The sequence below is a fragment of the Anguilla anguilla genome, chromosome 10 (assembly GCF_013347855.1).
Source record: "Anguilla anguilla isolate fAngAng1 chromosome 10, fAngAng1.pri, whole genome shotgun sequence".
Classification (NCBI taxonomy): domain Eukaryota; kingdom Metazoa; phylum Chordata; class Actinopteri; order Anguilliformes; family Anguillidae; genus Anguilla; species Anguilla anguilla.
Window position 1 is genome coordinate 2,387,781 of NC_049210.1, and position 135,000 is coordinate 2,522,780.

General features: G+C 48.3%; 12 protein-coding genes across 35 annotated transcripts in view; 5 read left to right on the forward strand and 7 right to left on the reverse strand.

The window, feature by feature from the left end:
• Window positions 1–17,993, reverse strand: part of LOC118206365 (calcium/calmodulin-dependent protein kinase type II subunit beta-like) — a 55,887-nt gene extending 37,894 nt beyond the window's left edge. For 9 of the 16 annotated variants that reach the window (XM_035378997.1, XM_035378996.1, XM_035378992.1 and 6 more), the window contains exons 1-5: window positions 17,686–17,990; window positions 14,083–14,177; window positions 7,770–7,829; window positions 6,590–6,644; window positions 5,630–5,695 (exon numbers count right to left, since the gene is read on the reverse strand). In XM_035378997.1, the coding sequence (XP_035234888.1) occupies window positions 5,630–5,695; window positions 6,590–6,644; window positions 7,770–7,829; window positions 14,083–14,177; window positions 17,686–17,747 (338 nt within the window). In that variant the 5' untranslated portion in view covers window positions 17,748–17,990. Of the gene's footprint in view, window positions 1–1,171; window positions 1,245–5,629; window positions 5,696–6,589; window positions 6,645–7,769; window positions 7,830–14,082; window positions 14,178–17,685 lie in introns of all 16 variants that reach the window. The other 7 variants (XM_035378993.1, XM_035378989.1, XM_035378999.1 and 4 more) reach the window with 3 other exon arrangements.
• Window positions 17,994–19,946: 1,953 nt separating this feature from the next.
• Window positions 19,947–21,753, forward strand: mrps24 (mitochondrial ribosomal protein S24). The gene is made up of 4 exons (XM_035380455.1): window positions 19,947–20,027; window positions 20,367–20,423; window positions 20,664–20,775; window positions 20,949–21,753. Exons 1-4 carry the CDS (start codon window positions 19,989–19,991, stop codon window positions 21,230–21,232), a joined length of 492 nt encoding a protein of 163 aa, XP_035236346.1. The 5' UTR covers window positions 19,947–19,988; the 3' UTR covers window positions 21,233–21,753.
• A 217-nt stretch (window positions 21,754–21,970) lies between these two features.
• si:dkey-13n15.2 (protein transport protein Sec24C) lies at window positions 21,971–30,915 on the reverse strand. The gene is given in 22 exon segments (XM_035380453.1): window positions 21,971–22,365; window positions 22,534–22,623; window positions 22,916–23,113; window positions 23,353–23,532; window positions 23,945–24,066; window positions 24,825–24,963; window positions 25,287–25,435; window positions 25,567–25,663; window positions 25,782–25,949; window positions 26,073–26,177; window positions 26,560–26,653; window positions 27,052–27,243; window positions 27,454–27,566; window positions 27,925–28,002; window positions 28,004–28,035; window positions 28,164–28,308; window positions 28,488–28,615; window positions 28,876–28,987; window positions 29,082–29,150; window positions 29,351–29,430; window positions 29,519–29,798; window positions 30,576–30,915. Coding segments are annotated over 21 exon segments (2,661 nt in total). The 5' UTR covers window positions 29,748–29,798; window positions 30,576–30,915; the 3' UTR covers window positions 21,971–22,224.
• A 272-nt stretch (window positions 30,916–31,187) lies between these two features.
• LOC118206940 (N-acetylglucosamine-6-sulfatase-like) lies at window positions 31,188–60,139 on the reverse strand. 7 transcript variants are annotated; one of them, XM_035380128.1, is made up of 14 exons: window positions 59,628–60,139; window positions 58,363–58,512; window positions 38,661–38,720; window positions 38,377–38,580; window positions 37,883–37,948; window positions 37,173–37,271; window positions 35,519–35,686; window positions 34,954–35,036; window positions 34,754–34,872; window positions 34,282–34,385; window positions 34,035–34,136; window positions 33,795–33,905; window positions 32,690–32,797; window positions 31,188–32,068 (listed from the first exon to the last, which is right to left on the reverse strand). In XM_035380128.1, the coding sequence occupies exons 1-14, from the start codon at window positions 59,628–59,630 to the stop codon at window positions 31,916–31,918; spliced, it is 1,530 nt and encodes a 509-aa protein (XP_035236019.1). In that variant the 5' UTR covers window positions 59,631–60,139; the 3' UTR covers window positions 31,188–31,915. The 7 variants fall into 7 exon arrangements, with proteins under 7 accessions (XP_035236019.1, XP_035236024.1, XP_035236023.1 ...); XM_035380133.1 differs by having other exon boundaries at window positions 58,363–58,724; window positions 59,794–60,136; XM_035380132.1 differs by having other exon boundaries at window positions 58,363–58,724; window positions 59,628–60,136.
• A 4,628-nt stretch (window positions 60,140–64,767) lies between these two features.
• hs3st1l2 (heparan sulfate (glucosamine) 3-O-sulfotransferase 1-like 2) lies at window positions 64,768–66,466 on the forward strand. The gene has a single exon (XM_035380135.1). It carries the CDS (start codon window positions 64,908–64,910, stop codon window positions 65,811–65,813), a length of 906 nt encoding a protein of 301 aa, XP_035236026.1. The 5' UTR covers window positions 64,768–64,907; the 3' UTR covers window positions 65,814–66,466.
• Window positions 66,467–74,385: 7,919 nt separating this feature from the next.
• Window positions 74,386–76,497, forward strand: LOC118206490 (homeobox protein vent1-like). The gene is made up of 3 exons (XM_035379269.1): window positions 74,386–74,635; window positions 75,210–75,460; window positions 76,156–76,497. The coding sequence occupies exons 1-3, from the start codon at window positions 74,386–74,388 to the stop codon at window positions 76,489–76,491; spliced, it is 837 nt and encodes a 278-aa protein (XP_035235160.1). The 3' UTR covers window positions 76,492–76,497.
• A 2,010-nt stretch (window positions 76,498–78,507) lies between these two features.
• Window positions 78,508–82,704, reverse strand: LOC118206221 (histone H2A.V). The gene is made up of 5 exons (XM_035378587.1): window positions 82,578–82,704; window positions 79,849–79,926; window positions 79,605–79,718; window positions 79,200–79,329; window positions 78,508–78,937 (listed from the first exon to the last, which is right to left on the reverse strand). Exons 1-5 carry the CDS (start codon window positions 82,578–82,580, stop codon window positions 78,876–78,878), a joined length of 387 nt encoding a protein of 128 aa, XP_035234478.1. The 5' UTR covers window positions 82,581–82,704; the 3' UTR covers window positions 78,508–78,875.
• Window positions 82,705–85,248: 2,544 nt separating this feature from the next.
• Window positions 85,249–88,729, forward strand: LOC118206220 (transcriptional activator protein Pur-beta). The gene has a single exon (XM_035378586.1). The coding sequence runs from the start codon at window positions 85,284–85,286 to the stop codon at window positions 86,205–86,207; it is 924 nt and encodes a 307-aa protein (XP_035234477.1). The 5' UTR covers window positions 85,249–85,283; the 3' UTR covers window positions 86,208–88,729.
• A 7,064-nt stretch (window positions 88,730–95,793) lies between these two features.
• On the reverse strand, window positions 95,794–102,532 carry ckap2l (cytoskeleton associated protein 2-like). Its single transcript, XM_035435817.1, has 9 exons — window positions 102,325–102,532; window positions 101,450–101,516; window positions 100,962–101,028; window positions 99,289–100,700; window positions 98,702–98,897; window positions 97,782–97,937; window positions 97,498–97,573; window positions 97,166–97,349; window positions 95,794–96,662 (listed from the first exon to the last, which is right to left on the reverse strand). The coding sequence occupies exons 1-9, from the start codon at window positions 102,362–102,364 to the stop codon at window positions 96,371–96,373; spliced, it is 2,490 nt and encodes an 829-aa protein (XP_035291708.1). The 5' UTR covers window positions 102,365–102,532; the 3' UTR covers window positions 95,794–96,370.
• Window positions 102,533–104,096: 1,564 nt separating this feature from the next.
• Window positions 104,097–117,388, forward strand: LOC118206492 (WD repeat-containing protein on Y chromosome-like). The gene is made up of 26 exons (XM_035379270.1): window positions 104,097–104,316; window positions 104,510–104,628; window positions 104,886–105,001; window positions 105,341–105,539; window positions 105,804–105,918; window positions 106,308–106,389; window positions 107,179–107,294; window positions 107,568–107,638; window positions 108,366–108,496; window positions 108,712–108,779; window positions 109,010–109,158; window positions 109,723–109,860; window positions 111,375–111,479; window positions 111,599–111,826; window positions 112,072–112,142; window positions 112,575–112,779; window positions 113,190–113,249; window positions 113,635–113,718; window positions 113,956–114,069; window positions 114,173–114,388; window positions 114,615–114,767; window positions 115,181–115,349; window positions 115,667–115,796; window positions 116,201–116,471; window positions 116,590–116,688; window positions 117,069–117,388. The coding sequence occupies exons 1-26, from the start codon at window positions 104,097–104,099 to the stop codon at window positions 117,252–117,254; spliced, it is 3,615 nt and encodes a 1,204-aa protein (XP_035235161.1). The 3' UTR covers window positions 117,255–117,388.
• Window positions 117,389–118,290: 902 nt separating this feature from the next.
• LOC118207102 (interleukin-1 beta-like) lies at window positions 118,291–130,784 on the reverse strand. Of its 2 annotated transcripts, XM_035380402.1 has the most exons (8): window positions 128,846–130,784; window positions 127,807–127,875; window positions 122,156–122,353; window positions 121,939–121,993; window positions 120,568–120,745; window positions 120,167–120,343; window positions 119,710–119,846; window positions 118,291–118,998 (listed from the first exon to the last, which is right to left on the reverse strand). In XM_035380402.1, the coding sequence occupies exons 4-8, from the start codon at window positions 121,972–121,974 to the stop codon at window positions 118,777–118,779; spliced, it is 750 nt and encodes a 249-aa protein (XP_035236293.1). In that variant the 5' UTR covers window positions 121,975–121,993; window positions 122,156–122,353; window positions 127,807–127,875; window positions 128,846–130,784; the 3' UTR covers window positions 118,291–118,776. The 2 variants fall into 2 exon arrangements, with proteins under 2 accessions (XP_035236293.1, XP_035236294.1); XM_035380403.1 differs by lacking the exons at window positions 127,807–127,875; window positions 128,846–130,784 and having other exon boundaries at window positions 122,156–122,387.
• Window positions 130,785–132,264: 1,480 nt separating this feature from the next.
• Window positions 132,265–135,000, reverse strand: part of LOC118206809 (metal transporter CNNM4) — a 27,149-nt gene continuing 24,413 nt past the window's right edge. For both annotated transcript variants that reach the window (XM_035379893.1, XM_035379892.1), the window contains 2 exons: window positions 134,266–134,441; window positions 132,265–133,324 (listed from right to left, as the gene is read on the reverse strand). In XM_035379893.1, coding sequence (XP_035235784.1) covers window positions 133,103–133,324; window positions 134,266–134,441 — 398 coding nt within the window. In that variant the 3' untranslated portion in view covers window positions 132,265–133,102. The remainder of the gene's footprint in view (window positions 133,325–134,265; window positions 134,442–135,000) is intronic.

Sequence of the window (135,000 nt, forward strand, 5' to 3'; positions counted from 1 at the left end):
GTGTGTGTGTGTGTGTGTGTGAGTGTGCGTGTGAGCCTGTGCTAAGCCCAGAACATGTTGAGCATGCCTCCTGTGGCAGAATTGTCTGCCACCAACATGAGAGGCGGGACTGGATAATCACACACACACACACACACACACACACGCACGCCCGCACGCACACACACACACGCACACGCCTGAGGCGTTTCAGCCGGGAGGAGGAGAACGAGAACGCCGTGCTCTCTCTCTCTCTCTCTTCTCCGAAGCGGGGCGTGCCGTACGTCAAAACACGCACGCGGAACACGGCGGCTCCGACAGCACACCGCGGCGTCGAGGCCCCTTCACCGCCACGCCCGTGATCTGCTGTCAGAACGCGCGCGGCGTGGCCGCCATTTTGCGCGCGAAGATCAGGAGGCCGGTGGTTTCAACTGATTATTCAGCTGACATCGTTTTCCTTTTTCTGGAAATTTTCCAGAAAAAAAGCCCAATCATTAGCATAGAAATTAGCATCATCAGGTATACGGTCTCAGCATACGTACCCACACGGCTATCAGGCCAAATTAGGCACCAGGTCCGCTGGGTCTGTTATGTGATTAACTGGCACAGAGCATGCAGGGCCTCTACTGTGGCTTTTTAATTTGTGCCTTACATCCCCCGCCACCCCCCCCCCACCCCCCTCTCCCCCCACCCCCCATCCCTGAGAAAACTCATTTGCGGATTCATCAGGAGAACCGCAAACTCTTCCAGCAGGAGTCTGCGACAGACCTGACAGGATCGTTCGGCTTTTCCGTTAAATGTTCAGTTGACATTTAAACAAGCGATCGTTCATTAAGACGGTTCTTAACCACCAGAAACTTCAAAACACCCCTGAAACAGAGACGGGTCGTATCCCAACAACATCCCAAAAAACTGAAAATAAAACACAGGAATAAGAACAGTGTTTAAGGCCGTACGGACGGTAGTGGTCTAAAGAGCAGGGAAATTGAAGGGGTGCAGTTGGTGGGGGGGGGGGGGGGGGGAGGGGGGGGGCTGGGGGGAGTGCAGGGAGGGGGGGGCAGTGCATCAGAAGCAGCTCAGGATGCTGGAACCACAGACAAACGGACAGGCGGACGGACAGACAGGCGGAATTGGAGACAGGCAGAGGGCAGGACAGCCCAGGAAGGACCCCCGCTGTGCTACACATACTGACCTTCAGGTCCCTGTGAACTATGTCATGTTGGTGAATGTGATTGACACTGTCTAGAATCTGATGGATACAGTGACTGTGAAGACAAAATGAAAAAGGGAAGGAGGAGGTGGGGAAAAGGGGGGGAGGAGGAGGAGGAGGGGAGTAGGAAGGGGAAGCAACAGAATGATTAGAGCTCATGGGGTGGGATGAGAAGGTGAAGTGGATGATAAAAGTCGATTTGGGATAAGAACCGGTTGTAATACAGCCATTAGGAAGGAGAGAGAAAAAGAGCAGGACAGATAGAGGAAGGGGGGATGAATGGAGGAGAGGAGTGGAAGGTGGTTTTAGGTGGAAATGGAGGAGGGATGGGGGGGAGGAGGGGGGGGGAATGCAGTGAGGAATGAGGAGACAAAACCATTTAAACATGATGAGACGCTGAGACACAACACAGCACAACACAGCACCGCCAGGCAGGCCTACAGTAGAGAGAGAGGGAGAGAGAGGGGGAAGAGAGAGAAAGAGAGGGCAAGAGAGAGACTTGGCAGTGGGGAGAGATATAGAAAGGGGGGAAGAGAGAGAGAGGGGGATGGAAGAAGGAGAGGAGGGTAGGAAACAGAAAAGGACAGAGGGGAAGAGAGAGAGAATGAAAGAGAGGGAGAGACAGGTGGGGTGAGTGGTAAGACAGGTGAAGCGAGGACAGCGAGGAAGACGGGGGAAAAAAGATCGGAAACGAAGAAGAAGAGGGGGAGGAGAGGAGGAGAGGAGGAGAGAGCAGCGTGTGAGAAGGACGTCATAACGCCGCCGCCGCCGACGGTCGGCTCCTCGCCGGCGCGACGGCGTCTCCGCGGCAACACAGACGCGGTGAGAATGTGCGCCAGCTGCTCTCCGCGCGCGGCTCTCACTGCAATCCACGCAGGAAGGAGGGTAACGGTCCCCACAGTGTTGGGTAAAAGGGTACGGTCCCCACAGTGCTGGGTAAAAGGGTACGGTCCCCACAGTGTTGGGTAAAGGGGTACGGTCCCCACAGTGCTGGGTAAATGGGTACGGTCCCCACAGCGCTGGGTAAAGGGGTACGGTCCTCACAGTGTTGGGTAAAAGGGTACGGTCCCCACAGTGCTGGGTAAATCGGTACGGTCCCCACAGTGCTGGGTAAATGAGTACGGTCCCCACAGTGCTGGGTAAAGGGGTATGGTCCCCGCAGTGTTGGGTAAAGTGGTACGGTCCCCACAGCGTTGGGTAAATCGGTACAGTCCCCGCGAGAGCTGTCTGTGACATGCGTGTGTGTGTGTGTGAGAAGGGGTTAAATGTGCTGGAAATGTGACTAATAGCTGGAGCAGGGAGACAGCTCTCAGGATCCGCACCCACACACTGTCTACTGTGTGGGCAGAGTATGAGAGAGAGAGCGAACACATACGCCAGTAACACACACACACACACACACACACACACACACATACACTACATACACATACACACACACACAAAAACACATACACACACACATAGCCACATACACACACACATACACAAACACACACACACACTTACACACAAAAACATGCACACATACATAAACCACACTCTCTCACAGACATAGCACAGTCTAATACACACAAAACATACTCACACATACCTATTCTCTCTCCATCGCTCTCTAACACACATACACACACACACACACATACACACACACACAAATACAAAGCACTTTGTTAAGCTGGGGTGATGATGGAGTTTAATAACCGTTATTACATGTACATGAACAACACGCATTATCGCAAAACTGCATTACAAAAACACAAAGGGCTAATTAAACTTCTGGATGGCCTGGCCTGTTTTTCAGAATGATTCATTCCATGAGCAGCACAAAAAAAAAGGACAGACTTGCATGTACACAAGCAGACACGCACACAGACACGCACACACACACACACACACACACACACACACACACGGACATACACGTGCACACAGACACACAGACACACACACACACACACACACACACACACACACGCACAGACACACGCACAAACACATACGCACATGCATACGTTAAACACGCACAGGAGCATAAACCCACTCTCACGCATTACCAGACACATTTACATAAGAGCACACATACGTCTGTGAGCAAATCATGAATACTTGGAACTGAACCACAGTACGGCACTATTTGTGGTAATTTTATACAAGACTTTGGATTAATGTAACATTACACAAGACAGAAATGACACCACAGGAAACGTAGCTACATGTGTGGTTTCTCTTAAACCAAGAGTGTGGTTTCTCTTAAACCAAGTGTGTGGTGGTTTCTCTCTCAGACCACTAGCGAGGTCTCTCAGCTGACGCTCACACGCGGTTGGTGGAGTGGCAGGTGGGGGGCGGGGCTTTTGCACCCTTCCCCTGCAGTGACATAGTTAAGATCAGCCGATGCTCACACGCGGTTGGTGGAACGGGCTTAGAGTGGCAGGTAGGGGGGCGGGGCTTCTGGGTCCCAGTTAAGAGCTGGATGGAGAGCAGCTCGAGAGATGATCGCTAGTGCTAATTAGCTGCACTAATTGGAGCTCTGCTTTGTGGAGGTCTCACAGGGAGCCCCGGCCTGGCCGGGACACAGCGGAGAGGAGAGGGCGACCAGCGTACTGTCCTCCATATACACACACAATTACACACATACTATCCTCCCTATACACAAACAATTACACGCATACTGTCCTCCATATACACACACAATTACACACATACTGTCCTCCATATACACACACAATTACACACATACTATCCTCCCTATACACACACAATTACACACATACTATCCTCCCTATACACACACACACATATACACACACAATTACACACATACTATCCTCCCTATACACACACACACATATACACACACAATTACACACATACTATCCTCCCTATACACACACAATTACACACATACTATCCTCCCTATACACACACAGTTACACACATACTGTCCTCCATATACACACACAATTACACACATACTATCCTCCATATACACACACAATTACACACATACTGTCCTCCATATACACACACAATTACACACATACTATCCTCCATATACACACACAATTACACACATACTGTCCTCCCTATACACACACACACATATATACACACACTAATGAACACACACACATACATACACACACTAATGAACACACACACACACACACTAATGAACGCGCACACGCTAAAGAACACACACACAGACTAAGAAACACGCATACACACACACACACACACAAACACACACAAACACACACAAACATATTCCGGACAGACCTGACACAGAGCAGGCAAGGTTACTACAGCACTGAGGCAGTAACAGCAGAGCTGATGGTGTGCAGTAAGACTTACAGCCGTAATATCAGCAGCCTGAGCCTGAGCTCAGCCCAGCTCAGCCTGCCACGGCACGGTCAGTGATTGGACTGTGAGCCCCCAGGGCCAGATAGCATGTGGGGAAGAGGGGGGGGGGGGGGGGGGGCTCGTTGGGGCCTGTGCGGCGGGGGGGGGGGGGGGGGCTTTGAACAGGAAGAGGCCACGCCCGGCTCCTGCCCCACTGCTACATCGTAGAGGAGGTGTTAGGAAACAAAGCCGGAAGAGTCGAACTGTCGGAAGGTCGAACCGTCAACATGTCTTATCTCCTGAGGGCGCTGACCATGGAGTGGACTGCAATTCTATTGCGTGTGTTTGTGTGTGTACGTGCGCACGTGTGTGTGTTTGTGTGTGTATGTGCGCACGTGTGTGTGTGTGTGTGTGTGTGTGTGCGTGCAAACCGAACTGTGAAAGACACGAAAACAGAGGGGTACAGAAAGAGGGAAAAGAGATTTTAAAAAACAGAGAGAAAAGAAAAAGAAAAGGAGAGAGAGAGATGTGCACACAGAGCAAGCAACAGCAGAGGGGCGGGGCATTCCCCCACAGCTCTTAAACCGGGTCGCCAGATCTGCGCAAAAAATCGACGCAGAGGGTCTGATCGGCGACTCGGGCGCCCTCTGCTTCATCTCCCCCCCAGACCATGTGACCATGTGACCACAATGACCATGTGACCGCGAGCAGCCTGGGCGGAGCCGGCGCCGCTTCCCCGCGAGTTCCCGGGAAAAAAAAAAAGAAACTAGATCCGGTTCACACGCTCGCGCCGCGTCTGCTCGACGGCGTGATTCGCCCGTCACTCACGGGGACCTTCGTCCCGCCGCCGCCGCCGATGCTATTTAAAAAACGGCACTTTGCTCCAAAAATGCGAAACGGCTACCCACACGAGAAAAAAGGGGGGAAAAAAAAAACAAAAAGAGGAAGTGAGGACAGGAGAGGAAGAGGAAGAAGACTGGGAGGAAGAAGGAGGAAGGAGAGAGGAGGAGAGGATAGGGATCGGATAAGAGGAGGGATGGAGAGAGAGAGAGAGAGGGAACAGGAAGGAGAGAGGGATGAAGAGACAGGTGAGCTCACCTGGCGTCCGCTTCACTGTAATATTCTCGGGCTACGATGTCTTCGAACAGCTCCCCTCCGGTCACCCTGGAAACGACAGCAGCGCGCACGTTAGCCCCAGGCCCGCCGAAACTGGCGCTCGAATCCCAGCCCCCGCCGGCGACGCTCGCCTCCGTCTGCGTCTCGAGGGAACAGGGACTTCCTGTGCGAGCGCACGCGAGCCGGCAGCGGCGCTGGCCGTGAGCGCACAGAGCGGTTTTTTTTTATCGGTGAAATTAACGATTTTTCGAACGTGTTTTCCAAGTCTGTAAGACAGCGATGACTCTGTGTATCTGTGACAGATTGCGCACCATCCATGTCAAGATAATACGACACAAATTGCCACATATGTATGTGTGCACACGTATGTTGACATGAACTGCTGCAGCTAGCTGTGCGTTGTGTGAGGGAGGAGGGGTGACAGAGAGTGTGTGTGTGTGTGTTGTGTGATGCAGGAGGGGAGTGTGTGTTGCAGTGTGTATGTGTGTGTCTGGGGGGGGGAGTGTGTGTGTTAGTGTGTATGTGTGTGTCTGGGGGGGGGGGGAGTGTGTGTGTTAGTGTGTATGTGTGTGTCTGGGGGGGGGGGAGTGTGTGTGTTAGTGTGTGTGTGTGTGTCTGGGGGGGGGGGAGTGTGTGTGTTAGTGTGTGTGTGTGTGTCTGGGGGGGGGGGGGAGTGTGTGTGTTAGTGTGTGTGTGTGTCTGGGGGGGGGGGGGGGTTGCCAGTGCTGCAGGATTTCCCGTTTTCTCAGCCTGGCTACGTTGCCATGGAAACAAGGGCATGCTCTGCGAGCTTGCGGGAAGTGAAGAGAGGAAGAGTGTGAGCGAAGGGCGCTGGAACGAGGAGCGGGAGCGGGGAACATTACGATGGGTCCGAGGGAAAAAAGATCAAAGACAGAACAGCCACGGGGGCGAGCCGGGCGACTCCGAAACCGGGACACTTACAGGTCAAAGAGGAGGTAGTGGAATCCTTCTTCTGATATACTGTCATGGAGACGGACTGGAAGAGAGAGAGAGGGGAGGAGCAGTTCACATACAGACCGCGCAGTGGGAAGCGAGCCCATCCACCCACCCACTCACAGGCAATTAGACACACTAACATATGTGCACACACACACACACACACACACACACACCCCCCCACTCACTCACTCACACATACACACCCACCCACCCACCCACTCACTCACAAAGACACACACACACACACACACATGCTCACAGGCAATTAGACACACTAACATACATGTGCACACACACACACACACACACACACACAGCTCTGCTGAGCCTGTGTGTGTGTCTGTGTCATTAGGACTGGGGTGTGAGGACTGGGTGGTTGAGGGCAGCATATGTTTTTCATACAGGAATTCATATATCAAAGTAACTGTGGGTCCTGTAGTCTGGTGACTGCCCACTTCCGGGGAACAGGTGTCCTCAAAGCAAACTACTATTAATAATCATAATTCCAGCATCTATAAGGGTTTTTGTTTACTTTTAAGGGCGTTTGTTGTTTATCTTTGTCTATTTAGCATTTCATTGGAGGAGACAAATTCAAAATGTGTTTTTCCGAAACGCGGCGAGATTATTCCTGACAGCAACCGTTCGCACCTGCCGTCTCCGGCAGATTAAGCACTGAAAACATTCTTTTTGCGTAACCATGGTGATGCACCAGTAAACTCACCGGAGATCTCCCTCTCTCTTCTTCAGGTTAACACTGAGATGAGTACGTGCTCATTTTGCAGAGTAAAATGTCAACAACCGTCCACACCAACTCTGTTCTCTGTGTCCTGGGGGGTGGTGTTTCACCAAGCAGGATTACAGAGTTAGCTGGATAACTCGGAACAGATCTTTTTACTTCAGTCCGTGTTCCAGATTTGGGAGGGCTTCCGGGTTTTACTCCATGCAGTTATCCAGCTAACTCAGTAATCCCGCTTTGTGAAACAGGGCTCAGGACACAGCTAGTAACCGAACCACCCCAGAATAACCACCACAGTAGCTCAGCCCTCTGGTTGTGGGCTACAGGGCGCTTCCACAGAGGGAAAGTCACACGTCGTGAAGCAGACAGGGAGACTTTTCTTTTGCGTAACCATGGCGACGCACCAGTAAACACAGGGAGACTTACCGATATTGGAGTGCTTGAGTAGCCGACAGATACGAGCTTCACGTTCCAGCTTCTGATGATCTGAAGGGAGAGAGAGACAAAGAGAGAGAGGGAGAGAGAGAGAGAGAGAGAGAGAGAGAGAGAGAGAGAGAGAGAGAGAGAGAGAGACAGAGAGAGAGAGAGAGAGAGAGAGACAGAGAGAGAGAGAGAGAGAGAGAGAGAGAGAGGCTTACTGAAGGAAGGAATGCAGGTGGACATTCGAGGGCGGCAGTGTAGTATAATGGCTAAGGAGCTGGTCTTGTCACCTAAAGGTCACAGGTTCGATTCCAGGGTAGGACACTGTACCCTTGAGCCTGGTACTTAACCTGCATTGCTCCAGTACAAATCCAGCTGTATAAATGGATGCAATGTAAATGCTGTGTAAAACGTTGTGTAAGTCGCTCTGCATAAGAGCGTCTGCTAAATGCCTGTAATGAGATGTGATGTAATGTAACTACACACACACACACACACACACACACACACACACACACACACACACACACACTGATTATCAGGCACTGGCATCTGAGGAACGAGGCTGTTATTCTCCCAGCCTTCACGCTGGATTCTTTGTTCTATCCGTCTCTCCGTCCCGTGCACTATGCGATTCGACGCATTCACAGACTGATGGAATCACGCCCATCGTGTCAGTGGACCAGCGGAGTCCATGCCACACACACACAGGCCCCGGGTGACCAGAAACCAAGCTCTCTCACCGTCTCACACACACACAGACACACACACACACACAGACACACACACACACACACACACACACACAGGCCCCGGGTGACCAGAAACCAAGCTCTCTCACCGTCTCACACACACACACACACACACACACACAGACACACACACACACAGACACACACACACACACACACACACAGACACACACAGACACACACACACACACACACACACAGGCCCCGGGTGACCAGAAACCAAGCTCTCTCACCGTCTCACACACACACACACACACACACACACACACACAGACACACACACACACACACACACACAGACACACACAGACACACACACACACACACACACACAGGCCCCGGGTGACCAGAAAGCAAGCTCTCTCCCCGTCTCACACACACACACACACACACACACACGGGGTCCGGGAGCGTTAAACCCGGTGCTGGAGATGAGGGGCCCGGCCTGCGGACTCCAGACCAGCTGACTCCACTAATCAAGGTCCTTAGCAAAGACTCTAGCGGCTGATTGGTGGAATCGGGAGTGTCGCTGCGTGGCTGGAAGGAAAGCCTGCACCCACACCGGCCCTTTATGGATAAGACTGAGGACCCTCGCGACAGAGTAATAACAACATTCATTAAGACAATAATAAAACCTTCAATCAATGTCCACAAAAACCATGTAGAGGCTTGTTTGCAGGATCCCCCCCCCCCCAGTGTTGCAGACTGACTACTACGCACTGAATCACAGCGGGAGTATTCCTGCAGATGGGGTGGAACATACATCGTAGCGTTAGCGATGATACAAAGAAAAGCAACTATGGAGCGACGCAAAAATAGTTTTCCTAGAATAAGTAAATTCAGAGCATGCACAATTCATGTTTCTGCATGTCAAGCCACGGCGCCAGCCCTAAGGATGCTGGGAAATCAACACGTCCATGTTGGCGTGCGTGTCTGCAAGCACACATGTCCGCACGCATGTTGTGTAAGCGAGAGCATGTTGCTAAGGGAGAGTCAGGTGTGGTCAATAATTAAAGAGCGGAATATAAATTGCGCAGCTTCCAGTCACCGCTGCATTCTTCTGCGTCTTGGGCAGACAAACACAAACAGACATGCAAACTGCACACACACACACACAAACACACACACAGACACACATACACACACAAATACGGAAACACCACTCAGCCTCTGCAGACCCCAGATGAGAACACACACACACACACACGCCCCTGCAAGAAAGCACGCTTCAAAATACACACATATACATACTGGAATAAAAAGGCTACTATTCACCTGGGAATATTACGACAATACAACATCTCTGGCAATTTTAGTGCCAAGATTCAGACTGACGTTGGGGCAACTGTGTTACTGGCGTGACAGTGAACATTGCTGATGACCTCATCCTGAGTGACCTGCAGGTTTTACAGGTATATGACATCATGTGTTCTGTGGACAGTGCAAAGAGAGAGACAATGAGCCTGAGGGACCAGCTAACATTGGCTAGCCAAAAAACTGGAGGGGGAGGTAAGAAACAAAAAAGCATCACCATGACATTCACACTTCCAGTGGTTGCATAATTATCTGACTTTGGCTTAAAAAAAACAACAAAAAAAACAGGCTCTCTTCTCTCTCACCCTCAGTGAATCACCCCTTCTCTGTCCAATCAGACAATCACTACAGGATAAGATGAAGTCACGGTGCAAGTTGGGTCTGTGTGCCATTGCAGATTTTAAATTAAAAAATAAAAATTTTTAAAACTTGCAGCGATTCATGATCCATGACCTGCTCCACGAAGCTCTTTTTGACGGACGCTTGTCGGTCCTCCCCTCACATCCTGACAGGGCCTCGGGCTTTCGGGCCCAGAGGCTGATGCTCCCCGCCCCGGCGGCCGTGATGACGGGATGGGGGGGCGTGGCTAGCCAAGGCGCGGCGCTCTTCGGCCGGGAGGGAGCCGCTTTCCCGCGAAGCGGCCGCGAACCCTAACCCTAACCCTTACCGCCCAGCTCATCCGCGGCGGTAAGGACGGGGGCGCAGAGACCTCGGCGACGATGCGTAAGAGACGAGGGGGCTGGGCGGCGGGGGGGGGGGGCGGGGGCAGGGGGGATGGGGGGGGGGGACGTGGGGGGGGGGGGGGGAGAGGGGCCCTGTGGGGGCGGAGAGCACGAGCGTTCGTCGTGTTCACTGGGCGGGAAAAATCCACCGCAGCGCCGCACGACCGCGCCCCCGTACCCCACGGCGTGCAGCGAGGCGCGAGGGGGCCGGCAGGCGGGGGGGGGGGGGGGTTTGGGCGGGCGAGGGGGGGGGGGGGGCGACCGCCAACTCCAACGCGTGAGTCACGGCCGCCCGTCGCGGGAGGAGAGAGGACAGAAAAAAGGGATGGAGGGACGGACGGATGGATGAGATGGTGGGCTTCAAGGAGTGCAGAAATCCACTCGTCACTGATGCCCACGCTGAAATTTCTGTCCTCTCTCCCTGCTGCGTGTGGTTAACCCTCTCCCCCCCCCCACCCCCACCCCCACCCCCAAATGCTGGCATCTGCATGTGAAACACAGTAGTCTGCAGTACCTCACTCTCTCTCTCTGTCCAGGCACTGCAGTGTTATTCCAGAGGCGAGACTCGATTTTCATCTAAATATTGTCCCTGTTTAATCAAACGATGGTCCTTCTCTACTGTTTGCCCACGAGCACACTACTGTAATATTAAATAGCGCCCTCTTCCATATTCCTCGGAGTGGGAATGCATAAGGCGGGGCGGGGGGGGGAGGGGGTGAGGGGGTGAAGCCTCAGGCCCCTTTCAACAGGAGTGAGCGCGAGAGTGCCAAGCTGCCAGCCTCGTGAAGGCCGTTTGCTCGCAGGCGTGTAACGTTCTGTGACGGTGCCGCTGCTCGAGGAATCGCATTAGCTATTCCTTCCCCTCCCCTGACCGAGACACAAATTATCGTTTTGAAGCTCCGACAAACACCGCGCTGTCAAAACTCCCACGTGACCGACCGCCGCCACCGCATGCACAATTTTCCCGTGAAATTGTGGAAGATCTGTAGACTCCGTTTCATAATAACGGGATAAGGAGGAAACCGGGATCGTTAATAAATTAATGTAGCTGTCTGTTTAAATTCTGCGAATGATAATTATCCGGTCGTATACAGAAACCTATAGATTTCGCTAGGTTATCTAGGAATCAGACATGTTACATGCTGTTTGTTTTCGTATTTTCATCCAAACCCTGAAGTAGTAGCTACGTGCAGTTCTGCACGATTGCTTTCATGTTTGTGTTAATGTGAACCGCCCACTCCACACGAAAAAAATGGCTCTTTATTATGGCATACACAAATATCTATTTCTTAAACCATCTGAATTGCCAATTCGCATAGCGAGTCAAAACAACTAGCTGCGGATGTATTGTTCCAACAATGTTTAGAATTACGTGTTCGTGTTGAAACAGAAAATACTTTAAACGGTTTTCATTATTTTGGTTTTTAATATTCACAACGGTATTGAATCCAACACTGTAATTACTTTCCTATAGCCACCGAAGTGTTTCCGATAAAAAGATCCGGGTAAATCCAGGTCACCCCGCCACCGCATTGCAGTTAGTGCTGAAAAAACCTATTGACCAATCACCATCTTACCCTACAGAGCTGTTGCGAGTTCTTATTGGACGATGTACGAATCCTTCTGAAAGCACGCCTACAGTACCGCCCATATCCGTAAAGTCGCTCGCCTATTGGCTTTACGCTTAGCCTTCGGCCACACCCCCTCACATTTGCTCCAGTTTCTACTCGCAACTGATGGCATTAACCGTTCATACGCTGGACGACCACCGTGATTTGCAGTGAAAACCGCAGTTACAAACATTTTTTTCTTGACATCGCAATTAATATCTACAACAAATGTGTCAAATAACATAATTCACACAGGAAAAAATCATCTCAGCTATTTAAAAAAAAAAAAACACTTTCTACTGGGAATATCCATGTTATTTTTCTGCAATTATTTCCAAGAGAACGCTCCAAGAGTCTCCGCCTCTCCATCATTAAAACGTAAAACTGCTCATGTGTTCTAACTGCATAAAGAGCTCGCGCTCTTGCGACAAAGCGTAGAGTAAAGGCCACGGCTGAGGGAATACAAGCCCGTTATTTTCCCTCCAAACGCACTCGGAGTATTTAAAGGTGCACTGGGTAAGGTGGCAGCCGGTATCGGTGGTATGATGTCTCACTGACGGAAGCTGAGGTATGCAACAGCGCTCGCACAAGGCCAGCGCGAGGGCTCTCTCCGTGCCCGAGCCGTGTCCAACTTCACCTCTCTGGGTCACATGAGAGTCTCGTGCTCTGGCCGCATAGGTCCAACCGACGCAAGAGCCTGAGCCGCCATAATACACACACATACATACACACACACACACACACACAACACGCACTCACGCATACACAACACGCATGCACACAAACACACGTCACATACGTCAACACCTATTCTTCATACCATGTGCTTTATTAGTCTTCACATCATAATCACAGAAACTAAAACTTTGGTTGTGCTGCACTGACTCACTCTCTTCAGACGAAGCAGGAATGAAGCAAAACAACTACGGCACTTTTAATAAAATAAAACACACGATAAAACAACATGTGCACCGGTGGTACACCTTTAACCAATACTACACACAGAATAAAAAAAAACATCATGGTCACTAATATAATCACACTGCCCCATAAAACATAATTCTGTGTTAAAGAGCGTACGTGCTGATCCGTCCCGCAGATCAACAGCCGTGTTCACTAATACGGACACACAATCTGGCGGCTTCGCTGTCTCTGATTGGCCCGAGCCCTTCCGGGGCCTGTGATGGCGTAGGTGTGATAATCCAGGGGATTCTGCCAATCTCGTTACGCAGGCACCGTGAAGTACCGATCCGCTTAAAGGCCCCCGTCCAGCGAGCAGCCGTCATGCGCGCCAACACAGAGCCCCGAAACGGCCAATAGGAAACAACAATCAAGAGTTCAGCATTCCGTCCCGAAAGTGCAGCCTTTGTAGTTCTGAGGTAGGGTAGGGGACAGGAAACGGTTTAATTTATGGCTCACGATTTCACGACGGAGGAAAGCGCATCGCGGAAGATGGAAGATATCAAGCAGAGCTCGATAGAACTGAGCGGGTCAACAGGCACATTTTACATGAAGTGGCCTGAAATCACAGAGCTCGTGATCATCGGCAGAGGTACGTCAAGGGCCCGCGAGACAGAACCACACAAATGACTCATCCAAAGGTGGCCTTAAAGTAGCACCTCCGGACCCGGGGCAAGCTCAAGACTCTCAGCCCTCACTGCTCGGGGAACTGCTTTACTTTTCCTGCAAGAGTGACCGGCTGTCTCCAGGGGGATGTAAATCAACCGCTACCTTTATACCTGTGAAGGAACTCCAATTACGGGGGAGATAATGGGGTTTTCAGAGCTGTCGGCAGTGCGCAACAACTTCCTGTGACCACAGCAAGTTATTAGTCTGAGTTCCCTTTGGGACTCCATTTAACACTCACCCTCCCCCCCACCCCCAAACACATTTCACACCTCTGCGCACAGTGTAGGCCTACCTCTTGCAGACAGCTTTTTGGTGTTGATTATTTTGGCTGCGTATTCCTGGCCTGTGCAGAGTTTGACACATCTGCGCACCACTGAAAAGGCTCCCCTGGGGAAACAAAGACAGGAGGAACATAGGTTAGAAAGGTTCCGGCAACTGATTCAAACATCTCATTTATTCATTTTCTTTGCTTTATTATCCATTGGACCAGGGGGTTTTTTCTCATGAAAGAAAGAGAGCAGGACAGAGACAAAATGGCCGTCATTCCTGAAAGCAAATTATTGGCAAGTCTTTTTTTTTTTTTCTTTTCCTCGGCGATTCACACACTGCATCGCCTTTGGACAAGGAACAGGAAGTTTCCGAGGAAAGTGGCCAAGGCACACCACACCAGGAAACGGGGCCCAGTGCGCCAACACGGGTCCCACCCTGTTCTCTATTGTCTCATCCGTAAGACGCGGGGGGCTGTATCTGTGTCCCGATCATCCTAAACAGGAAAGCAACGACAGCTTGTCAGGGAAATCAATCCGTAGCGCCAAACTGTCCACGGCTTGGCCCTCTTTTGAACGAACGAATGAGTACAAGAGGAGGTTTGTTGTGGCAGCTTGACCGAGACGGACTGGGGGAGGCGGCCAGCATCGTGGCGAGAGGTGAGGCGTGTGCAGTTACCGCACACACACCCACAGCACGTCACGTGACCAAGACCGAACAACTGGAGCGTGCAAATCTGAACGGGACGTTTCGTGAGCTTTAAAAATCGCACGGACGCGCGTCCGCAGCCCCCGACGTTTCTGCCCCGCTTGCATTTTCGGCTTCGCGTTGAGCAGCGAATGCAAAAGCTTGATGCCGTCCGCACGCATTCTAAAAGCCTACGGCGAATTCATTTACACATTTAGTTTTCTGCTTGCGGCATCGAAATTTGGTCCTACTTGCACGGGCCTGTCCGCTTAATAAGACTCTCCGATGACACCCCGTGCTTAATCAGCAAACTCCGGAATGTGCACAAATGGTACAATGTGTACAACGTGAAAGACAGTGACGGAGAGAGAGCAGATTTAGCAGGACAGAACCTGGACACCTACAAATTCACTCACACAGGGACGGGCACAAAATTGCCCATTACACACACACACACACACACACATACACACTCACACTTTCATTAAATTACACAGTGAATCTTTCATACAAGAGAGCACACAGCTCTTCGATACACATCAAAGTCTGAAGGGACCTTTCTGGTTCCGGATAAATGGCAGGAAACATAATAACGTCATGCACAGACTTCGCCGGGCGTACGCTGTGGTTCAGTCTGCAAGCGTTAAGACCCAGTCAGAGCCAGGGCCAGGGCCTACTGCTGTCAATGGTGTCAAGTGGAAAGGCACAGTGAATCACCGCAAGGGTCAGCCTGTACTCCAACTGAGATAGCCCTCTGTCACACAGAGAGAGAGAGAGAGAGAAAAGCAGCTCCGTACCGATCTAATGACCAACATTCTCCCAATGTTCCCGAGACACCGCAGTAACACGGTGGGGGGGGGGGGGGGGGGGGGGGGGGGGGGGGGGACGAGGTGATATTCAGAAGCCGTGGGCGATCCGCAGCTGGATGTAATGCATGTGTGAACAAAGTGCTTTTCATTAGCGCCTGAGCCCGGCCCTGCCTGTCTTTTGGAAGAGACATTAAACTGATTTATAGACCAGCGGCTGTCAGGCGACTGACGCGGCAGCCGGGAGAAGGCCAGGCGGCCCGGCTCCATCAGACGCGCGCGCCTCACCCCGCATAGCTGGAATAGCTGGAGCCGCTGGGGAGCCGGGGCGGGCTATAGCGGGCTACACGCGCTCACTCGCGAAAACACGCGCTACAGCTGTCTCCCCGACGAGCTCGCGCCCGGAACACTGCGCGGCTCCCCGTTTCGCGATACGCGGAGTCGCGAGCGCACCTGCCGCGTGCGTAATTACTCGCACCTGCAACGGCATCACCCCTGCGAAGACGCCACCCGCAGGAAATTAAAACACGGTGATGACGATATGATCTTAGGTTTTTTTTTTCCAACTGCGCTGAACTACTTTTGTGGCTGTGCCACAAAACCAAACATCATGCTTTTCTCCAAAGTCTTTTATTGACAGCCTGAAATGGCCACCCACTCAGCACCACAAATCTGAGCTGTTTTTGGAAACGGGGCATTAGGAAATTCTGAAAACAGGAATATTGAACAGTTGTATCTCTTAATATGAATTACGTATGTGTGTGTTTGTGTGCGTAAACTACAATAAATGCAGATTTAAATGAACTGAAACTGGGCAATGTAGAATTCAGGGTTTAAATATTCTGTTGCATCACGTTTGACTCAATACTCCATTTCACATGATATACACTACATCGGCAGCGTGAGAAAGAACGGGAGAGAGTATGGAAACAAGCAGCAACACAACAAGCGCTCTTTCACTGTTATTAGTCGCTCTGGATAACCGTGTCTGAAAAGTGATTGTAATGTAATAGGCGCCGCTTTGCATTTAGAAATCGAGATTTCATCGTGAACGCACGAGGGAAATAAGCACTGAGCGCGCGATAGAATTTATGTCAGCACGTGAACGCCGTACAATACTGGCCCAATCTTAGGTACCGCTCATCGAAAAAGGATTAAACGCCGAACACAATCGAAAACAGCGCCTTGTATGCAGTCTGTTTTCAAAAAGTTTCAGTCAAAATGGAAAGCTTTCCACCTGAGCTAGCAAGACGTTTACTATGTCCGTCTTTTTTTCCATGAGGTGCAGCAGTGCGTAAACGAGCGGCCAACGAGCGCTTCTCGTCTCCGCTCGGTCACTGATAAGCTTCATCATTTTTCCACGGACCAAGATGTCCACGCCATATCGGTTAGCAACCGAATAGCTACGTTAGGTTCAATAGCTGTGCTGCTAGACATGTCACCACTGACAGATTAAACTGGTAATAAATTAAAGGGGCTCGTCTCCCCCGAAAATACACGAGTGAGCATGTGTGTATCGGGGCAGAGATTTTTGCGTAATAATATCTAGCTGACTACAACCGGCTGAATTGCATCGCGGGGCAAAAATTAATAATTCAACAGAAAACAAGGCAAAGCGGCTCAATATAAACCAAGGGGAGGGGGGAGGCGAACAAAATACGTCCCTGACGTCAGGCAGCAGGCATGTTCCACCACATAGCCTACAGATTACAGGCACCAAACAGCCGCCCCGAGTTCTGACAGCTCAAAATGTCAGTGGCCAGCTCGCTGCTGTGCAGACGGGGGCCGAAGACCCGACGAGCAGGCGATCAGAGACGGGCGCAGCTATGTCGCTAGCTTTGATTTCAGAAAGACACTGTTCGCCTCGATTACCGAAGCCAGCGTGTGTGTGTGTATGTGTGTGTGTGTGTGTGTGGGTGTGCTGCCGCGAGCTTTACACTGGAGAATGAGAACAAGCGAGCGTTGGCTGGATCGCCATGTAGAATGTGTCAATGTGCTGTCATCTGTCACCCAACGGAACGGACACACATTTGCATATACGCGAAACACCGTAATAACAGTCACCAAAACACAACAGCAAAATTGAGACCTAACGGTCACGTTATAGCACATAACGTTAAATAACAACATCTTACTTTCCGAGCTCTTCGTATAGCTGATACTCGTCCGTAAATCGTGTACAGGTTGTCGTAGCCATGTCGCCGTCTTATCTCGGGTCTGGATATAGTGTCACTGTTTTCAGCACGTTGACTTCCACTCTGTGAATATTACTTAATTTCTACAGAGGCGTTCTTGGGTTTTTGCTGCCGATTTTTGCCGTTATTAGTCGTCACAAACAGCAGCAGATATGTATTCGGGTAAAGGAGAGGTTTTGCTAGCGAGCTAGCGGACTGCCTGCGTCTCTCCCCCTCTATCCCAGCCTACTGTGTCGTGCACTTACTCAATACGTGCAAGCGCCCCTAGCATAAGGCTCTCTGTCGCCACCTATTGGTCACTCCATATCAAGCGCGTGCGTGGGCACTGATTCAACGCTCGTTATTTAATTTGCCAGCTACGTACTTTGTTTCCTCTAGGGACTAAAAAATATTGAGTCAAACTAATATTTTGCATTTGGTGAAAATTGTGCGTGCATAAACATGGTTGATTAAGATGAATAATGCATCACAGATGAAGGGGGGAAAAAAAACGTTGAACGTAGAATTCAAAAGGAGCAAGCTTGTCACCCTGCCTTGTGTTGTATTGACAGCCTAACGACATTTACAATTAGCCCACATTATATTTCCAATTAGGGAACGGCTATCATATGGGAACGAGTGATACAGAAAATCATTGTGGGGATAACTGACACAAACTAAAAGTGCAGACGAGGTGTGGAGAATCACATCGTTAGTAAGAAATTGCATTTAGAACTAATACCCACCGTGGATTTTAGCTTAAAAGATGACCGCAATCCTGGTCAGATTCAGACCAGGCAATTTCCTTTGTGCTTAAATGACCTATTCTCAAACTTAGTATGCACAAGTAACTTTGCTCTGACCTTCCCCATTAAAACCATATTTGGGCATGTGCAACAGAAAAAAGAGCCTATTTTTTAGATATGTGATCAGCTTGTATTCAAATCATCAGTGTTACTGGTGATAGTTTTAATAACAACGAGGTATATATTTTCAGTCCACCACTATTGAAACTCATCAATTTAAATACCAAAACTGACAAATTATGAGAATTGTCTGTCTGGGGCTCTCATGCTAACTGCAGTGGTATGGTTTTATCATTTCAAACTTCAGAAGTGAAAATTCTAGTTAATCGACTGTACACCTCATTAAAATATATCAAATCATGAGCAAGGAAGAATGGGGAGGAAAACATTCATACTTATTCGTATTCCTCCCTCCCCATCACAAATTTCCCGCAACTCTCCAATTTTGCTTGATGTTTTTTTAGAACAAAACTCAATTCTATTTACCACACAACCAACATAAATGCTCTATATGAAGCACTTTTGAAATGCAAAGACACACAAAATAAACTTAATAAGGTCACTCCTATGCTGCTTTACTTGCATGAGGCCTAATTTTTGTTTATTTCTTTATATATTTGAGCCAAGGCTAATTATTACACTATGTTCCAAAATCCACCCGCAGGCTTTTCAAGTATTCTGCTCGCAGACAAACCGACACACACACATTCAGTAACCTGCAACAGTGCCCTCTAGTGGTTTCATGGGTTAACTACATTTCTATTGCTGCCATAGACCAGCAAAACTGAATATGCATTTGTATTTTAATAAAAATGTTTTTGTGAACTTACATAACGTTTATCATAATTATGAAAGTCATGTTCACTAATACACATACTAATACTAATACACATACTTTAAACGCTGTTCCAATATTTTACGTTAGAATGAAACCAGCAAAACCGTACACACACACACACACACACATACACACACACACACATATATATATATATATATATATTATATATATATATATACATGTCTATGAGCAAAACAAGCCGGGGATTGGTGCTCATATTTTAAGGACCGTGTGGAAACAAATCCATCGGCTAGATTAGAAAATGCTATTAATTATTTGGCTTTAAATTTCTATAATCACGCCTAAGACGACATTGTTATTATTTGTAACATTACTTATTAAATTAATTGTACACCGGTGAAAGTAAATTCGTACACTACATTCACTGTCATAAATTTGAAACTGGATACAACTATTATGTGAACTTGGGGAGCTGCCATAAATCTAGTATCATCGCATTAAATTATAGCATTTAAACTGTATTATATTACGACTAGTGCAATGACATCAGAAATAAAATATCGGGAATAAAGACTAGCTCTGTGTAACTACAGACTGTGTCCCCTCAAATGGTGACGTCATATGTCTGCGCCGAGGAAAACGACGTGCGTTTCAAAATGGCATCGTCCTTGAAGTCTTGGGTGTCGGTTATGTCGGTAATGTACACTTATTACCCCAGAAAACTATAAAACTCAGTCAGTATTATTTTACATAGTAAGCCAACTATACTGTCCAGTATTGTACCTGTTAGTTTAATGTAGTGGTTAGCCAGAAGATACTGTACAGGTGATGCTACGCAGACTGCGGTGCAGCATGCTCATTCTTGCTGTAGACAGAATACTAACCAGCTAGCTACTACCCGATTGTTGTTTTAATTCACAGTCTATTGTGGGAGATTGGTGTGTGTTGTGACAAGTGGACGACATTTTTATATGGACTATTTGATCTGTGTTTAGTTGAACCTTTTTGTCTGATTGGTTATGTCCGTCTTTTAGAGTGCTTTGACCTGGATACGACCACGGGGATTCCATTCAACCGCTGTGTGTTGCAAGGTAAACAGACCATAGTTTCAATTACTTAATTCCTCTCGGATGCGACGCAAAGTTATATAGTAGCCTAGTCTACCTTTACTTTCACATCAGAATGACACTGTATATAATTTGGCATGTATTGTGATCGTTGCAATTTGCAATAGTAATTTACCTACTTCAGTTTTACATCCAGAAATCGTAGCGCACTTTGCTTGCAGTCATACCTTGCTGAGAAGATGTCATACCATTCTCTGTTTGCAGAACCGCGCAGCACGCATTCGTGTGGGAAAAGGGAACAGACCCCTGACTTACGAGCAGGCCGTCCACCCGCACTACATTGCACATCGCAAGGGCTGGTTATCGCAGCACACTAGTAAGTGGCCTGTTTTTGCGTATTAATCCCGGGTTGAATTAAATCCTTATTCAGTAAAATAGCGCATATATATCTAGCCGCACTTCAGCCAGTGTTTCCCTAAATATCTTCCAACCAAGTTTCGTATCATTGTTTTCATTATCTTGATGTGGGGGCGATTCGTCTCTTCGCAGGTAATCTGGCGCGGGAGGACGGGGCCGCCGACAGGACGGTGGAGGACGTCTTTTTACGGCGCTTCATGTTCGGCACGTTCCACAGCTGCCTCGCGGACGAGCTGGTCATCAAGCGCAGAGGCAACATGCTGGTGGTGTGCGCCTTGCTGACCCAGAAACTGCAGGCCAATAAATACTACTTCCTCATTGGCTACACCGAGACTCTGCTCTCGCACTTCTACAAATGTCCCGTGAAACTGGAGTTGCAGACCCTGGAGGACAAAACGGTGTACAAGTACTTGTGAGCGCAGGTGCCACGCTGTTTATTTCAGAATGGACAGACTTGAATATCTAAAACGGACAGGGAGGAGGTGGTGGTCTATGGTAATACATGTGGCACGTGATTCATTTTGTATATGAATTAAGTATGTTAATAATTGGCAGTGCTGAATTTTGAAAGATGCGAGTTTCGCAGTGACGCCCATGTCCAGTGTGTGGTGGATTAGACCATTGGAAGTGTTTGGACAAGACCACGGAGAAGAACTTGTGTGAAGAGGAACGCATTATGATTTAGTATTTAAAAAATAAACCACTGCTTGGAATCCTAAGAGCGCGGCATAACATTTTCATTCCGTATACCAGACATTTCCGAGTCACTTGAACAAAGCTTCAAAGGATTGGGTTGTGTAAATAATGGGTCTTTGGGCAGAGCTGATTATCTGTTTAACTGGGAACTTTGCCAAACGTGTGGATTGGATCCATGCTATTCTCACAGGTGAATAAATGTTCTGGAGAAATAAACTGGCCTTTTTTCATATGAAACCAAGACCTTGAATTTGTGTATTATATAAACAGAGGGACTGTGTAGAAGCTGGAAAAAACCATATAAAAAATTATACATGTGTGTGAGCATTAGAGCTTTCAGTTTGTCCTTTGAGTATCCAATCCCAAAAACATGCTGCGTCTTTTAGCATAAATTATCACCATGTACTAATTTCAGACAAGACAAATGTGCAGTAGAAAAATCTGCAGCCATACGGTAACAATGGGAAACCGGTACACCACGTGCTTTATTGCTTGGTATGATGTGTACATGTCTGTGCTGTCCTGGCGTGAACAGCAGTTCAGTAACAGTCTTACCACTGCATCCATTTCCTGTTGAGGGGCTAGATTTTCAGTTCAGTTAAAGGGGCCCACGTTAATTTCAGAACCTGACCTAGAGATCAGAGGACGGAGGGGGGAAGAGAGGAGGACTCTGGGTAACGTAGTTCATTAACGGTGTGGGGCGTGCGCAGAGTCAAACCAGGAGACGCAGCGAGTTGACGTGCAGGTGGTACAGGAAGTCGGCGTACGATGCCCCGCCGTTGGGACTCTTGTCCTCCACCAGGAGGCGCTGTAGTGCCTCTTCAGTGCTGTCTCCCTGTTTCACCACCTGCAGCTGAGGAGGGGCAGTGTCTGCAGTCAGGGGGGTGTTTCACTAAGCAGGACTACTGAGTTAGCTGGATAACTGCGCTGAGCAAAACCTGGTGTGTGTTGATGCATGCGTCTGTGTGTGTGTGTATGTGGGTAGACGTGTATTGGGGTTGTGTGTGTGCAGGAGACTCACCCTGAGAGCACAGGGCGCTTGTGACTGTAGGCTGTGAATGAGCTTCCTCACAGTGACAGACAGAGGATTCTGCAGCTCAGGCAGGCACAGCTGTGGGCGACCAATCAGAAACAAACTAATCAGAAACACACCAATCAGTGACACACCAAACAGAAACACACACCACAACACAGAGTGAATGATTTTCTGCTCTCCACAGTGCTTGGATCAACGATATCTCAAATACATCAGTTCAGGAAATGAACTGAAACCAATCAACTGAAAAATCCCCATAGAATTCTATGAGCACTGTTCAGTTAATTTAAATCCCCTTCCTGGGTTGACTGGTTTAAAACAAACGCCACTCCTGCCGGGGGGGGAGGGGCAGGGGGGGCACACTCACCTGTCCCGAGGGTAAAAGGGAGAAGCAGGTGGTGTTGAAGAGCTGCAGCAGGACGTGGGCGGGGACGCCCTGCCCCACCCACAGGAACAGCGACAGCGAGCAGTGGGCCAAGAACAGGCTCCCCGGGTCGAGGCTGCTGGCACTGCAGCGCACCGCCTCCATCGCACTGAGCGCGCTCAGCGGCTCGCTGCTCATTGGCTGAGGGTGGTCAGGTGGGGGGGAAGAGAGATACAAAATGCAAATGATAAAGCGCAATATTCCCACCACACATTTTCAGAGTGTTTGATCATGTTAGACATGCACGGGGCATCTGGTCTGGTGGGGTGAAAGTGGAAGCAGGAGGGGGTAGAAGTGGGGGGCAGTGGGTAGAGTCTGTGCTCACCAGAGGAAGCAGGAGGGGGTAGAAGTGGGGGGCAGTGGGTAGAGTCTGTGCTCACCAGAGGAAGCAGGAGGGGGTAGAAGTGGGTGGCAGTGGTCCTGACGTCCTGGCAGAGCAGCTGGCTGCGCAGGTGCAGACGCTGGGTGACAGTGCTGCGCACGCACGGCAGCAGAACCTCGCTCTTGCGCAGGCTGTTCACGTAGACCGGGAGAGCCTTCAGGAACTGGGGCAGCACCAGCTGCACATGGCACACGGGTCAGAACACGGGTCAGAACACGGGTTAGAACACGGGTTAGAACACGGATCAGCACACGGGTCAAAACAGGTTAAAACTCAGCAACGGCAAGCAAATAATATCGATAATAAATCACAGCAATAACAGCCTCTGGGCCTTTTGTGCCACTGTGTACGTTGCTGTGATACTCTCTGAATGACTAAATGTAAAAGGAGGTTAAAATGTTCGTTTGTTCAACGATATCTCACTGACTGTACTGCATAAAGGCATTACACAGGAACCAGCTCATAAAGGCATACTGACTACAAAGTTGTTATTTTGGAGTAAATAATTGAAATGAGTATATCTAAAATACATGACATACAAAGTCATCCTTGCCCCCCCCCCCCCCCCCCCCCCCCCCCCCCCCCCCCACCTGGCCCGGTGATACCGCAGTGGAGCTGCAGTGTTTGCGGTAAGAGGCCAGCAACTGGGTCACGTCTGCCTGCAGCTCCTCACGCACCTCCTGTAGGGGGCGCTCCAGCACCGCGCAATACACTGCAGCACAGAGACGAGAGGCGTTAGAGAACCCTGATACATGCAGCAGCAACAGCAGCAGCAGCAGCAACAGAAACAGAAACAGCAACAGCATCAGCAGCAGCAGCAGCAACAGCAACAGCAACAGCAACAGCAACAGCATCAGCAGCAACAGCAGCAACAGCAACAGCAACACAACAGCAGCAGCAACACAACAGCAACAGCAGCAGCAACAGCAACAGCAGCAGCAACACACTCTCAGTGCAAACCAGGCCACAGGGCTCCATACTCCATTAGGGTCACACACAATGGATCACAGGCTGTAGGATCATACGCAGTGGCTCAACACAGAGATGGGCACCATCTAATGAGAGACATTGGCCATCTAAAACATTCCACACATTAGCAAATGAAATTTCACCATTCAGCTGGGCTTCTAAGGTAACACACTCGTCATATTCTGAGTAAACTCATATTGTGTAAAGCTGGATCAAAATTACAATCCGATTCCTCTCAAAAGTTCCCCAGCCCTAATCTGCGTCAGCTTCTCTGCATTCGACATTTTTATTTTATTTTTTTAAGCATTAGGCAGATGCTCTTATCCAGAGTCACTTACGCAGATTACAGTCTTTATAACCCATTTACACAGGTGCATATTTGCTGAAACAGGTCAGGTCATACACTTGGCTTGAGGGCACAATGGCTGTGCTCCAGTTGGGAATCGAACCCGCAGCCTCTCAGTTGGGCAACACATTTGCGCCAGGGCAGACGGTCTTTACCTTTCTTGCAGTAGAAGGTGAGCAGTGTCTGAGCCTGGCAGGTGCGGAAGGTGTCCAGAAGGTGGCGTGAGCAGGGCAGGGTCAGGCTGTGTACCCGGGTCCTCCGCTCCCCCCAAGCGCTGGTGTAAGACAGGGCCGCCTGGCACAGAGGAGAGGGAGGTGAGGCCCGGGGGGGGCATCGTGCCCAGGGGTGGGGGGGCATCTGTGTGCGTCTGGTGCTTTTCCACTTCTACAGTCAACCTCGCCCAGTTAGAGCATCAGTGCACTTTTAATACATTAGAAAGCAGTCTATTGCTTTACAATGTCAGTTAACGACACATAAGTGAAAACAAAAATTTAGACTCAGCTGCACCTGTATGAAGACTCAGCCCCAGCTGTATGAAGACTCAACCCCACCTGCATGAAGACTCAACCCCACCTGTATGAAGACTCAACCCCACCTGCATGAAGACTCGGCCCCACCTGTATGACCACGCCTCTCTGCTCCTCCAGGGGGCTGGAATGAGTGAACTGGACTGCCAGGGTCGTGCGCCAATCGAGGGCAGCCAAGGAGACGTGGGCGGGGTCAGGTCCAGGGATGAACGAGCCGTAAAACCCAGACACACTCAGCCCTGCAGAATAACCCAAATGCATGCTTTTAATCCACAGAACACTCACTGATGACCGACAAAAAAGCCGAATCGCTGCTCAAAGTGTGTCACACGAGTACAGAGAGCTCGTCTTTCACCTCATTCCTCCGTACCTTTGCTGACGAAGACCCTGAGCTGGGCCTTGAAGGCCGTCTCTGTCTCCACACACCTGTGCAGGTCACAGCTCAGCTGCTCTCTGTCCACCTCGGACTGCGGGAAACACAACCCAGAGGAAAGAGACACTTTTATCTTTTCAAAAATTATTTTCCACGTTCATGTGCTGCGTCTGCAGTGAACTGAACCGAACTGCGTGAATCGACAGGCACACCTGCAGACCGTCATAGCAGTAAACTCCTCCCCCTGTCATATACGGGGTGTGGCCTGGCCAGGCCCCGCCCACATCCGGCTGGGAGAACAGGAAGAGGTGCAGGCTGCAGCCTTGATTGGCACACTCTTCAGCCAATGACACGCAAGGCTCTGAAGGCTGGAACAGGGTCTATAATGTGAAGGAACAGAAGAAACATCCTGAAACATCTGTTACTCAAAATGTGTATCTTTTATTCATTTTTTATTTCAACTGTACAATTTCCAAGCAAGCACAGAGACACGGTGTAGAAACCTTGGGCTTGCCGGAGTTGAAGAACCCTGAGGATCCATGTTTTAATGCCGCCTCAGTCAGGGGTGCGGACTGGAAAACAAGCACCTTTCCCGGGCACCCGACGGCCTGTGTGGGCAGAGACAGGCTGGTTATGGAGTGCCACGCGTGGGCATACGTTCTGAGAGGGCATGGGTGTGGGCAGAGACAGGCTGGCGGGCATACGCTCTGAGCGGGCGTGGGCAGTGTCAGGCTGGTTATGGAGTGCCACGCGTGGGCATACGCTCTGAGGTGTGGGCAGAGACAGGCTGGCGGGCATACGCTCTGAGCGGGCGTGGGCAGTGTCAGGCTGGTTATGGAGTGCCACGCGTGGGCATACGCTCTGAGGTGTGGGCAGAGACAGGCTGGTGGGCATACGCTCTGAGCGGGCGTGGGCAGTGTCAGGCTGGTTATGGAGTGCCACGTGTGGGCATAGGCTCAAAGCGGGCACGAGCGTGTCTGGGTCTTTCACCTCCAGTATCCTCAGCGCGGCACGGCCGGGGAGACCCTGAGCGCAGGGCGTGTCCTCGGAGCCTTCAGCCAATCGGGGGATCTGCTGCAACAAACTGCACAAATACAAACGAATACAAATCATAAATTAAACCGCTAATTAAACTGCATTTCACTTCACCAGCTATATAGATTACTGATATTATCACCTTTGAACTTGCCCAAAGTATCGTTTCACAGTGCTTGGCTGCTTTGCATAAGCCTAACTGAAGGCAAGGATGCTCACCTACCTAGAAACCTATTAAAAACGGCAAGATCAGGGAAAACAGTACTTAAATTAACTGTATAATTAGGGTAAAGAAAGCCTAAACCTTTGTTTGGCAAGTATTAGATATGGAGAGTCGTAGACATAAACAGTAACTACTTCCCCTTGACCAAAAATATTCAGCAACACTTCAGATCTTAAATTCCTATTTATTCATAATAATAACATTAAAATAATCTACAACCCTACCTGTCAATGCAGTATCTGGAGTCTTTGAGTGGCACCAGGAGCCCCTCCCACGTGGGCAGTTCTAGCTCTGTGGTATCAGTGATAATTAGCATGTGGGGGCGGGACAGAGTGGGGCTGAGGTCATAGAGGTGGAGCCTGCTGTCATAGGTCATCAATCCCACTCGCAGGTCTGATTGGTTCCCACCTTCCTCTCTGTGACAAAACAAATATTTGAGCTGTGCTCCGTAATGCAATATTTTTACATTTGGGATACACTTTTGCCCTGCCATGGACTCTGACCAATACGTATGGGTATGTGCGTGTGTGTGTGTGTGTGTGTGTGCGTGTGTATGCGTGTGCGTGTGTATGCGTGTGCGTGTGCGTGTGTGTGTGTATGCATGTGTGCGTGTGTGTGTGTGTTACCTGGCAAGAGATGAGAGGAAGGAGCGTAGCTGCTGACAGATGAGACCCAGGTGTCCACTCTTCAGCGCAGGAGCAGAGACGTCCAACGCCAAGAGCAGCCCAGCCGCCTGACCCTGTACACACACACACACACACACACACACACACACACAGGCACGCGCGCACGCGCGCACGCACGGACACACACACACACACACACACGCACGCACGCACGCACACACACACACACACACGGACACACACACACCCACAGACACACAAACACACACACACACACACACACATGCAAATACAGTAAAATAACCACAGATAAACAAAAACTTAATATGAAAGAAGAAGAAATATGCAGAAGCATGACGTGTTAATTCAGCGAGAATGAAAGTGAGTACACAGACAGCGTAACGCAGGTCAGTAAAGACCAGTCTGCACTACGGGCCGGCTTAAACAGACATGCTTCCATGCGCTCCTGACCGTGCCGGACTCCAGGACGTCGTAGGACCCGAGACAGAGCTCGGGTCTGCGTTCGCTGGCCGTCCGCGCCCCCCCCCCCGCCGGCGGTGGGCTGGTAACACCGCCACGGCACTGAGAACGACAGGACAGCGCGCCGAGCACAGATCAGACCGCGAGAGACTCAGAAAACAGGGGGGAAAAGAAAGGAAAGGGAGGAGTCTGAGGGGGAGGGAGGAGAGGGAGAGAGCGCGGGTCCTAACCTTCGGTGAGCTTCCCGCAGAACGGGCAGGAGAATCTCTGCCCGCAGTCTTGCCAGGTCATGAACGGGCACATGTAGGCACCACATCCACTGCAGCCTGGCACAAGCCCTCCCTCTGCAGTCCCAGAGCAGACCGGCAGAGGGCGCTGGTCAGCACAACATAAGCAGAGATGTTATTACACATTAGCACATCCAAAACGTTTTTGCTGTGATTACAAATTACAATTAATTACAGTTAATTACACTCATTCGAGAAAACATTTTGAGAACACCATATTAAAACAAACTGTCAATTGTTCTAACAATGGCAAACAGCAAATCTGACCTCGCCTTTCTCTAGCCTGGCCAGGGGGGTCAGTACTGCCCCGAGGGGCAGGTGGCTCAGCTGGGCAGTCGTTCCTTCGCTGGGAAAAGAGTAGGAGGTGCAGCGAATGAACCTGGGGCTCGCATTACCTGAGAGAGAGAGAGAGAAACAAATAAACATTAACCTTCAATCCAACGATGTTAGCAATGTTCCTAAAAGTAACCAAAAAGGTACAAAAGGCTGAGAAAGGTCAAAAGTTGAATAAATAAAACCAATATAGAGCAAAAAATATGAAAACAGACCTTTAGTAAAACAGTGATAAGACCAATAAATAAAATAAGTAAAATCACAATTAAACCAAACAGAGTAAAAAACAAATTCATTCCAATTCCAGTGTGGACCAGTGTACCTCGATCCTCCACAGTAAAGCCAGTGGTGGCCAGAGGGGGTAGCAGAGAGCCAGGCTCCGAAACAAACACCTTTCCCTCCCATTCCTCCCTGTTCTCCTGCATTCCCTGCACCTGTCGGGAGAGAGAGGGAGAGGGGGAGGGGCCAGGTAATACACCTGTGCACTGCTTTCCGCAATGGGAGGGGGGAGGGGGGAGGAAGACTCACCGCGCTAGGCAGGCACTGGGGGTCCAGGCCATATCGCGATTCAGAACTGGGGCTCAAAACTCTGCTGTCCTGGGGGAGGGAGGAAAAAGAGGGAGACTCAACAGGAATTTTACACACAAATCACAGTCAGGTGGTGTGAAAGAATGCCTCAGCTAGGTCACATACACTGTAGACCACAGAAGGAGCATAAAAAAGACTGATAACATATGTGGATGATGGCTTTAAATGTTGAAACTTGGACTTTTGGAAAATGCTTTGGTCAGTCTCACCGGTTGTGAACTGCTGCCTCCTTGTGGTGACTGTGAGTTACTGCGAAAGGACAATTCTGGGTTGGGCTCACATAACATGCCTGGGAAACAAGAGTCAAAAAACAAGAACTGAATCACAAGCAGGGACAACATTTTATTACAGAGTAAAATGTATCTTTCTTAATTTACCATTGAAGTGGTTTGGAGGGGGGGCCCAGGACGGCTTCTGATGGGGCCAGACTCCTGGGGGGTGGCCAGACCCCATAATTGGGGGTGCATTCTGGATGCCCTTATTCGGATACTGGAGCCCAGGTGGGGGGCCGTTGGGCACAGCTGTTGCATAGCCGGCTATGGGGGCAGCTGCAGGCCAGCCCATGTGACCCCAAGGTTGCTCGTGATTTGCCGCTGGGATGTCCATCCTCTCCCATAAATCTCAGGGGCGGGGTGAAGCGCACCATAAAACAGGGTCCTGACAAGGACAGGAAACAACATGAAATGGATCTGCCTGCCATCCCCCAAAAAACCCTCCCAAATCTGGAACATGGACTGCAGTAAAGAGAGCGGTTCTGGGTTTTACTCAGCGCAGCTATCCAGCTAACTCAGTAATCCCGCTTTATGAAACACCACCCTGGTTTATATTTTAACCACACAGCATGGGGCGGTCTTTGTCTTCCGGGTTTGTTTTCATGTTTATTTGAAGACCGACTCTAAATATTCGCATATTCATTCTGTCTCTTTGTATATGTGCTATTGCACTTGGTTTTAAGGATAACTAACGCATGTCATATGGACCCTGTCCATTTGAATGCATTGTGAGAATATTCGTTTTGACAGCTGTAAACATGACAGCAGGGTTACTTAATACTAATATGTGTATACAGATGCATCATCATCATCATCATCATCATAGAAAGTATGCAGGTATTCTGCCAGTCTAGAATGCTCATGCTCAGTCCATCCATTTGCAGGGTCTCGTGATCATGTAGCCAACAACCTAGTTTAAAATACAATATAAAGTATTTAATGTAATGTAATTTTTACGTGTTCAGTAATATATATGTACAGTAGCCTAACTGCATCGGTTTCCGAATCGTTCATACCGGGTTGCATATCTTACAGGTCGAGGCACACGCCTGCCGCTGTTCGGAGGGATTGCCTTTTCACGGAATCTAACATTAGAGCAGTTCTGGGTACCGAGCATCCCGACAATGAAATACAGCGCGCCACCGAGACGGTCAGTACATACCTTCGACATCATATGGAGACACGCATCATCTGTCGCAGCTTGAACCTTGAGAATCGCTCGTATTTTCCCAGAAACATCTCCATATCCATCATATTATTAACACCACGCTCGCCATCGATGTCCTATAGGCGGTCTCTACCTGTCCCGATTGAGTTTAAATTCTAGGACACGAGTTAATGCCAGAAGGTGCGCCGATATATAGCCACACATTACAATAACGTTTTACAATTTAACGTCAGAACACCTCTTTTATAATCAGGCTTCTTCATGTAAAACGCGCCGCTATGACAGCTCAAGATGCTGACTTCCTCTCGCTGTAAGCTCCACTGTCCATTTCCGGTTCGCGACGTCCAGTATATTACGTAATGACAGGACACGCAGTGGCCGGTATAATATTCAGCGAAATAATTTCACCGTCGGTGCTTCTTCATTTAAATCTAAAATTATGTTAAAAGCAATGGCGCTATATATGCTACTGCATAGAATTATATTTTATAAAGGGATTTTTTTAATAAAGGGAAATCTACGTTTCACAGTAAAACTACTACGCCGACGCCCACAGGCACAATTTACCAATGGGAAAGCTGGCAAAAACAGGCAAATAAACATTCACTCCTTTTGACAAATTTTATTTGTCTTTCAAAATACAAGTAAACAGATGAACAAATCTGTACCAGTGTAAACGAAAATTAAGCAGCAGTACCAGGCACATGAATAGTATTAGTATGAATTGTATTTGTATATTTCCCATTAAGGCACTTAAAGATAATATTTTAAAAAAATACAAAAACATTTTCTTCATCATTTTAAGCCCCTCAGACTGTAAGCAGCTAGATCTCGGTTTGGACAGTGATGGACACATATTAAACACGACTCTTAAAAAGGGGCTAAAGTTATGAATTAGTAAGTTGTGCTTTGATAAACGTCCCTGATAACCTGATTAAATCAATCATAAACAACTATTCTTCATATCTTAAACAGTCACTGAAGGTCAAGAAGCCTATTGACACACGGAGAGGTTAAAACTGGATTTACATTTTAAAAAGTCCAAGTCAATGAAAAGTGTTCAGTCCCATTAAAAGTGCTCAATATTCTGAGAGATAAAATCCACAGTTAAGGCTTTCTCTCCAGACAACCGGTTTTCAACGACAGGTGACATGGCGATAACAAAAAACTGTTATCGTTTTGACCATAAATCTTTACCATAAACGCAAGCTACTCCCCCTCAAACAAATATTTCAAACTTCACCACACATATCACAGAGTGACAGATCTTGTCCTCCTTTCCCGCCAAGATACCATCCCAGAATGTGCTGTCCAGGCCCCCCGGTCCGGACGGGTCAGTGTTTGGTGTCCCGACAGGTGACGCCCTCACAGGACTGAAGCTTGATCAGCCGAAGGTTCATGGTCTGCAGGAGGGCGGGGTCAACCTTCTTCACGATGTTCTCCAGCTGGTGGGGGTCAGAGGTCAAGTTGTAGACCTCGACGAATGACTGTGGAGGAAAGCAACGACAGGCAACGATTACAGCGTGAGGTCCACAGACACGTCTGTATTACGCAACAGTTGGTTTTACAAACAGTGGCGTTAACAAATAGTTTAGAAGTGTCCCTAAACTAAGATCCCAATGTATGTAGATCCCAATGTATATATAGAGGTAGCCTATCTGTGAGTCTGTGTTGTATCTTATTCACTCTGGTTGAGACTGAACAGATACTGGAACACCCCTTTTTAACACAAAGTTTACTGAATTTTATATATAATTTTTTAAAAAGTGCATTCAACCAGCCATGCAATAAAAACAGGAAATGAAGTGAGCTGCACTCAGGATTACCCATATATTAAAAAATCAGGTCATTAACTATGAGAAATCTACAATGTAACATTATATTATACCGAGAACAGTGAATGAAACGAATGAATGGTAAATCAATCATTTCTTCTGTTCAGTAACCCCATTTATATTTCTTTTTCCTTGTCATAAATTTGCACTTCATTACATAATTACACCCCGGCAAAAGAACGTTCCCTGCTGATAATGCCGGCACTCTCAGTTTTACTCTTTATATAGCGGTGCCGTTGAACAGCGCAGAAGGCCCAGGTTTGGAAGTCTCACCTCGCTGTCTGCAAACTCGCAGTACTGCAGGTTTTCGGCAGCGAGCGTGCGAACGCAGGCATACGTGTTGTTGCAAGCGTCTTCACAGACACAATCCGGGAAGCAGTGCTGCACGGGCATCACAACAACAACAACAACAACAACAACAACAACAACAAAAAGAACATTAAAAACATGAATCCAAGCCGTTTGGTAAATGGACTAAATGGTAAATGGACTGCATTTATATAGTGCTTTTATCCAAAGCGCTTTACAATTGATGCCTCTCATTCACCAGAGCAGTTAGGGGTTAGGGCTTAGGTGTCTTGCTCAAGGACACTTCGACACGCCCAGGGCGGGGTTTGAACCTGCAACCCTCCGACTGCCAGACAATCGGTCTTACCTCCTGAGCTATGTCGCCCCATACCCAATGGACCCAATTTTCAATTAGCATTAAAAAAAAAAAATTAGCGCAGAGGTGGGCAACAAGGGCCGTACCCATTTCTGGTTTTTTGTTCCAACTTCTGGCTTCTGAGGGCTTAATTAGCCCGAACATCTACGCCGTCTGACATTTCAGCTGCATGTCGTCACGGGCAAATGAATGACGGCTGAAGACTGTTCTCCTGTCTCCATATGAAATGTTCCACCGTTCCCTACTCTACGCGCAGTCTCCTCAATATTCACTGCTGAATTTGGACCGGCAGCCTGATGTTCAGCAGATTTAAAAGCACTCCAGGAAGTGCTCGCTCTATAGCGCCCCAATTAGCGAATCAGAAGAGGAACGTCCTTGGCTGCCGCCGGCTGCACGTCACAGATAAGTACACAAAGAATACCGCGGAGCAGCAAATTAACTCGGTCCAGAAACAGACCGGGCTGCTTGATCAAGCTGGAATTAATTATGGAGAACAGGCTGTCAACAGTTTTTGGGGGGAAAAAATGCACTGGAATCCACACAGCACTGCATTCTGGGGGATGGCGAGAGAATCGTTTTTTTTACTCTTAAAGGAAGATGATGTCAGCCAAGCCAGCTTGGGGCAGGTTCCCGTGTATTTCAGGAGGGGCAAAGGGGAAGGTAGCACACAGACAGGCCCAGGCCCAGTTTGGGACAGGGGGAAGGTTAACTCACAGAGAGGCCGGGGCCCAGTTTGGGACAGGCGGGGTCCGGCTTAGTGTGGCCCTCCCCTGTGTGCTCCACCAGGAAATAGGGGCGAGCCGAGCCATTGCGCAGAGAAGGAGCCTGTGGATGGACAATGAAGGTGTATTCACACAAGGTAGTTACACACACACACACCCACGCACACACACACACACACACACACACACACACACACACGCACACACACACACACACGGCCGGGTGACCCACCATCTGGGACAGGAAAGACTGTCCATCCATGTTCACCGTGGACAGGTTGACTCCAGCGATGTCCAGGAAGGTGGGGCCCAGGTCGATGTTCAGTACAGGGGCCTGTCAGTCAAGCACAGGGAGGTGGGTACAGGGGTGACATCAGCCGGAATAATAACCTGCTTCATAGCCAATGAGGAGCCTGACTGCCAGGTTGCCAGGAAGCACCTGCAGTCTCAGCACACCTGCGCCAGGTGAGGCCTCTCACCTTTACGGTCTGGTTGGGCTTGATCCCGGGGCCCCGCACCATCAGCGGGACCCGAATGTCAAACTCGTACAGCTGCCGCTTGTCAATGGGCAGAGAGAACTGGCCTGCGGAGAGGGGAGGGTCTTATGACATCACTGAATCACGACATGCTTTCAGCTATTCACAAGAAAAACCCTGCGGTCACGTCATCAAATCTGAACCCTGATTATGTGTTTTTTTAAGCTAATCACATTTTTATATGTCAAGGGGCTACACCACCATCACAGAGGTTCCAGTAAGAAGGATAGGATTAATTAGACACTAATTGTTACTCCCAGAGAAAGCTAACATTGTACAGAGCTGCAAATATATGAGGATAAGATGATTAAAGACTCCAAACATGCCCAAACTACACACTGAACCATCTCAATCACAGGTAAAAATCAGCCTTTATGTGGAACATTAATTCAAACCCTGGTCAAAGCAGACACACCAGAGTGGAAGCCATGGTCAGAGGTGTAGAAAATGTAGGTGTTGTTCAGGAGCTGCAGGTCCTCCAGCTTCTTCACCACCTTCTCCACCATGTCGTCGACAGATAGCAGTGTCTGCCACCTGCAGGCCGGGGGAGGAACTGCAGTCAGCACAATGGCAGTACCTCAGGTTGCCACACACCCACAGCCAACGGTACCACACCTCTTGCGAAACGCGTCGTCCAGGAACGCGATCGAAGTGTCAGACATGGGGTTGAGGGCCTGGCGAAGAAGCCAGTGTTTATCCTACAAACACAGACCAAAACAAACAAACAAACAAACAAGAGTCAGTGCTATGACAATTACAGTCATAATACTGTAATAGACTGGTCTGCCCTCTAGGTGGCAGCGATGATACAGAAATAAAGATAATTTAATATCCATATATCGCATTAAAATATATTAAACTGGCTTCAGTGACCAACCATCCTTCTGATTTCAACAGAAAACCCCACTCCCTGTCATGCCCACTGAGTACAGTGATGTGCCTTAGGGCAGAGAACAATCTGTGCTCTGTTTGAATCTTCCCCTTTTAACTTGCTTGACAAGCAATTTAAAAGCTTCCTGGACACCACCAGCCCCACTTACAGGGACACAAAACGGTCCGACAAGCACAGGCTCGTAAGGACGGCTGATGAGCAAAGTGGTCCTGAATACCCCCCCCCCACCCCACCTCCCATCCCGTCATCCAGAGCACGGTTTTCGGGGGGGGGGGGAGGGGCGGTTACCTTTCCCGGCTTGTTGAAGCTGCCGTCACGGGGCGCCTTGGTGCCGCTGAAGGCCCCCTGGTACTGGGGCGCAGCCGTCCAGGGCGAGTGGGGCGCGGGGGGGGACAGCATCATGAAGAAGGGGCGCTGGGGGCTCCGTTTATCCAGGAACTCCAGGGACCTGTTCGCCTGAGGGGAGGGCGGACGCACAAAAGCAGGCCTTGGCGGTGGGGCGGCAGTGTGGCGTAATGGGTGAGGAGTTGGTCTTGTAACCTGAAGGTCGCAGGTTCGATTCCCAGTTACTGAGCAAGGAACTTAACCTGCATTGCTCCAGTATATATCCAGCTGTATAATTTGATGCAATGTAAAACACTACATATCAAAATTTGTGTAAGTCGCTCTGGATAAGAGCGTCTGCTAAATGCCTGTGATGTAGAGCCTGTGTGAGTGCGTGCAATACTGGCAGCCCCCGTGGCACCTGCGAGTGCTGTATAGTGATTATGCTGCAGTTAACAGCAAAAGACCATGGACTGGCACAGAAAACAGGCAAAAATGACTGTGCATGAAATGAGTCAGTACAGGCAGGACAGCCGACCCTCGTAAACCCCCCCCTCCCCCCCCCCCCCCCCCCGGTCTCAAGAGCAGGGACCTGTAATGGTTCACCTATGAAACAGCAGCTCTTGCACAAAGGGACAGAGAATGTTAAATGCATAACCCGGTTGCCTGTTTAAAAAAAAAAAAAAAGAAAGCAGGAAGTAAATATCCAGACGGTATGGATTTTCTGACAGGCTGTAGCTGATTAACCCGAGGCTATAAACAGAACGTTTACCAGTCTCAGCGAAATGTTTTTTACAATTCAATATGTGGCGCCCCATCGCTGGCCCGTAAAGGCTGTAACCCCACCTTTACAGCTCTGTAAATTCAGAGTGCAGGACTCACGGTCCGGCCTGATTCAAGCTTGTTTCTTTTTTTGTTGTTTCTTTTTAGTTTGGAAATTCAGAGTCATGTGACTCACTTGCCGTTACCCAACAGCTGTAATGTTATTAACTTGCATACGATCGTTCGTCAGCCTTTATTTTTGGAAGACATTTCTGCAAACGACAATCCTAATTTGCTTCTGTGAGCATTCACAAGCCTGTTTAGAAAAACCTGTTCTACCTGTTTTTTTATTGCCAAAAATAAATAAATAAATAAATAATGAGCAAGAATACTGCCTTTTAAGTTGTCTTTGTGAAGTTCAGACTCATAATGCTTAATTCATAAATTCAAAAAAAAACTCTCGTCTACAAAAAAATGTCACAGCAGAACAGGTCTTTCAACTTTACCGACAAAGCATTATGGTTTAGTCACATGAGGTCTCAAACCAGCTCTATAAGCTGACGCTGAATGCTTATTCAGTGCACTGGCATCGAGCTGAAGAGGACTTTCAGTGCATGTGAAAAACCCAAAAAATGACAACAATGAGCATTTGACGTTTCTGCCAAGACACCTCGACAGTAATGTGATGACCTCATTCAAGCCAGTCCATGAAACGAATCAGTGTACCTGAAGCCACAACCCACACAGCTCTGCTCAGCAAATATGCGGTATCATAGCAACAACCGAGAGGCCGTCTCACACAGGTGCGTAGAGCGGGGGGGGGGACGGGGGGGGGGGAGGGGGGGGGGGGACTCACGATGAGGTCAGTCAGGTAGTCCTCATCGTAGTGGTCCCCGTGCTTCTCTTCCTGCCCGTTCACTGACAGGCTGTAGTTGTAGTACTTGGAGTTCCCCACCTGCAGACATGGACGTGACACACACACACCTGTTCGTAAAACCAGATGCGTCGGAACTCCTGCTCTCCGCAGATCAGCGGTCCGTTGCTATGACGCCCAGTGGATGAAGTGACAAACCATTCTACAAACCATTTAAATCAGAGTGGACATAGCGCTTGCCCGGCAATGTCAATGACACTGACAGGCTGAGAGTAGGGATGGGAATCAATTTAGATTTTTCTGATACCGACACTAAAACAATCAATTTTAAAGCGATGCTGGTTTAACGTTAGCTAGCATGCTAACGGCACCCGCTGTCACTGACTGAGTCGACAGAGCGAGCGCACTGTTAGCCACTGGAGGCGTGCCCCACCGAAACCTGCACAGCGATTTGGTCCGGTAGGTACCGGCCGTATGCGAACCGGTGCCACAGCGGTACTGGGTTTCGGAACCCAACCCCAGTGTCTTCAGTCTGGACTTTCAGCCGCTAACCCGTGGCCATTTTAAAATGACTTCTTGATGCTCAGTAGTAAGGTATTACATTCAATAGCAATAGCAGGCTAAACGGGGGGGGGGTGGTTGTAGAAATGTGTCCATAGCGATGAGCCCAACTCAGGTGGGCCGAAACTCACCAGAGCATGCCACTGGTCCCACCCCGGAGGGATGTATCCCACGTCCCCCGCTTCTTTCAGCCCGTACTGAGAGAGGGAGAGAAGAAGAGAGAGAGAGAGAGAGAGTGAGAGAGAGGCTGGGGCAGAGGAGAGCGCCACCTGCTGGGGGTACAAATTAAACTGAACACGCAGCCCATGGGGTACTTGGAAAAATTAACTGATCTGGAGCCATCACTCAGAGGAAGAGGAGCAGAGACCGGGTTTTAGAACCTGGAGGCGCACCTTCACTGAAACAGTTATTTATATTTGACCGGCCATCATAAATGAGCAGCAGAACTGCGAAAAACATCTATGACACAAGAAGTCTTTCCCCTGGAAAAATGCAAAAAAAAAAAAAAAACAGGAAATGTGAATAAGAGTGTCCGTGTTTGAGCTGAGCATGTGACCTTAAGGGCAGTCGTGACTTAAAAACCCCTTAAAACAGCGCACAGTGGCACAGGGGAGACGCTGGTCACCTGGTTGAGGTACTTCCCCCCGTAGAAGGTCTGGTAGTACTGCTTGTTGAGGTAGACGGGGAAGGCCAGGCTTTCCGGACCCTTCTGCCAGGCCGGACTGCTGCAGTTGCCCGTCAGGGAGTTGTTGTGCACCTGGTGGTTGTGGGGGTACCTGCCCGTAAGGATACTGCTCCGACTGGGGCAGCACAGGGCCGTCACCGTGAACTGGGGGGGCAGAGGGGAGAACTATTCACCGCTGAAAAATCCAAGTCTACCAGTCAAAACTTTCAGCTGATGCCACTTACTGCATTGGAGAAGTAAACGCCTGCATCACCAATCAGGGACCTGGCCTGCTTCATAGGGGTCTGAATCATGGGGGGAGAAAGGGAAGTAAAAACGGGGTACGGGGTGGGTATGGGGTTATGGGGGGGAGGGGGGGGGATTAAGAGAACAGATTGCAGAGAAATCCAAAGACAAAAACAAAACAAAAAGGAAGAGTTCCCAGCTTCTATTTGTACTCCCACACACCTTAGCTCAGCGGGCCGCGTCTATTTAGGGAGCACCATCGGGTCCTACAGTCCCGCGCTGCGCGCATTTAACACTCCCACTTTGATGCGCGCTCAAAAAAAAAAAAGTAAAAAAAAAAAACTCGTGATGAACCAGTTCTCATAATTTCCTGCTACAGTCATCATGCCAGGTGTCCCGTTCCAGAATTACTCATGTCGTTTTCAAATAAGGCTAACTGCATAGTATATGAGCTGCGCGTTTCGCATACAATGTCTGAATCGCGTTGATTTGTGACAGCCGGTTTTGTGGCCGCTTTTGTGATATGTACAGCTGGCGCATCATAACTGAATCTTGGTTGCGGCCAACGAGCACAAGCAGGCTATACTGGTCCCATAATTGGGGAAGGGGTTACAGGAAGTTTACAATAAGGAACTGAACACTTTACACAATTGCCTACATTCTACATCCTGACATGGAACAATGGCGCTTAGTTAGAAAAACCCACCATAATCTGATAACGAAAACTGCAAATGAACATATGCTTATTTGCGGTTTGCGATGGTCAACAGATATGACTCGAACAATCACCAGTTTTGCCATTTTTTTGTTGGCAAACCCCGCGCACGCATTTGTAGCCGGAATAAGTATTATTATTTTCTCCTTCACAATTGTCGGCCTCTCACCATTCCCCCAAGCACCACATCCTGGTCGTCAGTGAGAATGAACACGATGTTGCTCGGATTGGCGCACTCCGCGCACCTGAGCGCGAGCAGGCAGATCAGCGCGAGAAGCGTCGCGGCACACATGTCTCGAGCTTCTTTTCTCCTTCTTTTGCCCTGGTGGTCCCAGTTTGCCACAGACGAGTCGGTTGACCGGCGCGCGATACCTACTTTGGTTGCACAATTGCGACGAATGCTAAACTGTAGGGAAAACAAACGGTAAAATAAGTTTTTAAAAACCCGTAAAATCTCCCAAGGGTAGCAGACGAAATGGGAGGGTCTGACGAAGACAGAGGAAGTAGCGCGCTATAGATTGAGCTAAACTCACATGTATGGTCACACTTGGTCATATGACATACTTGTTTCTCAAGAAAGGGGGACTTTAACCGGTTATGTCAAATTCTTAAATACATCTAGATGAGATAAGCATTTTTTACAAGAACGGTACAGACTAGCTCGTTATTTTTTTTTTTTACACATTGCCAAGTGTAGTAGCCTAGGAACGAACACTTGTTTCGAGAGTAGAAATCAACGTGTTTTTGATAAACAAGCAACATGATACAATTATTTTGATTATTCCGATTTCAATAATGATACTTGTTTATCACTGTGATTACTGTCTTTCCGTTGCACCGTGATTGCGAATTTAAGCACGCGCTCTCAATCCCATATTGCACTTTTGCGGGGGGTGTGTAGACCTGGGTGTTAAAGCATATTGTGACGAATGTTTGTAAAATGCAATCAGCGCTATACAAATAAATTTGATTTGATCATCACACAGCCACTATTGTAGATTTTTGTTCATGTAAACATGTTTTCCTAAATATGTAGGCTGTTGCTATTTTTGCTGATTATTCTTAAAATAAATATAGGCTGAAGTGTGCATTTTAATAATATGTAAACATGGATCTTCAGCTATTTATATGGAGATGGTCAAGACTATAGGCTACTGAATAATACAAATATGTCTCATGAATCAGAATTTAATATGGTAGGAGATGATTCTTCAGTTTGGGGGTGGGGTTATGTTAACACACCTGATAAAGTCAGAGGCAGAACAGCCATCTCAAAATCAGTTTACAGATTTGTCACAGAAGGATATTGGTGACAGAAGAATGAAGGCAGTTCACAGCCAAATGTGCTGGTCCAACGATGTGTGTGATGTGTTGCACGTTTCTGTGCTTTACTGATGAAAGTTCAGCTATTTACATGCACTCTCTATGGGTTTTATGTCCAGCGTATCAGGCTAAGATCGATCTCTCCCGTACAGCTTAGTCTGGGTGCTTTACCCTGTAGTTAGTAAGGTCACAGGCAGTTCACATTGTCCTTGAAATCGACAGGTTTTTAGTTCACCGTGAGAGACCAAATCAGGTGTATTCAACGGCATTCTGGATGAATACACATTATTTTGTAACCAACAATACCCCCTCAGAAATCCCAGGTGACAGTAGTCCCCCCCCCCCCACAAATAGCTCAGCAGGTGTGCGCATAGGATTAGAATTTTTCCACAGAAAATTATTCCGCTGGGGATATACAGAATTAGAATGTGCGCAAGAATGTATACCAGCAAATACACTCTAAACTCACATCTAATGCTGCTGGGCACAGACCTGTCACAGATTCCTGATTGAATCACTATTGCGCAATCAGGTGAACAGCTAGTGCCAGGTGCCTACGAGGGAGAAGACCAGTGTCAATATGTACATGTGTATGAGTGGAATAGAGGTGACATGGAAGCATTGTGTAACTGGTGAATCCAAGTGGAATAAAAACTGTTAAATGCAACAGAAGTTTCTGTGTTTCTCCACGTTAGTAATTAGAGACACTCAACTTGTCACAAAGAAAAACACAGAAGACAGCAGCGGGTGCACAGCGGTGATGTGACAGGCACTAACCCAGAGTGCACATCACCCTTACAAATTCAGCCTTCCTCCCTTCCTGCCTCTCCCATTACACTCTCTCTCCCTCCCCCTCCCTCCCTCCATCCCTTCTCTCTCATCTTGTTCTCCTGTGGAAAAATGTTCCCTTTCAGATCTGGATAAACCTTCATCGCCATCTTCTCATCTTCTCCATCCCTCGGCCTGTTACATCATCACCTCTCCACTCTTGGTCTAAACTCAGTTCTTTCTCTCTCTCTTTCTCACTCTCCCTCTCTCCCTCCCTCTCTCCTAGCCAGGTGTTCATGTCAGGCACCATTACCTTTCCCATCCCTTGGAGGTCCTGTTTAACAGTCAGTTACTGCAGTTATGCTGTGGTTAGGTCCTCACAGCCCATGACTATTATTAGGGTGGTTTGACCACCAGGTGGCACTGTTCAGAATTCCCTGAACGGTGCGGGTAGGTGGGGGAATAGATCGTACCAGTGAGGAGGTCTGAAATCCCCCAAAAAGCACTTTAAAAAAAAACAGAACAGCGGGTCCTACCGAGTGGGCTTGAGTCCTCCTCCTCCACTCTGCGGCTGATTGGTTGCCCAGGACCCCACCTGACTCCAGACCCACGGCTGATTGGTTGCCCAGGACCCCACCTGACTCCAGACCCACGGCTGATTGGTTGCCCAGGACCCCACCTGACTCCAGACCCACGGCAGACGGGCAGAGCTCCTCCAGAGGCCCGTTAGCATTAGCGCGTGTGGCGGCACTCTGCGCGGTCTTCAGACGCGGCTCGTTAAGCGTCGCGGACAGTCCCAGGCCACGGCACTTTCATGACCCCCCCCCCCGCCCCCCGGAAAACCAAATTACCGCTGCTTATTAGTGGCCTCCCGTCCTCAGAACGGTCCTGTGCAGATCACACCTCATATGGAACCTTGCACTGACCCATGAAGAGAGAGCTACTTAGTCTTAACACCCCCCCCCCCCGCCCCCGCCACATGCACATGCACACACACACACAGGCCGGTAGTGATCAAAATCCCATTCATTAAAGGCTTGGCAGAACACATAATGCCCCCTCCCCTCCCCTACTCTATACTGAAAACCGAAATAAAGGAGAACCCAGTGGCTGCAGAGGTGCTCCGCCCTTTTAGGAGGAGAGCCGGGAGGAGGCGTGGAGGTAAGAGGGAGGCGCGATGAATATTTCATCTGCTCCTCTCCGTGCCCTCGCCCTCGCGCGCTGTAATATTGATGGAGTCCGAGACTCAGCGGCACGGCCTCCCTGCTCAGCCCATTAACACGGGCCTGACGCCACCACTGCTGCCGTCTACGCCCCCCCCCAACCTACGCCCCCCCTCCGCCTACGCCCCCCCTGCTGCCTACGCCCCCCCCCCGCTGCCTACACCCCCCCCCACATCGCCTACGCCCCCCCTCAACCTACGCCCCCCCTGCCGCCTACGCCCCCCCACTGCCTACGTCGCCCCTGTCGCCTACACCCGCCGCCAAATCCCACACCGCCTATGCCCCCCCACCCCCTTTTCATCTTACGCCGCCAACCCCCCCCGCACACCCACCTCTCATCGCACGCCACCGCTGCCTAAGCCCTTCCTCCGCCCCCCCCCCCCGCTCCCCCCCCCGCCTCACTCCCCTCTCTCCGACTCTCCGATTCCTGCCAGTCCCGGGCCTGCCGCGGTGTGCAGCCGGCGTTCCCGTTTTATTGCGGTACTTAACCCCGCGTGGGAGGCAGAGACCCCGGTGAGTGTCTTTATTGACTGCTTTTATTTCCACTCTCAGCACTTTAAAAGCAGGGCACAGAATGATACCGGGTGGGTGGGGGGGTGGGGGCGGTGGGAGGGGGTGTGTGTGGGGGGAGGAGGAGGAGGGGGGGGGGGGGGGGGAGGGGTAATGTTCTTGTCCTGGAAATGTTACACAGTAGACATTTGCGGCTCTGACGATGTCGTATATCTCCTCTGAAATCCCATCCCAGAACCTGATCCAAATGCTTTGTCAGGGCCCTCGGAGTCGACGCGGCCGTCCGAAGGCTGTGTGTGTGGGCACATTCGCCGCGGAGCGCCAGACTGGCGCGTCTGTCCTCCGCGCGGCCCGCGGGCAGACGCGGATCCTATTTCGGTCGGCAGCCCGGCGGCCGGGACGCACAGTCATGGCGGCGGCTGGCGCCGGCGGGCCGCAGAAGGACACGGCGCGTCGCGTCCGCGCGAACGCGTCACCGGGTTCCCGAGAGACTCCCGCGCCCCCGCCAATCCTGCGCTGTCTCATGACACATGACTCAATTTCACCGAAACCTCCCAAAAGGTTTTAACAGTTGGCACGTTGTGGCAAACTGTGATGGCAAACCTCCGTCATTTCCGAATTCTCCCTGAAGATTAGCCGTTCGTGCGCGTCTCTCCCACCCACCCTCTCCCCCGGTGGTACCCCTGCGCCTCCTCTCTAAAACGCACCCCCAATGTATCCCCACAAAAATCGATTTTCGGTTTTGGCCAGTCTGTATAACCGTCTGTTACATGCAACTGTTGCTCCGTGTGTTGACACCCGGCGTCCTGTTCTCAACGGTTTCCCAACTCATTGCACATCGTGCGCCTCACCGATTGGACGGTGCGTGTGGCGCAATTACAAGTGATTGGACGATTGCAAAGTGGTGCAAAAAATCAGCGCGAGAGAAGTCATACGGACTCACAGTCGGTGTCGGGTTTCAAAGCCGTGACACCTGCACTGCTACTGCACCTCTAAGGAGGCTACAGAGCGAGGCTTAGCCAGCACACACAGGTGAAGGGTAGAGACGGAGGATGGGTTACCACACAGGGGACTACAGGGATGGAAGGAGGTTCTCTCTCTCTCCCCCTCTCCCTCTGTCTCTCTCTCTCCCTCTCTCTCTCTCTCTCCCGAGGCCCTTTGGGGAGAAGGAGGCAAACCCTCCACAATCGTATCTGTTTCCCTCAGATTCTCCTTCTCTCTCTCTCTCTCTCTCTCTCTCGCAAGCGTGACAGCACACAGGCAGGGGGTGGGGGGGTTTAGGGGGAGGGAAAAAGAGGGAGGAGGAGACAGACTAGACAGGAGCGGGGAGAAAGGCTGAAGGCAGACTGATTCTCCAGGGGCCGTGTGGAAGCTAGGTCACGTTCACGGCGGATCATGGCTAATTTTTTGGAGACGCGGCTGAATTATTCAGCAGCCTTTACCGGAGTGGGTTTTTTTATTTATATTTGGCAGCAGCGGGAGTCTTAAGGAAAGGCCGTCCTCTTGCGCGGCTCCCTAACCCAGCTTTGGGGACCGTCCGAAAGCACACAGGCGGTGCCCCAGAATGAGAGTACCCCCGTGCGTACGCACGTACACACACACTGCTTGTGAACTTCCACATCAAAGCACTCAACACTAATTATTTACCTTCGTTACGTTAGCGTACGAGGAAGCTGCTCACTTCCATGGCTGCTGTTAGCGACTGATCGGCAGGACTGCAGGAGTTCAGATAGCCGAAATGGGGCAGAACAGCTGCCCCTGCCCCCCCCCCTCCCCCCTGCTGGGGCCACTGCCAAACAGACAGGACAGAAAAGCAGTCCCATCAGGCCCGTGGGGTGATCAGGCGAACGCCGAACGCAATCATCATCACCATCATCATCATCATCATTATCGGCAGCACAGGAGTTGATGTGCTGTCACAGCTGATGCTGCATCCCGCGTGGACAGGGAGCACTATTAGTCAGACCATCAGGGGAGAGGGGGGGGCAGAGGGGGCGTGGGGGGGGTTCCTTCCAAACTTGTGACCAGCTGTCAAATTCTCCATTATAGGTCTCGATTCTGGCTCACACCAAATGGCAGCCATTTTTCTGTCAAACCCACGGGCCGGTCTGCTTCTCAGCGGGAAATTAGTTTCTATCCAGGCCTGTTACTTTCACAAAAAAAGAAAAAAACAAAAAGGGGAACGGGAACCGATTCCGTTTGGGGAACACAGCCCCCCCCCACCCCACCACTTGGACACCGCCATCTGGAATCTGAACAGGCTGTGCAGTGACCTGTCCAGTCAGCTCTGTCAGCCGCAAACGAAAGGCATTTTTACACCCAGCCCAGACCCAGCTGTACGTCAGCGCGGGTGGGCTGATGGGGGGTCGGGCTGTTTTGGGGTGTTACCCTGTTGATGTTTCCGCCAGTGTGAGAGATGTTCTCGATTACATTACCACCCTGGATGTGGCCGCTGCAGGTTCTGTGGAAGTCCTCTGGTCGCAACGCAAAGGGATCTCGACCCGTACTGCCTCCTAACTGGGCCTTGAGCGAATGTGCAGAGTGAAACAAGCCACCAACCTGGGGAACCTTGACCTAGCTGTGGCTCATAATTACCAGACGGTGCTGTAACAGTGTGGGAGTTTTATGAGCAGTAAATCCAGGCAAACTGCTGATGGGGACGTGTTTGCAATTCACACTTTGTAGGTCACAATTTTTTAATTCGGTCAGTCGCCTTCTTTTTTTTTTTTTTTTTTTTTTTTTTTTAACTGCAAGGACAAATCTATTGTTCTCGGAGACGCAACTGGTCATCAGACAGCGCCACTGATCAACCTTTTCCCGAATCTGTGAATTAATGAGACCTCCGTGCTCTTCACTGACGATTTCCGCAAAAATGGATTTCACACTGACCCTCCCGCGATGCATTCAAAATATTGGTGCAAACGACGAGAGTGATGTGGGCCCAGATGAAACTTGGCTTGATGACGGCTAATGTTAGATGGTGCGGTAAGCTAGCCGAGCTTCCTCCTCTTACCCTGCTACTGAACCCTGGCTCCTGAGGGCCCAAGACAATACGTGCATACCAAAGATGAGCATTGTGTGTGTGTGTGTAGGACACTACCGTTGTACCCTTGAGCAAGGTACTTAACCGAAATTGCTTCAGTATATATCCAGCTGTATAAATGGATACAATGTAAAATGCTATGTAAAAAAGTTGTGTAAGTCGCTCTGGATAAGAGCGTCGGCTAAATGCCTGTAATGTAATGTAATGTGTGTGGTGTGTCAGTCAGGATGTATGGTGTGTGCGTGTATGTGTGTTTGCGTGTGTGTTGTGTGTGTGTGTTCTTGTGTGTGTTTGTACCCATGGGATTCTGTACCACTCCCTGCTCCACTCTGAGGTTCATCAGCCTGTCTCTGCATCTGCACTTCAGGACTGTTTTCACTAAGGACACCGTGGGAAGCGTGTTTTTCCACGGGCACATTTTAAGCTTCTATTTCAGCATTTCATCTCGTCACCCTTTATGTGAGCCAGGCTACGGATCACGCCTCAAACACTCGCCCTCCTCCCCACCACCAAATTCTCCAATGAACAACTGATTAATCTCTTTCTTGTGAGAAAAAAAAAAGGCTGGTATTGAAATGGCTTCTGTAAAGATGCACCCCATCCCCCCCCCCCAACCCCAAATCCTTGGAGCGTCTCTTGGGGGTAGGGTGCGGGGCGGGGGGGGGGGCTATTGTAAGGGTGAAGGGATAAGGACACAGATCACATGACGCCCACCCCCTGGAAGATTAGCGCACAGAGCCCCCCCCCCCCCCGCGGCTCGAGCATCGCGGTCGCTCACGATCCCGCCACGCGCTGAGAACCCAAACCGTAACCGGGGTGACGGAGTCTCCCCCCCTCCAAATTGCTTTGTCGCAGGCACGGCGACCTCTTTCAAAAACTGTACGGTCGCAGAAAACAGCAACAAAAAAAACAACAAAAAAAAACCCTTTTTTTGCTGGCACTCCATGTACTAAATACTTTTTTTTTGGTGTGCGAATGAGCACCTGCTTTGCTTTGTCAAACCCTCTTTGACCTTTTGAACCGTCTCATAATCAGAATAAGAATGCACGTCGCTTTTGATCGATAACTCGTTTTTGTCTTGTTCTCGTCGGTCTTCTTCTCTGTTTGTGTTGTCTCTCGTAATTGCATCAATAAAAGAAAATTCACACTGCGGAGGTCTCTCCACGACATCAGAGCAGATATCGGTCTTGTCGTTTGTAGGTGTTTTGTTGTTGTTGTTGTTGTTGTTGTTGTTGCTTTCCCTCCTCCTCAGTCTGGTTGGCATTTGTTTGCTAGCTCAGAGGGTTAGCGAACGTCCCGCGTAGTTTTCTCAGCACAGAATGGACCCGCTGCTGGGCCTGCAGCTCCAGGGGTCACAAGTGGTCGATGGGACAGCCTCACAAATTCCGTGACTGTCCTGCAGACCCACCACAGCCTCATCACCCCCCTTCCCTCTATCCCCCATCCCCCATCCCCCCCACCCCCACCCCCACCCCCACCCCCCCCGGCCCAAATTGGTTTTTTGTCGCCTGAGGAGCGGGCGAGGACACTGGCGTGGCATGTAATTAGTCTGGCTGTGAGCCGGCCTGCCCAGGTCGACCGCATTACCCGGGCCACCCCCCACTGCCCCGCCGCCTGCCCCCCCGCCTGCACCCCCCCCCCCCAAAGTGCACCGCCTACACCCCCACACTGTCACCCTTCGCTCCAGTCCCAACGTCTGGCCACACCAGCCAGCGGGCTCAAAACAACGCACTCATTTATCACACTGTGCTGCGTGGTTTCAGTTAAAATCACAATAACCGAAAAAAGTATAATAACAATAATAATAATAATAATACATTACATTACAGGCATTTAGCAGAGGCTCTAACCTAAATGAAACCTTTAGGTTACAAGCCCAGTTCCTTACCAATTATACTACACTGCCGCCCTACTAATAATAATAATAATAATAATAATAATAATAATAATAATACAGAAAAATACATTTAGTTTAGCTTATCTGCTGCTTTGTGAGATGCACAATGTTTTAAGATAACCTAAACCTCAATGGTGATACCAGCGCTTATTATCGTCCAGATTTTTTTAAAAACTCAGAAGCACAGCCACTTAAATAAAACAATTACACCAGCAACTTCGGCCCTGCTGCATCAGCGGCTGTCCGGTCATTAATTAAGTGAAGCTGAGGCTTAGCTCATTCCAACGGCTGACACACCACCGGATGATGAAGTCGCATCAGTTGCCACCAAGGCCTGCACAAAAAGGACCATTTTGATGAACGGAACACAAAGATATTTGGACTGTGGCATAAACGAGACTCTTCCAAACAAAAAACAAATGCCCCAGTAATTTCTGCTTTTTTTTCTCCCCCCCCCCCATTTAGTTTTTTTTCCCATCTTGTTATAACAATCTATTTTGTTTTATCAATTTGCCGACAAAAATGTTTTTTTCACAGCGGCCTCGTTCCCGGTGCCGAAATGAGGTGCAACATCACTGCGTCTGAGTGGCGACGGCACATTGAATAGTAATAATTATTTTTCCCATTTCAATAACAATGAATAAAACTGCCTTTTTATAACCAAGTTTATTCATTGTTACAGTCTCTCCAGCCTGCAGTGCTGTTTGTGCGTCCACACTCAGAAAAGCAGGGTTGTGATGGGATTCTTTTGGAGTGTTCAGTGCTGAACACTGTCCACCTGGAGAACATTTCACCCTTAGAAAGGGGCTTCGGTCAATGGTCCACTGGAGATCTCCTTACGAAAGCCTCCAGACAGAACCTCCCAGACAGAACCCAAATAGAACCGGTAACATATAGAACCCTTTACAGAGGGCTGTACATACAACATGGTTCAGAGGCCAACTGAAAGGGTTTCCCAACAGGGAAAAACCAAGAACCTTTTCTTTGATGCAAACTAGAACACATCTGTTAAAAGATGTGTGCTGTGGTGGGTCTGTACTGGGTACTGTGTTGTGGTGGGTCTGTACTGGGTACTGTGCTGTGGTGGGTCTGTACTGGGTACGTTGTTGTGGTGAGTCTGTACTGGGCACTGTGTTGTGGTGGGTCTGTACTGGGTACTGTGTTGTGTGGGTCTGAAATGGCTGTTGTTGTTCGCGAATGTTTCCAGTTTTGCATTATTAATTCTTGAAGTTTACAGCTGACCTGCTCCTCACACTCCTGTATGGCCCTCTTGCTGAGGTAGTGTCTGCGTTTGTGTGTGCGTGTGTGTGTGCATGCATGCGTGCGGGCGTGTGCATGTGCGTGCGTGCATGCATGCGTGCGCGCGTGTGCATGTGCGCATGCATGCATGCGTGTGTGTGTGTGCATGTGGGCATGTGCGTTTCTGTGCATGCGTGTGTGTGTGTGTGTGTGGGAGTGAGTGTGGAAGGAACACTGATGAGGAAGACTTACGCAAAGTCATGGCAGAACTACCTGTTCTTCATCTTCATCCTGCAGGCCTACAGTAACTCTACTGACTCAATCACTGTGCTCTACAGCCCCATCACCACCTCTCTCAATGCACTCACTACTGCGAATGAGGAAAACTCATCTGCTTGTGTTACTGTTCATAGAAACAAAAACAAAAAAGTTTATACTTCGGTTTGTTCAATATATGCGCATATTAACTCAACTCTTCTCTACCTAAGGTTTTTTAAAAATAGGTTGCCAAATACTCTTGGCCTGTACTGCATACATATACATATATATATATATACACACACTCACATATACAGTATATATGCATACAATGAACTCCATAATGTTTGGGACAGAGACATAGCTCATCTTATATACACTCAGACATTGTTACATACAATGTTAATCCCTTCAGTAGTCTTTGAACACAACGTTCTCTAAAAAGGAACGACAAATCTGCAATTAAGCCACAGAATACGACTGACAGGGAAAATTATCATTTGCCCCTCAGGATGTCAGTCGATTCGCGAGTCTTAGCGTTCAGGTGGTGAACCCACGGAAACCCAGACGATTATAATAACGGGCGAGCAGAAGATTGGTGCTTCCGTGTTTATCTTTTCATTAAGTATTCATGGTCCTGTCGTCCCCGATCCCTCTCCGATCGCCTTCCGGGGTTTTTTTGTGTCTGTGAGTCTGCCGGAGTCTTCCTCACGAACTCTTCGCAGGAAATCACGAGCGAGAGATCACACGAGGCACAAAGGGTCTTTTTAGGCAGGATACGGGGACGGAGAACGAGGATGATGAGCTGCGTAGGGTTTTTTTTGGGGGGGGGGGGGGGCTCTAATCACAATGTTTGTAAATAGATGATTTTGTGTGAGGATGGAGACTGCTACCAAAGAGAGAGATGGGAAGAAATGGGTGGGGGGTGGGGGGGGGGGGGGTAGCTGGGGGTTTGACATGAACCAAGGTGTTCCCGAAGGAGGGGAACACTGAGAGGCAAGCACACCCCCCACAGCGCTTCACTGTAGGGAGCGGCTTTTTATTTAGGAACGAAAAAAGAAAAATAATTCTCCCCACCCCCAAAATGAGAGCAGAGGCGTATTAATCCAGACGACAGGGGAGGGGCCAGGGGTGTACACACAAATGCAAACACACACACACACACACACACACAAACACACGCATGCATCCACGCACACACATGCACACACACACACACAGGTCTACAACTGGACTTTCCAGAGCAATCAATCTACACTAATGCTATTCAAGTTCACAATGCCCATACCCACAATCCTTTGCTCACCTGTCCAAAGATCCATTGCCTATTAATAACAGGTAAATCATGGACTGAAGAACCGTACTAACACGCAGCCACACACACACACACCATCATACAGACTTACAAGCTCACACTCACACACACACAGCCACACACGGACACTATAAACATGAAATGAAATAAAATAAAATAAAAACTATGACGTGCCAAGCGGTTGGAAGTCAAACTACAGGAGAAAGAAAGCAAGAAACCAGAAGGAGAAAAATAAAAGAGAAGGAGGGGGGGAAGAAAAGAAAAGTCAGTGAACGAGTGACAGAAAAAAGAGGGGAGGGGGAGGGAAAGAGGGCGGGGATAGAGGAGAAGTCCCAGTGGAAAGATGTGTTTGCGCATTGTGTGCTCACTCATTCGCTTACTCACTCACTCGCTCCGCTCCCGCACTAGATTAAACCCGCTGAGAGGAGGATAACTAACTCTCTCCGTCTCCTCCCTCCCTCTCGCTCTCCCTCTCTCTCTCTCTCTGAGTTGTGGGCGAGCAAGCCACGCTGCCTCCCCACAGAACCCCTCAGAGCAGGTCAGACGGCGGAGGCTTCGCCCGGCAAACGGAGACAAGCGCCGAGGAAAGAAAGAAAGAACTGGAGAGGGAGTGAGTGAAAGAAAAGGAGGGAAGGCTTCCTGCGGGGGGAGAGCGACGTCAGGCTCCAAGACGTCTCCGCGCTCAGGAGAGGATCGGGGAAGATCGTCTCTCCCGGTTACACCAGCCACCCCCCTCCCCACCCCGGACCGCCTCAGACAGGGGGGGAGACGAGTCGGGACGGGACTGCCAGAGCAGCACACGGCCACCTGCAGGCAGAGGTGAGTACCCTTTCCCCAATCTCCTCACCTGGAGCAGAGGAACAGCTGCACCCCCTCCACCCACGCCCCAAAAATCCAGCACTCACCCCCCCCCCCCTCCACCACAGGGGGGCCCCAGCGCAGACCGCTCACTGCTTGTAGCCGGTAAGATCTGTGGCATTTAGTAGGTCAGGAGTGCGTTAAGATTGGACAACGGGGGGGGGTGGACGAGGGGGGTGTGCTGTAATCACTGGCAGTGTAAGAGAGCTGGAGAGGGGTGTAAATGTGTTTCGGGTGGCAGTGTGGGAGGTCTGCTCTGACCTCACATGTGGAGAGCACTGATGGGGGGGTCGGGGGGGTCGGAGGGGGGTGGTTGTGAGGGTCCCGGCTCACGGTTTGGTGTTGTATCATGCCCGGGCACACATCTCAGTGCTGACAGAAGCAGCTTAAGATAAGCCAATAACACCATATCTGCCTTTCACCGTTGTCATACCGACTGTTTGTGCTCGCTGGTCGAAAAGTGTGCAACAAAACTTTCTGCGAATTTCCCCCCCGCGTACTCTTTAACAACAATGACTGTCCAACAAGGTTTAAGAAGAAACAAAGTCACAGTTCAACCTGGTTTTGTTTTTCGGCTCTGGAATTCAAGTGCAAACTGCTTAAGATAAGAGCGTTCACCACTTGTTCTGGTAACTTGTGATGTGAGTATAAAATGAGAGTAGAAGAATGATTCATGAGGGAGAGATGAAGAGGACTATTATGGTGGAATCATGGAAAGAATAACATTCTAATGTGTCTGTGACACCATCAGTCCTTCACGTAGACAAATAATTGTGTCTCTATCACAGCTGATGACACAGAGAACAGTTCTCAGCGCCCAGAAGACAAAGAAACCTCAGAATTCAAAACCTGGAACCAGACAGTGTGACTGACCAGGAAGGCACCAGGGCTTTTCAGCCCATTTACTGGCTTTACTTCAGGCTTTTTTCGTGAACAAGCCAGGAGGAGACTCCTTCAGTTTAAATGGAACGGTCTTCTGTTGTAATGAACTTTCAAAATGGCTTTTGTTCAATGGAAATGTTTTAAATCTTTTAAACGCTTTCCTGTTTCTGGCCCTAACCCAACCTTGCCCAAGTCAGCCTCTTCTGAAATGACACTACCTGTCTGAAACCGTGATTAATTTAATACTTTTGTCATTATCATTATGTGTGTGTGTGTGCGTGTGCGCATTTTTCTTATATGCAAACGTAATTGGAATTTTCAGGGCTCGCTCAGACTCAGATTTTCTTATCTGAGGGTCCTTGAAGCTGCTTTCAGTGAAATGCAACAGCGAAATTAATTCCAAAATGAAGAGCGAAAACGGAAACGCAGACTTCAGGAAACAAACAGCGAGAGGCGTGATAACCTCGGGGACGCATGGAGCGGGGGGGGGGGGGGGGGGGGGGAGCCCGTGTCAGAGAGAGACATTCAGGACAGGGCAGGAGGCGGCGATGTGCGTGCGCTCCTTGTCGTGCGCGCGAGGTTCAGGAAATCATTTAGCGGAAGAGGTGGTGCAGTACCGTTTCAGAGCTGGGTGGAGCCGAGAGCCGTCGGCGGCGGGGTGGGTGGGGGGTGGGGGGGGGGCGGCGGGGGGGTGGGGGGTGGAGCTCCCACTGGGATAACAGTGTCTCGCGCGCTGTGATCATTACACCGGGAGAAATCCATCCCCAACTGCAGCAGGCGACTCCAGCCGAGGCCCTTTCCAACAGGGATTACTCCGACTAACTGTCACTATGCTGCACCTCGCCTACACGCCCACACCGCACACAGCAGTGAAAGTGCACCCATTCCTCTGTGGGGCAAAAAATTATTAATGGTAATGATAACAAAAATAAAGTGGACGTTGGCTGGAGCCCGTCGACTGACTGCGTGACTGAATGAACGAGTTCCTCATCATGCGAACGAGCAGCGGGTGTTTGTTGAAAGAGCAGCGGGTGTCTGTTGAAAGAGTAGCGGGTGTTTGTTGAAAGAGCAGCGGGTGTCTGTTGAAAGAGCAGCGGGTGGCTGTTGAAAGAGTAGCGGGTGTCTGTTGAAAGAGCAGCGGGTGTCTGTTGAAAGAGCAGCGGGTGTCTGTTGAAAGAGCAGCGGGTGTTTGTTGAAAGAGCAGCGGGTGTCTGTTGAAAGAGGAGCGGGTGTCTGTTGAAAGAGCAGCGGGTGTCTGTTGAAAGAGCAGCGGGTGGCTGTTGAAAGAGCAGCGGGTGGCTGTTGAAAGAGTAGCGGGTGTCTGTTGAAAGAGCAGCGGGTGTCTGTTGAAAGAGCAGCGGGTGTCTGTTGAAAGAGCAGCGGGTGTTTGTTGAAAGAGCAGCGGGTGTCTGTTGAAAGAGCAGCGGATGTCTGTTGAAAGAGCAGCGGGTGTTTGTGGGAAAGGCAGCGGGTGTCTGTTGAAAGAGCAGCGAGTGTCTGTTGAAAGAGCAGCGGGTGGCTGTTGAAAGAGCAGCGGGTGTCTGTTGAAAGAGCAGCGGGTGTCTGTTGAAAGAGCAGCGGGTGTCTGTTGAAAGAGCAGCGGGTGGCTGTTGAAAGAGCAGCGGGTGTCTGTTTAAAGAGCAGCGGGTGTCTGTTTAAAGAGCAGCGGGTGTCTGTTGAAAGAGCAGCGGGTGATTGTCGCAGGTCAGAGAGGAAGCAGGTCAGTAAGAGCCAATCGTCTCCTTGGCCCGCGGCTCCGCGTCGGCGAGGCGATCCCGGCGTCTCCCTGCACTAGTGCATTATGGGGTTTTAAGCACATTATGGGGCACTAAGAGGAGGGGCGTGAATAATGCATGCGATTATTTATGAGCGAAGCACATCTCATGGAGAGTGTGAGAGGGCTGGTGCCAGAGGAGGTACAGCCCATCCCGCCCCACCCCCACCTCACCCCCGTCCAACCCCCACCCTCCCCTTGTCACAGTGACTGCCATGTGGACATCCAGAACAGCACTCTGTGACCCAGACACCAACGGCTCACATACACCTGGCACCAATGCCACCAGCAAAAAACCACAGGTACAATCAGATTTATTCTGCGCCCCCCCCCCCCCGCCAACTCACTCCCACCTCCCCATTTCTCAACACTACCAGGTCCATTAAAACAGCAATCCAACCACACACCCCCCTCCCCCAAATTCACCGGCAAATTCACAAAATAAAACTTTTATTGTTTTGAGTGCAGTGCTTTAGCTCAGAAGTCGTTCACAGTACATTACACTAATGTAATAATGCAATTCTTTAATATTTAATAATGTTTTTTTGAATTCACTGTGCCCTGGTTATGCTTAATTGGTTAACTAAAAAGAAGGGCAGCATGAAAAATGTTTTTGAAAAACAGTTTTAAAAATTAGGCTGTTTAATTTCATGGACACAACACACACATTCTCCGACACCTTAAAAAAAGGCAATCCTCCACTGTGGAGCTCATGAATCTGGGGTCAGTAAAGAAGCAGACTGGTTTTCAAAAGAGTATCAAGACTTATGCCTGGGGAGAAAAAACCCATTTCACACAAATCTGCAGACTCTATTGCAGATGAAGTGGACACTGAATCTTTTAAGGGCCAGACAAGAGCCAAGATGTTTGCGAGTTGTGCAGTGAAACCTGTGGTGTGTTCGCTGGATTTAAACACATCACTAACTCTGGCACTGACCCACCACCGTAAGAAAATGAGCTCTATTTAACACGCTGAGTACAGACTGCGCTTGTTACTGTTTAAGCCTGAATAAAAACCACCGAAACTCCAAGCAGCTTCAATGGCACTTCTGTGCTGTGGGTTTATGTAACGACTCCCATTGGCTTTGACACTAACGACCCGGTATCATTGTGATTCGTTGCCCAGTCGTTTTGCTCACGCTCGCGTAAGTCACTCCTGACACGCCCGTCACAAAAACCCCGAGTGAACAGAACCGCAGGCAGAGGCTCGGACCCGGCGGTTGGTCCAGGCCGCGCGCGTAGCCCCGCGCAGATGGTACCGCTGGACCTGCTGCTCCAGATCGTTCCGCGTGTCAGACAGAGAGGGAGAGCGGCGGGAGGGGGGGGAGAGCCTGTACCCCCAGATGTTATTGGGGCACCCTGGAAAAACGGGGTGCCTTTGGACACGGGGTAGCTCTTTGAACCATGCGTGGGTCGTTGCCAGGGCAACCTTTCCTGTGTCACTGAGCACAGGGGGTTACTGGGAGAGGAGCAGTGAGTTCTTAAAATTAATTTTTACTTTTGTGCACGTTTGTAATGTATTTAGATGGAAGCATGGAGCAGAAGGGGTGGGTGTGGGGGTGTGTGTGTGGGCGTGGGGGGGGGTGGCTTGGGCTATTGAGTGGGAAGGGACTGTGGGCCTATTAAAGAATCATAATTGCGTATTTGGCCAGACCCCCACCGGGGTCCTAATGCGCCAGCATTCCGATGGCTAATTGTGAGTCTGGAGCCGTTTGGACTTGATGGAGGGAGGTTTCGCAGGGATGCAAGATGGCCGCTGTGGACCCTTCAGAGATGTAGAGTAACGGCAGTGAGACGCTCACTCAGAGCCTCTCCCTCAGACAGACCGCCATCAACAGACAGCACAATGTGTCAGGCGGCTACTTTGCAAAAGAAAAAATGAAAGCTCCGCTTCATCGCTGAAGAGCAACAGAGACTGATATCCAGGCCCAGAGGGAAGTGGTTTAAATATGACTGGTGTCAGAAACTCACCGCCTAACGGTACTGTGAGGAGATGGAGTGAGATAAAGGTGAAGGGACAAGTAGTGTGTGAGAGTGTGTGTTAGTGCGTGTGCATGTGTGTGTGCGCGGGTGTCTCTCCTGTTGAGTTTCGTGTTGTTTCCATTCTTCGCTGTCAGTCAGAAGCAGCACCTACCTGAACCCTTCGTAGCCCTCACCTGATTGCCCCCAGCCCCCCAGGATGTGTTTCCCCCCCCACCCCCCACCCAGTGCATCAGCCCTGACCTCTGACCCCAGTGGGTTTCCTGTCCAATCACACCTACCGTGACACTTCCACCTCATCAACACCCATTCCCCCCCCCCCCCCGCCCTCCCTCCCCATATGAAAGCCATGATTGGTACACAGTTTTCACACTGAGGTCATTCTGACCCATTTTTGTCTGATGACTGAATCGGTTCCTACGAGGGGGGGGGGGGGGGGGGCGGTGAAATCACCACGCAGGGCCAAATACCAGCCGTGGAAAGCGTTTTGCGCTGACGTCAAAGGCAGTATACACCAGACATCTCTCACTGCACAGGAGCAGGCTTGTGTGTCTTTTTTTTTTTTTTTTTTTGTTGCTAACCCACAGTTTGTCAATTTCCCACAGCAGGGCTTCCAAACTCTGCACCTGCAGATCTACCATCCTGTCGGTTTTCATTTCAACCCTCATTTGGCACACCTGATTCCGCTAATTAGCAGCTCAGTGACATCTCTAGCTGTTGAATGAGGCGTGCTTTGTTAGGATTGCAGTGGAAGCCCAGAGGAACGGTAGATCTCCAGGAACAGGGTTGGGCAACCCTGCTGTACAGAATTGCTGGGTCGTGGTTTGGGCTTGCTATAGGAACAGCACTAACCGACGCTGCCAGTCCTGGGCTTGGGTGCAGTATAATCATCAGAAACACATCATAATAGCAGCACGTCTCCATGGTGTGGACACCCAAGCCCAACCCTCCCCATGTCCACACCCCCCCTCCGCTACCCCAAACAATAAGACCACGGGGGTCACCGTTGTGTCCGGTCACCCATAATCCCCTCCTGTGGTGCACAGCACAGGGCAGGTTTAATTCTGCCACAGCCGGTCACCCCTGCTCACGCGGGCTAAGCCACCCGCAGATCTTTATCCTCTTAAGGAAGAGCTGGATGTGCACAAAGACACCGTCCGTGTCCTTCACAACAGCATCTAACGGTGCGCAATACCGTCGCTGCGCTCGCAACAGTAAGAACGACGGGACACGGGACCAAAGCCTCGCCGTGACCACGTCTGGTTACCAAAAGTTACCAAAACTATTACTCAGGGCGGACCACTGCGGTTTGAAAGGCGTCAGCCAAGACTTCCAGGAGATGATGTTGGGCTGAACGGCCTGTTCTCTTCATTATGTTGTGTTGTGTTATGTTATGTTATAAATGCGTGGAGACGTATTTTTGTATTCACAGCTGCAGGGTGAGGCAGCCGAGGAAACTCGGTGTGCAGATACAGAGAACCACCCCCCAGCTCAGCGGAGTTGTTCCGCTGGGACTTGTGTTCAGTCCATTAGCACAAGCCCTGCACCCCGCCCCCCCCCCCCCCACCCACCCACCCCCAAGAAGGGGGAGATAAACTCTCAAAGCTGAGTCACACACCTGTCCAGACAGAACAACCCCGACCACAACCCACAGGCCCTTAACAGCTCCACTGGGAGAGATGAGTCCATCGCGGTGTTCGAGTCGATTCCCACCGCGTCCTGCATATTTAACTACGCTGCGCAAGAGGAGACCAGCCGCTGTGCAGCACGGCCGTGGAAAACGTTAGCGTCTGGGGCTGTCGTTCGCTTCCGCTCGGTACAAAACCAAAAGAATTCATCTTAACAACCACGCTCACAAAATCACTTTGGGACACAGCTGTCGCTGTGCTCTTGCTGTCACACACTGATATTTTTACCTGCAATATCAGCCCGACTATGGCATCATCCGCACCGAGTCCTCTGTGCCGGATGTCCTTCTCCTGATCCCTCGTTCCCTCCCTCCGTCTCCCCAGTGCGAGAGGCTCCAGCTGCTGTTGTGCCAATGAATGGTTGCCATAGCGAAACGGCTATGAAAAAAAAGCCCCGTCAACTGACAGTTCGACAAGCTGGAGCTCCCCGCAATAGCGTGTGCAAGTCAGAGCTCTCTTCCTCCTCATCCCTCTCTTTTATTTCCCTCCATTTTCCATGATTTTCGTCACCTCTGACCCTGCCTGCTAATCTCTTTCAGCTTCAGTCCCTTTTTTTCATTCCTCCATGTCTTTCTTCCTAGCTTTCTGCCCTTCATCCAAAGAAAAAAAAAATACAGGTTAGCAACAGGTATTACCATCTTATCCCTCCCCCATCTCTCTCTCTTTCAATGAATTTCCCTTTCGGTTCAGTTCTGTGACTGATAGCAAAATAGCAGGAAACGGTCCAAACGTAAAGGAAAATGACCGTTATTTTTTCGGCGTCGTAAAATGGGTCTGCGGCCCACAGCCGCAGGGGTTCAGCGCGTTCTGAGATCACGTGAATCACTGCAATATCGACCGCCGGTATCGACCCAGTATCCTCCAGGCTGCCCCGTTCGCAGTCCCCTGGCGGGGTAGATCACCATCCGCATAGCTACCGGCGCACGGCGCCGTCTCACTACTGTCAATGGATGTAGATTTATTGACGGAAACTACGGCACAAACAGCCCAATATGATTTATTGACGGACGCGTCGCCCTGAAGCCACAAGCCTATAATCATAAACCCATCGCTTATAGAGTATATATACCACCGAACACAATCCCATAACTGCCCAAGGTTCCGAAGCAATACAAAATGCCATTAAGTCGCTGGTCAAAACGATTTTGTAACAAAATGTGAATTAAAGTACCAGAATAAATTCTCAGGACAGCTGTTGCTGCGTATGCGTATGTTCTCTTACGCGTCTGTAGTTGTGAAGAATACGAATATTTATATATGTTTATGTACGTGTCTTCATGTGTTTGTTTAATGGTGTGCGTGTGTGCCTTTCGTGTATGCCTCTACACAGGGCTGGAGGGAGACAATCAGGTGCTCAGGGTAAAATAGGGATGTCCCGCCCTTATTCAAATCTTTAAGATAGCCTAACTGTAAAAACTGCCAAATTTATCGCGTGACCCCCTATTTATGACTCAAGACGGGTCTAACGAATGAATAACGTTTCGCCTACTCACCATTTAAATGAAGACCATTGTTGCTTTAACAGCGAACTCCACAGTTATGTTGGGAGTAATTTATCTTGGTGCTCAGCTGCATTTTTGGCCAGTCCCTTCAGACGATCGTGTGACATTGTGGATCGCAGATTGTTGTTCGTAAATTTGAGTCGCGAAAAACTCTCACCAGATGCCACAGTTACGGGCACAGTTGACAATAAGCGACGGCCAACGCTGAGATTTGGGTAAAAACCGAAAACATTTTCATGGTAGATGTAGGCTACCACTGCTCTTTACGTTTTGAAGCTAGGCTAGCATCTATCTGCTGCACTCTAAGCTAAACTAGCTAAATTAGCGTTAGATTCTTGAGCAGTATCAGAACTTTTGGGAAATAGCCATGGTTTTGCCTACTTGTTCGGGCCTTGTATATTCAGCGCCACTGGACTTTTAACGTCCCGGTGATGATCGTTACCACCGTGTAACAGGAAATTAAATCGACCAGAAAATGATATGTTGTTGACAAAGCCATAGATTATTAAGACAGCAAGCTCATAATTTTTATCAAAACTCATCCATGGTGCGGCGCCCCTAGTGGTCTGGCGCCCGGGGAAATTTCCCAGTTTGCTCAGTGCTTCTGCAGGTGCTGGCTATGTATGCGCGTGCACATGTTTATGTGCGTGCGTCTGTGTGAAGTGTAACCGGCAACAGAACCAGACCCGCACTTCTGAAGCCAAAGGAGGGCCTGGCGGTGGCCTCGCTGCTGCCGCCAAAGCCGTTTTAATTAGAGCAGAATCCCACCGACCCTCTGCCCCCCCCCTGCCCCCCCCCCCCCCCCCAAACTCTCATTTTCAAGCTGGGGCACAGGATGGAGGCAGGAGCGCTTCATATGACTGACCCAGATCTTGGGTGTGGAGGGGAGGGGAGGGGGGGGATCTGGGTAGGCATGGGGGAGGGGGCTTGGAGGGTGTTTACAAAGAGTCTAATTTGAAACTCAGCTGGACGTCCATCTGCAAAAGCTGGGCAGATTTCTTGAAGGTCACTGCATGGAAGGGAAGGACAGTCCTTTCAGGGGGCGGAGCCTAAAAAAACCCCCTTATCTCCACAGGAGCTTAAGACAACAGAGCTTCATTCAGCCACAGTTTTAAAGGAGAGATCAAATCTTCACACGTAAGCTAAATCCTCATTTATCTGCAGCTTCATAAAGGAGAGGCAATTCGCAAGACTGTTTAAGACTGAGATGCATTGTGGGATACAGACCGGAGGTTGCTGCACAGATGTGCTTTCAGCTCTGGAGATTGGGGTGGCTTGGGGGGGGGGGGGTCATACATATTTACCACTCGCTCAGAACCCTACCATGCTGATCTGCACTCAGTGTCTCTTAACTTAAACAAATTGCAACCTGTAGCAATGCAGAGTAGTAGCATTAGCATAATACAACATCTACATCTTTTAATGAACCCACATGACAACAATAAAACAAAGAATACCCATTGACCTATGAAACGCTATTGAATTACTTGTGATTTATTTTTTACCCTTTTGAAAGAGATCATAGGATGTATGTGTGTGTGCGTGCGCGCATGTGTATGCATGATTTTGTATGTGTGTGTGCGTGTGTGCGTGTGTGTGCGTGTGTGCGTGCGTGTGTGTGCGTGTGTGTGCATGCAGCAGGGATGAAAATGAAACGGGCTTATGTTGATCTGTTGCAGTCACAGAGGTTATGATTTGCACATAAACGGGGGAGAGAGACAATGACATTCAGAGGGTGTACTGAGTGATTCCAGCCCGATTGGGTGTGAGTGTTTGGAAAGGTTTACCAACTGAGGAGACTGGAGAAGGTCACCATTTACTATACATGCACACACACACACACACACACACATACATGCACACACACACGCACATGCACACACACATGTACTAACACACACACACACACACACACACACACACAGAAATGCCACCCGCATTGCCCGGATCCCCCATCGTCCCCGTCTCTCTCGCTCTGTGCAGAGTAATCCTCCACATTCAGTGCACGGGCCTTATCTCCGCTCTCGCACGCGCTGGGCGTCCCAGTCTCGTCCTCCTCGCGTTGCTTCCAAATGGCTTTTACTTTTTCAGCAGAGAGACTCCAGCATCCAAAATCATATTTTTCAAGCTGTGTTCCTGGCGCAGGGCTGGATCAGAGTCACACGGACCGCGGGACCCCCCACAGAGGGTCCCCGCCCATTTTTTTCACGGAGGAAATTTGATGGAGCAAAAACCCGCGGGGGGTTTGATCTGCACAGCCTGCGATGGCAGTCTGATCCTCCACCATTCAGCGCCGCCGTTGTCATAATGAGGCCAAAGCAGTCATGTGACCCTGCAGACACGTCCCCCACTGGCGCCCGTGTTCAAATATTCAGCGAAAAGCTCAGCACGTTTTTCACATTATGCTCAGACACAGTGCCTTGAAATATGCGACCTTAATATGGAGAGATACTGCGCGTGTGTGCGTGTGCGTGTGTTTGTGTGTGTGCATGCGTGAGTGTGTGTGGGTGGTATTTGTGTGTGTGTGTGTGTAAAAGTGTGAGTGTGTTTGTGTGTGTGTGTGCGTGCGTGTGTGATTGTGTGTGTGTGTGTGTGTGTGTGTGTGTGCGCGTGTGTGAGTGTGTGTGTACTGCTCCTTAGTGAAAGTGCAGTGTGTGTGCAGGGAGGGGAAGTATAAAATGTAATAGTGTAAAGGGCTTGGGTACTGTGTGTTCACAAACCCTCACTGTCTCTCTCAGTAAGGCAGCGAAACAGATGCACGCCAGAGCAACAGGACCTCACTGACGTTTGCCCACTTTCCAAAGTACTAACAGGCCTCTGGCTACAGTCCCAGCATTCAATGCTCAACTACTTCACCAACCAAATAACCGCAACTGCTGTTTGAATCACACAGCATCCGCAGTGCTTGAGTCTCCATCCGGCCTCCCCGCTATGCTGCTAGACCTGGGAATACCCCGAAGAACACATTAGGCTCACACTGTGCATAATGAAGACTTCATGATGCTGGTAGTGCTAATGATGATGATGATGAAGATGACAACGTTGGCACGGTCGCTCATGCAGCCGGGGACAAACACAGAACGCGAGGCCTACGGGGGGAGACGGGGGGGGCAGGGAGGGACCGCCTCTCCCTGCGGGGCAATTATGCTGAACAAACAGGAACAAGGGCACTGGCAAGCCATGGTGCCTGTTCAAGACAGGCTAATTAATAAACCCCCCCCCCCCCCCACATCAGCACAAACCCTGGACCGGCAGCGACAACAACAGCAACAGCAACAACATCCGCTCGAGCAACAGCACGTCGCCCAAAAAAATAAATAAATAACCGTTAAAACTGTAACAAGTGAAAAAAATTACAGTTAAAGTCCTAAAGGCTAGATAAGCAAATCGTTCATTTTTTAAAATTTTGTAAATTGTCATTTTACTGGATGACTTGCAGGCGCATGACTTCTAATATTAATTGTGCAGTCACACAAAAACCCGGCCGGTCTTTTCATTCATCAGGAGAGACGGTAGGAAACAACAGACGTTCCCAGCTCGCCGAGGGAGCGTGCCTGGGGACCTGGCCTACAAGACTCGGAGAAGATGATGTAATTTACCGCCTCGTAACAATTCAACCGCTCGTTCCTCAGAGAAGCCCGTTCGCTCCCTCTTAGCGCAGGAGACTGTGGAGCATCAGCGTTACTGTCAACACTGCCCGAGCGAGACCCACTTTGTCTCAAACTTCAACGGCATTTTGTACACAGAAGTAAAAGATGCGCTCAGGAAATATCACGTGGCCCTTTGTTCAATTAACAATTTAGCACGCAGCTTAAATTTATGTTTTTTTTTGTTGTTGTTGTTGTTGTTGTTGCAAATAACAATTAATGTTTCTGGATGTATCCTTATTTGTTTATCCGATTTATTTATCAGGGACCGTGTTGTGATGTATTGTACAAATTTAACCAAAATTTTAGTAACTCGGATGAAGCCGTGATAGTTCAGGAGGCGTTAAATCCGGCTCCTACGTGGAGCTCCAGCGCACCTGCAGTTCCACCGTTTCCCCACACGGAGGTGCTAGAGTGCGGTCTAAGAGCGCACCGGCAGAGCTTTGTGGCTGGCCTTGGGTGTGTCCCTCTCTCTCTGGGGACCGACTGGCAAGCCACCGCTCCTCTCAACATCAATCTTTAAACACGGGCTCCTCCACCAGCCTGGATATCAATCACATCACGTCAGACCACAATAAGAACCAGCCTCTTTGGCATTCCACATCAGAGCGTTTACAGTTTAACGGCCACGCCCATATTTTTCCTCTCCACGCCGCGTGATCCTGTCAGACACAAGGAAACTGACCTTGCTGGAAATGCATGTGCTTCCCCTTCCACCGAATTACTTTTTAATTTGACCGAATAAATCACTTCTGCCCCGTTTATAAATCCCGTTTCTTGCTCTTAGTCGTATTCCCCAAAGGCATTAACACAGATTGTGAGAAAAAAAAAAACGGATGTGCAAAATTATTTCTAAATGAGCTTGCGGGAAACCACAACAAATTTCCTTTTCAATTTGTCATTCGGTCAGACAGAGACATGACAATTAGTTCAGATGATCATGCTACAAATTACTAGAAGCTTATGAGCCAATTTTGTGCTTGTTCTACAATTGTTCATTATAAATGTACAGGTTACCAATTTTATAATGTATCTCTGGTCTAAGAAGCAGATACATTTGTTTTAAAGAAATACTGTGCCAATAACCAACATTTATCGCTCTACGGCATTTGTTCTTTAGTATGCGTAAAATTTTTAATTCATTCATACTTTTTTTTGGCAAATCCTGGAAAAATATGGCTTGTCTAACAATAACACCCTTTTTCTACATTTGTTCCCCCATTAGAGTTCTATGCCAGTCTGAAGACCCATGGTAATGCCCAGCTGAAGACCCATGGTAATGCCCAGCTGAAGACCCATGGTAATGCCCAGTGAAGACCCATAGTAATGCCCAGCTGAAGACCCATGGTAATGCCCAGAGAAGACCCATGGTAATGCCCAGAGAAGACCCATGGTAATGCCCAGAGAAGACCCATGGTAATGCCCAGCTGAAGACCCATGATAATGCCCAGTGAAGGCTCATGGTAATGCCCAGAGAAGACCCATGGTAATGCCCAGAGAAGGCTCATGGTAATGCCCAGAGAAGGCTCATGGTAATGCTCTGCCGGTGTTAGGCCCAGCGTTGGTCCCTGTGGTCCTCCTCCCCCCCACGTCTGTGTTCCCCCGTCCCGGCTGGTGGGGTGCCATGTTTTGGACGCTGCTCCTGGCCGTCCTGCTCCTGCTGCTGCTGCACGCCCAGCTGCACGTGTGCCTGCGGGAGCTGCGGTCCGCCACCCCGGCGCCCGGCAACGCCACCCAGCGGCTGCCCGGCAACGCCACCCAGCGGCTGCCCGGCGCCATCATCATCGGCGTGCGCAAGGGCGGCACGCGGGCACTGCTGGAGATGCTGAACCTGCACCCGGACGTGGAGGTGGCCAAGGCCGAGGTGCACTACTTCAACCTGGACGAGAACTACCGGCGCGGGCCCGGCTGGTACCGCGCCCAGATGCCCCTCTCCCTGCCGGGGCAGCTGACGGTGGAGAAGACGCCCGGCTACTTCACGGCCCCGGCGGCGCCCGGGCGGGCGCGGCGGACGGCGCCGGACGCCAGGCTGCTGCTGATCGTGCGCGACCCGGCGGAGCGGCTGGTGTCCGACTACACGCAGGTGCTGCACAACCGGCGGCAGCGGGGCAAGCCCTACCGGCCGCTGGAGGAGCTGCTGCTGCGGCACGGCCGGATCGACCCGGACTACAAGGCCCTGCAGCGCAGCCTGTACCACCAGCACCTGGCGCGCTGGCTGGCGCACTTCCCGCCCGGGCGCATCCACGTGGTGGACGGCGAGGCGCTGATCCGCGACCCGTTCCCCGAGCTGCGGCGGGCCGAGGGCTTCCTGGAGCTGCCGCCGCGCCTCTCGCCCGCCAACTTCTACTTCAACGCCACCAAGGGCTTCTACTGCCTGCAGGCCGCCGGCCGCGACAAGTGCCTGGACGAGTCCAAGGGCCGCCGCCACGCCCCCATCGGGCCCGCCGCGCTGCGCCAGCTCTGCCGCTACCTCCGGGAACCCAACCGACGCTTCTTCCGCATGGTGGGCCGGACCTTCGCCTGGTGCTGAGGCCCGCCCGGGCGCCACCCGCGCACGGATTGGATGGGGAGCAGCCCCCCCCGCCGCCGACCGACCAATCAGAGAGGGAGGTTCTCCACGTCGCCTCCGGCCCCCTCCTCCTGATCTCTGCGTGGCTGCTGGACTGAAGAGGCCACAGTTAAGAACAGGCTGACGACACCGACGAGTCACGGTGCGGCCACTCCCAGGCTCAGCCAATCAGAATAAAGAACCGGGCCGCCCATCAGGACACGTTAAAAGTTAAAGTGTGCCAGTACAGTGAGGTCATGCAAACTGAGAAAATCAAAAAATGAAAAATTTATCTTTCAGAACATTTCGTGCTAAAAACTGCAATGTTAAAATGAAAGATTCCACCAATACTTTATACACACACTTTTGCTTAACAGAAAGGCTGGATCTGTTTGTGATGCTTTCAGGAAACCAATAGAACTCACACATGGAGACGGAATTATATTAAATGACATCACTCTTACGAGCTGTTCAGGGGGGAATGGGGAAACCAGGACCTCTTGCCCTCAATACAGTTTGGAGCAAATAAGCAGCACCCGAATATGCCATCAGGGAGTCACCTGGTTAACGGCAAACAGTGAGCAGGAGGACCAAAGCTGCCGTTTCAGCACTGATTCAGAGATAGTGGCTACATTAAAAAAAAAAAACACCCCTTTAACTGGTCTTTCCTCAGTGGGGTCTCTTACCAATCATCAGAAAAAGAGTTCAATGGCTTTATTTGATTTATTTAATGGCTTCCCTTAAATTTCTAAATAAATTTTAAAAAAAAGGGGGGGGGGTGGGTTTCTTCGTGCTCTAGTAAGATCTCAGCCTGTGGATAACATTTTATTTCATTATAATTCCCCTTAAATGAACGAAATCCAGTGGCTACAAATGAAAGCTTTGATCCATTGACGGCTCAGCGTGTTTTTCGACTGATCGCAGTGAACTCTGCAGGTTTCCGCCAGTCAGGCGCTTAGCGAACGGTTCAGCTCAAAGCGCGCGGGTGCGTAGCCGTGGCCCGGCCTGTGGGCCGGTGTTTCAGGCCTGTCCGCCGGTTCCGGTCCACAGTCCATCGCAGCAGAGCGGTACTGTGTTATACTCCAAACCGCCCGGAGTCCAATCACACTCAGCTATGACCGCTGCAAGGCCATCTCGCGTGTGGCGACAGGTACGACTGTGAACACTGGCTTTCAGGCACGGTTCCGTAGGGTCGCTGTTGCTCTTTTGTCTTATTTTGTATCCAACTATTTCAAACTTGCAAATTATTCATTGAGGAGAAATGTCTTTATATTTATGTCTCTTAAAATGGGATATCTAAAAACAAAACAAAACAAAAACTGTACTGTACTGTGAAGGGTCTAATTTTGATGTTGTTTTTTTTACAGTCAACAAAATGTATAAATGTAAGCAATGGGCCTTCAAACGAGTGGACAGGAATGGTGTGGTTTAAGGATCCGTTTCAGAAACTCAGCAGAAACTGAATTATTTTTTTGTTGTTGATTTTTTTGGACTCTCGATTCTATTTTGTGGCCACACAAAATCTTTGGTCACCTGACCTTTATCAGCCCAATGAGCTCCTTAAATGTCATTTTGACTTCAAAGAGCACATCCATGTTCACACTTCACAATGTTTCTTTTAACGCCGTCTCCTGAGAGAACAGGAAAACAGGGGGGGGAACAATACTGCCTCTCTAACGGCCTTGTGGGCCAGCCCGTTACGCTGGTTCTCCTCAGCACGCCCTGCAGACTATTAACGCAGCATTAACGCAGCGCGTGAGGCCGACGTGTTGGGGGATTCAGTGACCCTCGGGACGCAGATCCAGGTAAAGGAATCTTAATCTTAATCCCCGTTCTCGGTTTTCTTCCTTCACACACACGTGAAACCAAAGTCATTTTGAGACAGGAGGGGGAAATAAAAGGCACCTTTTTTTCGGGGAGGGGTTTCACAGCTCAGAGGTGGCGGACGTAGGGACCCGAGGAGACTGCGGGTATGTAAGGGACAAGGTGAGATGGTGTCTGGCCCGGGGGGTGGCGAGTTTTGGGGGGGGGGGGGGGGCAGATGCTGTTCTAATGGGGCCCTTCCCCTCCTATCTACTTTACAGGTCTCTCAGCTCAAAGCCTCCAACGGTGCTTTGATGGGAGGCTGATTGGAATCAATACTGTTGAAGAGAAAAAGATAAGATGTTGCTCCACAAAAAAAAAAGAAAAGAAAAAAAGAGTCATCATTAAAGACTGACAGGATCAATGCCGGGGGGGGGGGGGGGGGGGGGGGGATGCAGGAAAATGCCTTTAAGGGAAACGAGGAGAGAATCCGCAGGAGGTTCAGCTAAAGTACGATCAAAGTCACCTTTGTAAGCTTATTAGTGCCATCACTCCACTCTTAATCATGGGATTATCGCTTCTTAATTCATATTTGTATTGGGAGTCACTCTGTTCGTTTGCTTAGGCAGCATTTAAAACGTACACAGCACAGGTAGACATTAGCTTCACTCAGTGTTCAGTTTTACAGTTTTGCGTGTTGGTGTGAACTACAAATTTTTCAAAAATAATTTCTATGGTCACATGACCCGGCCCTGTATTAAATGACATAATACATGAAATGTTTGTCACCCTGAACCACGGGCGTGAGGGGACATATTTGTGCTAAGAGCTGGTCTATTTCCTATAGTTTTTTTGGTTTATGTGTTATTCAGTCAAGAATGAAATTGTTTTGTTTTTCATTTTTCAAATAAACAGATTATTATGAGTTTATCCCTTGACACCTCTTTTGGAAATTTATTTTTGTCTTTGCACTGGTCAGAAACTTTAGTAACTGCTGATTACTCCTACTGTAAACAAAAATATTAATCTGTTCCAACTAACTTCAGTTTCTTGTTGTCTATTGGCTGTAATATACCCATAATCTAGTCTACCCCTAGAACACCAAGATAATACCTCCTATGATTAAGATTGCTGGGTCCATATAAATAGGCAGTTAAACACATACCAATAAACACATCATTGATTTACCAAATACACATTATCATTCTGACTGGAAAATTAGGAAAGGTTAGTCTCCATTTACCTTCAACCACCCTATTACACTGACCAATCAGTGGCCAATGTTGGGGGGGGGTCATTCAGGTTCATCAGTTTTTTGTAAGAAAGCCCTTCAAGGGAGGCCTTTCTACACGTTTAGTCTTGTTTTCATGGTCAGAACTCAAACTGATAAAGACTTGACCTCACAATCCACCTTTGTGGTATTTTTTAGGGGGTAGTTGGGCTATGAGTGAGGCCGAGAGAGAGCGTTCAGCCCTCCACTCCGTTTCCGAAAGTCGCACTGGACGAGAGCGGCCCGCTAAGTGATTGTAATGAAGCGGTGAAATGCATTCTGGGACCGTGCCAAGAGGGGACAGCGGAGCAAAAAGGGGTCGGTACCAGGGAAGTTAATAACACACTGCCATCGACTCTTACCAGAAACTACGAAGGCAGGCGCCCATTTTAAGCTCGCAGCCGAGTCGAGCGATGTTTTAAGGTTGTAAGGAGTTGTGTGGAAAAAAGCAAAAAACTAGAGTCCTGTATTTGTTTCTTACCATTTACAACACACTGATATACATGCAGATCATAAACATGATATACAGGTAGATCAGTAAAATGTGCAGTAGTGGATTATTACTCATTCAGTGTGGGCTCCATTAGGAATCTCGTCAGCTAATGCTTTAATATCTATTCATAAATCCCATCTGTTAGAGACCACAGTGTAACTCAAAGAGACCTCTTTTCTTTAAACAAAAACATTAATCTTTCAGCTCCTTTCATCTGCAACGCAAACATTTGCTGCAAAGAGAACTTTAATCCGTGGTTTAAAAAATCAGGTGCGTGCGAGTGTTTACTTTCCAACGAGTTTGCAGTGTGGGTATTACTTTCTTCAGCACACAAAGCTTACAGCACGTCCTCCATTTACACTTTTTCATGCTCTTCAGATGGGGGGAACAGAGAGGGTAACAGAAAAAGAAGGATCATGCCCATGCAAAGGGACTCACGCCTGGGCGAAAAGCCAGGCGCCCTACGGCCTGTGCCACAGGTATCACCACCGCGGCGATATTTTTGACCAGGAAAAATAGCTGCACTAGTAATCAGACAGCAGTACCAAGTGCGGTTGAGGACCAGGCGTGATGTAGCAGGCCTGTCCAGGAGACTGGAGCACCGGCTAGTTAGCGTGAGCCGTTAAAGGCGAGAGCTTAGCCGCCCGTGGCAGTGCGGGGGGGGGGGGAGGCGGGGACAAAGTGTTTACATGAGTAACAGGGCCACAAACAGCCCCATTACAGATGAAAGGGGCTCACTGGGGGCAATCAAACGGCGTCTCCAATGGAGCTTATTACCCTGAAAGACAGCGGTCTACCCCTGCATGTGGAGGAGGCGGGGCCGAGGGGTGGGGATCACGGGGGGGGGGGGGGGGGGTTATCTCTGCAGGCTTGGGAAGGGGGGGTCACATCTCTGAGGCAGGGGGGCTAGGCCCCATCCCTACTGCAAAACTTCACCACTACAGTCTGGACTGAGCAGCAAATGAGAGCTCATGTCTCCATACGGATGTGACTTCCCAGACTTGATCTCAATAATAAGGGAGCATCTTAGGTAGACAATAACTATCCTTGAGAACTGCACTCTATAGATATGCACACAGTGGCACTGTCTGTTAAAGAGCATGCAAGGACACAGGGTATTACATGACAAACCCCGTCCGTCTGTTCGTCCGTCTGCTTGTCCCTGAATCATCGCCCCGCTCAGGCCGTGCGCCACAAACCAAAAGGCACAAAGAAACAGACTCGAGTGATTATGAGGTAATCAGCCCCCCCCCCCCCCCCACCCCCAAAGTAGGTGTCTGTCCCTCCGCTGATAGCAGGGAGGACCGGGGGTGTCTGCCGCACCTCGTCCCCCCTACCCCACCCCCCAACCCCCCGTCTGCACCGCATCCCCAGCTGCCCCCCCCCCCCCCCCCCGCCCCTCCCGCCCCTCACATCAAAGAGCCCAGCTTCTGTTCCGCCGTATCGCGGCCCTGAATGAGACAGGAGGAAGGGAAACACCGTCTGCGGCAAAGACCCCCCCATCAGCTGGAGACGGGCCTGCCGCACGCGAGATACGGCACACAACGGGGGGGGGGGGGGAGAGGGAGAGAGGGGGGAAGAGAGAGAGAGAGGGAGAGAGGGGGGGAAGAGCAAGAGAGAAAAGGGGGAGAGAGAGAGGGACAGGGAGGGAAAGAGAGAGAGGGAAAAAACCAACGTTCTGCTCTTTGAAGATATTATAACTTGAGATCCATCTCTTGAATACATTTAGTGTTCTGCTTTCATTCAGAAAGACCGTCAGAGAGAGCAAACAGGATTAGCAAAGACTGTTCAACTAATTGCCTGAAGAAAAGAAATGGCCCAACTTTAATCCCTATAATCAGTTATTTTATCATTGGATGTAATCACAGATTAGGTACTGACTGAGACTGCTGCTTTCAGTCATCTACAGATACATTAAAAAGGTCATTGTACAATGATAAAGATTACTTGCAGTGACAATTTAGTCTCTATACATTTTGCATTGAAAAATGTTTTATAATGTCCATTCTATATTGTGAAGGTCATTGTGGTATCTATGGTAACAATACATCAGGAAATAAAAACAAGTATCTCCCATCAGCTATATCTCAACACAGAATATTTTTCACCTTTTTAAAAACTCTCAGGAAGCACAAAGATATGGCACTGACACGTGCAGTTATAGACAGATACACTGTGCTTCATAAATTATCTGTGATAAAGACATAACTAAATATAACATTTATTAATTTAATCTGGCCCAGTTCTCTCCGTGGGATTGGATATATTAAATCACATTTCGCCTGCATAATTATGGCAGCCCATAAATGTTATTACAGCAATGAAGTCTCATGACTAATAATATTAGCTACTGCGTGTGGAAGGCCTATGTCTTTTCATACTTTTTCATTTGCTAACAAGCATGAAATTACAAGACTGGAAATGTCCATCACCACCATTGGAGAATCTCTAATATCCATTAGTTCCAATTATGAGGAAGAAAATGATCAGAAATCAGTTTATTGACTCTTCGACAGACAAGTTGCTTGATACCTGAGATGTACAGGTAATACATTTCAAGGGGTGGGGATAGATTTTTTAAAAATCTTTTTTTAAGATCCATAAGCATTGTTAATCAGAGATTTTTTGTTCTTGAAATTAATCGGCTTAATCACCAGTTGGCCAATTAACAAGACGACTGCTGTTCCAGCCTCAACAGTATAGCAGCTCTAAAATCTAATGATATGTTTATTTTCCCAAAAAGGCCACCCTAATCCTTCAATAACTTTTCTTTCTTTCCCCAGTAACCGGTGCTCAATGACAGACAGACAGACAGACAGACAGTAGTACACCCAGGAGAGCGCACACGATGTCTGCCTTTCTTAGCGATGTTAGCGGTAATTAGCACCCTCTGGCCTGAGCCAGGATTGACGTTGTTATCTCACTTCGACCAATCAGACACCTTCCCTCCGGCTCCTCCAGTCAGACTGCCGTCTCCCAGCCCTGTGTGGACCTGTGTAGTGGCTAATAGCTCATTAACTGTTATCCCCCCACATCAAAGGACCCGGGTCGCTTTGATACCTACTTAGACCAGTCGGGCCAAGTGTGAAGAGGCAGCTTATACACATCACCTCCTTACCGGAACTTCTTGTTATAAAGGGCCCTAATGGTCCTGTAACAGGGATTTCCAACCCCAGCCCTGGAGGCACCACCATTATTCTGGGTTCTAGTTTTTCCAGCAGGGGTCCCATTTGGAAAAAATAAATCTTGTATCGTTCTTTAAAAAAAAAAATGTAATTATAAAAAAAAATATATATATATATATAGTAAAAAAGCGTTCTTGCGCAATTTAGAATTTACCAACCAGGTTTCCGCAATAAGAAGGCACTGCTTGCCTGCAACACAACAATGACCTTACTTAAGATGCAAATGGTGTGTTTTTAATCTCCTCTCTGATGATCAACCACAGAATGATCTGCAGTGTCACTGATGAATACATCACCGACTGCTCAAAAAGGAGACCAGCCCCTTTGCAGATCTATCAACGCTGCGTTTGATTAAGAGGCAATTCAAGTGCAACTTGTGCCCTTCTCAAAATAAATTACTTTTGTTCCTTGTCGACTGAACAACTTGGGGCCTGATTTACTAACACCTTCAGCATATACACAACCTTTAAGGACAAGCAAAAACTAATAACACAACCATTGATTTGTGCAAAACAAATATTGTGACCAATCAGTGGTCATGTTATTATTTTAGTGTGTGCAAAAAGGTTTTCATATGTGAAAAAGGCCTTAGTAAAGCAGGCTCATAGGGAAATGTCAGTCACATTTGAAATGTTGAAGTGTTGAAAGTTACTCTGAAAATAAATAAACCAAACAAAATTTAAATAAATAAATAAATGATTATTCAAATAATACGCGCAAAAAAAAGTCAAATTCTGTTGTACAAATTCTATGCTCAACCACGTTCAGCAGGCAATGCTTGGCAATTCTTCAAAACCATGTGAACAGGAAGGCAGATGGAAAAAAGCAGCCATGGACATGATTGTCATGGTGATGCATTTTAGCACCAACAGAAACAAAGCCCAGAGCCCCTACCACAGTCACCACCGCAAAACAGGCGACACAGAAAGACAAACAACACGTGGCGACCATTCATCCAAGCGTGCGCCAACGTGACCTTTTTAGGGCTGAGTTTTCGGGGAGCTCCGGAAAGACTGATGAACAGGCTCTGGCAAGTGTGTGTAAGTCGGTCTGGATAAGAGCGTCTGCTAAACGCACTGTAATGTGAGGCTCGGCGCGCCACATTGCTACTGTGTCGACAACAGACAGACAAAGAGCAGCAGTGGGCCAGGTTGAACCACCCCCCCCCACACACACACACAGACACATACAAACACCAACAGATACAAGAGACAGTAGGAAGAAAGGAGGGAGACTCTTTGAGGGGGGGGGGGGGGGGGGGCTGACATCCCCAGACTTACTGGAGCCAGAAATTAATAGGCTCATTCAGAGCCAAATGAGACGTCTTAATTACCACACTTGTGAAAACTCAGAAGGGGTGGGAGTGGAAGAGGAGGCACGTTTCCCTTTGATCCCCCCCCCCAGCTAAGTGAATTGTAAATGAAGAGGGGATCCCCCCCCCGTAATAAATACCCAGGGCCCCCTGCTCCCGGGGCGAAGGATTCACCCGAATCTCCACCTGAAGGGAGGCAGCCAGACTGACGGTGTTCACAGTGCAGCTCACACGCATCGAGGCTCCCCAAGCTGCCCCAGCCACCCGCCGGACAAACTCAGAGGGACTTAAAACACTCATTCCAGGTGAAAAGAAGAGGCATTCTGCATTCCTCTATTCTGCCTGCAGAACTACACAAACTTTTGAGGAAAGGAGAAAAGGAGGTTTTTTTTTTTTTTAAAAGAAAAGTTGGGAACGCCGTGGAAAGAAGGCAGCCGCGGTGTCTGGGATTTAACGTCGGATCGGGTTTTTGGGATTCGAGCTTTGGGACGATGAAAGGGCGCTTCACCATCGAGTGGCTGTCCCAGAGCAGCCAGGCCGCCGCCGCTGGGCCCGGGCTGGGGGACCCCTGCACTTCCGGGACCCCCCCAGAGAGCCTGCCGGGGCTGTACTGCAGCAGGGAGCGGGTCGGCTCGGAGACCCAGCACCGGGACCACCGGCACCAGCGCACCCTCGCCCCCCAGCACCCAGAGCCCACCCCGGGACACGTCTCCAACCCCTCTTCCTCCTCCTCCTCTCAAGGTAAGACTGCGGCTCTGTAATCAGGCCCACTGGTCATGTCTCCTAAAAATTACTGCATGATGAGTCTTGTCTCATGTCCTCAAATAATTACATAAAACTGCCAAGGGGAATGAGCCAAAAATAATGGTACACATTTTTTTCCCCCCTTCTTGTTGGTCATGAACCAGAAGACAAACCACCAATCGCTTCACTAGCTTAATAAATGTATATGAATACAATGATACATTAACAATATTCAAATAACTGACATATTTTAGTCTATGCCAATAATTCATCTCTTATATTTCCCAGTACACAGAACATTCAATAAGACGTTTTTTGTTCGTTGCCATTTCCAGTTAAATAACAAGAAAAACTAAATTAAAACTAAATAAATTACATTTAAATTAAGACTTATTATGAAATACTAACTCTTCTTTATGTAAACACTACTTCAATATTACTAACTGATCACTGGAGGGATCCTAGCTTCGCATAGCGATAAAGGAGTGCTACATTTTTTTAAATCTTGAATAATCTGTAACGTCAGATTGATTTAGCGTGCAGTGAACTCATTTCTCTCTCTATCTCTCAGCTACAGAGCCAGGCTTCAGCAGTAGTACAGAAGAAGAGACGTCAGGGTACGAGAGCGAAGGGGAGCGCTCTCTCTCCCCCGCAACCCCGCGGGACACCCATGATACGTCCCCCGCCGCCGGACGCAGGCCACGCACCGCCTTCACCGTCGAGCAAATCAACCGGCTGGAGAAAGCCTTCAAGAAGAACGCGTACCTGGGCACGCACGACAAGGCCGAACTCTGCAGGAAGCTCAATCTGTCCGACAAGCAGGTGAGCTCGCGAACGCCACAGTGACGACATCACAGCACGTCCACGGTCCAATCCAAAGACAGGTAGCCCGGGGACTACAGATGGAAATAAGCGTCCCTGGTAAAACGCTGACACATCTGCAGAAACGCTAGCAATGTGCATTGCCCCTGTCAAACGAACTAATAAATTAAATGCATTTCAGCCGTCTCAATCATTTCCACTGGGCATGGCTGTGATTAGCTCTGGGCCAGAAAACCTGTTTCTCAGCATTCATATTTAAATAAATCTGTGCCGACCTACATACGTTTAATATTGCGCACTGAAGCCAGATTTCAGAGCTTCATTTTTGGGGCTGAGTGAGCCGCGTGCCAGAGTTATACTGCTTAAATGAATGATTAATTACAACAGTGTTCCATTAATTAATATGTAGAGTGAAAGATATTTACACTATACTTTCAAGATATTACCGACCTAGCTTATGCTTACTGTGTGAACTGGACTTAATGTGTTCATGGCAATACGTAACTGTAACATAAGTATTGTACCTTATCGGACCGGTGCTTTGTAGTTGTTCCAACGACCTCTGGTGTGCGCTTATTTTACGTCGCTTTCGATAAAAGCGTCCGCAAATTAAATGTAATGTAATGTAGCACGCGCAGTAATTATGTAATGTAATGTAACACAGGCAGTAATGGTAATTTCTTCCTGCCCCTCAGATTAGGAACTGGTTCCAGAACAGGCGCATGAAGCTGAAGAGGACCATGCAGGACACCCTGGCCCAGGCCTGTCAGGCAAAGATGACCTCCCAGCTGCTGCACTACCCCCAGCTCCAGGCTTTCGGGCCTGTCCCGCACCCCGGATATTACCCCGCCCAGGACAGCCCCACCCCTTACGCACCGCCTTTCAGCCTGCACTACCTCCCCTCTCCTGTGGGGGGCGCCCCGATCTCCACAGATCCCCTTTACCACCAGTACAGCAGCCTGCCCAGCCTGTTCACAGCCGCGGGCAGTGCGACCCTCACGGCCCCCCACTATTACCCCACCCACTACTAAACCAACCACCCCCCCCCCCCCCCGGAAGACACCACCAGTCAGCCAAAGACCTGTATCTCTGTTCCAGAGCATTAATCCTCAGTATTAGAAAACCCCAAGTTCTGCCTGACAGGGAAGAGTGCAATATGCCTCCTATGCCATTTGATTTGTTTTGTTCTGTGTGCGTTATAAATGTTATTTAAAAAATGATATTGTACATAAACTATATTGTGCCTGACTGTCCATGGTTTCGAGAATGCCAATTTCAAATGTATTTTGATGTCTTTTCGATTTTAATTAAATGCATTTCTTTAAGATTATCGATTTTTTTGAGGTACCCATTAAGTCCGATTTCCTCAAGCAGTCTCACTCAAACTACAAAACCCAGCAGCCACAGTACCTTCTCAGATAACACTGGGAACTGCAGTCCTGACAGAATGATTAATTGAGATGATTAAGGGACCCGCGGTGTGTCAAGTGCTTTAAAAAGAAGTCAGAAAAAACTAATGTGTGTAATTATGAGCCATTTAAGTCAGTGGGAGAGAAGATGTCTCCAGATGGAATGGTAATTTAGGCCCAGTAACTATCCTACATCCCCCTCTATTGACATGTCTGGGGGGGAAAAACACTTTAGCAAAATTATGAAAGAACACATGCACTTTTTTACATCGGCACAAAGTATAAGGTGAAGACTCAACACTTACAGACTGTACATTTGCTCCATCTTCTAAGCAATAGGTTAGCGATTTTTAAACAAATTTATTTCAAATAGATTTGAGGGCATCGGGGTGAAAATTGTAACCAACACTGGAATGCATTTCCTGGGAAACTGTCACGTTGACCTATTTAAACATCTGCAGCACCCTCTGCTGGTGTATCAACTCAATTACAATTTTCCTCCCACGCTGGACACGGTACACAGCCACTAAATATCTCTTATGGACATTGGATTTACTGCAATATATAGCACGTACGTTAATTTTCTAGAAAACATAATATAGAAAGCTGCAGTAATTTTTGCACATTAGTCCCTTTGTTGTGAAGTGTCGTACTTTCATTTCAGATCATAATGCACCAATTTATTGCAGTATATTGTGGAACGTTCACCACCCCAAAAAATTACTGACAGGCTTCTTGGTAATTGCTGGTTAATTTTTCAGTTCAGTTTCCAAACATGCTGTACACTCGACCCATCCTTTTTTTCTGATCTGTGGAAAAAACCCTTATGATTGGATACAGGCTGTAGAATTTTCCATCAGAATTCTCAGACTGAAAAGGCAATCTGACTCACTTTTCATCGTCGCTACACTCAAGTGTGCCAAGAAACGAGTACCTAGATTCACTGTGGATTTTCTGAATTATACCGGGACGCACAGTTGAAATGCTTCAGTTCTCGCAAGATGGTAAATTACAGAACTGGAAGCACAGGGAATACAGTGGACAGGAGAGTTTCATTTACATACGCGATTGCACAGAGGCGCAGTGCGCGAGAAAGCTTCGTTTCACTGCATACACAGTGATAAACGACATCACGGGCAACACAGGCACAATTCTGAAAACAGCACAGACGGGAGGACATCTGTGTCCCTGCAAGACCCCGCCACCCGTGGCTCGGCAAACAGGGAAAGCCCCAGGACTGGTATCCACAGCTAGCGGAAGCAGAACACTTGCTTCATTAAGCAAGATCTCAGATAAAAACATCTCACTTGGCCTTGCATTCACACACTGGCCATGGAGAACTGAGTCAAGTCACTTGTGCTGAAAGAAATGCCTACTTCTGCTTTACCAATTATGAACGTGCGCATTGGATACACTTGTCATAAAAGTGCACATTCCAAATGGTAAATACACTCGTTTAAACAGGAATATTCCCTGGAGGTAGTTCAGCGTTTCTAATATGGTGGAGATTAGTTTCTGACAGGAAGAATCCAAACGGAACTAGACTTTCAGGACAAGCAGTCGTTGTCACATGACAGTAAAAATACTGCAAGACGGCAAATCAAGCGTGTGTGTACCACAAAATGAACACAAAAAGCCTTTCGTTTGTAAAAAATGGTTTAACAATTCCATTTCTCAGTATAAAACACTTTTAAAGCCCTCGCCAAATCAAACAAATTTGTGGTCACAACATTAAAAGTTGATTCACACCTTTAAACAATCTAAAATAACACAAAATTTGTTGCATTCCCAACCCCCCCCCACCCCTAGCTTTTTTGTCTGTTTTTTAATAATATTACAACGCAAAGTCTAACAATCACTCATCTTTAACTACAATAAAAAAAGAACAAAAAATTTAAAATACAAAAAATAAAAATAAAATCAAATAAAAAAATCTGCTCTCCGGTTCAGTTCCTGCCTCGGCCTGTCTGAACAGGAGCACAGCCGGGCGATCCCGGAGGTCCGGCCTATGCAGTCTTCTGCTGACCCTTCTTCCCAATCAGGGACTTGTGGATGTGTGGGATCACTCCTGCAGAGGCAAACATGCGTTAACCTCACACGCAGGCACAGCGAGTGGGGTGTGTGTGTGTGTGTGTGGGGTGTGTGCGCCAGCGTGCAGGGTGTGGGCGTGTGCGAGTGTGGTGCGTGTGGGGCGTGAATGTGGGATGTGTGTGTGTGTGCATGTGGGGTGTGTGCGCCAGCGTGCAGGGTGTGGGTGTGTGCGAGTGTGGTGCGTGAACGTGGGATGTGTGTGTGTGTGTGTGTGAGCAGCGGGACTCAGCGTGACTGACCTCCTCCGGCGATGGTGGCCTTGATGAGCGAGTCGAGCTCCTCGTCGCCGCGGATGGCCAGCTGCAGATGGCGGGGCGTGATGCGCTTCACCTTCAGGTCCTTAGAGGCGTTTCCCGCCAACTCCAGCACCTGCATCACAACACAGGCACTTAGCAGACGCCATTATCCAGAACCACTCACACAACTCTCTGCACAGCATTGCATCCCATTTACACAGCTGGATATGTTCTGAAGCAATGCAGGTGAAGTGCCCTGCTCAAGGGTACAACGGCAGTGTGTCCTACCCGGGAATCGAACCTGTGACCCTTAGACCAGTTCCTTACCCATTATACTACACCGCCGCCCAGGGATAACAGGTGAGATCGGGTCTGAAGCAGGTGGGTGTTTTTTACGGCGCATCTCACCTCAGCAGTGAGGTACTCCAGGATGGCGGCGCTGTAGACGGCCGCCGTGGCTCCCACGCGCCCATGGCTGGTGGTGCGGGTCTTCAGATGCCTGTGGATTCGGCCTACGGGGAACTGCGGGGGACAGAGAAAAGCGCGATGGCCACCGTTCAGGATCGAGGGGGGGGGGGGGGGTCTCCAGTGAGACGACCGGAGAATTCCCCATGGTGGGTGGTGGAGGGGGGGGGGGGGGTAGAGAGCTTACCTGCAGCCCCGCCCGCTGAGATCGAGACACTGCTTTGGCCTTCGCTTTCCCGCTGTCCTTTCCCGCCTTGCCCCCGGCCTGGTCGGGGCGCGGGAGCGCCAGACACACGCCGCCGCCGCAGCCGAATGCAGGGAGAGAGGGAGAGAGGGAGCGAGATCGCGCCGTTAGCGTTGCACGCTACCGAAGAACCCACTACACCACACACACACCGGAAGAGTCTCGCACAGCGCCACGCGCCATGGCACAGCCTGTCCGATGGCGGAAGGGGGGTCTAGCTGAATCCCAAGGGGGCCGCAGTGTCTGCGGGTTTTCGTGTTTCCCTTTCAATCAGCTGCCAGTTAAAGGCTTGAGAACAAGGTGTGTGGATTCCTCAGCCAATCAATGACTTAAACGAAACGCTTGCGCTGAGAACACCCCAAAACCCAGCATGCTCTCCGGGACTGGAGTTAATCCTGCAGACGCTGCAGCCCTCCAGGACCGGAGTTCAACCTACAGACGCTGTTGTTTATTAAGTCACTGATTGGCTAAGGAATCCACACACCTTGTTTTCAAGGCCTTAACTGGCAGCTGTTTGAAAGGAAACCACAAAAAACCTGCAGACACTGCAGCCCCCTTGGGATTCAGTTTGACAGCCCTGGTTTTAAAGGATGGACTTGTGATTTCATGCAGTCACACCATTAGCACAGGACAGGTAGGTTGAACTGACGTTTTTGAGATTTGCAGCCTATTAAATTCATTTGCTCACATTTGATCATTTCAACTGAGGTAGGAGAAGCAATTTAAACACAAACAAAAAACAACAACTCCTTGACTCATTACCACACTACCCATTTTGTAGACCTTTGCAGAAAAAAAAACAATCTGATCCTTGCGATGTCTGTCACAATCAAACCGGAAAATAGTGAATAACAGGGAACCACTGTGGGCATCTGCTCAACTATAATGTAAGACCCCTCGACAAATTGTAATAGTAATAGAGGAATATTATGAGTAGGCTACAGCACTAACGCTGTAGCCAGTAGTCTTATTTTTACACGACGATTACATATACTGGAAGAGCACTCAAGTATTTTAAGGCAGAACCTTTTTACTGCTATGGGAAAAGTGCAATCCAATCAGCAAAGGCAAATTCCATCAGAAACGCAAGTGGACGCTGCCGTTTTAAGGTTACCCTTGAGCAAGGTACTTAGCTAACGTTAACTTAAATATCCATCTGTATACATGGACTGCGCGTAAAAAGACTCAAGTGTAGCCAAGTCGCTCTGGGTAAGAGTATCTATTAGCCAAGTACCCAAAAATATAGCTAGATAATAAATGTTCTATGCCAACGAATAGCAGCACGGAATGTATGTAACGATAGCCCGCTAGCTAGCTAGCAAGCAATGTGTCAAAGATTGCTTGCGAAATAGGGGCTAGGCGGGTCTGCAAATTGCTATCGTTGCTAAATCTGACATAACGCATCCGTTTCCTGCAATCAAAAACACGTTTACGTTATTCAAGTTATATACGGTTTACTTTGTGTAATAACATTAGCTTACTATTCGACTAAGGTAGCTAGCTGCCCCAGGTCAGATAAGGACAGCAATTGAAAGGAAAAGTAAACAGTCTTCGGACCATTTATACCAACTAATGTTTGGTGCCAAATAACCAGCGCAAGCCAAGGAAAGCCAGCCTCGATACAATTATACAAAATGCAAATGACCGTAACTTGGCTAGCTCGCTGTAACCCATTTTGCAAACTAGCAGTTGTACTAAATTCAGTTGTGGAGAAAAGCCACGGGTTTTCCCGCCACAACGGAGGCAACTAGTCTCATGCACGTTAGCATGCTACTTCAGCTGATGAGATTTAGATGTAAAGTTAACGGTGCATTTAACAGCACTCATTCATATTATAGATGATCGTATATCCATTACAATAAGCAGAACGAAGGAATGTCGCCGGTAACGTTAAGTTTTTTTTAACCGGGTTTCCACCTAACTTGGTAATCAAAAAGAAACCGCTAACGTTAACTTATATGTGAGGCACGGCTCGCACGTTTAGTATCCAACGTCAAGCTAGGTAGAATTATTTTTGAAACCCCACTTGCCCAAAAACCACTAGGAACCACGAGGAAAACTCATGGCAATAATGAATGAATAACTTTGCTATATAGCAAACGTGCAGCTCAGCCAGCTAAGCAGTTGGAAGTCCTGACCTAGACTGCATATAACGTTAGCTAAATCAACTAATGTTAGCAAAGCAAAGGGGGGGAAATGCTTTAGCTACCATATATAAACATTTATAAACAGCAATTCTCCCAACTGCTAAAACAAATCATAAAAAACAGAACCCCAGTTTAGCCAATTAGCCGCTCCAATTAGAGCTCACCCAATACAGTACAATATCAGCTAACGTCAAGTAGCAGTTACTGTAGATTTGACAAAAGGCGCTCGTTTGAGAGGTAGGTAAAGCCAGAACGCCAGCATCAACTTTCGCTATCACCACGTCCACGAAAAAAGAAAAAAAAAGCTTGTTTGATGGTGCAACCCAGTTAGCTGGTATTTTCATACATTTACTAACGAACTAACTGGCAAGCCAGGCTACCTATGCTGTCAGAATGCTCATTTGCCACAAACCTATAGCTATAGCTAATTCGCTAAGTATAACTATTAAGATAATTCTCACCCATCCTACTTTGTTCACGATAATTAGTTTCGTGGACCTGTAGTAAGAAATTGAAATACATTACCATTTTCAAAGTTTTCTTAATTCAATTTTGGAATCGAGAAATCGGATACAAATTTCGCCTCCAGACGGACAGACACAATAAACCCTTCTGAGAGCCTGTGCGAAAGGACCGTAGCGACTAAAGTGGTCCACCAATAGAAACGGCTGATGTTGGTTTGAATAATCGTTCCAGCCAATCGCATTATTGTTTGTATAATTCGACCCATCCCCCACCGCAAAATGGACTTAAACTGTCTTTTTTTTGCACACGGACCCACAAGGTTGGAGGGATTGATGGACGTCGAAATGAACTAATTCTAATGCTATTGAGAAGCCAGACAACTTTTCCACTTTATATTACTTTGTATGAGCCACTCTGGCTTGAAGATCTAAATCTAATAAGGATGATAGTTGCTGATCTGAAAATAAGTCAGCTTTTATTACTTGTCAAATGTAATTAATGTTATTTTAAGACAACTGGAGTTACACCCAAAAAAGCAAATTCCTATATCTAATTAATTTTGAATATGCGCACCATCTAGCATATTTTTTCAGATGTGGTGTATACACTATAATTGCCACCTTTTCCCCAGCCAGCATCTGCACATTGTTAAGGTTGTCAAAAACACTGACGCAAACAATACAATGAACGACACCTTGATTGTCATTTCAGATTGATTGACAGTGATCTTGCTCTCCGTGCGACCGGTGGTAAGGTGGAATTTCGACATAAAGGCTGTGTCCCAAACCGCAAACTTCCATGCTCCACACTACCGTGCTCCGGAATACGCACTCCAGGCAATGCTTGGGACTACGCACTCCGAACCATGGAAGTGCAGTAGCACGGAGAAACAGTTAAATTAGTGGGATGCACTTCGTGACGACATCTGACCCATAACCTTTAACCTTTGCCGTAACTATCGGTAAAATTCCGGTAATAAACCTGAGGGGAATAACGTGAGTGAGAGGGCATATTATCGACCATCTGAAATGCTACCGCATTTATTTCATATTTAATCAAGCGGACTGGACTCCGTTACCTATTTAAATGCAAGTCTTGTAAAAATTACACATAACTGTCTAAATGGGAAAAAATCTTACTTAATACATATACATTTTAGTTATATTGATATTCTAATTAATTCCATAATCGCGAACATTAAGTAGTGCAAATGTCGCTTCTTCTTAATGGCTATTTTGCTTCCTGCTACTTGGGTTACAACTGTGAATATGTAACGGATCGCTAGAAATGCTAGTAGGGACCAGCCTTTTTCATATTAACCTGAAATACACAAGACGGGACACTTCTACAATATGATCTCAAGTAAAGACAAGTTCCATTAATCTCTATGCAGTGGCAGATACATGTCCCCGTAGCAACTAAAGCTAGCACTGGGCGAAAATCGCGAAAGTACTGAAAGAATTACCTCCGGAGGATAACAAGAACGTTTTTTTCTACATAACTAGGTACAGGTTGTTACTTATATTTCGCCTATTTTACATAGACTACAGTTGAAAATCTGATGTTTTTCTGTCTACCGAACGAACCCGGTCGATAGATACTCACACTAAAGTAGTAGTAGGCTACTGAAATATTATGATCTAGACTAACCAGTAGGCTAATATCAGCAACTTTTTGCGAGCTAGCCACTTCAATTGAATTCTCCTTTTTGCTGTCAGAAGAGCAGTGGAAGGCAACGATAGCTTGGAAAATATTAATTGCAGTTTGGATAGCTTTCAGTGTACTGTCAACCCCATAATAAAGTTGCCATTTCATTGTAAACAGTCGTGTCTGTTTTTTCATTATTTTCGCGCTGTATACTTTCGCGCTGGGTACTCAGTTAGGCAACATTTATGGAGCCGGTCATGTTTGTGGTGGCTACTCCATAGGCAAGGGGTGTATTTCAAATTAAATGAAAAGATGGGCAGTGGCGAGAATAAAACGGCAGTTTATAATTCAAGACTGGACCCGACGATTAGCACCGATGTATTCAATATAGCTCGTTACACTCGTTAAAAGTACATATCTTTAAACTAATAAAAACAACTGATACTTTACATATTGCGTTATTCATTAACACTGTACCACTTTATTTATACACCAACTCCTGTTTACCATTTTCCTATGACATGATTTCAGTTTCCAATCCGAGAGAGTAGCCTACACTAGACTGTCATCCGCCATTACCGTTGTTTTTGGCCGTTTTCGCGAAAGGAATTGTGGTATTTTTCCCAGTCGGAGCATGCACGGATGCACACTTCAAATTTTGATCAAATGGAGTGCGCATCCGGGTACTTTATCCGTGCTCCGCACTACCGAACTTCGGTTTGGACTCGCACTCCAAGATGGCGGCATGCTCGCTATGTGCACTCGGAGCATGGAAGTATGCGGTTTGGGACACAGCCAAAGTGTGACCAATGAGAAAATACAAAATGACGACAAATCTATCGTCACTGTCGACGAGAATGCGATTGCAAAACAGATTGGGAGAAATGGTTTATATGGTTTAGCAATTCTACGAATTATATCGATGGAGTCGAGTAAAATCGAAGTGACTGGCAACTAAAATGCACCTACTAGGAAACAACTGCGGTCTGTGCTGTTGTTGATTGGCAGATGTAAGGCCAATAAGTGCATAGTGGGCGGGACTCTGATGAAACTGCGAAGGGGGTGTGCACGGGAGGGGGAAGCTACGCAGAAGGGAGAAGCTGGCTGCTGGTGGCGAAGATGGCGGATGGAGACAGTGGGAGCGAGCGCGGTGGCAGTAGCGGTGGTGGAGGTGGTGGCGGAGGTGGAGGGGGAGGCGGCAGCGGGTTTCAGCACTTTCAGAGGGAGCAGGAGACCCAGGAACTGGCGTCAAAGCGCCTTGACATCCAGAACAAGCGATTTTACTTGGATGTAAAACAAAACGCGAAGGGCAGGTTCATCAAGATCGCCGAGGTCGGCGCCGGGGGCTCCAAAAGTCGTCTGACCCTTTCCATGTCAGTAGCGGCGGAGTTTCGTGACTACCTTGGGGACTTTATTGAGCACTACGCCCAACTTGGGCCCAGTAGCCCCGAGCAGATCGCTCAGTCCTCCGGTGGTGAGGACGGCGGGCCTAGACGGGCCTTGAAGAGTGAGTTCTTGGTCAGAGAAAACCGAAAATACTACCTCGATCTGAAGGAGAACCAGAGGGGGAGGTTTCTCAGGATCCGGCAGACCGTCAACCGTGGGCCTGGGTTCGGAGTGGGAGGAGGCCCCGGTGGCGGCATGCAGTCCGGTCAGACCATCGCCCTTCCCGCTCAGGGCTTGATAGAATTTCGAGACGCCCTAGCCAAGCTGATAGATGACTACGGAGGGGATGACGAGGAACTGGCCGGTGGCGGAGGAGCCGGGGGCTACGGCGAGCTTCCGGAGGGCACGTCCATCATGGTGGACTCCAAGAGGTTCTTCTTTGACGTGGGGTCCAACAAATACGGGGTGTTCCTCAGAGTCAGTGAGGTAAAGCCCAGCTACAGAAACTCAATTACTGTCCCCTTCAAAGCGTGGAGCAAGTTTGGGGGGGCGTTCTCTCGCTACGCAGAGGAGATGAAAGAGATCCAGGAGAGACAGAGGGATAAAATGTACGAAAGAAGAGAAGAATCCGAGGGCGACGACGTGGATGACGACTGATCTAGCTTGGTAGCTGGGTAGCTAGCTAGCTAGTTGCAATGCTGAAAGGTTCACTACAACGTGAGCAAAACGCAAAATATGAGAGAATATTACGTGCATGACGAATCGAACATTAAATACTAATATCGTGGAGTAAATAAAGTACATTTGACTGAGAAATATTGTCGTATAAAAAGAATTTTGTTTTTAAAAAGTTTAGGTGGATAGCTAGCTAACTAGCTAGCTAAAAATAGCTAGCTAGTAAGTAAAGAGATTTCCCATTGTTAAAATGTTTTTTACTGTCAATTCTAAATCTCCCCATGTAAACCAGCAACTCAGATTTCACAATAATCACAACACAGCAGCGTATTAAATCAGATTCTTTTGAAAATAGCTAGCTATATTTATAAAAATTTTACCTGGACCGGAAATATTAGCTAATATTATAAAGATTTGAAAGTATATAAAGTTATGTGCATACGTGTTATATTTAACAGAATGAGAGTTAAAAAAATTTTAAACCAACATCCAGTGTATTACTGTCTGCCAACGGCTAGCAGCTGCTAAATAGCCGGTGTAGGTGTCCAAAGTAATTCGTGAGAAAAGTTAGGGAGGAACAGTCGCATCGGGCTGGAGGCAAAACAGTGGTGCACGGTACGTGAAGCGAACAGAATAGGACTAAACCTAATGATTAGAAATAGGCTAATAACGCTACTTAATACTAACTGTGTAGCGACGGCACGCCTCTCAGCGCAATGAAAAACTGGAATGTGAGATTTGGGGGGGGGATCTCCACCGGAAAAGGTCCACCAGAATTGTTACATGGTAGCTCAACAAATACTTAAATTACACTCATGTGTCATCCAAGTTTGTGGATGTGGTTAGGAGATGGTGCTATTCTGTTACATTTAGCAAGCTGTCCAGGTTAAATTTTCACCAGTGGCACACAAGTCTGATTAAACCTTTCGTCATATCCGTTTAAATATAAAACGTAAACGAATATCATAGCTTCAAAATACTCTATGGAGTGCGGAGGATTTAACAAAGCTTCAGTCTTACATATGAGCAAGCGAAAGGAGTCACTTAAGAAGCCGGTAAGAGAAGAACCAGCACGCCGGGTCCTGAAGCAGCCCATGTGGTCCGAAAGTGCTGCCGGAACACGGATAATTTACCACTTCCTTCTGGAGTTTTATAAGGACTTACGACCGGAACTTTTAATGTTCTTAAAGAGTCACCTTTTAACTCTTCAGTTCACTCTAAGTACATTTGGACCTGCAGAGGCAAGCACCAGTGATTCTTTTATCTCCAAGATCGGTCGGACTGATTCATTGAGTACATGGAACAATTCAAGTTCGATCACAGTTGTACTTTGGACAGAAATGCATGGATGGATGGTTAAAGATTCAGAAAAGAGTATACTTTAAAAGAAAATAACTTTGAACAAACCAGCATAGAATTATTTTTAAATACCTAAAAGAAAAATATATATGAATTACAGAATTATGAATTCTTGCAGAACATGCTTATTTGATCTAGGCATGCAGATAATTTGTCCAGGAGGGTTTTTTCCTTTTATCCTTCAGCTTTCTTTTATTCTGAGAATGAATGGAAGAGTTTAGCGCCTCTATAGTTAAAGAATTTAACTGTATACTTTAAACTGTTTACTTAAGACGTTATTAGAGCCTTTTTATCTTGTCCACTTACCCTAGACATCTAAGCCAATTTTCCAAATTATATATTGAACAGTTTTTTCCCCCCCCTCCCCATTCTAAAGTGTGTAGCTTGATAAGTTCAAGCTACATGTTAATTTAGCACAAAAGATAACTTGAGGGAATCCAATGTGACATTGGGTCCTTTTTTTTAAAAGTATTTTAAAATTGCGCATGCCTGTTCCGGTTCGGAGCTGCCTTGTGTTAATTTATTGCTTATTCTGGTTACTGTATGTTGGTATTAATCAACCATAGACCTTTTAAGGTTTTTTTTTCTTTTTATTTTTGTGAAGAAACTATATATTGAAATCAAAACAGAAAAGCAACAAAGAGTTTACAGGGCAACATTGAACTCTCGTGGCATACATAACTATTTCCCATTACAAACTGAGGTGACTCTTCAGAACAACATACAACAGTACCTCATTGATATCAAAATTTAAAGAAATATAGTAAAGCAATGATTTTCTGACAGGTTAGAGTGTGTGTTTAGTGTTAATTTCTTTGCCACGTGTTGTTGCACTTTAAAAAAAAAAAGAAAAGAAAAAAAAATCTCACTGTTGACATTTAGCTTGATGTGAACCTTTCCTTTACATTTTAATTTAATTTTACTCTCCTCCACAGCAAAGAATTTGTCGTACAACCGTATGGGAGCAATAGTTTTTATTTTATTTTTTATTATTGTTTTTACTATATATATGAGTTTTAACAACATCCTTATTCCTGTACTGTGTTAGGTGAAATGGCAGCTGTTTCAGTCGTGTGTTCTGCTGTAAAACTCTATCAAGTTTCTTTCAGTAATAAATAAATAAATTCTTTGCTGAGGAAAACGGACTTAACTTTCCAGGAAAGGTTGGATATGTTTTTTAAGATGGAAGACGAGAAGATCTGAGGGTGGAATTACAGGGGGTGACGAAAGTAGCCGCTTTCACAGAAGCCGGAGAGCCTCTGCAGTGGAACTGCTTGGCCACTAGTAGTCGCCAAAGCTGCGCAGAGTTTTGTGCTCGTTTGAGCGGATTGGGTGCGTGCCTGGAGCAGTTAAACGCGGAATCGAGGCAGCCGCGGAGACCGGGCTGCCAACCGACGCTGCAGCAGGCCGTAAATTTTATTTTCAGGAGGCACGGAGAGGCTGACCTTGTCCTGTGAACCGCAGGTATAAAATCAGATTCGTTTCTGTGGGCATAATGGCTCGGGTGTGGAAAGTGACTCAGACCAGAGTCGTTTCTGGTCTCTTAAGGGAAGTCTCAAATTTAGGAGTCGGAAGAGAAATTGCCAAGCATTTTTGTGTGTATGAGTGTTTGGCTCACTTTCTAAAAGCCTTTATTAAGGGTTCCGGGGAATGGTTTCTAAGTGGTGAGATGGTAATCGGAAGAAGAGAGACGCCTTGAAATGGAAATCATCGATCGAGCAGTGAGCTCTAGGCTTTGCGCAGACTTATTACTGGTGCTGTGTACGTGGATAGGAGCTTTCATCTTGGGGGTGGGGTGGTTTTCAAAAGGTGTTTCAATTCAGAAAGATATCCGGAGTGAGAACAGAACTTCCATCTGTCTTTTTTTTTTTTTTTTTTTTTTTACACACACCAAGAAGCAGACACAGACCTCTCCCATGTTGTTTTTGCACCAGGGATACTACACTAGCAGGAACTGTCAGACTTAAATTTTAATCATCTACATATCAGAGGACTTCAGCAGATTTAGGGACAGAGACAACGGAGAGACTGTTAAATTAGAGGGGACTACAGTGGGTGGCAGGTGCAAAAAAAATAAAATAAATATATATAAATAAAAGCTAACAAAGAATGACAGCAGGAGCAGCTGTTGCTGGAATTCTTCACGTGTGTCCCACCCCCCCACCCACCCGCCAGCCCCCAGCCCCCAGCCCCCAGCTGTTCTCTACGCAACAAAACTGCTGTTAAATGGGAGGGAGGGAACTGCAGAAAAGTGCTGGAGGGTGGGCAGGGTGTTGGAAATGAACACGCTTTTGTAAAATGTATTCATGCATCATGACGCGGGATTACAGAGTCAGCTGGATAACAGTGCTGAGTAAAACCTGGAGTAAACTCCATTCACTTCAGTCCATGCTCCAGATTTGGGAGGGTTCTGGGTTTTACTCCGGGTTTGCAGTCATCCAGCTAACTCCGTAATCCTGCTTCATTAAACAGCACCCCTGGCTCTACCCATTTTAGTACATTGTTCACATAAGATCTGTTTATGCACATTCATGACTGCGACTGGGGTGTGTTTGAGACGGCTGGAAGCCAGACTCCTCAAACGGCCCCGAGTGGCCAAATTTACACGTCACTACTGGGCGAGCGTGCGTGTGATTCTCTGTATGTTGTGTGTGTGCGCGTGTGTGTGTGTGTGTGATTCTCCGTACGTTGTGTGTGTGTGTGTGTGATTCTCTGTACGTGTGTGTGTGTGCGTGTGTGTGATTCTCCATACGTTGTGTGTGTGTGTGTATGATTCTCTGTACGTGTGTGTGTGTGCGTGTGTGTGTGATTCTCCGTACGTTGTGTGTGTGTGTGTGTGTGTGTGTATGATTCTCTGTACGTGTGTGTGTGTGTATGATTCTCCGTACGTTGTGTGTGTGTGTGTGTGTGTGTATGATTCTCCGTACGTTGTGTGTGTGTGTGTATGATTCTCTGTACGTTGTGTGTGTGTGATTCTCTGTACGTGTGTGTGTGTATGATTCTCCGTACGTTGTGTGTGTGTGTGTGTGTGTGTGTGATTCTCCGTACGTTGTGTGTGTGTGTGTATGATTCTCCGTACGTTGTGTGTGTGTGTATGATTCTCCGTACGTTGTGTGTGTGTGTGTGTGTATGATTCTCTGTACGTGTGTGTGTGCGCGTGTGTGTGTGTATGATTCTCTGTACGTGTGTGTGTGTGTATGATTCTCCGTACGTTGTGTGTGTGTGTGTATGATTCTCCGTACGTTGTGTGTGTGTGTGTATGATTCTCTGTACGTGTGTGTGTGTGTGTGTGTATGATTCTCTGTACGTTGTGTGTGTGTGTGATTCTCTGTACGTGCGTGTGTGTGTGTGTGTATGATTCTCTGTACGTGTGTGTGTGTGTGTGTGTATGATTCTCTGTACGTTGTGTGTGTGTGTGTGTGTGTATGATTCTCTGTACGTGCGTGTGTGTGTATGATTCTCTGTACGTGTGTGTGTGTATGATTCTGTACGTTGTGTGCGTGTGTGTGTGTGTGTATGATTCTCTGTACATTGTGTGTGTGTGTGTGTATGTGTGTGTGTGTGTGTGTGTGTGTGTATGTGTGTGTGTGTGTGTGTGTGTATGTGTGTGTGTGTGTGTGCGCTGCTGGAGGAGCGGTGGGGGTAGAGCAGCACACGCAGGCTGTGCGGTTTGTTGGCAGCTGCGGGCCGGACCGAGCTGCTCAGCTGTGCCGTTCTGTCAGCGGGGGATGACGGACAGGAAGTGGCGGTCCGGCTAAGAGCGGGCCGGTCAGCGTAAACCCTGGAGGTCTCTCGCCTTAACCGCGGCACGCGGCATTTTCACCCGCGCCAGTGTCCTCTTGGCCACTCGAATACATTTAGCTGTGCTTCATAAAAGGAAGGGATCCCATTCAAGCAACAAACAGGATGTGATTGTAGGAAAGGGTGGATTTCAGTAGAGACTCGTTCATAAGCGCTGAAATGATTTATAAACCCATCCTGATGTTGCAAGTTGGTTAGCAGAGAGTAAAACTGGTTGCTGTTTGTCTCCATTGCAAGACATAAAGCGGTTATCTTTGCAACTGTATTTTGTGATTATGGAAAATGTGTGTCATATGATGCAGCAGTAAACTGCCAAGTGATCATTTCTCTGTCACAGTAATAACTATTTTAAATGTGAAAAATCTGCTAGAGACAGTCATGTTGCAATTGCATACTTCTCTTGGATTGGGATTCATAATATTCAAGCATTTAGTTAAAAAAAAAAATTCTTTAAATGGAAAGTTGCTTTTCCTGTACCTGAAATGGTTCTGACTATTTTGGATCAGCCTCAGTCAGTAAACGCTGCTCTCACAGCCTGCTCTGTAACAGACAGCCTCAGTCAGTAAACGCTGCTCACACAGCCTGCTCTGTAACAGACAGCCTCAGTCAGTAAACGCTGCTCACACAGCCTGCTCTGTAACAGACAGCCTCAGTCAGTAAACGCTGCTCACACAGCCTGCTCTGTAACAGACAGCCTCAGTCAGTAAACGCTGCTCACACAGCCTGCTCTGTAACGGACAGCCTCAGTCAGTAAACGCTGCTCTCACAGCCTGCTCTGTAACAGACAGCCTCAGTCAGTAAACGCTGCTCACTCAGCCTCAGTCAGTAAACGCTGCTCACTCAGCCTCAGTCAGTAAACGCTGCTCTCACAGCCTGGTCTGTAACAGACGCCCTCAGTGACCCCCTCTCTGCCTGGAGCGCGTGGCTGCAGGAGCTGGGACTGGGAGCAGCCCAAGGGCATCCAACACCCCAACGGGCGTCCCGCCAGACAGCGACGGGTTATTTCCCATGCTGCACCTGACCTCCCGCTGAGCTGACGCCACAACGATCCCCTGTGCCCATCTGTCTGTCCGTCCGTCCGTCCGTCTGTCTGTCTGTCTGTCCGTCCGTCCGTCCATCTGTCACGGGAGACTGGCAGCGCGATGACATCACCTGGACAAGGCAGCACGTGCAGCGAAAGAGTCAGGAAACCATGGCGATAACCTTCCCCGGAGATTGAGGTGTCGTCACAGACCCCCCCCCCCCCCCCCCACACGACTGTAAATTATGCATCCACTTCCAATTCGATAGCGTGACTGAAACAGAGCGGTTACCGTTCTACGAAACAGAATTCTGCCGCTGCTTGAACTTCTGGTGACCTCTGAAAGCCAGTGCGGCACATGCTGTATATTTGTACTCACTGCCACAAGAAATGCACTAGATTTACTAAAAGGCCAACAAAACACTGGCTTTTTCAAAGCTTCAAAACAACAGAAAAAAATGCAAATGCAGGGAGTCAATCGACTGAACCTTGATCAACAGGATCTACAACTAAAGAAAATAAAGCAGTAAGAGAACTCATCTCTTGGCAACTTTAAATATAAAATATATACAATTTATATAAGGTACACAAATGGATCACTAGCGGCTAGGGAAGGTGAGACAGTCATATGGATCTGCAGTAAAAGAACATTAAATTGTGAATGGACCTATCACTAGCAGACTGCTAGCAGGTTTTCTGGCAAGACCAATAGGCACTTGGCTAGCTGGGTCTGGTATAGCAAATTGTTTTGAATAATATGACATCATATATATTCTTGCATTTATGAAAATATTATCCAATTGAAGCAGGCACACAAGCATTTATGGAGTGACATCAGTTGCTGACAGATGGTGATCCACAAATAATGGGGAGATATACACTTGTGTGCTCAAAATTCTGCTGTGTTTCACAACCCTTTCAAGTACACTGCCAGTATAGTAGCCACAAATTGTGATTATGTTTTATGCACTGACAGGTGAGCTTTACTGGATGTCATGCACAATGTACAAGGTCTACATAAATCCTGAATACCCTGGTCTACAGTGACACTGGAGCGCGCATTTTAGATGAGAAGAGGTGCAGATCCGTGTCTGTGAGCGCTGACCTTGACTTGCCCTCTGAGCTGAAGTTTTGTGGAAAAAAATGCTTACACATCATTTCATACGTGAGAAAAAAAAAAAAGCAGCACAGAATGTTTTAACGTGCTTATGTAAGAGCTTTGCGCATGTGATATATATTGTGTGCCTGGTGTGCGTTTATCCAGATTCATGCGAGCACACCCCAACATGTTGAAGTGAGCGTTTGCGAGAGATAAACATTTCAGTACCGAGACAGACACCAGACCCCCTGCCGTGTCTCCTCTTTAGCTTCCCTAATGCTTAACTTAATAAATCCACCGCCGCCCATAGCAACAAGCCCACCAATCCCGGCCCTGGCAGCAGAGTTCCCTGGCATGAGGCAGAGAGACGGAGCGCAGAAACCAATAAAGCAGAGAAAAAAGAAGAGAGGGGGAAAGAAGAGAGGAAAGGACGGAGCGGACAGGGGGAGCTGTTCGCTGAGGGGATCCCGCGCGCGTCAGAAGCAGCCCTGGCCTCTCCGCGCGGCGCCGGCGCTGAGCTATATTTAGCCGGTGTTGCCATGAGCCAGGAACGCGCGCGCCAGCGCTCACATGCCTGCGTGTGCGCACGCACACACACACGCACAGCCACACACACACACGCACAGCCACACACGTGGGCACACTCAACATATACACACACACACACACAGCCACACGCACATGCGGGTGGGCACACACACACACACACACTCGACACACGCACGTACACACACGGGCACACTCGACACACACGTATGCACACACACACACACAGCGACGCACACACACACGCGCGCACACACAACCATACGGGCACGCTCGATGCACACACACGTGGGCACACACACACACACGGGCACGCGCTCACACACACGGGCGCACACACACACACAGCCTCACACCGCACATTCAGGCCAGTGCTGAACACAGTGCAGGAGACTGGTGTGGAGAGCACACAGCGTGTGATTCACAGATCCAAATGCAAATCACAGTTCTGCAGTTAAGAAGCTTATTTTACATTTCTGCGGCGGCATCTCATTTCACAGCGACGGCTAAGACACCGATGGCACACTTGAAAGCATACTGATAAAACACACACACACACACACACACACACACACACACACACACACACACACACACACACACACACACACACACTCTCTCACACACACACACACACACACACACACACCACACACACACACACACACACACACACACACACACACCACACACACACACACACACTCTCTCTCTCACACACACACACACACACACACACACACACACACACACACACACACACACACACACACACACACACACACACACACACACACAAAATCTCCCTCTCTGTCAAAGGAAAGCCCATGCTATAAGATTGTTGTATTTTGTACTTTGTGAGAATTCAATGGCTCTGGACATTTTTAGAGTGATGGAGGCCACACAGAGGCTGAATCCTGTACACTGAATAGTGAATACCGTCAACAACATTTTGTTCATGCACAAAGCGTTGGCCTACAGCCAATGAGTGAGCCGATGGGAGAGCCAATGAGGTCAGCAATGCTGTCCTACCCTGTCCGTTTCCAGGTCATCTCTGGTAACCATCCGCCACATCTACACAGGGACAGGTCTGTGGGAAGCACACAGTACTAAATAAGTAAACAAACCATCATCATACATTTTGGATGAAGTCAAAAGGCACAAATCAAAACGGTTTGTTTAGCACTTGCTCTTGCAGCATCTCCTACTTCGCAACACAATTTGGGCGTGCTGGGAACATACAGTTCCTACCGTTCTCTTTTAGTTTTGAAACCATAATCACTTTTTTTTTTTTTAATTCACAGTATGATTTATTAGTTTTATCCCTCCATATTTAACACAATGATGGTTAATAACTCAAAAATCGATCCAGAAAATAAATAACAGAAAAGGAAATATTTTCTTGATAAATATGTTTAAAAAAAACTCTTGTGTAACAATTGCATTTAATTATATTGTGAATCCTTCCGTATAACATTAAACAAAAAGCCAGTGTCTCTGGGCGGGCAAAGTTTAGGTTGGCCTAATTTTGAGCCTAATTTGAAGTCCTGCACTTGCTCTTTTCAGTTTGAGTGCTTCAACAATGCAGTACCAGATAAGGCCACATGTAGGCAGCACAGTTCAACAAAAAGCTGTACTCCTCCTCACGCCCTCACTCCCGACCCCCCCCACCGCTCGTAACCCCCCCCACCGCTCGTAACCCCCCCCACTTTTTTATATATTGCTCACTCCCACGTACAGCATTGCATAAACCAGTTTTAATTAATCTCCAATAATACAATCGTCAAAGGCAAAGGACACATATAAAACAGTTCAAATAATTCATCCATAATAACACGCTTAAATACATTTTTAAAAAAAATTACATACAGCATATTTACATTTAAAACATAAAAAAGAAGCAGGACACAGTGGTATTTTACACATTGCTGACATATTGCTCCATGAATTCAAAGCAGCAGGGTGGCACTCATGCTCTGGATAGGGTAAGATAGCGGCGTTAATGCACTTTAACTGCACTTCCAACATCCGCAAAGCACTTCCACCCCAAACCACTTAGGCATGCTGTTAGGACAGGATGTGGAAAATGGCGCCTAGCTAAGTTTAAAAACGGTATCCGGCTTATAATACCCTTATATATTAACCAAATGTAACTGTCCAATTGTATATTTTGACCTGCTTATCTTGTATGACCAGCCACGGGCCTTCAGGCTGGGCTTCCACTGACGAAGGCAGCTGAGTGGCTTAGGAGTGACAGACCCTTTAATTGGTTCACACTTGACCAATAGTAAAAGTGTGTGTCTAAGCCCCGCCCAGCCCTCACACCCCAGGCCCGGAGGTGTACTGCAGCTGGATTTGGACCTGGTCCCTCAGCGCCTCGTTCTCCCTGTAGACGTAGAGCGGGGAGCCGTGCTCTTCGTCCCCTCGGCCCTCGTCCTCCTCCTCGGCCAGCAGGTCCCGGAAGGAGGCCACGCAGGGGTCGTGCTCCCGGAGAGCGGCGGGGTAGCGGGGGGCCGACCGCTCGATCCGCACCGAGCGCCGCACTGGGGTGAAGAAGCGCAGCTCCTGTCCGTCAAGCGTCACGGGCTCCTGCGATTGGCTCCTCCGGCCCCTGCACAGCACACCAGCCGTCAGCTACGTGCTAGCATGCAGCCCGAGCACCTTTGGTTAGCGCCTCATCACTTTCCGTTTTGAGCAAATCGCGGACAAAATCACAGAATCTGGGTTTAACGGTGGAATTTGCTCTATATCTTGTCACTAAACGGGGCCATTTTGTGATATCTCTGTTATAAAGTACAGAACTAGAAGATTTTCACCTGTATGTAGGGTAAGCTTACTAGATAACTGGCCCGATCTCGGAAGCTTAGTAGCTTCTCGTAATCACATACGTAGCCAGCTTGCCGACTTTGTTTCATTACATCTTTGTTACGTCATTACTGTCTACAAACTTTGAAGGGGTCTATAAAAGCCAGCTGTACCTAGCCAGGGCCTTTGAGGCCTAGTCCATAAGCAGGCAGTCCTCACTAAAGACCACGGCCATAAATTCTCAGTTCTAGCTCATGAAACTACAGACAGCGGCGTTTTGGGCGTTTGCGAGGGGCGGCGGGGACGCACCCGGGCGTAGCCGTGATCTTGTACTTCACCACAGACGAGCCCCCCTTCGCCCCACAGATCAGAGCGCTCGTGGCCCGGGGGGTCACGGGGTCGACGGCAGCGGGCTGCTGGGCCTCTTCCTCCTCATCATCCTCTTCCTCCTCATCGCCCTTCTTTCCTTCACCCTCGGACGCACTTGGAGACCCTTTAAAGATCCAAAAATGAAATCAACCGTTTTAAATTCACAACAGCTGCCGTATGACACTAGATTGTGGCCAGTGGATGAAAAAGTACATTTCCTGCCCAGGTCAGAAACACGATCAGGATCTGTGAGAATCTGAAGCCCCACTGACCTCCGACTCCCTCAGCCGACATTTCTTCCTTCTTCTTTAGAATCTCAAACACCACGACCCGCAGCTCGTCCACTGGCTGAGAGAGAGCGAGAGAGAAAAACTCAGAATCCCATAATCCTCAGGAAAAAACTACATGTTTCAGGGTCAGGAGAAAGGCTGACTGTGGACTGACACTGTAGAGCATCTGTCTCCTCATATTCCCAATTTCAAAAATCTTGATCATCATCAATGCCATTTCAGGGAGACATCTGTTTCTCACATCCTGCAGAAAAACATCCCCTCACCTCCATCACCACGCGCACGGCCTCCTCGAACAGCGGGAGCACCTCCAGCTCCCCCTCCCGCTCCATCAGGCGCGCGCGGCAGATCCAGTACTTGGCGAACTTCTGCGCCATGGGCACCCGAGAGAGCACCTGCTGCACCTGCTCTGAGCAGCAGCCCTACGGGACACACACACACGCACACACACACACACACACACACGCACACGCACGCACACACACACACACACACACACACACACACGCACACACACACACACACACACACACGCACACACACACACACGCGTCACACACACCACACACACACACACGCACACGCACACACACACAGACACGAACACACACACACACGCACACGCACACACACACAGACACGAACACACACACACACACACAGACACATGCACAGACACACACACACACACGCACACGCACACACACACACACACGCGCGTCACACACACCACACACACGCACAGACACACACACACCACACACACACACACACCACGCACACACCACACACACACACGTGCCACACACACCACACACACACACACGCACAGACACACACACACACTTACACACACACACACACCACACGTGCCACACACACACACACACACACACAGACACACAGACACACACAGCGAGTCAAAACTGGCCCGAGGGGTTTAACTTGACCTCAGTCACAATTACATTCACACTAACCATCAGTTATGGCAACCGTATATCCGGTCTGTAACAGGGATTTACAGTCGCTCAGACTAAAATCTGACGTTTTACAAGCAGATCTTTTAATGACTGAGTATTCTGTACGAATATTCTTTGCTCCAGTGATGAAACCTCGAGCCAGACCTCCATTGTAACAAACGGTACACACGTACAGGGACAACAGAAATGCCGATCGGTGGCGTTACCTCCTGGAGCAGCTTAACGCAGTCGGTGAGCGAGCGGTCGATGTTGTAGACCAGGCTCTGGGCCTCCTCCTCCTCCTCCATGGCGGTCCAGTAGTGCTGGGGGGTGGCGGCCATCTTCCTCGCGCGCGGGCGAACAGGCATGGGCGGCCGTTTGTACGAAATGCCCTTCGATCGGCGCCACTCCTGCAGCTTCTGCCTGTAACAGGGAGCGACGGAAATCAAAGGGCTGAAAACGACCCGTTAAAATTTCCAAAACGGAAACCTTTCTTCCCCCCCCCCCAATAAGTAATAACCACTTGTTTCACACCCAAGGGTTACCAGTACATTACTTACATTTAGGACAAAAATGAACTGTAAAAAAAGTCATGACTAGGTCTACATGAAGAAACTCCATTTCACAATCACTTTACCATCCATTTTCATCATGCCTAATACTGGGGGCATTTAACAGGGATTACCTACAACCACTAATACAGGCACACCCACCAACACCTCTCCCTCTATGGTGATTTACAGGTCAGACTCAGTACAGTTAAGACCCCAGACACACTGGCGGGCTCCCTCAGTAAACGCGCAGGGGAACTCACATCCTCTCCTCCTGCGCTGTCGTCATCTTCCTGTCCCGGGGCGGGGCGGTGCCAATGATGTCAGGCCCCGCCCCCCCCGTCCGCGCCGGAGTCTTCAGGTCCGCGGGCCGGAGGGGCTGGCAGGACTGCCTGGCGGAGCGGGGCACGGTGGAGGGGGGCATGGTGGAGGGGGCCGCGTTTGGTGCAGCGACATCGCCGCCGTCTCCTTTCCTCTCCCCCTGCGCCCCGCTCCCGGCCAGCCGCCGCCCCCGCCGCATTTCGGTCATGGCCTGGCGCACCGCCCTCTGCAGCGCCGTGACCCGCTGCCCCTCCCCGGCGTCGCCCGCGCGGCCGGCGGTCGCTAGGCTACGGCCGCCCGCCCGACCCCGCTGGGGGGCGGCTGCTTTCGGGCCGGGCCTCGGCGGCTGGGAGGGGCGCTGGGCCGGGCGTGCCGAGGCTCTGGCGGATTCGGCTCCGGGTTTGCTCAGAGAAGCCGCAGCCGTGGTGGGGAGAGACTGAGCGCGCTCCGCGGGTCTGGACCCGGCGCTCCTCAAAACAGGCCCGCCCCGTCCCGCCGGCCCGGCAGCCCTCTTCTGGAGCGCCCCGCAGCGCGTCTGGGTCCCCGTGGGGCCCGGAGCGGACCTCCTCTTGGAGGAGACCTCGGTGGGAATGGCGGGGGCTTTTGGGGCAGGCGCGCGCACAGCGGGGGGGCCCCTGGCCGGAGGGGCCTTACCGGGGCCCGGTTTGGACGAGGCGGTCGCGGCGGGGCCCGTTCTCGGCGGGGCGGCGGTGACGCGGCCCGTACTGGCCGGGGCGCTCTCGCGGGAACGCGTTTTGAACGGGGCGCTGGCGCTGGGGCGTGTCCTGGCGGGAACCGCCGTGTTACCGCGTGCTTTCGACAGGGCGCTGGCGCTGGGGCGCGGCCCGGCAGAGTGCAATCCGGGCCGGGTGGCGGCGGAGCCGCTGGGGCGTGTCCTCGCCTGGGCGGTTGCCGCGGGGACCGTTTTAGCTAAAGCAGACGCTACAGGCGCAGTTCTGGCAGAAGTCGCTGCAGTTGGAACGGGCCGTAGTCTACTCCGGGACTCTGTGGCAGGCCTCCCTGTTGTGGCTGCTCTGGAACCACTTCTGGATGATGTCACGGTGTGAGCGCCTGCTCCGATTGGATCGGCCACGCTGCAGGCTTTAGTGGCTCTGAGGGCTGCCGCTGGGCCTGGAAGAGCACGGGGGGGCTGTGGTCTAGCCCGGGCGGTGGCAGCAGGGCACGCGCCAGCTGGAGCAGGCAAGCGGGGGCACTCGGGGGCACGAGCGGCGAGAACGTTTGCAGAAGAAGAGAGAGGCTGTCTGGTGGCTCCAGCGGAGGACTGGGGCTTCGGCTTCTCAGCCAACTGCAACCTTGGAGGCTCTCTGCCCTGGTTCTCTTTTCCCTCGACAGCCTGCAATGGACAATGACATGATATCACTGTACAGCATGTGATCAATGACATCACTGTACAAGATGGGATAATTTTATGTAATCTGCTTGGAACGACTAACTGAAAAAGATATGTTATAAACATAAACACGAGGTTATATACAATGCATGGTATATGAAGAGACTGACGAACATTCTCTAGAGACTAATGGTGACCGCACACATGTACATGGTACAGAAACTTGACTAACCCAAACAAAAAGGGAAATAAACCTGTACTTACATTGCTGGTTTTTGAACAACTTCCCTCTGGCTTTTTGTGTTTAATGGTGTCATCTCGCAGGTAAGGTCTTAGAGGAGATGCAAGGTATGAGGGGTAAAAAACGAATTAGAAAATGTCCTTAGCAGGATGTATGAACTACAATGGCAAACATCATAGCATCACTAACAATGATCTGGCGCTTCATCTACATGCATGGAGTCTTTAGTGACAGGCATTCCATAATTATCACGTACCTAAGGTATGGTTTATTTCCACCACAGTGGAAAACAATGAAACATTCTGCAAAAAACTGAGTAGTTGTAAAACACCTTAACAGTAGTGTTCAGAGACCCTGGACTGTGAGGATCCTGAAAGAATAGCCTCGTCTCTGTATCGGTTCTGGCTAAAAGCTTGGCAACAGAAAATACCTATCTCTTCTTGAATAATAATAAAGTAAGCAGCAAGGTCCCAGAAACGGGGTTTGGCCAAGCTTTGCTTATCCTGCTTACTTTGGGTTGGGAGGCTTCAGTTTGCCTTTAGCTGCAAGATACTCCATTAACTTCTGCTTGCGCATTTCTTTGGGACAAAGAAGGGGAAAAAAACATTTTAGCTGTAAAAGACATTTAAAGGTATAACATTTCGTGGTCTCTTAAATTACATGACGCAAGACTGCAAGAAGATTTAAAAAATCGCTGGAAAACAGCACAAAGCCAACCAATACAAATCAGTCAGTCTGTCAAATCAGACTTGGCTGACGTTAACACACACATTTGCAAGGCATTACGCATATTTACGATCTAATATGTCTAATATACGTAGCTAACTAGATACAGCTAGTCTTCCTTTGCACTGATGATGGCAACAGATACGAATAAACATGGTAAGCTAGCAGTGAGGAATATAACTGGGGTGTTCATAAGTGTTATGGACTCAAGTCACGCACCGTTTAGGTTATCATGCAAATGTCAAACTGAAATGCTGCTAAAAGTTTTTTTTTTTGACATGACACAACATCACTTGACATGAGAACGTACAACGTGCGAATATGCACACTTTAAACTATAAAACAATGGACTGACTCAAACTACCTTTACTGTATACGATCAACCACAACAAAAGTTACCAGGAAACATCGGAATGTTCACTTCAATGAATGTAGCGAGCTAGTTAGTTTGCTGGCTAGCTAACATTTAGACTACCAGATTGATGACAAACCAGCGGAAAACATAATTGTCAGAAAAGATAAGTACTCTTCACACCAAACGACATATCATTTAATTACCCAGATGCTACCGCATACCCAACTAGCTAGCTAGTCTAACTGATGCTAACCGAGTAGCCAGTTAGCCGCTATCGTTGCATCCGAACAAAAAAGAATAAATACCCAGTCGAGAAAGTTTTCGAACGGCATCATCCTCATTCATCGTGGTAGAATTTCTGAAAATAGCTATTAGATTTTTTTTAGCGATGTGCGGTTGGAATGCAGCTACTTGTGTAGCTAATGTTTGCTAACTGTCTATCGGTAGATACAAATCTTTACGGTTACTTCCACACTGCCAGCAAAGAATCACTAGTTCGAAATTGCCGCAATAGGCAACGCCCCCTTTGTTTTATTGGCTAGTTCGAAAATTTGAACGAAACATTTGGTTACGTCACTAAATTGTATTTATGTACTTCAGTTTACTATGTAACGCCGATTAATTTTTATAGATTTTAATTAATGTTCACGGTATACAACATGCATTTTGAACAGGTATTTTGGTCCAAGTTTTAAGTAAGCGTCGGTAGCCTTCATACAGGTAACTACAGTAGCATAAACTATAATAACTACAATGTTCATTGGATATAATGTAATGTTGCCTAATGATGGCAGTTTATATTTCGTAACCCACTTAGGGCGCAATAGAAATAGCTTAGCTACCATACTTGCATTTAGCAGACGCTCTTGTCAAAGAGCACTCAAACCTGTAACATTTTAGGGTTACAGGCACAGTCTCCTAATCACCATACTACACAAATCATATGTTTACCATTTTAATAATTTAAATATTAAAAAGTCATAACATTTTGAATTCTGACAGGTAGTAACTTTTTGCTGCAGGGAGTTTGAGCCTTGAAATCTCAAAGTCTAAAGTTACAGTTAGTTTGATTAATTTTAAGTTAAAATAAAAATATATTCCACCAACTGCACTCAAATTGTGGATTTACACTGTAAAACTGAATACCTGGTAGTGTTAACCTCATTGTATAGTAGGCTAATTCAAAATGTGATATTTCACCTAAGTCACTTTTCATACGTTATTAACCACAACTATACATGAATCTGATATAAAAAAAATATTGACCTCTCCTTGAAACTGGTACCTGGACATATTTTATTCTCTGTTTCCAGGCTACAGAACATATCAATCATTCATTACACTTGGGCATAAAACAGTTTTTATGTAGTTTAGTCAGATATTGTCAGCTTGATTCTGCCCCTCAAAAATTCTCAAGATGATGTAGGCTAAATAAAATGATCTGATGAAATTAATTATAGGACTCTTACTCAATTATAGGATTATAGGTGGAACTATAAGCGGTTTTATTCACTCTATTTCAGGAGTATTGTCCAGAATTATAATCGTTCCTACAAAATATTGCTTGAGAAGTCCCTAACGTCAGTCCGTCATGGAAAGCACAACCGGGGACAAGAGTAATGGGAACGCAGTCAAGAAGTCACCAGATCGAGGGTAGGTTCATTTACGTCCCTCTATTCTTCCATATTCTGCTGCCTGTGTTTATTATCCTTTGGTCGGTGATACCTGTATTTATAAATTACCTTTCATGTGACATTCTCATGCGCACTCCTGATGTGTGTGACATCGCCAGATATTTCTTTTCACGCAAAAGTCCACTAGCCAATCTTACACAGACAGACAGGTGTAGGGAGATATTTTATGTGCAGCATTAGCAATCAGACCACAGGCACCCGACCTACCGATGGGGGTCACTAGAGAGCAATCTCAGTCGACTGAACCCTCCCTAACCCTGCATTTTAGTCACTGTTGCTCTTTTCTTATTCCTACTTAGGGTAAACGCTGACAGAGACAAACAGAAACTTAACACAGAGCAGGTATAGTATGGATAGTAGAGACAGTATCCATGGTAATCCGTATGACTATCAACGATGCTGGAAATGAACCTGATGGAGTGACAGTAGACCCCGCGTTTCCCTCTGAGCAGCAAAATGCTTGTGCTGAGCCGGCGAAGAGCAGCGAGCTCACAGAGCTGGTGGAGACTCGGGGGAAATGCCCCATCGAGGCCAAAAACAAGGACAAGCACCGGAGCCTCCTCGAAGCAGTGTTCCACGATCCCAATTTCAAAGTTCACGAAAGTCAGTATGGGCCATCCAAACCCTTCCCCAGCACCGCACCACAAATGTTTTCCTGTTACTGTCTGGAAGCATAAACCTTGAAAGTGCTAGCATATTTTTCTTATCTCTTCTTACTCACTCACCCACTCACTCACTCACTTACTCACTCACTCACTCACTCACCCACTCCCTGGGCTTCTTGCACCTCTCATAGGCCTAAATATGGCAAAGTTCCGGGAGGTCATGAGGAACATCGGGGTCAATGCCAACGATGAGGATCTCAACGTCATGTTCATGAAGGTGGATGCCAACTGCGACGGCAAAGTCTTTTGGGTAGGTTTGCTTTTTCCGGTCTCATGTTATATCTTATTATTATTTCACACACAATTAATTAAGGGCAGCATTTCCCAAATGTTTTGGATTTCCAGGGGAGTAGCGCGAGGGTAGGAACAAAAGATCCCCAACTCCATTTAAACAATTTGACACACAGTATATCATTATAAGAATGCATAATTAAAATGTGAGAATCTATTTTCATTTTTATAATACACAATACCTTTTTCTGTATTTGTGAACACATTTGTGTGCAGGAGGAGTTCAAGATGTACTTACTGCTGGAGAATGAAGCAAGAGACTCCATGCATAAGTCTCTCAGACGCTCCTACTTTCCAGAACATATAAAGATCCTGCGGGAGTCTATGCAAAGGTAACCTTGAGCACAAAACTGCTAGCAAGTTGGCGATAGCTAAAGATTCTCGAATTGGTCCTGACAAGTGTTGGTTCATTGCATAGTTTATTTTCTTACCAGATTTACTTAGCCAGAACAACAGAAAGAGTTTACATTATTTTTGCATATTGCACAATCGTACCGCTAGCTGTTTACTAAAACAATTCTGCTTAGTTGCCTGTGCAAAAAACCGCAACAGAAACGCCCATCCTGGTACATGAACCTCCCATCTCTCCAATTTTCAAGCCACATTTCTAAACCGTTCCAACGCACCTCCTTTTACCCCCGCGAGTGTCTGTGCCCGGACCCCCTTCACAGGTCCAACAGCAAGGCCGTCGTGGGGCTGCAGTTCTACCCCTTCAAGCACCCTCAGGCGCAGGAGGAGCAGGTCGCCTCGGGCGGCTGGGGCGACGACATGGGAAAGACCCGCATCGAGCCCGGCCAGTACATGTCCATCACGCAGGACGGCAAGCTCAGCTACTGGACCGAGAACCTGAAGCACATGTACACTTTGAAGGTGAGCGGTGGGCCCAGGTTGGTCACAGGTAAATATCCTATCGCCTGCGCTTACTGTGTGAACTGGACTCAATGTGTTCATGGCTATGACCTTCGGTGTGCACTCATTGTATGTCGATTTGGATAAAAACGTCTGCCAAATAAATGTAATATAATGTAATATGGCTGAAGCTCAAGGAGGGACTTGGTGTGTCACTAAGAGGTTAAGGGGCACACTGACTGGTACGTAAAGGATAATTATGATAATTCTTCCTGAACCCGGCAGCTGGACGATCTGAAGCAAGCCCATGCCGTGCTGTATCAGAAGATCTGGGTGACGCACATGATCTGCATGAGAAACGTTGACCTGTTGGCCATCTCCTCCACCAGCAACCATTTAGGTGTGTGAGTTTTTGTGCCTTCTCACACCACCTCATGGTGAAGGAATTAATCTGCTCATATTTAAAAGAAAGGGCCTCCCCACATCCTGGATGCACCGACATTTCTCAATCAATGCACGCTGTTGCCTGTCTGTATATGAACTGTGTATCCAGAAGCTTTATATCAAGCTGCATCTCGCTGTACTTTAGCCCACAGCGTTGTACTTTCCCAGTTGTTTTGTACTTTAAGAAACATTGTGCAACGCAGATTCAGAGCACAGTCAGGGCCAGGCCGAGCCTGTAGCCAGGCAGCTGCTTATGTCCCCTTCTAGGCTGGGCTAGCTCTGAGCACAGTCATGTTTGTACACACCTCCTTGAACTATCACTGACCTGTGCGTGACTACCATCAGAATTCTATGACATCAGCGCCAGGAAGTGTACCATCGCGTTCACGCTGACCGGGGTGGAGCCTGTGACGGTCATGGACTACTGGTGAGGCCTCTGCTGGAGTCTGTCTGCTTCCTTAAATTCCTTCACAGTGCCTTTTATTTCATCCTTTTTCTATCCTTTTGAAAGGGATATTGTGCCTTTTTGAATAGACACGATCTCCAAATGAGCAAAAGAAAAATCTTCAATCCTCATGACAGTATAAGAACTTTGTTGCTTACTGGGTTAAAAAAAAATGGCATCATAGAATTTCTTTCCTTTGGTCTCTTCTTTTAGTAACGGTTAAAGAATGGTGATTTTGATTGCACAGGGTCTTTAAATCTGTCTGTCTGGATTGCTCTTGTTTGTCAGAACGAGCGGCGCTTCAACAGAAGAGTCGTCACTGAGCTGTGTGTGTCTGGGGTGTGTGTGTCTGAGCTGTGTGTGTCTGGGGTGTGTGTGTCTGAGCTGTGTGTGTCTGGGGTGTGTGTGTCTGAGCTGTGTGTGTCTGGGGTGTGTGTGTCTGAGCTGTGTGTGTCTGGGGTGTGTGTGTCTGAGCTGTGTGTGTCTGGGGTGTGTGTGTCTGAGCTGTGTGTGTCTGGGGTGTGTGTGTCTGATCTGTGTGTGTCTGAGCTGAGTGTGTCTGAGCTGTGTGTGTCTGGGGTGTGTGTGTCTGAGCTGTGTGTGTCTGGGGTGTGTGTGTCTGAGCTGTGTGTGTCTGAGCTGTGTGTGTCTGAGCTGAGTGTGTCTGAGCTGTGTGTGTCTGGGGTGTGTGTGTCTGAGCTGTGTGTGTCTGAGCTGTGTGTGTCTGAGCTGTGTGTGTCTGAGCTGTGTGTGTGCCTGTGTCTCCGGCAGGTCCGACGGTAAACGAGCCGTGTTCTCCGTCGGGGACGTGAGCGGCTGCGTGACCATCTTCACGTCCCGCGACGTCGTCCAGAACGGCATCTTCAACCGACGGACCTCCAAGACCGGTACCGTTCCCCAGGCCTCGTAAAAAAGGGGCGAGGAAGGGGTGTCCATGAAAACAGCTGAAAAACAGTTTAAAGTCCTCTATCACACTTGAAGTAGAGAAATTTAGGGATGCTTTTGTTTTCAGTAGCCCAAGCGTTGGGCCGCAGAGGTGTCGTAACCCTAAAAGGAGATTCCAAGTTTTGAATGTCTGATCACTGCCAAGGCAAACTGAAGAACAATATGAGCTTATCAAACAGCGGATTGAATCGGGTTATTTGTTCTTTTCTTTCCAGGGAGCAACTGTCACATAGCCATGGCAGACTTGCTGAAAAACAAATCCCACAATCACTTCTGCTTCAAAGTGGTAAGTAGCATGCTTTTTTCAATCAAAAATGAAAGCTAATCTCGGGGCTAGTGCTAATTGCTCATTGTGGTTATTTAATGATTGCGTAATAGACCGTTCATCACTCAGCAGGACTACCTGATGATCAAGGTTTGGATGAAATTCCTTCAGGAGCAAGACATGAGATTTGTCTTTGCTATAGTAGCTCACTGATGCTTTCTGACGGTTTTCAGCCTTTCACAAGCTATTCAGCAAGGAGACAACAGTTATTTGATTTATTGATTGAATCATTCATTGATTGATCAATCTTGACAGGGAAATCTATTTGTCAATAAAAACATAGATAGAATTACAAAGACACAATAATTACAATAGCCCAAGTTGCACACCATGGGCACAGGACAGATTACACAGGACTGTCAACAATTCAATCTTAATAAACAATATTACTATTTCCCTCTGCCACTGGCTTCACAATCATTGAAATACCCGATGGCAGTTGGCAGGAAAATGTTCAGTTGAGCATCTTGGCATTAAAGTTCAACAGCGTGAATGTTATTCAGTTACAAGCTAATAATGAGCCAATCCACACCTGACACCCTGACTTCACTTTTCTTCTGTTTCGGTTTCTCTTTCTTTCTCTGCTTTCATTCCCAATCTCTTACTGTAATTCTTAATCTTTCTGTCTCTTTCTTGCCTCCCATACCCCCCCCCTCCCCGTGCCTCTGTCCTTTCCTGTGCGATTTAGGCCATCCTTGGATGCACCTGCCAGCAGATCCGCTTCCTCGCCAAGCTAAACGTCGTCGCTGCGTGCGCTGCGTTCGACAGGACAGCGATGGTGCTGACCAGAGTGCCCGACTCGCACAAGAGCGAAGTCCAGTGAGTTCTTTTTATTTTCGCGCGGTTCGATTTCAGACTCCGGCGCGTGCCGGCGGGTCTGTCTGCCGTGAACTACGCTGTCGAGTTTGTTAGAGTCGCTGGGCGGCCTTGCCGTGCCCGCGGATTTTCCTGAAGAAATTTGATGGAGTTTAAAACGAGGGAACGTGCCTGGTGCGGTCCTCATTCCTGTGTCTCCTCCCTCTTCTCACCCACAGCCACTCCATCTTTAAACTGCCAAAGGGAATAATGTGCTTCGATTACTCCCCGGAGCTGAGCATTCTGGGTAAGATGCCGCAAAGGAATACGGTGGTTAGGACAGCAGTCTTTGTTATGGCTGGCAAGAGCAAAATCGCCTATTGAGCCAGGAGTTCATTGTCATGACGATCGTGTCACAGTTAAAGCTGTGCTTTATTGCTAGACATTTGTTTACAAGGAATAACGAGAAAGCAATGCTGTGCGTGTGTGAATATGTGTGTGTGCGTATGTGTGTGTGTGTGTGTGTGTGTCCTGCAGTGACAGGGGGATCTGACAGAATCGTTAGGGTCTGGAACCCCTATGTGACCAAAAGGGCTTGCTCTCGAATGGAGGGTCACTTGTCTGTCATCACAGACATTGTGGTCAATGGCAGGGACAAGAAGGTCATTAGCCTCTCCAAAGACAAGGTCAGCTCCTCAGGGTGGCCCGTACGGTAAACATCAGCCTGTCTGTCTCTCCATGTTTGTAGTTTTTTCCCCCCCACTGTCCACAGTTACTACTGGAGTCTGTGGAGGTTAATCAAGTGGAATACTTGTAGGTTAAGGCACCAAAGCTTCTCATCCTGTGTGGATGCAGTACGGTTTAGCAGTTGTGTAGCTGAATTTAAATTTTATATTTTATATTTATAATGTTTGGTTCGAGTCTTAGGTGTACTCTTTAACAAGGTTGCAAGCAAGCATTCAGGTATACCTAGGGAACGTATAACTATCTAAACATGGGCTGTGCAAGTTGCTCTTAATAAAAGCTTTTATTATCATTCATACTAGGACATACTAATTTAAAATTCTCATTTAAATGAATGTAATTGAACAAAACAAAATTAGACTCTGGCACTACAAAGAGCTGATTGAGAACTTAAAATTGATGTTCTCAATCAGTTCTTATTTTTTTTGCAAAACATAGTACGAAACGTTTCCTTAATGTTTCCTTAACATTTCCTTAACGTTTCCTTATGTTGTCCCTGGGTGTAGAACCTGCGCGTCTGGGACCTCCAGGACTACACCTGCCTCCAGAAGATCCGCCCGAGCGAAATACCCATGGGCCGCCCGCCCGTCACCGCCATCCACTACATGCGCGACACCAACACCCTGGTGATCGCCACCAGCCTGGTGCGTCTGCCGCGACCCCGCCCACGCACCCAATCACCACAGCCCGCTCTCACCACGCGCCCAATCACCACAGCCCGCTCTCACCACGCGCCCAATCACCACAGCCCGCTCTCACCACGCGCCCAATCACCACAGCCCGCTCTCACCACGCACCCAATCACCACAGCCCGCTCTCACCACGCGCCCAATCACCACAGCCCGCTCTTACCACGCACCCAATCACCACAGCCCGCTCTCACCACGCGCCCAATCACCACAGCCCGCTCTTACCACGCACCCAATCACCACAGCCCGCTCTCACCACGCGCCCAATCACCACAGCCCGCTCTCACCACGCGCCCAATCACCACAGCCCGCTCTCACCACGCACCCAATCACCACAGCCCGCTCTCACCACGCGCCCAATCACCACAGCCCGCTCTCACCACGCACCCAATCACCACAGCCCGCTCTCACCACGCACCCAATCACCACAGCCCGCTCTCACCACGCGCCCAATCACCACAGCCCGCTCTTACCACGCACCCAATCACCACAGCCCGCTCTCACCACGCGCCCAATCACCACAGCCCGCTCTTACCACGCACCCAATCACCACAGCCCGCTCTCACCACGCGCCCAATCACCACAGCCCGCTCTCACCACGCACCCAATCACCACAGCCCGCTCTCACCACGCGCCCAATCACCACAGCCCGCTCTTACCACGCACCCAATCACCACAGCCCGCTCTCACCACGCTCCCAATCACCACAGCCCGCCCTCACCACGCACCCAATCACCACAGCCCGCTCTTACCACGCTCCCAATCACCACAGCCCGCCCTCACCACGCACCCAATCACCACAGCCCGCTCTTACCACGCACCCAATCACCACAGCCCGCTCTCACCACGCACCCAATCACCACAGCCCGCTCTTACCACGCACCCAATCACCACAGCCCGCTCTTACCACGCACCCAATCACCACAGCCCGCTCTCACCACGCACCCAATCACCACAGCCCGCTCTCACCACACGTCCAATCACCACAGCCCGCGCTGCGTCGGTGTGCATGTGTTCAGTTCCTGGGAGTTATGTCAGTGTTAAGTCTGATGTTTTTGCCACCCTCTCTCTTGTCCCTCTATCGCTGTTGAACACCTTATGCTAGAGTCATTCCCATACTCCCCTGAAACCTTTTTTTTCCTGTTCCCAGTTCTGCTGTGCAGTAATTATGTGAGCATGCACAGTTCACACAGGCGCTCTGTCCACTGAACCTGTCATACTGTTGGACTGTGTAATACCACACAGCAAGCCTGTGTCAGACACTGAAATATCCTGTGCTCTCAGACAGGGAAGATGCTCAGCACAGTGGTGTGTGTGCGTGTGTGTGCACGTGTGTGTGTGTGTGCGTGCCTGGGTGCGTGTGCCTGTGTGTGTGTGTGTGTGTGCATGCCTGCATGTGTGTGCGTGCCTGTGTGTGTGTGTGTGCCTGTGTGTGTGTGTGTGTGTGCACCTGTGTGTGTATCGTGTAGATGGGCGTTCTGCAGGGAGAGATGGAAGACCTCAACGCGCGTCTCAAGGAGAGCACACACAAAGACCCCGTATGCGCTGCTCTCTACAACGCGCACTTCAAACAGGTGAGCTAAATGCTCTCGGCAGCGCTAAGCTTCAGTACCTTCAAAGTGGAAGTCGGGGCCACCATCGCGAGGACAGGCAAACCGAAAATAACGACTCACCTGTCCCGCCCCCCACCCAGGTGGTGAGCGGGTGCTACAGCGGGGTGGTCTGCGTCTGGGACATCCTGACGGGGGACAAGGCCATGGAGTTCCACACGTCCCCGAACCTGGACATGGAGATGACCGCCATGGCGTTCGACGGGCCGCAGCGCCGCCTCCTCACGGGGTCCAACGACGGGATGGTGCGCCTCTGGAACTTCAACAACGGGGTGCTGCTCTTGAAGCTCCCCGTGCTGGACAGAAACGAGGTGCCGAAAGTCACAACACGCCCCCCCCCCCCCCCCCCCCCCCCCCCCACAGGGGCTTGTTCTCCACACACAACATTTTATTCTCAATGCTGACAAAATTCAAACTCGCAATATTAGAGATTAACACAGGCAGGAAGGTGCTGCTGTTCATCTGTGATGAGCACGACCTGGAAGGGCTTTGTGCGTTTTTATATATCTTACGGTGTCTTTCGGGAAGCGTTGCTTATTGTTTATACGCCTCTCAGGTAACAGGGATTCTTCACTTCAACAACAAGATCTACATGGCAGGCTGGAGCAAGCGCGTCATCTGCTACAAGCAAGTACAGTACACGCCCTGGCCATGTTGTGCAGGCCTAGTGAGGACACAGCCCTGTGAAGTCAGGCGCTCGCACGTACTTACACACTTACGGCCAGTACCCAACACATCCAGGGTCACATGGCTGTTCCTAACACAGACAGTGGCTACAGATCTGCAGGGAAGGTGTCCATAAGCCAGGTTTGGAGTCAATGCCATTTAAATTCAGTAAATTAGTTGAAATTCAGTTGAACTGAATCGTCATTGAAGCTATTTATGATATTTTAAAAATGTATTTCATGAACTGAATTTCTCTACTTTTCTTGAATTTAATAACTAAATTGACTGGAATGAACTCAAGCTTTTCCTAATAATTAAGGTCTTAAACTTTTGCGCCATAACAACCCCCCCCCCCCCCCCCCCCCCCCCCCCCCCGTTCCCATGGTGATGCAGAAATATCCAGAAGGAGGTTAAGATGGAGTACAGCTTGTGGAAGCGCTACCACACCGAGGACGTGTACTCCATGGACGCCTACGGCAACAAGATGCTGGTGACCGCCTCCCACAACGGTGACATCATCGTGTGGAACACGGGGACGGAGGAGCCGCTGTGCTGGTTCAACGCCAGCCAGAGTCCGCGGCCCCTGCTGCTCGATTCCGTGAGAGAGCCAACCCCGCCCCCCACCTTCCCCCCCCGCCTTCCCCTCCACCCTCCCCAACCTTTATATCCGTTTATTCAACAGCAGATTTCACCCATATTTTATCCCACAGGGAAGCACCTTGACCTGCCGGTACCCTTGTATGAAAGGTGCTTCATCATTAATATTATTCTTATTATCAATAATGGCACTGCCCACCAATCCACCAATCATAATTCTAAGCTATTCATCCGTTCTTGCCTCTGCATCTTTTATTAAGGTATGAAGACACTTTCGGTCAGCCATTTTCTGAACAGTCTGACTATGAGTGCCCAGAGGCCCTGTGGGGACCCTCTGTGTTTTTTTTCCCGGTGCTAAAAAACGTTTAATATTTCCTTTCCCTCCCATCTGCTGTCCACCCGGCGATCCAGTTAAAGGACAAAACCACCGAGCCGAGGAGGGGGACCCCGAAGCAGGTGGAGCAGGGCCAGGTTCAGTAAACTGTATTATCTTGGATTACCTATATTGTCTTGGATTGGCTGTTGTTGTTTTGTCATGTCTGTGTTTGAATGTTAGATTACCACAATGGAAATAAGCCTGTTGACTTTTTTTGTGCTTCTGTCTTAACAATTTTTGAAGGACTGCTGTGATGATGCAGTGCTATGAAATTTCTTATTTAAATTGTCTTATAAATAAATAAATTCATTAATTCATTCGTTCATTCACACACTGTCCCAACATTGCTTCGCTCATGCATGCAGTGAAATGGTGGCAGTTTAGTGCACTTACCCAGTGCATTGGACAGCCATTTTTTCCAGTCCTGAGAGTAAATATTCCTCCTTTCCTCTGCTTTTCCTTTCACTGATTCCGATGAAGGAGAGAGCTAGTCCACAGAGACGAGGGACCCCAAAACGGTCAGGATCACGGGCCAGCAGCGGTCAGATAGAGCCGATGGTGCAGGTAGGGCACCCCCAAACACCGCCCTCCAAAAATTAGGCCACCAGATCCTGTTGGTGTAATTCAGAAAGCGCCCTCTGCTGGTTCAAATGGGTATTTGTTCAAGCCGTCGACTGTACTGTAGCAGATTGTGCCATTAGACATAACGGGATAAAGTCCCACTTCCAAATGTACGGCTTAGACCCTTTGACCTTCCTGTTGAACTCCGACCTTGATGACATCATACTCACGTTGCTGCAGGACGAGGGCATGGACGCTGAGGGGAGGGAAGGAGGCCAGGAGGAGGCGGAGGAGGAGCCGCTCAATCTCCTCAGCCCGGAGGAGCTGGCCAAACCCACCATGGCCGTGGAGAAGGTACGGGGGCTGGCACCGCCCACTTTCCCAGGCCCGAACGGAACTACAAACGAGCACACTACAGTACCCATGATGCTCCACTCTTACCCCTCCACCACCCCAGGCACTGTTCCTGGGCACGCGAACCCCCAGCGCCGACACGGCGATCCTGCTGACCACCACGGTGGACGGCTACGTGTACGCGTGGTCCGTCTGCGACCAGGGGGGGCTGCTGGGGAAGTTTAAACCCACCCGAGGATACGACGCCACCATCAGCGCTATGTCCACCGATCCCGCGGACCGGATACTGCTCACCGGGGACAGCCACGGCTTCATCTCGGTAAGCCTACGGGGGGAGGGGCTTTCAGTCTGGATCGGGGGCACTTTGGGCTGTCAGGGTCTTTCGCTCTAAATCCAAACGGGACACGGGTGTTCACTAAACAAAACTGCAGGGGGACAGCATGTATATTTCCGATTATGGATGCACTGTTATTGCTGTTGTTTAATGGTAAATGGACCGAATTTATATAGCACAGCTGAACAGTGTGCACTCTGTCCTCCACCAGCTGTGGGACATCGAGGACTACTGCTGCAGCATGGCCGACAAAAAGGTGGTCACCAAGGAGACAGGGGGTGCGCCCAGCCTCTTGCCCAATGACAGCCAGGAGGAGGGGCTAAGGATGTTGATGAATGTGATGATGGAGGAGGGGGAGACAGAGGTGAAGAGTCATAACATTCCAGACTAAGTTGTACCTAGTGCTCTGATTACCTACAGATTAGATAGTATCTAACACTGTATCAAGCCTGGTCTTGAAAAGCCCCAGAGTTTCTGCCTCTACGACATGACCTGGCAGGCTATTCCACACATTGACTACTCTCTGCGAGAAAAAAATTGTCCTAATGTCAAAAGCCTGAATGAGCCCTCTTAGTCTATGGAATATTATTCCATTTAACATATTGAAAGCAAGTTCTAAATTTGTCAGGTTTGTATTTATGTTGTCCTTGTTTTCTGCCAATCGAAGACACTGGAAACACTGACAACAACACTGAGAACAAAGGCTGGAGCCCAGTCATATGATTATTTTTTCAGACGTAATTAATGAATCTCAGACAGTGTGGTTGTCCGTAGCAGGAGTGGGACGGACTGGGGATCCGTGTCGCCCCCCCGAAGCTGCTCACCTCCTGGCAGTGCCACCTGAGGAGGGTCATACACCTGGAGTACGTGGAGAACCTGGACCTGATCATCACGGCCAGCCTGGACTGCAACGTGCGCCTGTGGACGGTCTCCGGCACGTACATAGGTGAGACCGGAGGGCATCAGAACTGTCGCCTTTTGGGTACTTCTGTTTCAGCGAGCCCCCGAGGACTGTTAACGTCTGAAAAAAAAGAGTGAAACGGAAAATATTCCTTTCCACTGTCGAGTTTGTGGTTTTCCGAACGCCCTACCTGGGCGAGGCACGACGGCCATTTTGGAGCAGAACACGCGGTGTGAGCTGAGGCTGGGTGGTAACGAGGCGGTGAAGCTGGGGGACGGTTAGGTGGGTTAGGCTCAGAGAGCCGGTTTGGGAATTTTGCCGGGACCCCAGGTAACCCCCGTACCTGTGCCCCCTGTTTCCAGGGACATTTGGCCAGGTGCGGTGGCGCGTGGAAGACCCCGAAACCTTCCCCGCGGAGCTGCCGGCAGACCTGAAGAGGCTGGGAGCCGCCCAGTCCAAGGAGCTGGACGAGGATGGCAATCCGGAGGAGCCGTGAGTCTGGGGGCTGGGGGCTGGGGGCTGGGGGCTGGGGGGCTGTGGGCGGGGGGCGGGGGGCGGGGGGCTGGGGGGCTGGGGGGCTGGGGGGCTGGGGGCTGGGGGCTGGGGGCTGGGGGCGGGGGGCGGGGGGCTGGGGGGCTGGGGGGCTGGGGGGCTGGGGGCGGGGGGTGGGGGGCTGGGGGCTGGGGGCTGGGGGGCTGGGGCCTGGGGGCTGGGGGCTGGGGGGCTGGGGGCTGGGGGCTGGGGGCTGTATTCCAGTGAAGTACACAAAGGGATTTCAGGCCAAGCTTCCAGTTCTTTTACTTATTTTTTTAAGTGCCAAGTGTTTCCTCTTTCCTCAGCTAAATGCTGTTCTCTCATTAATGCTGGTTGTCTCTGCTCCTCCACCGAACGCTCAGTTATGAAGGTGCTCCAGCTCCTGGGGCTGCTGGTGCACCTCCTCCTGCTCCTCCTGCGGCTGGCGCACCTCCTCCTGGTCCTCCTGCGCCTGGTGCACCTCCTGCTGCAGCTCCTGCTGTGGCTCCTCCTGCCCCAGCCGCAGCAGCAGACGGTCAGCCAGGCGAGGACCATGACCTGAAATCCACGGACGTGCTGCCGGACCTGTGCATCACCCAGTACTGCAGCAAGAAGGTGGAGGAGACCTGGAGAGAGTGGCAGGAGAAGGGGAAGGTGAGCGGGAACATGCACCTCCTCTGAGCCTGGAGAGAGGAGAACAGGAGCACACACCTCCTCTGGTTTTTTGGATGAAAATAGGTAATGTGTGAAATGTACGTCATGTTTCATCCAGGAAAGCAAAATTCTGGGTCAAGCCTACAAGCCGAAAGTGACGCACCTCAGACTCCCCGGTCACCTCGACCTCCCGACGTCCAGCAGCTGCCACGAAGTGGTGAGTGCGCCGTTTCCAGGCAACTCTGATGACATCACTATCTGTACGCTGCCGTTTCTCACACAGTCATTTCCTGCGGGGTGACCAAGGCTCGTATCTGCGCCTTTTACACAACATTACCATATTAGCAGGCATGACAAAATGGTGGGGGTGGGGGTGGGGCCAGGGACTTGGGGGGTGGGGCTGGGGGTGGGGCCAGGTGGTGGGTGGGTTTGTGGCTGCGGTCGGGGCCTGGGGGGCGGGGCTGGGGGTGGGGCCAGGGGCTGGGAGTTGGGGCCAGGGACTGTGAGGCGGGGCTGGGGGTGGGGCCAGGGGCTGGGGAGGCGGGAATTACACAAGCCTTTACCTGACGCGCGTTTGCGTTTGCGTTTGCGCTGCAGACGAGGGTCAGCAAGTTCCTGCCCTGCTCGCCCCTGCTGCCCGTGCCGCTGGTCACCATGCCCGACACGCTGAAGAAGCAGCACAAGGCCCAGGAGGACAGCGAGGCGCTCAGCAAACAGAAATGCCGCAAGAAGCCCTGTCCCACCAAGCCGCAGCCCAAGGACAGCGACCCCGGCCCGGCCTAGACCTCTCTCTCTACATCTATCCATCTCCAGGCCTAGACCTCTCTCTACATCTATCCATCTCCGGGCCTAGACCTCCCTCTACATCTATCCATCTCCAGGCCTAGACCTCTCTCTCTACATCTATCCATCTATCCATCTCCAGGCCTAGACCTCCCTCTACATCTATCCATCTATCCATCTCCAGGCCTAGACCTCCCTCTACATCTATCCATCTATCCATTTCCGGGCCTCTCTCACTCTCTACATCTCTCCATCTCCTGGCCTCTCTCTCACATCTACCCATCTCCAAACCTCTCTCGCTCTACATCTACCCATCTCCAAACCTCTCTCTCTCTACATCTATCCATCTCCTGACCTCTCTCTCTCTACATTTCTCCCCAGCCCTTCCTGTTTATATTCACTCACACACATTTTCTCCTGTGATTAATAATATAGCAAAATATTAAATTAACATTTGAAATAACCTGGGTCCAACCCATCTGCAGTGACCATTCGCTGGGAGAAAGTGAATTTAAAGAAATCAGAGTGAACTGACAGCAATACGAAACGCTCTTTACCCTGAAACAGACATGTATTAAACTAAAGATGCTCATCTTAATAAATCTTTAAACCATTAATGACACTTAACAATATCCCTGCCCATTTCCAAAATTATCATCACCCACTTGGATAATGAATTGTAGTTACATTACCTGCCCAGCAGATGGCGGGTGTTTATTCAAACCAGGATCTGGATCTTCACCGTTTTATAGAATGATCGACCAGAATGATCGAACGTTATTCTTTTTTTTTTTTTTTTCAAAGACCAGAAAATAATCAATAATCCCAGCAGAAATGATACTGGATCGGAATAACAATCATTCCATTACATGGATGATTCCGGATTTCCATCCAGATTTAAAGTTTTGAAAAACCACCCCCCCCCTACTCCCACCCCCCCATATGGAGGCCAAACTGACAACTTGCAAGGGACACCACTGAAATATGCATCTAATACGGTATTCACAATGTATAAAGTAACAATATCAACACACAATTAGGAATTATAAAATAATTTATTATTACAAAATGACACATTACTACATACACCATGTGCATTAAAGCTGACCTGTCAGATAAATAATTTAAAATGCTTAAGTTACAGTTCATAATTCACAAAGAATTAGTAAATAATAAATAAATGCGCAATATAAATAATAAATAAATATAATTTATTTTTACAAAAGGCCATTTCCATGTGGAATGTGAAGATCTTGGAACACAAGTCCAGCCAATTTCACACAAACAGGCTGGCCAGTAAAGACCAGACAGCACCACCTAGTGGCTGAACCTCCTTTGAGACAGACTCAAAAAGTATCAAATAAATACTTAAATATAAATATTAAATAAACGCCCCCAGCGATGGCTGTACTTAGTACATACGAAGAACGGGGCTGGGGAATTGTTGTTTTTTTTTTGACCGGTTGTGAGAGCACGTGGCACGGCCCGTGTCTCTGCGGAGGCTTGCGATCCTCGCAGGAGATCAGAGCGGTTTGACGGCGAAGGTGGTGAGGCGCGCGGACGCCTCCTCCTTGCTCATCTCCACGGGCCTCCTGTCCTCCACCGCCGTGCTGATGAACCAGTCGCGGAACTTCAGCGACTCCAGGGTGGTGGCGCCGAAGCCCTCGTCCCTCTTCAGGAAGAGGAAGCGAGCCATCTCCCCCTGCGCGTCGATGGTCTTCAGCACGTCGGCGTCGGTCACCTCCTGAGGAAGGACACGGAACACGCGGGCTTTGTCAGCACAGACTCGCGACAGGAGCTCGTGTCTTCGAGCACGTTCTCAGCGACAGATCGCCACCTAGTGCCGCGTTCGCACGACAAGCATCGAACGCTGCCTTTAACGGCAAGCAAGGCGGTGACCAGGCGATGAGAAGTCTCGAAACATGACATCATCCATCCAGGAAGGCTGCTGTAACAAGCGGTGATAGTCGTAGGTTGTCTGCGGTGTAAGGCTACTTTTTTATTTTATTTATTTTTTTAATCTTCCACGTTTACTTTTGCCAGCTTCATACAAAGCTGTGATGTGATTGGACGTGCTACGAAAAATGTCAGGTTCAAACAAGCTCAAAGTTCAAACGATTCGAACTTTGAGGAACACCAACTTGGCACTGTGCAGTACACCGGGCTTAATGTTTCTGCCACGTCGGGCATCAACGCTCCCTCCATAGGAATTTAATGGTTTGGCGCCATCTCAAGCGTTTGGATGCTTGTCATGTTAAAGTTAAAAAATGAGTGACTCAAGACTTACTGTGGATAGATTGCATAGAACAGATAGATAGATAGATACAGTCACTTGAATTAAGTGGGTCTGCAGCTTTGATATCTCAAAAGATGGAAAACCCAAGCGTCTCTAAGACACCATCTCAGTGGAGTGCAGACTAACGTAGATTTTTTAAAAATGACAGAATGCGTTTACCTCCAGCTGCAGGATGGGGTCTCCCCCAGCCTCCGAGCAGGACAGATAGAGATTGCATCCTGCGATCCCCAAAGCAACAGGTCGTCTCTGGCTGTCAGTGAAGCTGCGGGACACGTAGGTCGACAGGTTCAAATTCACTGAAAAAAAAAAGCAGAGACAAACACGCCCATCAATCCATAATCAACATGACATATTTCTGAGTGCATCGACTATGCAATTGCACAGTAGACTGTTCGGTGTTAATTCAAGTGTTCTTATGAGTGCACAAGGTTTAAAAGTGTACTATAACAGTCGTTTGACACTAACATTTTGCTGAGTGTTAACTGCTATAAAATGTTTCCGTTTAGAAAAAAAAAAAAAAAAAAAAGAGGTAATAATTGAAGCCGAACTCTACATGACTCTGCGCACCCCTCCAAGCCATCGGGAGGGGGCTGCCTGTGCTTTTGTGAAGGCTTACCTTTGAGATCCATGTTGCCGCCCTGCAGCACCACCGCCTGCAGCTCCAGGGGAGCCTGCTTCAGCACGAAGCCCTTCTGATCGCGGTCGCACACGCTGTGCGTTACTACCTCGGTGCTCCTGAACACGCTGGGCCTGCTCTCTATAGTGTCCACCAGCACCACTGGCGTCACGCGCTCTGTAAGGGGCGGGGGGGGGGGTGCAGAAGGGCAGGCCGATTAACAAAAGACAAAGCAATCCCACCGCTGCAATTTCCTACTGTACTACTTTTTGGGGCGGGCGAAGACGGCCCAGTGAAGTCTCGTGGACTTTACGGCGCTGGAGCGAAGTGGGCAAGCGCATCCCGTTTCTACGCCTGCGCGACACTCTCGACCCGGGCTTGGTCCGGCGGGTAAAGCCTACCTTCAATCACGTTCTCCAGCAGGATGCTGATCAGCTCGTCGTCGCTGAACTCCGTGCCGCGGGGAGCGTGGCGGTGCTTCATTCGCTGCACGGCGACGACGATGTTGGCGAAACGGCGAAAGCCGTGCGCGTGCTGGGACACCTCCAGCTGCAGCCCTTCGTGGTCGTAGCCTGGGGTCTTTTAGAGGAAGGCAAAACAAAACAAAAAAAAAAGATTTATTTTGATGCATTTAGGATGCGTGAGTGTTCCGGCCTTTCTCCAAACGTGTACATGGATGCTGTCTCAGGGTTCGAGTTCTGTGGGAGCCAGTGGGAGCTGAGCTCCCATGAAAGCAGTAAAATCATACATCTGTGGGGGGGGGTCGCTAGCTAATACATTACCAACAACCATTATTTTAATCAGAAATAATGCACTTTTCAATGTAATGAGTATTACTTACGTAAACGAGATAAATATCCTAAAAGAACCATGTTTTCCAAAAGAACTAAACGCACCATATTCTCTCGTGAATGACAGTATGGCTGCACTTCACCACCAAGCAACCATAGTGCGCAGTAGAATATTGCGCGAACTACGCCCGTTCCTGTTGAGAGCGCGCGAGCCGCAAACGTTCGAACCCATTTGGAAGAAGAAGCCACTACATGCATCAGCCAACATTATCTTTATAATATATTGACTAGAAAGTAGTAGTATAGACTAGCTACCATGCCGCCGAAAAAAAGGCCGCTGCTGCCGACGGGGTCTACAAGCCTGGCTAGTTTCGGTTTTTTTCACAAAGAAACTAAAAACAGCTTTAGACAACTGGAATTACATTACATTACATTACATTACAGGCATTTGGCAGACGCTCTTATCCAGAGCGACGTGGAGGAATTCACCTGCTAGCATGACAGCTAGCACTACCTCTGCTGCTACGGAGCAAGAGCGGCAGAAGAGAATCAGCAGAAGAGAACGGCAGTGGAAGAGGCCTTAGAGAAGCAGGCTGTAAATTGTGTGCGTTCAAATGGTGAAAATTAAGTGTGTAATTAAGTGTGTATTTTTGTATATAAAAAAGCGCACCCATTAGGCTATTATTTATTTATCTCCAACCCTAACGTTAGTTATTTTAGAGACCCCCACAAAACTCAGATTAGTTTATAACTCGAACCCTGGATGCTGTACATCAACACTAATATAACCGCTACCGCGGATCAAAAAATCCGTTTACACTCCAAGAATAAGAGGAACGTATCAACACATTTATGCGTGTATTTCTCCCATGATGCTAAACAAAGTGTTGCGGTAATGCTCTTTTGGTTAACATATTTTAACTTAAGAATATTTCATTATAGTGTTATCGGTTGCCGGTTAGTTTAGATATATGGTCTCACCTTTTTAAAGTCAATGCAAACAGTGTTGAATTCCATGTTGCAGGTTTTGGGAAATCTGCAAGAACAATACAAAGCAATGTTTTTGTTCGTCACTCATTTAAAAACTTCGCAAAATAGGCTATATGGTAAGAAAACTATGATCGATTTAACAAACGAAGTAAAAACAATAGAAGCCATGACAGTCAGTTGAAAAAGATCCCAATTGTCGAGTACATACTTGTAATCGTAGAGAAGTGTGGTTAAATCCTCAGCTTCGATGTAGAGCTGTGTAGTTCAGTCGAGCTACTAGAGCAATCTGACTGAAGGATGGCTCCTCGCGGTATTTATTGAGCTTACTGCGGACAGGGAATTTCCCCACGTGATTTCCCAACGCGCCAACAATGCACGGATCACAACAGCAGATCGTTTGATCGTTCTGCGGAAAGACCATTCCAGTAGCATAGGTGTCAAATCGGATTAGTGGAAATGGAAAAGTTCATTTCATAGTTCAGTCACACTGACCATTCGAACGATCATTATGATACGTTTTATGTATTTATTATTGCCTTGCGACGTAATTAAAAAAGTTCAAAATCAAAGCAGATAAAGACAGAAAACAACAGTCTTTAAACAATAAAATCAAGCAAACGTGAGAAAAGCAAACAAGAGGACAACATAATTGAGTAACAAAAAACACAGGTAATAAAGGTGGCAGGTAAATTACGCGTTGAATGTTATTTTCAAGTGAGTTTTAACAGCTTTTTTTGAGAAGGTTTTTGAGGTGGAAAAGGGAAGGGGAGTCTCACCGCAGTACGGCACACTTAGCTGTAAAATTAAAATCTTACGGCCAATTTTCCATGTAAATATAAAAATACAAAACTCATAATCACTTCCGTATATCTAAGTGGCCTATACACCCGATATGCCTGCGTTAAGGCCAGTCTCGCGAGAAATAGAAGCAGCAGTGGCTTTACGTGAAAATAAGAAATTGAAGATCAGGGTTGGTATAGTGGTCACGGTCACATTCATGGACATTGGCCGAGGTCAACAAGGAGGATACAGGACCGTATCAGATCTGGCCGTACAAACATCCACACCCTCGTCAGAAATGTCAGACAATAGGCTGTGGGTCAATGACCAGTGGCAGAGCCTCAACAAGCAGGGCGCGATTTCTGCTTTTATTTCACGCGCTGCTCAACAGTCTCATACGTGCAAATGTTGAAAAATGCTGTTATCTCTAAGTTAGGAAATAAAAAGTAATACTTGGTAAGGTGTTGTAGAGTAAAAAAAAGTAGTCAGTTGAAAACATCTGTTCACACCGAGAGGTCATTACAAAAATTTGTTTTGCAAAATTAAAGCAGAAATGTTTGATTATTTCTTAATCTACTCCAAAATGCAGTGGAGGAAATTCTTTAAGGAAGGAATCGCAGTAGAGGAATTTTACAAATTTACAAAATGAAAAAAAAAATGATAAATGAAATATCTTATATTTGGAAAGAAAGGGCTTCCGTCTGTTTCTACACTTCCCTTTTCCCAACGTGTATTCTCAACACAGAGAAGAGGCCTCAATTACACTAGTTCAGAATATATATATATATATATATATGGGCAGAAGTAAAGTTGGGCACAAGTAAAGTTTTGATATCAATGAAGATTGTTAGTCTCTCATTATTGAGAGCGTTAAGACACAGCAGTAAATAGAAAAGTAGTGTTTTTTTTGTTTTGTTTTGTTTTTATTTTTATGCCTTCTCTGTAAAATCTGTGGTTTTTCAAGCTTAGCCGTTGCAATCTGACCTTCTAAAGAAACCCAATGAAATGCATACACATATAAACACACTCTGGAAACCACTCTCATAGTAAACTACGTCCGATGATGATACCTCTGACTAACATTCTATATTACGTCGGCTCAGCTCGAATACGCGGTCAGGCCCCTTAAGGCTTGGCGTGGCACCAACATTTCATTATTGACAAACCATTTTTTTAATTGGGAAACTACAGGTTTTAACACAGTGACAAGCTGCACTTTCTCCAGTAAAATTCCACTGGAGTTGTGTTCTGACTGCATAGAGCAAACAGTCTGAATCGCTCCCTGGGTTCTTCCCAGTCATTTGAGTTAATTTGCTAGGTGGCACTGATATGGACAAATAACTGATAATATTTTTTTTTAAATGCTAAAATACTAAAAAAAATTATGGGGAACAGTGATGTTTCTATTACTACGCTTGTACATTAATACCAGAGTATTATTAATCTGTTCATCAACACACCACCACTACTACTACAATCACTAATAATGATAATAATAACATTATTATTATTATTATTATTATTATTATTATTATTATTATTATTATTATGGCGATGATGAACCAGGTAATAACGCTTTGCCATTAATGTTCAGATGCAATATTGGAAATATTATTTATCAATTTATTCGGTTCTTTGTTTGATTGACCTCCTTTCCGTCCTTGGGTTAGTGCAAGGCATGACTGTGTACTTCTGTCTTCTAATATATTTTTTTTCCCGCTTCCTTTTGAGATGCGCCTCGTCTAAAACGTTCGCACGCGCATATTTGATAGTAAATTGAATGTACGTTGTCAGCGTGGTGATTTAAGCACGAACTTCACGTGAGAATATGCTTACCTCTACACCATGCCTATACGACCGATCGCCTGTCTAGTCAGCTGTATTAGACGTGTAATGTTTTTACTGTTTCGCTTGCCTGCCATTTTCAGTTGTAGCCGCTGCCGTGCCTTGCTGAACGATTTATTTGAGAAAATGCGCCATAGTAAACCAGAATTTAAAGATTATTAAAGGTCGTTCACGGGTTTGCGTGCTTTACGTGCGCAAAATGTCACGGTCATTTGTGATTTGTAGATTAAGCGTGCAAAACTCAAAAACAAGCACTCATTACAAATGTTGTGACCAAACACATTTGTTAAGACTGGAGAATATTGGATTTTTTAAAAATTTGCCTGTCATAAAAGTACATTTCTCATCATTTGGATCAAACAAAGAATGAGCTCAGTTGTTTATTTGTGACAGTATTTGCGAAATTGGGGGTAAAATGTTTTTATGGGTTCTTCTGCAATTTCTCTATCTTGCTTTTATTCAGTTTACAGAAGTTAAATCTTCTCCTATGTCATTACAACAATAGGAAACTCCAGGATTTCCGCTGCGCTTGCTTCCTGCTCCACCCGGATTTGTGGCAAATCCAGTTTCAGTGCACAATGCAAATGCCAGGTTAATATGCCGGATGTTAATTTGAAGAGATTTACCTGGATAACTTGAATACAGAATATGTGAATAATAAATAAATAAATAAATAAATAAATAAATAAATAAATAAATAAAAACAAGATGTCCAAGATGCAGGCAAACATTTTAAGTATGGTGACCAAATTGTTTTATATAAATTTTGTATAATTTATTACAATTACATTATTATGTAATTACATAGTGTTTTTCTTTTATACTTAGACATTTGGATACAATTTAAGCCTAAGCATTTTAATCAGTATTTTTAGATACTCTTTAATTAGCCAGTATCTAGTAACATTAACTCAGTTTGTCCACATTTCCAATTGCTCTCCCTAATATTTATTATGACAAAGTTGACACTATGTGTTGTATATTTATGTCCACTTAATACAATTTTATAACCTAGGATGTTGTGAAATGCTGTGATGCAACCAGACCAGGTGTGGCCTGAGGTTTATGGAGGAAACGGAGTAAGGATTTCTCATGTTCGATGCCCCGGAGCTGCGTGGCATGCACGCGCCCGACGGCGCGAGTAATTCGCTACAGAAGTGGCTGAGCCGGTGTATCACAGTCACACCTTGTCATTGTTGTTCATTACGTTTAAAAAAAATCGTTGAGGGGGGACAGTTTCGTCAGCGCCTTTTCAATGAATCAGCGCCCGTATTTTGAAGACATTGAGCGACTGGCATAAACCGTTCCCAGAGTTTCGGCATGGGAGGGGGCTGCCCCAGTCCTGTGCCAGTTTTTATTGTTTTTAAACCGGTGTACAGACCAGGTGTACCGTGGAAAATTTTCTAATTCCACAACATGTAGTGAACGTGTGTGCGGTGGAATTCTTTTAAATTATGAAGTAAAAAGGCGTCTGTGCTTAGAAAAAAAAAAAAAAAATTGGCACCCAACAAGGGACTTGTATTTGTCCAATTCCCATCCCAAGTTAGGATATCCACCTATCCCCCAACCGTCCGAAGCAATCCTACTACACGTACCCAGTCCAAGCAGGGTACACGCAGGTATTGTTTGGGCTTTTGTGCGAGAAACAAAGAGGAGTTACGTGACATCGCGCCACATCCTGGGGGCGAAAGAGGAAGCGGCGAATGTTGAGGAGAATATATAATACGCTGAAACGCGTCCAGGAGAGTGCGTAACAGGATGTTTCGTAAACGTAAATTTTAGGGAGGATGCGGTTCGCTCCAGTTCTTTTTCAGTTCTCACGTTTCACCGGACGTGGCTTCTGTTCTGTCGCAATCATTTTGCTAATTTCTTGCAGTTGTATTGATTCTCGTTCACCCGGCTATTAAAGTCCTGAATTAAAACTCCTAAAGTATACGGATATGGATTGAGATACAGGTATATACCTGTGTAACGCATGTATTTTCTCTCGTATGCCTGTGCCAGATAGGTGTATCTAATTAAGTGGTTGGTGAGTATATAGTACCAGGTAGGACCCACTTCTGCTTCCAGAACAGACTGGAATCTTCACGGCACGGATTCAACAAGGTGCTGGAGGGAAGTCCTCAGGGACTTTGGCCTATGCCAAATCACCAGCATCATGCAGTTCCTGCAGATTCTATCTCGTTCATCTGTGAAACTCCCGTTCCACCTCATCCCAAAGGAGCATTTGTGACGTTTTTTTGTTGTTTGCTCAAACAAGTTTGCCCATTCTCCTCTGACCTCGCTCATTAACGAGGTGTTTTTTGGGCCCAGAACTGCCGCTGCCTGGAGGTTTTTTTTGTTTCGTTTATCGCACCATTCCCCGTAAACCCTGGAGCACACCAAGCCGCTCAAGAACAGCACGGCTTAAAAAACTGATCAAATACATGCGACGGTAGCAGGTGTGTGGGACGCACTTTCGGTCTGCTCTGACGAACCAGAACCTTGAACCACCACATTTGCTTTACAAATAATGAATGATTAGTGCAACTTAGATTGGTGTTATGATACCGATACACTTCAACGGACGAAATTCGCATCTTCTGAGACAACACGCAAACAAGACAATACCTCAATTACCATGATCATTGGCATTTCTTAGAAAGGCATGGCAGTCAAATTGCATTTAGATGTGGTTACGCTCTGCCATGCAGTTACGACTCTGGCAAGGGCATTATGCAACCCAACGCCTGCTAGGTCAGCACTTTCATTTCCTCGTTGAGAATATCCAGACTTGGGTCAAGTGCGCATGTTGTCGTGGATTCCAACGCTTTTCTGTGCTCTATTGAGCCTGCCGATATGACCGGAAGGTAGGGTTTCCGCTTATTGAGAGGATTTAATTGGTTCCAATACACCAGACAGTAAAGGTCAGTAAAGCGTAGAAAAGTATTTGACCCAGGTCTGAGGAAATCAGAGAACCAAACAGCCACAAGCTGACCTCTCGCGGAAATTTGGCAGTTCTGGGACAACCCTTGTACAAGATGGACATTCTTGTGAACGTGCTAAATGAGTGTTAGCCTGTAGGTGGAGTGCTTAGGAGATGAATTGGGACTGGGTCTTAGTGTCGAACACCCTGTTACTCAAATCATGGCCCTTAAGGTCCAATAACTGCTGGTTTTCCACCCTCCCTTTACCTGTGAGTCAGGTGTGAATCCAGCCTGGCCAATCAGTAGCACCAGTTGTTCAGTTAATTACCTGGGGGAAAAGAAAACCAGGGCCGGATTTGGATTTGAGGTCCAGACTTCAGTATCCATGGTCTAACATCTACAAATAAAACAAGACAAGGCATTAATTTAAATAGAGAAATATATCTTGGGTTTATTAATAACTTCTCTCTCCGTCAAAACTCAAGACCGTAATTACAAAACAGTATTTACACATTAATTTAGTCATGAGGGAATATAAAGGAAAGCGCATTTATCCATTAGATCATTACCCTAACCCCCCCACCACCCCACCACCGAAACGCACTGTGAGGGGTGGGGGGGCTTTTAATTTCCCCTCAGGACAGGGGTCCCCAGTCTTATCCGAAAAGGGTGCAGGTTTCAGTTTTGTAAGTACATTGTGTGAAAGGCATCGGGCCCAGACATCACCTGAGAGGAGGCAGGAGCGCACAGCCCCCGGTCTTCTGCAGCAGGGCACAGTTCTCACGCGTGCTGCACTAAACCAGAGCTTCAGACCACCCGTTCTCCAGGCCTGCAGGGTTTCGCGGTTCATACTAACAGTACAGTGGGGCGACATAGCTCAGGAGGTAAGACCGATTGTCTGGCAGTCGCAGGGTTGCCGGTTCAAACCCCGCCCTGGGCATGTCGAAGTGTCCTTGAGCAAGACACCTAACCCCTAACTGCTCTGGCGAATGAGAGGCATCAATTGTAAAGCGCTTTGGATAAAAGCGCTATATGAATGCAGTCCATTTACAGTGACCGCTTTAGGCCCTGGAAAGAGAGCGCAGGCGGACCCTTTGGCCCACAGGTGTCAAACTCCAGTCCCGGGGGGGGGGGCGCAGAGCCTGCTGGTTTTTTGAGGTGTCCTCATGTCAACTGTTTCATTTAAGCCACCTGATTGGCTGAGGAATCCACACGCCTCCTTGCTCTCAAGGCCTTTAACTGGCAGCCGTCTGACAGGAAACCACAAAAACCCCGCCGCAGACGCTGCGCCCCCCCTCGGCATTCAGCTAGACACGCCCCCCGATTTAGCCCGTCACTGACTCAACCACTTAAGTGAGGAAACGCACCCAAACACGACAGGCAGGACTTCCCCTCCTCGACTGGCGCCCGACACGCCCCCCTCTGCGCCCGCAAGCGGCGTCTTTGAAGACGACCGGACGTGACGAGAACATCATCATCATCGTCATCATCATCGGCGGCGGTGGCTTCGACTTGGGCAGGACTCTTCTGCACTTAAGACTGGCAGACCAGCAGCTTCGCGCTCCCGCGTTGGCCAGGGTCACGCCCGCGTGCATTAGGAGGGTAAACTCGTTCAGCGTGGGGGTGCAGGGACGAGACGAGAGACTGCGATTAACGGACTGAGAGAAGCGTCCCGATTTCAGTGTTATTTAAGACAGACGGCAGCCGTGCCAGTTCACCTTCCTTCGTATTCCTCGAAAAAGAGGCTATCTGGTTACGGGAGATATTTTATTGTAAAAGTATATCAGAGGATGATATACCTCATTCTTTGTGTTCACACCTTTCTCAGTTTACATTTGAACTAGTTTCTGCATGAGAAAGACACCCATTGCACATTGTTTTTTTTGTTTTTTTTTTGAATGAATGTCCACCTCTCACAAGGACTACATTTTAATGGAGCTCCTGTCATTATACAACCAATCAAAAAGAAGAAAAACAAAAAAAAATAGAACCAGTTTGTGAAGACGTGGGTGAACCAAACCCAACAGTGGTTAGAAAAAAGTCTGGCAAAGAATAACTACAGGCAAGTTGAAGCCCGTTAAAAGGAAATCATCAAGTGTAACCCTGCCTCCCCCCGCCAAAAAAAAACAAAACGAACAAAAAAAAAAAACTACCCCCACATCACACAGTATGGTCAACACATTCTTAATGGAATGGCACACTGCACTGGAATTCTCTACACCTCAGAGCTGGGAAGGAGCACCACCCTGTGGACAGTCAGAGTCACTACAACAACAGAGACGGTTAACCAAAGCCAGAGGTCCAAAGCAGGCTGGATCCTGTCAGTCACACCAGAGGCACACAAATGCGGCATGTGGGAGTATACTATGCTCAGTTACTGATGAGTTCTGCCATGCCTTGTCCCAGCTGAACTCTGTAATGACTGGCAGGTCTTTGGGATACACAAGGTCTAGTGTTCAGTTGTCCGGATGAGTCCAACTTACTCAAAGCGTAAGACTAGCAAAAGTTTCTGTAACAAGATGTGGAAAGAAATGTGTCCAAATTGAAAAAAAATCTGTCCATAAACAGGACTCCTCAATCCCCACCCTCAGCCCCCAAATCTCAAATAAAAGCTTAACGAGAGAACAGAAGAACATAAAATCGGTATGGATTTTGGAAAAAAAAAAAAAGAAAAAGAAAGAAAAAGTGCTTAGTCATTTCCCCACCAGGAAAGCAACAGTCCAGTTCAGTTTCATGATCTCAGCGAGGGCCAGAACAGACAGGGAGCTCGTGAAGCACCCGGCCCACGCCAGAGGAGCGGAGTAAACTCCGCCCTTCTCCACTCAAACGGAATTTAAAACGCCAGTTTCTCTCCGAATCCGTGCCCGCTACAAAGACTGGGATCTCAGGACAAAATGGTGGTCACCAACGTCAAACAAATCACAGTGGTGAGTCAAATCTGACTTCCATCACGTTTGCTGGGCGGATCCACCAATCACATCAAAGAGCGGTTTAACTGAGCACCGCCCTCTGATCGCGATTGGCCATGAAGGAGCCAGGCATGAGGGAGCTGGTCGGTCCAGGTGGGAGTCATCTTTGCACTGGAGTGGGTCCGACTTGGAGCTACACAGCTGCTCAGTTTACACGAGATGCAGGGAATTTCATAACAGTGAAAACTCATCGTGTCACAAAGGAAAAAGAATATTGTTGATAAAACGGAAGATTATAAAATACAGACAGAATTTACAATGCAAAAAAAAAAAAAAATCACAAAAATATACAACTTAAATCTTATGAAAAATAAATACAGTAAATCTTTATTATATTTGTGTGTATGTGAGTGTGTGTGTATATGCGTATATATTAAAATATACACACACACGCATGCACACACAAGCACACGTACATGCACGCACACACACACACATGTATACATACTGTATCTGCACACATACACACACACACACACACACGTACACGTGTGTATAGTTCCGGATGCATTCTGCGGGCTCGACGGCCAGCGACCAACGCGCTCCTAAAGCTTTTCCACCCGAATCGCACCCAAGGCCGCCCGTCTCTCCATCAGGACAGGGCTCACTGCTCAGCCGGGATCAGTTTTAAAAAAATAATAAAAGCACCCACAAGTTCTCCAAATCAACGTCGCTTAAGGAGCAGCCAACTGCAGCGACCTGCCACTCTGCTGCGGGCATATCCTTAGCCAGCTCTGGGGACAATCAGGCCCCCTTAACTACCCTCACCACAAACAGGCAGCAGGCGCCTTAGCGACCACTTTCCATAGAAACGTCACAAACAAACAGACCCAGGCACTCAAACATGTTGCCACGGAGATTCACAATAGGTGGTTTTTTGAAACTTACAACATACATGGAATCAAGGAATCAATAAATATATTTCTCTCTGTCTTAGATATATATGTATATATATAGTGCCTTGCAGAAGTATCCAACTCCTACCAATATTGTAGTCACATTTTGATGAAGTACAAATAATGTAAACAATTTTATTAAAACCTTATTTTTTATTAACAACGATCAAACTTTTGCGCACTGGAAGTTGAATGTCAGGAAAAACCGGAAATAAAACACAGTTGCCTAAAACAGTACTCAGGTAAAAGAATCTTTGGCAGCAACCAAGGCTGAGATTTTGAATGGATGTTTTTTGGACATTCCCCGCACTTTCTCTTTGGTCTTTGTGGTTGGTTTGTTGTATCACTATCAGAGTTATCACTGACATTCAACTCCTACAGAGATAAACACATTTAATTATTGTAAAATTGAAACTTCTTTGGTTGCACACAGAGAGGTTTTAACACCTACTCTTGTGACCTATCATACTGCACCAAAAATTTAGGATTTGAGCGCAAAGGTAGATTTACAGTTGTCATAGCAATTGCTGAACACTTACATTCATACTCTCATTTTCATTATCAATCTCATTTATTTACAGAATATTAGCATTTTTTAAAAATATTATTGGTTTTCAGCAGATTTTGTATACTCCAAAGAATGCCATTATTGTTTCAGGGTGGCAAACTCCCACGGCAACAAACTGTGAAACGTCTGAAGAGGGTGAACACTATTGCAAGGCACTGCGTACATATATACATGTGGATACTGTATTAGTCAACATTATCATATACTTCAGATTTACTTTACATGCTTCTACTTTAACATTCGGCATCATGTCATCTGTCCCTCAGCCTTACGGCACGTGCACCCATAGTCGCAAAGCGGAAAAGGCGGTAACGCAGATTATTATGGGGTGTGTGATGCGTGTCACCTCTTTGGTCTCCCTGAGCGGTGTGAGTTGCCATGACGACAGACAAGAGCGAGGAGGAGATAGCAGGTTGGAGGGAACGAACACACACGAAAATCCGACAATATAAACGAAGACCGGTCTCTAACGAAGCGTATCCGACGTGAAAAAAAACGAAGGCGCTGTCAAAGGGGAACTGGCTGAAAAGGCATTCGCCGCTTCCCTCTTGAACGGGAAGCTGATTTCTGAGGTGCCTTTTTGTACAAAAAGTGAGAAAAATAAACTTCTATGTGTTTATAAAAAACCACAAATTGTTCTGCCTAAAAAAATGGTCAAGGTGTGGGGCAAGAATAACACGTCAGACTGCCCCACCCACTTCCCCCCTTACCCTGCTATGCTCTCACACTCACACACACACACACATTCACACACTCACACTTTCACCATAACTCTTGTTCCACTTAATGGTCCCTTCTCCCATACACACTGGGCTAACAGCAGAACCTACCATGCATAACTTTACACACAAACACACACACACACACACACACATCTCTGGAGTTTCTGTCCCGTTGCCAGGTGAGGGCCAGGGGACAGGTGAGACTGTGAGACCCAGGATGCTTCACCTCTTCGAGGGCCACGCCTCAAATTCAGGCCCTGGGCCCCACAGGGTGTGGAGTGTCACAGGTTCAAGTAGAAGACAGGAGGTGAGGAGGAGGAGGAGGTGGGAGGAGCTCCATAGCCCTCCCAAATGTGTGTGTGTGTGTGTGAGCGTGTGTGTGTGTGTCAGCGTGTGTGTGTGTGTGTCCATGTGCGTGTCTCTGTGTGTGTTTGTCTGCGCATGGTCCGCTAGGTCCCGCCCACTCCTGTCAGATGGTGCTCTCTGTATGGGTGTTGTGGTTTGATTGATGGGAGGACTGGCAGTTCTGCTCGTTGAGGAGGGACGTGGTCTCGTCCGACCCGTTCTCGGCCACCTCCGGGGGGGCCTGGGTGAGGGGCAGGTCCAGCCGCGTGTGCCCGCTCTCCGGGGACTGGGGGGTGCTGTCCATGCGGGACGCCACCAGCCCGTTCTGGTACTGCGAGCGCGTAATCTGGGGTGGGTGGGGGGGTGGGGGGGAGGGGGGGTCAAGTTAAGTTTCCCACAGTAACAGTCAAATGCTGTGAAAGTTTAAAAACACTACAGAAATGCAATATATTTATTATTATTATTATTATTATTATTATTATTAATAATAATTATTATTATTTTAATAATAATAAATAAATGTATTAATCTTTATTTGTATAGCACATATCCAAGCAAGTTACAAAGTGCTTAACAGAGATAAACAATTTAAACAGTGATTTTTCTTAAATTTTTAAATTTAAGACAAAACAATTGAAATCAAATGCAGATGATTAAAGGACACGGACAAGACAACAACAATTATATAAAGACCGTTAAAAACCGTTAAAACCGTTTAACGCACACGTATTTCACCTCAAGTTTAATCACCATTCTAAATTCATTCACTGCCCGGCCAGCTAACCAACTCATGTAACCATAGTAACAGTAGTGAGCCCAGCAAATAATTTGTACGCAGTGAACCCCAGCAAAATTGTTTATATTTTAAGGATGAGTTGCCCCAAAATATTACCCACCCCTCGTTATAGTTTAATATTTGGGCAATGACCAAGAGGAATAATCCACTCCGGGTGTGCGTTAAAGGGTTTTAACGCACGCAAAAGAGAGATAATATAGTGCACATCCAGCCCAAATTGAGTTCAGATACAGGATAAAAATAAAAATAAAACGTCAACTCTGAAATGGAAAAAAATATCCACACACCGAAATTCAAAGATTCGTTTCGGTTGCGTTGTTAACTCAATAAATTCTTGGGAGCTTTAAATTTCCGTGCGCGGACATTTTTCCCTTTTAACGAATAAATCATTGTGGATTACTCCTAATATACGGCTGTAGATTAAGGGCTGTTCGAGGGCGTGTTGTACTGAGTGAGTGACTCCCGCGCTTTCTGTGACCGGCGGTCTTTACCTTGACGTACTGGAGATCGGACAGCGCGCGCACGTAGAAGTCGGGGGTGTACTGCGGCGAGGGGGCGCTGTTGAGCTGGCTGTTGCTGCCGCTGACGGACAGGGTGTCGGTGCGGTCCGTGCAGCTGAGGGAGGCGGAGCGGTTCAGCCCGCTGATGTGGGAGGGGGAGCGGAACTCTGAAACACAGGACGCCAGCGTCAGAGAACCAGCGGCACAGAGAACATTAACGACTGCGCACACGCAGGCGCATACATATACACACGCACACGCAGGCAAAACCAGAGAGGAGAGACCATTCACGCGCACACATGCATACACACTGCAATACCACAAAACGCTTACACTCACACACACACATACTGTAATACCACAAAACACAGGCACGCACACATACACACACACAATACCAGAGAGGGAGAGAGAAGAGACCATATTCACACACGCACACACGCACACACAAAATAACACAGTGATGGTGCAATAAAGAAAAGTAGGAAGAACATAACCTTAAAAGAGAGCAGAGAGAAGTCATCAAAACAGTGAAGGGACAGAAATGGGAAGTGATTTCAGATTAGATCGGGATGTTGACACAGGGTAAGATTCTGGATTACATCGGGATTAACAAATGCAATTAAATCCATGATTAGAGTCCTGTAGTGCTAACAAGTGGTTAAGAAAAAAAGGTTAATGAGAACTACAACATACAGATAGGCAAACACATACCTAATGGTTTAC

Coding starts and splice junctions, on each gene's coding strand:
- mrps24 (XM_035380455.1), top strand. CDS start 19,989: ATGGCATCGTCCTTGAAGTCTTGGGTGTCGGTTATGTCG. Junction 20,028..20,366: donor CTTGGGTGTCGGTTATGTCG/GTAATGTACACT, acceptor TCCGTCTTTTAG/AGTGCTTTGACCTGGATACG. Junction 20,776..20,948: donor CTGGTTATCGCAGCACACTA/GTAAGTGGCCTG, acceptor GTCTCTTCGCAG/GTAATCTGGCGCGGGAGGAC.
- LOC118206940 (XM_035380128.1), bottom strand. Junction 35,687..37,172: donor ACTACCTGACTGACCTCATC/GTGAGTCCCCCC, acceptor CCCTCCCCTCAG/GCGAACAGGTCCCTGGAGTT. Junction 32,069..32,689: donor GCGAGTTTGCAGACAGCGAG/GTGAGACTTCCA, acceptor TTTCCTCCACAG/TCATTCGTCGAGGTCTACAA.
- hs3st1l2 (XM_035380135.1), top strand. CDS start 64,908: ATGTTTTGGACGCTGCTCCTGGCCGTCCTGCTCCTGCTGCTGCTGCAC.
- LOC118206490 (XM_035379269.1), top strand. CDS start 74,386: ATGAAAGGGCGCTTCACCATCGAGTGGCTGTCCCAGAGCAGCCAGGCC. Junction 74,636..75,209: donor TTCCTCCTCCTCCTCTCAAG/GTAAGACTGCGG, acceptor TCTATCTCTCAG/CTACAGAGCCAGGCTTCAGC. Junction 75,461..76,155: donor TCAATCTGTCCGACAAGCAG/GTGAGCTCGCGA, acceptor CCTGCCCCTCAG/ATTAGGAACTGGTTCCAGAA.
- LOC118206221 (XM_035378587.1), bottom strand. Junction 79,719..79,848: donor CTCAGCGGGCGGGGCTGCAG/GTAAGCTCTCTA, acceptor TGTCCCCCGCAG/TTCCCCGTAGGCCGAATCCA. Junction 79,330..79,604: donor TGGAGTACCTCACTGCTGAG/GTGAGATGCGCC, acceptor GTTGTGATGCAG/GTGCTGGAGTTGGCGGGAAA.
- LOC118206220 (XM_035378586.1), top strand. CDS start 85,284: ATGGCGGATGGAGACAGTGGGAGCGAGCGCGGTGGCAGTAGCGGTGGT.
- ckap2l (XM_035435817.1), bottom strand. CDS start 102,364: ATGAATGAGGATGATGCCGTTCGAAAACTTTCTCGACTGG. Junction 100,701..100,961: donor GTTGTTCAAAAACCAGCAAT/GTAAGTACAGGT, acceptor TGTCCATTGCAG/GCTGTCGAGGGAAAAGAGAA. Junction 96,663..97,165: donor AAGATCACGGCTACGCCCGG/GTGCGTCCCCGC, acceptor TGTGCTGTGCAG/GGGCCGGAGGAGCCAATCGC.
- LOC118206492 (XM_035379270.1), top strand. CDS start 104,097: ATGACTATCAACGATGCTGGAAATGAACCTGATGGAGTGACAGTAGAC. Junction 108,497..108,711: donor TCGCACAAGAGCGAAGTCCA/GTGAGTTCTTTT, acceptor TCTCACCCACAG/CCACTCCATCTTTAAACTGC. Junction 116,689..117,068: donor CCAGCAGCTGCCACGAAGTG/GTGAGTGCGCCG, acceptor TTTGCGCTGCAG/ACGAGGGTCAGCAAGTTCCT.
- LOC118207102 (XM_035380402.1), bottom strand. CDS start 121,974: ATGGAATTCAACACTGTTTGCATTGACTTTAAAAAG. Junction 120,746..121,938: donor TTTGCATTGACTTTAAAAAG/GTGAGACCATAT, acceptor TTCCTCTAAAAG/ACCCCAGGCTACGACCACGA. Junction 118,999..119,709: donor ACCCCATCCTGCAGCTGGAG/GTAAACGCATTC, acceptor GTCCTTCCTCAG/GAGGTGACCGACGCCGACGT.